The 144,179-nt window shown below is 38.5% G+C and overlaps 1 protein-coding gene across 1 annotated transcript; it reads right to left on the bottom strand.

The window, feature by feature from the left end:
• Positions 1-50,141: 50,141 nt before the first annotated feature.
• KHDRBS3 (KH RNA binding domain containing, signal transduction associated 3) lies at positions 50,142-137,959 on the bottom strand. Its single transcript, XM_041420806.1, has 9 exons — positions 137,463-137,959; positions 111,592-111,710; positions 100,546-100,662; positions 98,331-98,477; positions 92,026-92,165; positions 81,435-81,627; positions 69,339-69,421; positions 54,082-54,140; positions 50,142-50,750 (listed from the first exon to the last, which is right to left on the bottom strand). Exons 1-9 carry the CDS (start codon positions 137,548-137,550, stop codon positions 50,659-50,661), a joined length of 1,038 nt encoding a protein of 345 aa, XP_041276740.1. The 5' UTR covers positions 137,551-137,959; the 3' UTR covers positions 50,142-50,658.
• Positions 137,960-144,179: the final 6,220 nt, after the last annotated feature.

The raw sequence follows: 144,179 nt of genomic DNA, 5'->3' as shown, positions 1-144,179 counted from the left end.
AGCCATTTTCAGAGTGAGGACAAGAATTTCCAATTTAACCTTCCAGTTCCTTGTGCATATCCCACATTACTTATGAGAAACCCTTCTGAGCAGCAATTAAAATTTGAGCTTTGACCTTGGAACATCCCATCTGCACCATGCCACTTCAGACACTTTTGTTTTAGAGGGTTGGAATGAGCTCCTTGTGGATGAGAAGGCCATGATGGATCAAATTCCCACAGCCCCCACTACAGCTCACCCAACAGAGCAGGACAAAGGTAGGGAAGTACAAAATCCAGGAAAGGATGTGGGGTCACCACCGCCAAGACACCACAACCCACTCCTCTCAGGCAGCTGAGCTGCAATAAACAACAGTGACAAATATTTCCCTGGTCTCTGCTGATCTGTTGGCTGCCTTGCTAAACCTGAAGCTTTGTGCTTAATGAATTTTCAGGTAACACTCTCAGAGAGTGAGCAAAGGCACATGAGCTCCTTTGAAGGAGCACGCTGGAGGCAGTCCTTAATTACTACCCTGTTATTGCAGCTCACTCTCCATTTCAGGAATGGTTACTCCAAGCTCTGCTTTTCTCCCTTGTACACATTCTAAATAAAAGTAAATCCAGTGAATCCAATCGGGTTAGTGTATGCAATTTAGAGAAGAATTCAGTTCATTTTTATTGTTCTTCTTTTATTTTGTTTCTTCTTAATTTTTAATTAGAGTGTAAAAAATGAAACCTGTTTTTTATTAAATCCTTATTTATGAAGATTGCTTCAAACCATGCACGGAAGAGCACTGTGAGATTGTTCATTGTACCATGATTATAAATATTGTATTAAATTACGTATGACACAGAGACTAGTCAGTAATTTTAAAAAGTGATTTATAAAAAAGGCAGGGTAGGCAATTGAGATGATAGAGAAGCATGTGTATGGATAATGCATGCATGTGCATACATAAGCAAAAACTAAACTCCAAGAAGTAGCACAGAAGATAAAAAATTGAACACTTTAAGAACAAAGCCTAAAACTATTATAATGCTCAGACTTTCTTTTCCTTTACCATATATATGCCATAAAATAATATATAAAAAAAAAAACCTGAAAGAACAACAGAGATAAAAAAATTAATGGATAAAACACTTTGCATAGATTCCAAATCAGAAATTTAAGAAATAAAATTCTTATGCAGCCTGTCTTTAGTTTTAGAGAGTCAGTCACCTATGTGGATAATGTGACATCCTTCCTAAAAACAATAAAGCAGGTGGAGGTGTGTGAACCAGTGCAATGGCTGCTGCATGCACAAGACTGAAAGATATTTAATGATCAGCTGTCTTGCAGGGCTGTCAGATCTTTGAGGATTTTTGCAGTTAGATTTTCATTTATGATTCTCCTAGTGCACATTTCACCCAGCACTGAAAGTTATACATTAATTGGGGGAAGGGGAAAAGCAAAGCCCAAGATATATGTATTAAATAGGAACCACATTAATAACACTTCTGTTGGGATAATTTTGATTTGTCATAATAAATATATATGTAAGAGGCCTCCCTTTATGCTCAATGCTGCTGATTACAGATGAGTCATACAAACAACTTGAAAGAATAAATGTTTAATGCATTTTTTCCTTGTGACCCATTAGTTTATCTTAATTCATAATTTTTCTGCCTCACATGTCAAAAAAATACCCCAAACCTCTCCTTCCAGTATTAGATGTCTACTTTCTATTCTGTGCTATCAAAACTTACTTATCACAACAGGACAAAGGGTTAAGAAATAGTGACAAAGGACGTGTGAAACTAGAGCATTAAACTGAATCCCTTCTTTGAAGAAAACTGGAGAATGCTACTGTTTCTGGATGCCTTTTAGAACAATTTTATCTGATATTAACAACATAGCTAAAAAAGACCGAGAAAGATAGAAAATTGCCTGTTGCGTTCAGGCAGCTCAAGCTCGTTACCCAGGTTAGTGACAGCATTTATACGTGACCTTAGGAACACAAAAACATCACAATAATACATCAGCATTGAGCAACATTCCAAGGAAACCTTGCCTGCCAATTTTTCCCTGTGCAGAAAGAGTTGCTTTCCCAAGCTAAAGTCCTTCTCCCATAAAATTCAGATACACAAGGAAAATCAAAACACCTTGGGATTGTGGCTGCTCACCTGGAGCCCTGGATATTAATGCCAATCATTTTTTTTCTGGTAATCTTCTCTATATTTCTGTTCTCTCCTCTGAAATACAATGAGTGTTTCCTATCTCCTTGAGAGCTGGACGTGCCTGTGAGATGCTCAGATACTACAGAATGGAGATCATACAAAAATAAAGGGGCACGATCAGCTCCTGGCACCCTGAGCCTGGCTTTCAGGATCATCACTCTCCAATAATTTTCACTCCAAGAGACCTCAAAATCAAACAGGTCCCTCATTACACTCAAAAATGTTGGAAAGTGAATAATTTTTCCCTGGGCATGTATAGTGATATCCATGTTTTTTAATCTGTCTTTGCTACATTATCTGTATGTCCTAGCATGTCTCAGCACACAATATACCTGCACTTGAATGCCTGTAAATCCATAAATGTCAGTAAATTCCTCAATTGCAAATCCACATTAAAGCTACTTGCAAGTCTTGGACTTGGTTCTCCTTTTACTTGCAGTGGTTTCTCCACCCATTAGACTCATTCTTTTACTACTGTAACATAAAATGAAGTTTTCTTTTTCAGACCAGATCCTCTAGATGAGGAAATGGCTTTTTTCCTGAAAAGGCTTATTGTCTGGAGTCATGTCAAGCAGCAGTGCGCTTTCAGCACAAGAGAGGCAGTTACAACAACTGCTGACCAAGGTAATCAGGGTGGTTTTATCTGCCAAAAGGTTATTGAGAAGAGAAAATTCTGCTGGCTTGTTTAGCAGTGATGTCGTGGTGATGCCACTGCTGCAGAAACCACTCCTTATGCCCTAGGTGTCTAGGAGTGGTTTCTGCAGCAGTCAGACAAGGTCCTTGTCCCCAGAGTCAGACACTGTCCTTGTCCCCAGAGCTGCAGTTGTTGCTCTGTGAGAGCATCCTGAATGAGCTGACTCTGCTCTCCTCAGTGTCCTTTCTTGAGGAGGAGCATTCAGAAGAAAAATGGAATTGTTGGAGACTGCTGTGCCCTGGTCAGGAGGTGAAGACCACAGACATGCAGAAGCACTTTGGGCAGTTCATGTCTTGCCATTGAGGGTTGTTATCTCATGGATCCCCTGACAACCAGCCAGGATGAAACCAGCCACAGCGTGGTGAGCATTAGGTAGGAAGATGTGACAGTTTTAGCCCAATATGTGAATTGCTGACGTGTAAGTTTCATAACAAGAGCATCTCCAATAAACTGGGGGGAAATAGAAAATGCCAATTCTATCTAGATTAGATCTATGTAACTTTAGATGCATCTCAACTACATGAAGGTGTGCTGAAAATAAGCAGTGTATAGCCATGAAAAACATAAAGAGTTGGCCAACTTTAAAAACACAAGACTTTTTCATAGCAAGTGAAGCATGAAGTCTCTTGTTCACTTGTATATACATACAGATATATGAAGCTTGAACAAAATCTTCTGATTTTTTTTCTTTACAGCTCCTACAAAACATCAGCTATTGCAGAATGTCACTGGTGAAAATACGAGCATATGTATGGAATTGATTTAATGCCAGCTAAAGGAACATTAATCTAGCTGCAAATTTTCACTGCAGGGACATGATGCAGTAAATTTCTGCTAGTCTAACACTGGAGTTGATATTCCATGATATATGACACTTTCGTTTGGAAAAGAAAAGAAAACTTTTCTTCAAAACCTTAATTGACTCTCATATATTTCTGACTACAAATTGTACTGGATAATAAAGGCAATAAGTATAGCGAGTAAACCCATATTTTTCAAACACTCTGAAAGATATACAATTAAGATACCCATCTCACTGTATTCTCTTCATTCCCTTTATAATAACTGGGAGTTAACATTTTTAATTCATATTGATTTCCTTCATGGATTTTTTTGGTTACTAACATAGAAGAAGAACAAAAAGAAAAAGCCTATGCTTTCAAGAAATCCTTCAAAGTGAAGTCAATAACTCAGCTGCCTTATGGGATGATCTGTGGAGATTCCAGGTAAGGAAAGTCATGGGACTGCACCATCACTCTCAAGCAAGAGTCCAGTCTTGAGTGGTTTTCTTTTACTGTATTTTGTACAATTTACTATGGAATTGCGTAGTCAAGGGACTAACCACAGTGACTTCAGATGCTTCAGAGATTATGTAGGGATAAGCATTTTGAATAAAACAGTTCACAAAACACAGGCATTGGTCCCATCCTTTTTTCACTATATCAATTCAGAGCTTTGGATCAGTGGATGGGGGCAAAGTGCTGCTCTTTCAGAGTCAGCAATTCACCAGGCAGGTCTGGAAGGTGGTAAATCTAGAAGAGGTGGTTAAAAACATCTTTGAAATCCTCTGTTAGATCTACTTCACTGACTGGTAAATTATATTTCTGCTTACTTGTATGGGTAAGACATCAAGGGTAAATGTCTTTTTCTGCCTGATTCAGACCAAGCATCACTGATCTGAATTTGAACATTATCTTATGTCATTAGGCAATCTGAATGGCAGTATGTCCCTAATTCCTTTGGCAAAGCTATTTTTTCTGCAGGAAAGAATTGTTCTTTACTGTATCATCTTTTCAGCAAAGACAAGAAACCAGAAGTATCTGCAGCACTAGCCACTTGTGCTAGAAGTACTTAACATCATCAGAAACTGTACTGACCTTTTGATCTGAGCTTGCTTTAGATTCCAGTGAGAGTGTAGCTTGCACCACCTTTCTGATTTCTGCCCTTGTTTCAGCTGTTCCAACATGAATTCTCCTTTTGCCTTTCTCTACAGATGATTACATATACACACCCCCAAACAAACAGGTGAGCTATTCTTACAGACAGCTGGGCTTGCAGCTGGGCATGCTTTGTTCATAGAATCATAGGATGGTTTGGGCTGGAAGGGACTTTAAAGGTCATCTACTTCGTAATCCAAAGCAACACATGAAAGCAAGGCAGCTCTTGCAGCCTCAGTCCATGCTTTGTGCAGCTTTTCATCAGATCTCCACCTGGTGCACCCTGAGGAAGGCAGGTCCTTCTTACTTTTAATGACTTGCTGGGCCCCATGTGGAAAGGCTTTTTCCATCTGTTTTCTATCAGTTTCTGGTTGCCAGTCACCATCAGGACTTGACTGGTTATAGGGATGAGCACTTGGTCTGACTCCACAGATCCTTGAAGACTCCAAAGGCAGGAGAGTTTTGTGAAGCATTCCCAGTCCAGTGACTGTCTCCCAAGTTCATGGACATGTCCTCTACAGCCCTGAGATACTCCTTACCTAACTGCATGTCTCTGTCCAGATGGAACAGCTGGTGTGGGATTTTAGAGTATTTCCAGTGGCGGCCTTAAAGAGCCCCTGATTTCCCTGCACAGGGAGGGGACATGGCCTTGCCAACCATACCAAAAAGTAGGTACTGTAGTGTTGTGTAATAGACATTTTATTGCAGCCTGTAAAAGTGATCCCATTTGCATCTGTTAATAAAGGCAGACCCATCTGCAGTCTGTGTTCAGCCATTTCAGAGTAACCAGCCCCATGGATTAGCTGAGGTCCTGCATATGCCACCTCACGAACAAGTGATGGATGTCACAAATAGCTGGACCCTGAGAGGTTTTTAGGACTCTTCTGGGAGCAGTCCATTCTGAAATCTAAACTACCCCAAGTGCCATGCTGGGATCAGAAATCTTTTTCAGCAAGAACTGAAAGGGAAAAGCTCAGAGGCAGCATAAATAGAGTGAGATTGTCCTCAGCTTAATGGAGGAAGGATAGTAAAATGTAAACAAAAAGTGTCCAGCTTCAATCTAAGAATTATTCCATCAGCCACACATGCAGATTAAATCAAAATGTTTGGATAAGAATAAATGGTGGTGGGAGGAAGAGAAGATGGTGAAAAGGGATGCTGGTTTCTTACCTGATATGTATTTTATAAAAAAAATAGCTGGACTTGCTTTGAAGGTGACCTTCTGGCAGAGGATAAATCTGACAAATTTCACTCTAAGGCTGGAGATTGGGAATTTAAAAAATTGTTGCAATCAATAGTGGAACAAAGAGGCAACTTTACCCTTTGGCAATAGGGAAGGGCATGACTCTACCAGAGAGTGAAGTCTTGCTCTACCGCTTCACAAAGTACAACCCTGAAAGTTTTTGGTGCTGCTTGCTCAGAGATTCTGACAAGCCCTCTATGGTCACATAATGTGACATCAAGAGATTTTTCTTCTACGTCTTAGTATATACAGGTTTTTCCTGCAATTATATATTACAAGCAGATGGAAAAAATGGAACTGGAGCCTTCTCTCTGAAGACTGAAAAACTGAATTCTAAGTCACAAGTTCGCATTTTAAGTTACAAAACAAAACCAAACCAAAACCAAAAGCAAAAAACCAAAAAAACCTCCAAAAACAAAACCCAAACAAAAATAAAAACAAAGCAAACCAAAACCAAAACCAAAACTAAAAACAAACAACAAAAAAAACCACAAAACCCAACTCTGATGATTTTGAAATCAAAAGTTTTCAATCAACTTATTTCTTCATCAACATTTGCTATTTTGAGTCCCCTGAAATTCTTCTATTTTTCCAAAAGAATGAATTGTGTTGTATTTTTTCTTACACTTGACAAATTTTTATTCCTTTTTGTTGTGCACAGAACATTGTTTGCTAAATGGTTTCCATTAACTGATCAGTAGCTTTAACTATTAAATCTTTCCAAACCCTTTTTTTTTTTTTCTTTTCTAACTTTGTCCAAAAGCATAAATCACATCAGCAGCCAGAGTTTTTATTAGAACTCTGGAATAACAATTCCTCATGGTGGACAGAAGCACAGGATAATCAAGGCTGGAAATGAGCTCTGAAGGCCACCTGTTTCACTGCCTTTCTCAAAGAAAGGCCAGCTAAAATCAGGTTGCTCAGTGCCTCATCCATTTGAGTTTTTAACTGAGCAAGGTGAGATTTCACAGCTTCTCTGGGCCCTCTGCTCACCAAGTGGGTGCTTCAGCCCCAGCCACGTCTGTGGCTGATCTCCTGCACTTGGCAATCTCTCTCTTGCCAAGGGGAGTCCGGTGCTGGACACAGATGTGAGCTGGGAAGAGAAAAGCCAGACTTTCCCTTCTGCAGATCCTTTTCAATTTGCATCTTCCACAGCAGCAGGTGAAGGTACCCAGAGCTTCCAGGCTCAGCTTTCACCCTGACTGCTCAGGAGCTGTGCCTGCATTTGCTGTGACAAGTGATCCTCAGATTTCTGGCAGCAGAAGTTGTCAGCTTTCCAGTGTTGCAGTTTTTTAGGTCTTAGGACTATCAGGCTGTCAATGCCATGGGCTGCTGACCTAACAGGATTGTCAGCAGATGTCCCCACTGAATCCTTCCCCATCCTTGTGACTTCCTAACACATTTTCCTTTGGCTTCAGGATGCTTAACGGAGCTGCAGAACACTTCCCCAAATAACAAGGGTAACAATGACAGCAACAATAGCAGCAGAAGGAAAAAAGACTCATGAAATCAGTCAGGGAGGAAATTAGGACACTGAGGTTGGGAACTAGGAGTAAGGGGGAAAGCTGCAGCTGACAGGAAAGTAGATTGAGTTTGAAAAGATTTTTTAGGTCTGTATACAAGAGGACTCAAGAAGATCCCACCTGAGGCTATCTGTGAGCTCACCTTCTGAGATGGTTTCATTGTCAGCATGAGACAATGCTTTTTGAAAACCAAGACAGCACATACACAGGAAATCCATAGTTACACAGTCAGGTAGAATCAGGCTTAGAGAAAAAACCCACATATTTCTTAGACTATCCAAAAAAGTTGTTTCAACTTAGATGTAAGCCAGCACAACGTAGGTACAAAAAAAAAAAAAAAAAAAAAAAGAGTAAAACTGACCTGCAGTAGAACTGCAGTAGACTGATTTGTTAATTGTAAGCCAAATTTCAGTTTCTCCAGGAGACACATCTGTAATCTTTACGTGCCACAGGTGGAAGTATGGGGATTTCTGAAAACATTATTTGGAGATTATTTTAAGCTTTTTCTTTCCAAGTTGTAGTAGCTTGGCCCCTGCCTGGACAAGGAAAAAAAAAATGGTGCTTTCACAGGCTTCTTTTCCCCACTGAGATTTGATCTGCCTCTAACAGCATGCTACTGCATACTATGAACAGAGTCAGCTGGCAACGTGATCATCTGGAAACAGGAGATCAGAGTTATTTTTCCTACTCTGCTAGTGACTTGGGGTTACACCCTGAATAAATTACTGTATCCCTCTGAGCATGTTTTCCAGACGGACTGTGGACTTCCCATCCCTGGAGGTTTCCAAAGCCAGGCTGAATGGGGCTCTGAGCAGCCCATTCTAGTGGAAGGTGTCCCTGCTCATGGAAGGGGGTTGGAACTGGATGATCTGTAAGGTCCTTTCCAACTCCAGCCATTTTGTGATTCTACAATTTCATTATTCTTGTCTTCTTTAGTTTTCTATTTTGCTATATGAGTGACAGAGTTGTGGTAACTCCAAGAATTTACAGCAGGTCTGGCTTTGATCTGAGATCCAGATTACTACAGCATAGCTGGGCCACAGCATCTATGTTTGCTCTAGGTCCTGCATCACCCTGTTCCTTTATGCTTCAGTGTTCCTCATGATGGAGGGGTTTCAGACTACACACAAGCACTGAATTTTTCTTTTTTACCCAATATATCCTCATCATCAAACAGAATCTTTTCCTGGGAGTGAAAGTAAAAATTCTCCACTAGCTGTAATGGTTCCTAGGTTTTCACTGCTGATTTATGCACAAGGTCCCTGGTCAGTGCTCAGTAGGCTTTTTGACATTTTAATAGATGAAATTGGAATCATCTGATCCCTGCCTGTGCTTTTTCTTCCCAATGTCTCTTTGGCTACATCCTGATTAATGAAATAAACAGGACCAGAACAGCACAGGACTGGGGTCCCAGCATTGATTGAAACACAAACTTCTATTTTCCTGCATTCTCCACTTTCACAGAAAATTATCAGGCTGGTCCAGGGAGCAGTGTAAACCAAGAAGCAGTTTGGATGCACACTTGTGTTTTGGAGAAGGGAACTTAGCCCCACATACACAATCTGCAGTGTGCCAGCTCTCTCCACGGCCAGTTTGCTAGCAGAGACAGACTTCCATACTTCACCTGGCTTGAATTCTGAATTGCATCCTTAAAGCATTCTAGGAATGCTGCTGCCTAATTTTGACAGCCATTAAAGATTTCCCCTTTTCCCATCTGATGAGGAAAGGGCTTCTTGGAACTCACATTTGGGAGGAAAAACCCTTTCCAAAAATGACCTGCAATTCCTAATAACAAGAGACAAATTACTTCTATACAAAGTGCACTTTCTATAGACATTTTTGTCTCTGTTCCTCTAAGCATGTCTGAAAAATTCCCTTGGTCTCCCTGTGAGATCTGTCCTGTCACGAAATGGAGGCTGTCACAGAAAGAACCTTAAGGAAACCACAGTACAAAAGCAAAATACAATTATTGCTGAACAGCTTTTAGATTTCACATCAAAATCTTGGGTTTTTATAAGAAAAGGAGGTGAGAGGCAGGATCACCACACAGCACAACTCAGAAAATATTTGCACTGGCTTTACACCTGTGCATCTCCACTCAGTTTTGCTGATCTACTTACAGAAGCAAGAAAGAAGATTCTGGCCTAGAGAATCAAACATCAACAACAAAACTAGGAAGAAAATTTGCATTTTGTTTTTCACTCACAACTTTTTTCTTAATAAAACTTTGTACTATAAAAGCACAATAAATACAGATAGCACATTAAAAATGCTTCTCCATATCAGGAAATTATGTTCTTAAAGCAATTTTGGATTCCCACCTGTCTTTACAATGGAGCGCTAAATAACTTGTTTGTGCTGAATCTATTGTACAAACTATTAAAAAGCCAATAAGTCCAAATTACATATTAAAATCTGAAGTGAGTTTAGGAGCTAAGAACAGATAAGAAGAAAAAAAATATCTTTTTCTCTGAAACAATCTTAAAGCCTTTAATGACACTCATTCTATTTTCTCTGCTGATTTTACTGAGAAAATTTTGACAGGTCCTCTTTTTTCCCAGGTTTCAGTATTTCATGAGAGTTGCCTATCTGAGGTTGACATAATGATAGGATTTGATATGACCCCCCAATATTTAAAAGCCAACTTAATTTTGGAAGCAATAGCTACCCAACAGTTTAAATAGACATTCAGTCCTGATACATTACACCTTTTTTTTTATGGGAGTAAAATACGATGCAAGATGAGCCACCAAAATCTTTGCCTTGTTTTCTCTTGAATAAAAGTCCCCAAGGGAGCAAATGGCTTTTTCTTCCTTTCCTGTGTGTTTATTTATGCATTCTGCCAGTGCTACCACAGGAATACAGGCAGCAGGTGTCTCAGCACAGCTGGAAAGGGTACCAGTGAGGGCACACAAGAAGTTTTGGGGTGTTGCAGAATACCAGGGCCTCTGGGCAGAGAAGGGAGAAGCCATATGTGAAGTGCAGTATTCCAGCTCCTGGTCCTAATGGTCTGCTGTCCTCACAAAGAAAGTCCATTACTGAACAGGGAAGCAAAACAAAGATGTTTAAGACAATCCTTCATGTTCCAAAAGCAAGAGGAAACAGCCTCAAAATGTTTTTATTGAATATTAGCAATTTTGTTTTCACTGAAAGGGTTGTCAAGCATTGCAAGAAGCTGCCCACAGCAGTGGTGGAGTCACCATCCCTGGAAATATCTAAAAGATGTGAAATGTGTTACTGAGGGAAATGGTTTAGTGGTGGGCTTGGCAGTGCTGTGCTGATGGTTGGATTTTAGGGGGCTTTTCCAACCAAATGATTCTATGATTCCATGACATGGGATCTTAAGGACTGAGCCAATTCTAATCCTTCTCCTTCTCTGTAGCAGAGAGGAATCCTTTGAGGAAAGGAGACTTCTGAGGAAGTAACAAAGGCATCCCTGAATATCCCTGCACTGTGCTATGTCAGACGAGAAGCCTCCAAGTACTGAACAAAATTTTGAACATTGTTCCAATTATAAACATCTGCTTCATCAGCATCCACAGCAGCTTTACACAAAGATACATATTCCCAGGGGCAGAAGTTAGGACCATTTTATGGGGTCTGACTTACACTCTGACATTTCAGTTCTGTATCATTCATTGCAATGATGTCAGCAGATAAGCACCTTCTGTCAATTTGACTCAAAATCTATACAAGTACCACAATTAAAACAAACATCCGCATATCTAACTGTTCCCTTATAGTCACTTTTGGAACATAAAGACCACATTTTTCCACATTCTTTCACTAGCCCAATCTGCACTTGGGTGTCTAAAGAGCTGCTAACAAGCAGCTTACACTACCTTTGCAGAGGCCTTGGAATACTCCTATCATACTTTTTAAGGTGCTTTAGAAAACAAGGATACCTGGAGAAAACATTTAGGCCTTTTGTCTTTTAAGGAAGTAAAAAGCTCTTTCCAGAAAGCCATTATTTCCTTGTTCCTACTGAATAATGTAATATTAGGGAGCTGTCTGAATACTAGTTATAGTGTTATTCATAATAACTGGATTCCATTTGAGACCCTAACACAGCTGACCTGACAAAAACATCTATTACTGCACATCAGCCCCATGTCTATGGCAATGCCTTCTATTTAGGGGTCAGAGCTTCTCCTTCTGATTAACACATCATACTTCAGGTCACTTTTATAAAATAGGGAAAATGCAATTATGCCCATTTGGTGCTCAGGAGGTGAGCACAGAAACACTGCAATGACTTATATGCAAAGTCTGTGCCCCAGACATGAATCACACTCCAGAATTTAATTGCAACACTACTGTAATTTCCTGCCCTATTCCATTAAAGGAAATTTGCCTAAACTAATGTACCAGCAGGTGCTCTGTGCACAAGGGTAGTGCTGCATCAAAGGTTTCCCCTCTGCTAGCCACAGAGAATGAAAGGGCAGGGAGTGACCTGAGCTAACTTGTGTGATCTGTACTATAGGTGTGCACTATATCTGATCGCGACAGCGCCATTTGAGATCTGGAGTCTCACAATCTGGCTTTTAGCATCTGGTCTTGAAGACTGTCAGTCTGTGAAGCACTGTCTCACTTCAGAGTTTCTTGTTCAGACACCTCAAGCCATCTCACGTGGCACTAAAAATCTCTTTGTAGGCAAACAAATCGAAATCCAGCTTGGATGCAGCCAGCCCCAGGGCCTTTAGTTGGTGCAGAGTCACACAAGGAAACAATGGCTCTCTTTCACACCTGGCTAGTCCTGTCCCTTTCAAAGCCATGTTCATTGCCCACTCTTTGTGTGGTCAGCAGTTTCCTACTCCACTAATCTTCTAATGTTCCTCCTTGCATTGCTATAAAGGTAATCCCCAACGAGTTAAAAAACCTCACTTCTATGATTTTATGATATGCCATTTGAAGGAGGTCAGGAGAAGGAGTCCTCATGTTTATTATTACTGACTGTCAATTTAATTTTTCAGCTGTTTTACCTCCTTTAGCATGTCTTGCCTTAAGTTTAAGGCAGCTGCTCTGGGATGTGCTCAGCTGTATGAATTATAACCTGACTTTGAGCAGGAGGTTTAAGTACACAAAGTGAGTCACTAGACTGATGGCTCGTTTGATCAGCTGTACAGTCAGGGTCCTTGCTGTGCTGCAAACCTCACTGCACAGTCAATACTGCAGCATCCCTGGCTGGCAGGAGGTTTCAGGGTCAGTAGCTGCACTATGATAAAATCTGCATCACTGTGAGCTGGTGTCCTGTATCTTGCCTATCTCTTCCCCTCAGCTGCATTCCTTTGTTCATACTAGAAGTCCAGGTATGGGGGCTTCCTTCTTGTCCTCCTTTCCTCTGCTCAAGCCAGTCTGTCCCCTGTCAGCTGCAAAAATTCCTGTGGCCTCTTGTCTCCAACTGGCTGACCAAGAACAAGGTCTCTGTTGCACTGCTCCATTTTGACAAGAGTGAATTTAACCTCCAAGAACATCCCTGAGCTTGAACATAATGGACAGTGAAAATATCACCAGTGAGAGGTAGTCTACTTCTATTCATTTATTCATGTTATTTCTGGTTTTCAAACGGTAAAACACTGTTCAAAAAAAAAAATATAACACTGAATCATGGGGACAGCTCAGCTATCAAGGGAACCATGTGCCTCAAGGGAAAGTGAATAGAGGTGAGGACACCAACCTGAGGAAGAGGGAAAAGCTCTGGACTATCTTTCTGAGATTCACCACAGCAGCTTAAAGAGACATAATTAAATGTCAAGCCTGAAAGGATGTTGTGATGATATGGGTGTCAGTCTCTTTTCCCAGGTAACAAGTGACAGGATGAGAGGAAATGGCCTCAAGTTTTCCCAGGGTTTTTTCCCCTCAAGTTTTAGCTTAGATATTAAGAAGAAAAATTTTTTAATGGAAAAGGTTGTTAAGAACTGGAACAAGCTCTCCCGGGAAGTGATGGAGTCACCATCTCTGGGTGTGTTCAAGCTACTTGTGGGTTTGGCCTGTGGGGATGTGTTTTAGTGATGAACATGGTGCTCTTGCTGGGTTGATGATTGGACTCAATGATCTTGGAGGTTTTTTGCAACCTTAATAATTCTGTGATTCTACGAAATATCTCTGAACTGCAATAGTTTGAGTGGTTAGAATGAAATATTTGGATGTGAGGTGGATGGACTTGAAAAGCATTTTCATTTCTACTCTGCCAAGTTCACTCCAAAGGTCTGTTCTCTGGCCTCCAAGACCCCTGATCCCACCAGCAGATTTTGTGGGAAGGCAACACTGACCTCTCCAGAGGAAGATGTGGGTAGGAAGCAATTAAACCAACTGAACACCCATGGGATCACAGGATACAAATTAGGGTGTTGAGAGTTGGCTGATGCTATTGCCAAGACCCTTGTCACTGTTTTTGAAAGGCCCAGGAAGTGGTGGAATCACTTTGGTGGTACCTGGGGACAAGGCTCAGTGATGGACTTGGCCATGCTGGGTTAATGGCTGGACTCAGTGATCTTGAACAATTTGGAGTGATGGTGTTTGTCTACCCAAGTAACTGGTATGGGTGATGGAGAGCTGCTTCCCTGGGCACTGCTGAACTTGGGAAGTGGTGAATGAATTCCTTGGTCTGCTTTGCTTGTGTGCATGGCTTTTGCTTTACTTATTAATGTGTCCTTATCTCAACCCACAACTTTTCTCACTTTTACTCTTCTGTTTCTCTTTCCCATCCCACAGGGAACAGGGGAGGACTGGAGTGAGTGGTTGTGTGCTACCTAGTTGCCTGCTGGGGTTAAACCACAACATTATTATATAAAAGACATCATTATATTATATTAATATGGTTATTTTTGTACATCTGACAGTGTATTAGTTATGAATACCTCACATGTACTGTGTTCTATATATGTTGCATGAAGTGCACAGCAGTTCATATACAGACACTACAGCAAAGGCTTTTTATAGATATCTACAAATGTGTTTATGGAGTTGGCTATTACATAAAACCACCAGCAACAGCTTCTTGGGGAACCCAGTTCTGTCACTGTATGTTAGGGAATATCTAAAAACTGCATGGAGCTCCTCAGGAGACACCAGCCTTGTGCTGCCTCCTTCCTGCTCCCTGATTAGACTCAGACAAGAGGCAGGGGCTCAGAGAGGGCTCTGCTGAGGCTGAGGAAATTTGAAGAGGCAGGAGAATTCACTAGTCACAAGATGTCACCAGTCTTGAATGCCACCTAAAAGAACATCATGAGAATGAGATTTCAGAGCCAAACACCTGAGTCTCACTTATTCCTTGTGCTAGTTTTCTGCATCTGTGCCCAGATCAAGGCCCCAGGCTGGGAAGATGACAGTTTCATTCCTAAATCTTCCATATCCATACTGTTCCCAGGACCAGCTCCATGATTTCTTTCCAGGCTGCACTTTTCCAGCCACTCAAATACTACTTTACAGCCATGTTTTGAGTCAATTCTCAGTTAGCAGCTTCTTGTGGAGCTTGGTGATGTCATTGGATGAATTATCTCTCTCCACAAATAAAGTACTATTCGTTTGTACCAAACCTCCTCATAATCACTGGAATCTGTCCCACTTGCTAATGCAGAACAGAGAGGTCTGAGTGACAGGAAAATACTCTTAATACCACAGATTACTTCTCCATGGGGCAGTTTGTCAGAAACAGTTGTGAAGGTTGTGATCCACATTCACTCCTGCAAGATCACAGCAAGGGAGGGTACAGGAGAGTAATTTCTGGAATAAGGAGCAGGTAAAGGGTGAAAAGAGCAGGATAAGCAATTCTCAGAAGCTCTTTGGAAAAATATAAACAATCTGGTAAGGGGGAGGAGGTGTGGGAGTTGAGCAGAAGAAAATTAAAAGGATAATTAGAAGAGAAAAAAAAAATGCATTGCTGAGAACATTTTAGCTGGTGAAGCCAGGGATTTCAGATGAATTCACAGCAGACAGATGGTAAAAAGGGGGGAAAAACCACCAGCCAACAGCACACCCTATAATCAGTTCCTTACCATGAATATTAGGGGGATTTAGTTGGGAATAGGGAATAAGGAGCTGGCAGCCTTAACACACAATTATTTTGTTTTGCATCTTTTCAACAGAGGAAGAGGGATCAGAGCAACTAGAAACAAAAGCCAGAGCCCTGGTTTGTTGTGGGGTGTGAGCTGGAACAATCAAATAATCCTCACCATCCATCTATACTGATATTTTAGCTACAGTTTTCACATTTCTGTGTGATTGTAGTAGGGATTCACTTTTTTCCTTGAATACAAATATTTCTGGGCACCTGAAAATTTAATTGATGAACAAATGCATAAAAATACAAGTCTTTTTGCCCTATCAATAATCAATGTATCCTAAAGAAAAAAAATGTAATTAAAGAAAAAATTATAACCAATTCAAACACATCAATCCCCCATACTTGGATAACATCAAATAACAGAAACTATAATAAGCAAAACAGGAAAGAAGGAAAATCATCTCCCCAGTGACTAAGAAAGAACAGATTTTCCCAAAGCAACAGGGTGAAGGACAGAGATTTGAAACTGCTCTGACTGCAATGCACCCTCATAGCATAGGGCAGAGACCAAGAAAGCAAATTTGCTTTGGCCCAGCACAACAAATCTTGCTGTCTTGCTCTGGATGCAAAAATGACCCACACAAACCAGCTTGGAGGTCTCTTCACAGCATTTTCCCGAGCCCTGATCTATGTCTCAGCCCTTTGGGGGCAGGTGGGGTGTCCCCATGATATCATCTTTGGCAAAAATGCTTCCCTTTGGGTTGTTTCTCTTTTTTTTTTTCAGTAGCTGAACCGGGATGCTCTACACAGTACCAGCATTCTTAAGGGATATGCTTAACAAGTCACAGAGGTGACTTCTTACTCCTGTCCAGTCTAAAGCTGAGCTCATCCTATTCCCAAGATGAAAAGAACCCTCATGCAGACTTGGAGAGGTCCTAAAAATATGAAACATTTCATTAGAAAAACCATTTCCCACTGAAATTAGTAGCAGAACTCCCATTGATTTAATTAAGGGAAGAACCACAGTGTTTACAGCCCCCAAACCTTTGTAAAGATGAGGACATCTGACTCATGAGGATAGTAACCAGAGGCAAGATACTCACACACTTTATTTTTCATGGAATCATAACTCTGGACAGCACAGATGAGACCAAATTGATTTTAAATAGAGAAGCATTTTTATGTAAGGCCAAAGCTTTCAGATAATTTTGCTGATTTCAATAATAATTTAAATTTGCACTCTCACATTAATTTGGGATGGTTTTAACAGAGATATTACTGAAAGTTAAAGGAAATTAAATGGAAATTAAAGAAAAAAGCCCACAACCTTTGTGATTCCTCTAGTGGAGTCTCTCTCATGGAGATTATTTGATTTTGAAGTGTTGCAATTTGCATGTTATCAGTTCATGCCTGGTTGGAAACAGATTATATTTTGTGTGGTTTGGTTTGGTTCCTTTTGTTTCTGCTAAAGTACTAAAAACTGTATTAAAAAAAAAGAAAAAAGAAAAAAGACAAATGATTTTCACAAGCACATGTGTCACACACAGGTGGGAGTTTTCCATCCTAGCCATGGATGCCCCATATTTCCCCTCACTCCAAGTGGTGCTGCCCACGAGGTGTGAATCTCTGGAACAATCCTGGCTACAAAGACCACCAGCTCCAGGAGAGAGCTGCAGCCCCCAGCCCTGGCCAGGGGGCAAACAGAGACCTGGCAGGCTCTCCCAAGACCATCTTTGCAGAAAAATCCCATGTTGTCCATAGGTTTCCCAGTATCCCTCAGAAGCAGATTTCCAGCTTTCCCACTCCCTCCAGGACAGCAGTTCCACCCATGCAATGGGCTGCATTAAACATCAGCAGCTGTGGGAAGTTTCATATAACATCTCTGACCTAGATCATGTTCCCTGCAAACCTCTTCCTCTCCCAGCTCTTGGATGCTCCAAGACCCTTTTTGTACAGCCCAAAGTTATGAATAAAATGGCTTGGAGGGCCTGAAACTGAAAGAAATGTCAGATGGTCGTGGGTAACACTGATTCACTGGAAGGACAAACCTCCTTTCAGAAGAATTTCTAAAGAATAAAAGTCTCCATTTCACCCTGGCACAAGGCCTGGCTTTGCAGCATCCATTTCCATATTTCAGTTTCTTCTCAGAGGCTGTGATTCCTTGATAGATTGGAACTTGCATCACTTCATCTCCCACTTAACTAATTTGATGAGGAAAATGGAAGTGCTGTGGTGGCAATTTAAGCGTATTAAAGGAAAAAGTTAATCCAAAATTTTGATTCGCCAAATTTAAAGTCCATTTCCATAACATTTAATAACTTCAGCTTCTCTCAGTTCATCTGTACTTATCTTTAAGTCTGCATGGCTGGGTGGCATTAGAAATAAGAAGATTATTCATAGTAGGGTGCTCTGCCTATGAACTTTTTCTTAGCTCTCAGTAGAGATAAAGAATATTTGCTCAACTGTATATCATTTCATAATCACATGAGTGGTTGGCTCTTCTGTTCTTATAAAATCATATCTCATACCATCAGCCACAGACCTTTCAAAAAATACCAAAAAGGGTATAATTAATTCAAACAGAGTAATCATTAAAGTATGAGGATAGTCAGAGACATGCTTTTTCATTTCCCTCCAAGCACAGATAAACTATGAGATCCAAGAAAGGGACTAGATTTGTGGAGAGGAGGGAACTTGCTGCATGAATTCTCACCTTTCCTCTGCAAATCTGTGCACAAAGCATTTGGGTCTGGAGGCCTGAATCATGATGTGCTTCACCACACCACGGAAGAGAAGGTGAGGAAGGGAGCCCGAGGGAAAAGCTCTGTAAGGACTGGCACTGGCAGGGCTGGGAGGGAGCAGGCTGGGCAGCTTCCTTGGGCTGGCAGCAGATGCTTCAGCTCTGGAGGATTTAAAGAGTGGCTGGGGAGGGGGGAAAGTGAGAGAGAAACTTCCACACAATCCTGCAGCATCTGGTGCTTCCTGGCCTGTGGAGTCAAGGAGAGAGAGCGGAGCCCTTGGAGCTGGCGTGGGAGCAGGTGGGGGAAGGTGCTGCTGTTATTTGCAGCAGACGTTCCTTAGCAACAACCTGGAGCAGATGGAAGGCCGGGTACCACTGAGCAGAGCCTCCACCAGCAGCCCCTCAGCCTCTCCTGTGCAGGGGGAGCTGAGGCAGCACAGCAAATTCTACCCAAGAGCTTTTTTCCAGACAAAAGGAAGGGGTAAGGAGATCACTTTGACTCACGCCAGTTTGAAGACTAAAATATGTGAGCAAATTTCGTTAAACAAGGTTGATAAATACCAACAATATTCTATTAATTACATAGCAGTTGTTTGTTACATACACACGTACATATACATATATATATACAAACATATTCTTTTACTAGAACTGAGTAACTTGGATTTTCAGGAATGCTGAGAAATCTCAGCATTAAATTTATAGAATATAAATGTGGTTAAAAATGTCTTTAGGTTATACTAACTGTACTTGTTTAAAAAAAAAAAAAAAGAAAAAGAAGATATCAGATCTTAATCTGTATCTGAAGTAAAAGGAAGATATCAGGTCCTAATCTGTCTGAAGTAAAATACAAAGTGATAATCCACAGTTAAAAAGGTTATTTGAAAATGGACAGTTCACAGATGCAGAGGATTTCAGAGAAAGTCTGCATTGACAGATGGAGGTATTACCAAATTAAAGAAAACAGGAACCTTCTGCAGGATAACTAATTAATCTTGTACATGGAGAATGTGGAGAATCATCAAAGTTGAACATAGCTAACAGCAGAGGTGGGGCCTCCTGCAGTGTGTCCATAAAGCTATAAAAAATACCACAAACTTCTGCATGCATCCCTCTTTTTATTCAAAATCATGTGTGAAGAATTGAGCACTCTGATATCCTCTATTATGATATTGCATATGTAAATATTGTCCTATCATTAACAGAAAAGGAATTCTACTGTTTGTGTTTGATCTGCCTACATGCCTTTGAGGTTTGGCTGTAATCTGCATGCAAAAGCAAGGGGAAACAAAAGTACAGAAGCCATAAAATTTCATGATCAGTAAAGAGCCATTATTGTCTCTAGGGGGAAGGACAAAACTTCCCTTTTCAGAGTTTGTACATAACAAGAAGTATTGGTATTTCTTGTGTCTTCTCAGGGCTAGGATGTTTGAAACACATCTATGGTATGTTTGAATTATGTTGGTAAAACTCATGCCTTCAATTCCTCTTTTCTATTAATATCACCATTGACAAAAATCTGATAGATTAATTGATTTATCTTCCTTGATTACCTTGATTAATCAGGACCTAGATAAAGCTTTTAAAGACGTAGGAATAGCTCTGGAGCCAGTAAAAGAAGATAAACACTTGATTATGTATTCTGGTGAGTCAAGCTCACCCATATGGGATCTCATCTCCATTTCCCTTCTGCTAATCTACCTCTTAGCAACATTTTAGCAATTCCTGTGGGTGATACATCAGTGAACAGAAATTGGAAAATGGCAGATGAGTCTGAACTTCCTTCCATTAAAGACAATGGATGCTTTATTCCATTAATACCAAGGACACCAGACTGAGCAATAATGGTATTTAATATTATTTCTTTGGCAAAGGCTGGACAAAAGGAGAGGAATTCCTCTTTTTTTTTCCCTACTGTAGAAGTATGGATTAAAAAGAATGTAAGCAAAGCAATGCTGAAGTTTTTTGTCTTATCAGAATTTAGGAATCATCCAAAATTGTGCAATTTTGAGGAGATTTTCAATTTTCCAGGTTTCTCATAGTTACCCTACAAGTTTGTCTAATTCTAACCTTTTACCCCACTTCGTTGTCCACCATCTTACCAAATTTTCTCATAATTCCCAGTTTCCTGACAGCTCATCTGCCAGATAGGACGAGATCTGAGCATGGAGCTACATCATGGATCCTCAAGAGCCAAAACTCCCTGTCTGACGGCTACCAGACCACTGTGCTCTCAGGCTTTCCAGGGTTTCCACAGCTCCAGAGTCAGGGCTCAATACTCTGTCACAGATACTTCTTAATTGTTGTTTTTCCCCTTGAGAATCAGTAAAACAAAATTTCAGGACATCAGATCTTAGGTGACTGACCTCCCTACCCAGACTCCTCAATCCAAAACTTGGGCAGGGTGAACCAGCTTTGGCACACAGGCATCATTTTGGTGTGGGTGTTGTCAGACAAGTGTCATCTGTTGGTCTCATGTGTGGACATTTCCTAATTTCCAATTACTGCTCTGTCAGGTCCATTTCTTATACAGCATAAAGTGGGTTGGACTAAACCAGGGGGTGTAGTGTCTTTGTGGGGGTGTAATTTATTAATTTGTTTGTTTATTCAGCCGTGTAACAGTTACAGAGATTTCGCAGGCTGAATTACAGCTCTCAGGTAAAACAGCCCCAGTCTGTAGCCAACAGGCACTACAGTCCCACACCACGGAACGGGAGTCCCTGCTCAGATCTGGCAGCACCATCACCTGAGTGTGCTGAGTCCGTGCAAACTCCCACTGAGCTCTCTGTGCACTGCCAAACAGCAGCTTTAGCGTCTCACTAGGTACTATTCCTAGCTGCCTTCATGTGAAATAATTTGATTTAAACTGATGTAGGAAGGCCCAGGTAAGGATTTGCAGTACTTTTGTTATGTTGACTGATAGCACTCCTTTTCTTAAACAATAACTGCAAGTACTGCAAGGAGGCAGGTATGGGAAATATGAGGCAAAAAAGAGCAGTATTATTACTGTTGTTGTAACTTTAGCATATTTTTCGGTTGCAATCTTTCTCCAATCAGTAGCAATTACAAGATACTATCTTTCAGCAATCTGCTCTAGTGGAAGGTCCTTGCCCACGGCAAGGGGCTTGGTACTTGGTGATGTTTTAAGGTTCCTTCCAACCCAAACTATTTTGTGATTCTATGATCTTCTTAGCCATTATAAGGCAATAGTTCTCAAAATGCAATATGGTCAGGAGCTGAGATTAGGCAATCCCATACATGACATCTTTGCATCACAGCTGCTGCCAGCATGTCCATTTTCTTTATGTTTAATTAAGTAATTTAAAATAGCTTCTCCCACTCTTTTTCACACACACAAAGCAAAAGACACTATAGATATTTCCAGTGTTGTATCCTTTATTACTTTATCCTCCATCAAGGCTGATTCTTTCACCTGCTAGGAGAGCCAGCTTCGTGTTTTGTAGAATATCCCTTTTTTATGCAAAGCATTAGCAAGAATGACATTTCAGCACCAGTCTTGAGAAAAGGACATTGCAAAGTGTCTTCATGGTGAGATGAATTCAGTGTAGCACGAATAAAAAAAAATTCCAGTGCATTTATGTCCTGATTGCATACCTAGTTGGAAATCTAGATGGCTTGTTTAAATTGTCAGTCTGCTGGGTTCAATGCCATGGAAATTTGAAAGAAGTTCTGCTTTTCAGGACCTCCTCTACTGTATCTTGTAGAACAAATTTGAATGTGCCTATGACCAGAGCAGTGAAATTTGATTTTGACACTTGTTTTTATGGATTGTGTCACCTTTTATACTACACTGACTTTTCCAGGCTTCAGTTCAACAAGCTATGTCACTTGACTGCAGAATAATTACTTTGAAATACATTGGGTTTTTTTCTTTGCTTCTGTTTGGGTTTGGGTTGTTTGGGGTTTTGGTATTTTTTTGTTGGTTTTATTTTTTAAAAAAAAGGTTACTACTACTTTTTAAAAAAAGTTATTACTACTTCTATTTTCCACTCATAAAACTAATAACTTGGGAAACAGCTCCTTACTTTGCCTTGTGAATATTCATCCTATTATAGTAATTCCATTATTCTGGTTGATCCCTAAAGACAAAGAGGAAATTTCCCTGCCAATAATGAAGGTATTAAATAGCAAGTGATGCATTTCTGGTGCAATCATTGAAATTGTCACCAAGCACACAGATGGTGACCCAGGGGACATGAACACCTTGATGTAAATTTCTCTAACCCACCCTTTGGTTTACTTTGATTTCAATATAGTTCAGATATTACACAATGACCCAGTCATTGCAGGATACACAGATACAGTGCTGAGGCTTAAAGGAACAATTGCAGAACAAACTTTTATATGTAACTCTGATTTAGAGGGAGGAAAGACTATAGTCCCAAAAATGCTATTTAGAAAAGGCTTTCAAAGACAATAAAACCTAAGATGGAAGAGGTAATTCCTGACATTGCATACTTATTTCATTCCATTTCAGTTTTGACACTGAAAAATACCATGATATGAAACTCACTGTCTCTCATACTACTAAGGATATTTTAAAATAGCTGTCTTTTAGTGTGCCTTCATGGCATTTCTTTCAGTATACCTTTTCCCTTATGTTTATTTTTAAAAGTTGTCTAGTATTAAATATTTTAGGTGTACTGTCTCACTCTTATTTAAATTCTCCCGGCACTTCAAAAAACAACTTCCTGCAGGATTGAGAGGCAGCTTTTACTTGAGATTGCCTTAAAATTCCCCAGTGACAGCTCCCCTTCTTGTTTGCCTTCCTGGAATTAATGTAATACTACCTTCATGGTACAGGGGCAGATAGCAGCCTTCCCCTAAATTCTTGTGTATCAGCATCCTCTCTTGTGCAAGGTAGAAAAACAGGACCTTGGTGAAGCCAGCACACAGAGGCTGGGGGATAAATCACCTCAAACTTTTCAGTTTGTGGTGTAGTCTGAAAGAACATTGCACCTAAACAAGGGTTTCCCAGCCTTGGCTTGCCAGGATACCAGCACAGCTGTAGGTCCATTCTGAGCTCTTTTCTGGACAATTTACACGTGTAAATTGAGTCAACCCCTCAATTCTGTACCCTCATGCCCTTTCCTTAAAGCAAAACTCCATGCCCTTGCCCAAGCCTCCCACCATCAGGAACACATGGCTGTCTTCATGAGCAGCATGCAGCCATCCCTCATAACCCAACGTTTTCTCCATCTGCACTTGCATCACCAATCTGTGCCTTATCAATGTTAATGACCAAGCAGGTCCTTAGACAGAGGCACACACGCCCTCAGGTCAGACACATCTCTGAAGAAGCCACCAGGTGCAGCTGCCTTTCCCCTTCTGCATTAGCTTGAGCACTGTCAATGGCACTCTCACCATGCTTGATAAACTCTGGCATAAACCATCCCAGACTCCTCAACTGCCTGTCTGTCTGTCTCTTCAGTACTAATAAGGTCATTCTTAAATACAAAGAAATAAAAATTCTTTTTAGTAGAAGGAAATGACCTTTCTTTTTTGCATGTCTAAGTAAGCTGCATTAAAATAAGATGAAGATTGTGACAGGAGGTAACCAAAGATGGTAAATTTAGTCTGATGCTTTGTCCTTACCTTGAACTGTTCAACAAGAAAGCATACACTAAAACCAAAGATTTGGCCTTAAATCAGATTCTTTTGGGACATGTCATTGTGCTATATTTTAAATATATTTTCAGGTACTTCTTGAGCAGCCTGCTGTAGGAGACAGAATCCCTGGGAAGTCAGGAGTGCTGTAAGACCAGCGCTGGGGATCTGAGCCCCTTAGGACCGGATGCTATAAAGTTAAATCACAAGAACAGAGTCCCTGCCCAGACAGCTCTGAAGTTAAATGCCAGAAGGGATACAACAGATGAGTCATTCAGGCAGAGAGGGAGGGATAAGAAGAAAAGGCACTGGCTAAATGGATCTGATAACAAAAAGAATGAAGGTCAAAAGAAAAAGCCTTGTGAGCCTTGACAGGGCAGTTTCTCACAAAGGTGGGAATTATGGGAAAGCACCAGTGGGCTTGGGGAAGAGTCCAAGAGAAACATGAATGTGGGGCTGCTTCTGTTACACATCTAGAACAGCCTTTTGGGTGACTCTTAGTTTTAGAGTCTATCCAGTTTGAAACTAAGCATTCTGAGATTAAAATCATACAGCAAAATATTGTAAAACATAAAATTCAAAACCACATCAAGTTGGACTTGGGACATTTGGGGAAAAATTCTCACACTGAGAAGTCAAGACTGCTTTCCAACTGGCCAGCCAATGAAGGCTCTACCCCAAAACTGCTTCCAGTGATGTTGAAACTGAACACCTGGGTAGAAGTGGGAAAACCAAGAAAAAAAAAGGCAAAAATCCAGGCTGCAGAGGGGGTGGCTGCATAGTTTTAAATTCTTTGTAGGGCTCATGATGAGGATGGACTTTTAGGGTATTTAAGGAGGATAAGGCCATGAATTTTGCCATTTGTTATGGAAAACAAATGGCATTAAGGGAGAGGGCAACTAGTGGAAGCTGGCAGATCATGGGTGGAGCAGAGGCAGGAGCTGACACTGTGATACTGATTGGAAGAGGCTGGGGAGATAGTTCAGTTCAGTTCATTTGGTTCAGTCCAGGCAAATAGGTGCTTTGTTTTGGTTTTCTTGTAATAAGAAAAGAGAATCCTGAGGGAAGCACAGAAGAACTTCACGGTGGGATGATGAGGGCTCAGAAGCCTGGGAGATCACTCCTGACAGCAGTGACTTACAAGGAGAAGAGGAAGGTCAGCTTGTACAGGGTGGGGTGGCAGGCAAGTTCCTTGCTTATGAAAATAAGAGCTGGTCAAAACCTGGGCAGGAATGTCAGAATGGCTACAAAAACCTTCAGTTTGGGAAAGAGTGAGACTTAAAATTGAACACTACTAAGGAACTGAAAATTCAACAGAACCTTGAGATTATCTGCAGCAAATAATTTCAGATTATGATTTTAGGCAGCAACATTACTAAGAGCAGGAGATGGACAAGGAGCAGAAACTGAGAAGGAAAATAACTTTTTAAATATTTATTTATATTTTTTTTATTTTCCTTTTTTGCTTTGAAGATATGTGAGATAAAGGAGCAGATAGGTCAAGGTAAATAGGTAAATACTTGCAAGATGGGAGAGTAACTGAGGCAAGAAAAGACAAGAGTAGGAAAGTGGATTAAACTTTTCTATTGGTGGAAGGAACCTAAATTTAAATTATCAAATTTCTTCATGCTGTGATGAAATACATAAAGGAAGATGCAAGTTAGTGTCACCCCCCAGGAACCTCAACTTCAGCTGTACTTTAGGCACCAAATAATGCATATGGTGGGGGCATGGTATGGATTCTCCATCCATAGAAACACACTTAAAGAGAACAATCATGTTGTAATGAGAGTCAGACCAGATGTTTCACCACACAAGTTTCACTGCTCACAGCAGCACTTACTAAACCAATACTTAACTACTTAAAATATTCCTCAATTTCATTTTTGTATTGGTTCCTTTCTGATGTATATTTTATTCCTTTTAAATCAGAAAAGCAAGCTAAATGAAGCGCACAAAAACCCCCTGCAGGTGATGTTTTTAATCACAGTTTTCTGGGAAGGCTGACCAGTAATCATGAGTGATTCAGGGTTTTCATCATTCTTCATGACTTCCACGCAGTGTCACTGATGTCTTACTAACTTATTTGTGCTTGTTTCCTTATGCAGAATGAATCCTGCCTGAAGAGTCAATGCTCCTGCTACAAATTCACAAAACACATCAGAATTTCTTCCCAGAATCAATAAGAAAAAATAATACTGATTGGTCTTTTAGACTGACTGAGTTTCTTTCCAACCCTATTTTGAACATGGTAGAAAAATTGTTATTCTGAGCAGATGGTTTATTAAAGTTGGTAGGTAACTTCTTACATATTGACAGTGCAAAAAGTTACCACTAGTTTAAAATTGTAACTGTAAACCACACCACATTGTAGATAAATTCCATTATGAGTCTTATACAATACCTTATTTTATTTTTCCATTTTAACAAGAAAGTGTACCAATGTTTGTTTTTTTTTTTTTTTCATTCATTTAGGCCCAGCTCCAGTTTCAAGGTAAGATGTTGGGAAATATTGTATCACTGTGTAAAAAAAATATCAAAACAAAGCTGTAGTTCAGCATGACAAGACAACTTATCAGTGGCCAGCTGGGATGCCAAGGGGAAAATCAAAGCAAGCACTGGTGTCCTTAGGGTCCTGCACAACATGACAAATGTGCACAGTGATCTCAAGAGAAAGGACGATGAGCTCAGGAAGAGTGCAACGAGCAGTTCTCTCTCTTTGGGAGTCAGCAGCACCAGGAGCAGCTGAGGTTCCAGTGAAGCTCTGCTGCCTAAAACATTTTTATATTGAGCTGTTGCTAATCAATAGCAAGGAGAACTCCTGTTGCTGTATATTCCACAGGAAAGACACCACAAAAGTCTCCTATGTTCATGGCTGACAGGAGCCTTGGAGACCCTTCTGGGAGCCAGCAAGGAAGGGCAGGACTGCCAGGCTGGGATCATCCATCATGCCTCCCCTGCCAAGGAGGATCTGAATCTTCTGCAGTCTCATGGTAAATGATCCCCATTTCCAGTGGGAAAGAGGTATTTGATGAGGACCTGGTTCCATCCTAGGGTGACTCCTAAGGGAGTTGCTGAGGGTCTTGGTGCATGGGTGGGATGTGATTTCAGTTAAAAAGGGCAGTGAGATGGAATGAAGGGGAGAGAGGGGCAGGGATCAGTACAGGTTGGTGTGGGTCACCTGTGCCCTTCCTCCTGGGCTGTGCTAGTGCCATGAGGTGCCTGTCACAGTGCAAAGAGACGGGAACTGTCAGGTATTCCCTGTAAAAGCTGTGTCTGATACACTCACAGGAAAACAGTTACCAAGTTTCTCAGCTGATCATCAAAAGGGAGAGCTTCCAGTGCTGACTGACCCCAGAAAAGGGCAGGGAAGTCTGAAAGGAGGTTGTACCTGGCAGATAGCTGAGTGTTTCATCCCCAGCTATGTAGCAGGATGACATTAGCTCCTGTGATTGAATGGAGGCCTATACATAGATATCAATAAATAAATCAAAACCACAAACATGAAAACTGAGAGTGTTTAATTCAGGCTTGACTGTTACTTTCTTCTCTGCACCAGGACTGGACCACTGTGAGATATAAAGAAGCATTGATTCTATTAGGTTTGAGCTATTTACCATATTAATCATAATCCAGCTCACCTTTCAAAAAGTAAATAACATATTTAAGATTATCAGACTCAGTTTTGAGCAACATTTTTCTTATTAAACAAGCACACAGGACTGGCAAAAATCAATAGGAGAGTTAGAGTAGCCTCCCTGTAGAGGGTGTTTGTTATCTCCGTAAGTCACAGTAAAAGATGACAAAGCTGCCACATCATAAGGAAAAGTAATTTTACAGGATTCAGGTGGGTTCAAGTTTCCATCTTCTCACTGTAATCCAGTGAATCACGTGTTTCCACCAACTAAATGAACCTGCAAGCCTGTCAGACACAGGTGGCCACAGAGCTCAGTGTGCTGATTTCCATTTCCTAGGCCATCTTTCCTTAACTTTCCTCTTTAGCAATAAAAAATGGAACTCTAATTCTTCATGGGCAGTGCAGGTTGTTGTGATTGGGTGGGTATAACAGCCCCCATCTGCAGGTGGCTGGCTGACCACGTCCATATGGGGAGAAGAGAAGATCATCATTTCAGCTGGCAAGAGGAAACTTTGAATTATGTCCAACACATTCATCACCCCGGTGACACAGTTCACTCCTCTTACTGTTCCTGTCACCTCAAATAACTGGAAATGGCCGTGTAAAGTGAGTGAAATTGCTATAGTTTAGATTAAAATTATCATATATATAAAATGTTTCCAGACAGTCTGATTTTTCTGTGCAGTTTCAAAAGCGTGAAACTTAAGAACTGACAGTAAGATTTTTAGGAAAGGGGTGTTTTTTGTTGTTTATTTATTTGTTCTTTGTTAAGGGAGGCATTTTGTTTCTGTGGAAGTAAATCTTAAATTCTTATTTGGTATGTAAGAGCTGTTATTCATTTGTATTATCATAAAGCATGACATCTTGCAGCTATAGTGGGAAGAACAGTTGGAAGAAGATGAGGTAAGTAGCCATTACAGATAAGTGTTTTTAATGCAAAGGAAAGGTGGTAAAAGCAGAGAAGGATTAATCAAATGGCCTGTGGTTTTGAGCATTTTTGTTTCAGGGAAAGGACCCTTATATTTGCCCTCTAGATAGTAAATTGCTTTTAGTGGAAGTTACTCTCAATTGGTGAAAACAAACCTATATATGTAGAGATGTTAAGGACACTGGAAACAATAATAACAGCATTAAAAAGTAAATATGTGGGTTTGCATTTGTACCTGTTGCAGTACCAATCTCAGACATAAAGATACCACTTTTCCTTGTCCTCTACTCTTTAGCTACTTCCTGAGTAGAATAAAACTGTTCTACCAATGACTTTCAAACATCACATGTTGCTTCTGTTACCCAGATTAATGGGCTATTATTTTCTGTGTTTGTCTTACTACCTTTGTTATTTCTGACTTGAAGTGTAGCTCCTGATGATCAATAGAGCTTCTAATATGCACATACTCACACTATTAACAGTACTAAGTCATGCACAGGACTCACAGCTGAGAGTTCACTTTGTTAGCTCTCTTCTCCAGGCAGTTTTGTAACCTTTCCCTGTCCTCTGCATATATTTTGATAACTAGTATTGAGTGGCTCTCCAAAGTGAATACTGTACCCTGTATAATGAAATTAATCAATAATACCTGCTATCCTTGATATTACATTCTGGGGACATTGAATTCTACATCTCTGGAGCACAGGGTTGCTTTTACAATGTTTTAATATTAATAGCAGGTTGAATTGAAAAACTATTTTTATTCCATTTTAATGATAAATTTCTCCTCATTTGATGTAAAAGAGAACTGCACATTCCATGAAAAGCAAATTATTTGCAGGATCTTTCTAATTCTGATGTGAAATTCTAGGTTTTGCTAAAAATTTCCTGTCAGGCCACTGCAACTGGGATAGTTCACAATCAGGTTAAGTTCATTCCAAGCCAACACCAACTTTTGGTGTCATGGCCACAACACCTGTATAATAAATGTGTAGTGGATGCACACCACAGGAAGACTTTCACTGTAAGAAATCCCTATTCAAGGGAGTATGTTGTCACCTGGAAAAGTGACATGTGTAGCTGTAACCATGGGAAGGGAGCTACCTCAAGGTCTTCTGAGAGAAGGAAAGGTCTTGGCATGAAACATCTGCTATCTGATTAGTTAGAAAATCCCCAAGGAACTACTTGAACACTCCAAAAAAAATCAACCTAGACAGAGCCATATATGATTGTTTCACAAAGACATAATTCCTGCCTCTTTTTCCTCCACTGCTCTTGATTAAGGAAGACAATGAGTCATGGTTGCCTCTTTGTAGCCTGCTCTGAATTTGTCTACAACCAGCAGATACAGACAATGGCCACTTTTCTGAGGTGCCATAAATAAAAGTTTCCACCTTGGGCTCGTGGAGCATCTGTTGGGAGCTCTGCACAGTGTGGAAGGATAGTATCTAGTTTTTCAGTTCAGTACTTAACCGTGATAAGCAAGAAATCCTCATTTCCATTCCCATATTCTCTTTCTTAGCCATCACATAACACCTCATTGCTGCCACAAGCCACGTTCCTGGGCAGTGGAGCCCTTTCACTGCTTAGTGTGATTCATCTGTGGAGCAGGTCCCATACACAGATGCAATATGTGCATGTATTTGTACAATCAATAATTGGAATGAATAGCACAAATTCAGTTGTCACAGAAAATTATAGTGATTCCCAAGATATATGTAAAACATATTTAAAAAACACATAGTTTTTTGGGCTTTTTTTTTTGTAAGTCAGTAATCCTGATTCTTTCCAGATAAAGAGGAAAAGGGGGAATCCAAACCTGCTTTTGGGTTACAATATGGCTAGATAATTGTGCTACATGTGTCTGGGATCATTCTTTGGCACAGATTTTCCTCTATCTGTACTGTTAAATTCTCCCAGCCTTGGAAATAGGGTGGGTATCCAAACTGGTTCCTGGGAATGGTCCTGGGTCTGTGCTGACTCCCTGGCTGTGTCCAGGATGCATTTGGGAGAGTGCCAGCTAGATGGGGCCAAAATCATAGCAGGAGCCGTTTAACAGGACAGTCTATCAAGTTCCCATTGCTGGGAACGTTCCCTGGTGCCATTCAATTAACCAGGATAGATGTAGTCCAAAAGTCTAAACTGATTACCATGAAAAGAGACAGTAATTCAGTGACGGTGTTCCATGGCCATATGCTGGCATCTTTGGAGCCTGGAGAGGAAATGAAAACATTTTAAGGAGAGCTTTGCCAAATGAGAGCTCCAGATGACAATTGCAATAGGGGAAAAAAATATTAGGAGTCGACAAATTGTGAGCAGAGTGAAAATCAACAAGAGAAGGACAGATGAGCCCATAGAAATAGGGCATGATAAAACTGCCCTTCCCTTGCTTCCAGAGTATTTCAATAGAAAGGAAACATGGTGAAGAACCAAAGAAGCAAAATACTCAATTATTTAAAATGTTTTGCTGTTTCAGTAAAAAAACCCCAACTCTATAAATGCTGTGTTTGCTTTACTGTAGTGAAGAGTTAACCACAGCCGGTTCCACAGGGAGAGTCCAAATCAGCTTTCATTTAAACCAGATTTCAAACTCTGCTATCCTGGACACAGTGGTGTAAGAAACGTTTACAAGGAACAGACATACTTTGTCAAGAAGTCTTGGGATGAGCAAATGTGCCATGTACATGCTGGAGCCTTGTAAAATTCAAACTTTCCCAATGAAAATGCAATTGTAATTGATAATTTCCTCCTCGGGTTGAAGAGGTTGAAAAATTATATGTGTTTTAGAAATATCAACTAGTCTTCCCCTGGCATGAATTTAAAAATGGAGTAAGTGAGCTGAAGTAATCTTGTTGCACATGAGAGGAGACTGTACTATGATACTTCATTTTACTACTGACCTCAGAACATTTTTTGTCAGACCTCCAGGGCTAGCAAATATTTGGATCATGGGAAGCTACTGCATCAGCAAGGAGATAAACGACTACTGCAAAGGCCATGTCTTGCACTGTGGTTCTGCAGGGTATCAGCTACTGGATGTACTTTGAATAAAGCCTCCAAATGTGATTAAGGAGGGTAAATTCCCTCCTTGTTTACTGGACCACCAGCTGGGTATGATAAATGTCTCTTCCTACTCTTGTTAAATGGAAAATATTTATCTACTGAACACCTCCAACTAAGCATGACAGTGAAAAGAGGAAAGGAAAATGCACACATAGGACACAAAAGTAACCTGGTTGCATCTCAACAAGTTGTCTTTCATCTGGAAGAACACAAAATTTGCTTGACACCACTGCATACCAGAAATGCCTCACTCCCACTTGTAAGAAGACATTGTCATAACGTGATGTATCTACCCTGCTAGCTTTTACCAACTTCCATTCACTCAATAGTGGGAGATGGATAAAGGTCAATTGGTAGCTGAGATAATTGAGTTTAATCATGAGCCACCTAAGTGAGGGAAGACATTACCACCTGGCATTATATAGTAAGTACATTAAACTGACTCTTCTCTGGCCTATAAAGGTCATTGTACATTGTATAGCAAAGGTTGTGCTGTGAAAATGCTAATTGATTTTTAATACTGGCTGCTGACTTTCCTGTAGAGGGTGTCAAGTGCCTCTTGGGAGTACTTACTGACACTCATTCCAAATTCAATCTTCATTGCCATCCCATGCCAGCAAAAACAAATGGATTTTTGAGGTCCAGTCTGGCAAAGCTGGGGAAGGACTAAGTGACTCTGTCCCTGAATGACTAAAACACCTCTGTCCAGCTTGGGTAATATGCTTGAATCTATTATCCTGAAAGAAAGATGATCCTGTCCTCTTGCCCATGAGATTCAGAGTTGGAAAGGGCAGGTTATCACCATTCACAGAACAGGTCTGGGCACTTGGTACCAGGTCTACAGGGGTTTAAGTGATTAATTCATATTTCAACTGGCTTAATTAAGAGTTAAATACAGAATCAATAGAGAAAATATATAATGAATCCAGAACAAGTCCTGAGGAGGACTCTGAGATGATGAGGGCTGGAATGCCCCGGAGGAAAGGCTGAGGGATGGGCAGGGTTCAGCATGGAGAGGAGGTGGCCTTGGGGGACCTCACAGCAGCTGCCATGGCAAGGTCCACAGGAAGATGGAGCCAGGCTGTTCCCAGTGGTGTGTGGTGGGAGGATATCAGAGTCTCACACTGAATAGAAAGAGGGGGTTTTTTTTCCCTATGAGAAGGACCAGGCAGTAGAGCAGATTGCCCAGCTGCATTGTGCCTTCTCATCTTTAGAGCTTTTCAAGACCCAAATGGATCAAACTGAGCCATGTTACAGGATCCCACAGCTGATCTTGCTTAGAGAAGAAGTTGCAACAGAGGTCTCTGGGGGTCCCATTAAACCTGAATCCCTGCTGAGCCCATGAAATGGGCATGTTGGTGCTGGATACTCCATTTGTGTGGGACACCTGGGAAAATGGACAGGTGGGAATATCCATCATTCTCCACACTCAGCACACACAGCAACCAGTATGAGCCAGGTGTGCTTCCACAGCACAAAGCTCAAACACCTCTGAAGGGGGACACTACATGGTGATATTTTGCCTTCTGAAAAGAAGACAGTTGATGTATTTGTCTGGCATCTGTATAAAGGTCCAGTAGCCTACTCCTCACCCTCATCTTCAGTGGCAAGAAATGTTATTTGAATTTTACACACTGTTATAAAATTAATGCAAAATTCAAATTTTCCTGGTGCCTATCAGAGTCAGATGCATTTCTAGGAAGTCCTGAAAGTCAAGTTTAAGATTTAGAAAAATGTGGTTGGGAGGGCTGTGGTGTGACAGATTTCCTGGCTCACAATGGTGGGCTGCAATGACAAAGAGAATTCCTGGCAAAGCACTGGCAAATTTCTGTGTCCATAACTCCCTCAGTTCTAAAATTAATTCTGGAAGGCTGATCATCATTTGTATTAGATCACTACTATGTAGGAACAGCAACAATCTGTGACAGCAGGGAGACAGAAGTTAATGATGAAAGCACTTTAACAAAAAAACAAACCACAGAAACCAACCAACAAAATCCAGCCAACCAAGCAATCAAACCCCCAAAAAACACCTCACTACAAAAAGCAGAACTTCCCTATTTCAGGACTGTGTATTTCTAGAAAAAGCAGCTCCAGAACCTCTTTAAATGGCATTTCCAGTAGTTAAGCCAACATTATCGTTTATGTAGGACTTGTCACAGCTTTGCACAAGTGCTCAAAATTAGGAAAAGGAAAAATCAACAAAAGAAAAACCCCAAACAACAAAAGCAGATGAAAAAGCACTACCAGGGCTTAAAAGGAACAGGTGAAAACAAAATTTATTCCCAGTGCAATCCAAGATCCTTTTGTCAGATTTAAAGAATTTAATCCAATTTTCCCATTAATCAGCTGATGAAGCAGACCCACATTCTGACATGAAGCATAAGATAATGTCAACATTATTTGCAAACTGCTACATTACAGTGACAGCCTAATGTTTATTACTATCAAATTACTGTCATTTTATTAAAAAGACCAAAAGCTCTGGCTCTGCTAATCAGAGCTCCTAGTCCCACCAGAGCAGTGGAGCTGCTCCCTCTTTCCCTGTGATGGAATACAGCATTTGCATCTGTCTGCACAGGCAGCTCTGTGAACTTGCTGTCTAATGAACAGGGTAGGGAATTTTACACTCCAAGACATCTTTTATCTGAATATCACCCTCTGGTTCTTGATAGTTTTTTGTTTGGAGATTTTGACTTTTTTTTTTTTTTTTTTCCCCTGAAGCCTTCCTATGTATTATCCCAAATTATCCCAACAGTTTATTCTCCTAATAGCTATCCTCCCTGTGGTGTTTGTGTTGTCGGGGACAGATTCTACTTGACTTCTTCAGACCTTCTCTGCTGTGTCAGTTCTGGCACTTATGAAGTGACATGCTATGAAATTTTAGAAAAGACATCACTGTGCCACCTTCTAGACTTGCATCTCCTAGTTAAACAGAATGTAATATTCTCATCACTTACACTTTTGTAGTGTAAAATAAAAAGACTTGGTAGCAGATCTGGGCTAATTCACTCAATAGGATTGCATGCAAACACCCTAATATTTATTTTGGCGTTATTAATAAAAGCTGGAAGTTAGAGACCAAAAAAAAAATCAACCTTAAATCAGTGATGATACTCTAGAAATAATATTGTTAAAAACTGGAGCAAGCACAATACTTACACAAAGAAAGAAAGGGCAGGCAATGTTTTCTGTGGTTTTTTAAGGTTTGAGATCCTTTTGTATTGCTTTGGAAAGAATTGTTGGATTTGCATTTTTTGAGGGGAAAAAGACATTTGAGCCTATTCTGCTGAATGAATACATGCACCAGCAGCAGGACTGGGATTCTTTGTGCTGCACTCAGTGCAATCACAGCACAGTAATTTAGCTAAGGCTTCATATTTTTTTGCAGTAAAGTTAACGTTATCAGATTAGCACTTATAATTTCTAGAAGGATTTCGTTACATTCATAAAATACGAAGGAAAAGAGCATCAAATTTAGGTAATCTGTGCTCCACTTGGTGTGGCCCTTCCCTCCAGTTTGCTTGTTACAGTTGTTAATGAGCAAACTGCAATTACTGTTGGTTCAAATGGGAGTAAGAATGACCATTTCAACTTTTGTTACAGAGGAAATAAATGCAGAATATGTCTCTCTGTACATATTGCAGGAATACACATTTATTGGCTTGTCCCATAGCAACATACGTAATGTGAGAGGTGAGAAATAGGATGGGAGTGCTAAGGGATAAAAACAATTCGCTTTGTTTGTCACTGTTAAATCATCCCAGCTAAAATACCCAAAATCAAGCTCAGTGTCCAAACCAGGCCCCACCTCACAGAGCTGATTTCCAGATATGAAACTGATGTTTGTAGAATTCACCATTGTCAACAAGAACAAAAACAAACTTTGTTAGATACCTCCATGGGAAACTCCTGCCTCCTTTCAACACCTCTTACAGCTTGTTCAGCTCTTTGCCCAGAGAAGTTGTGGATGCCCCATCCCTGGAAGTGTCCAAGGCCAGGATGGATGAGACTTGGAGCAACCTGGTCAACTGGAAGATGTCCCTGGCCATGGCAGGAGGTTGGAATGAGATCGTCTTTAAGGTATCTTCCAATCCAAACTATTTTATCATTCTATGAATCAGAGAATCTCATACTAAACTGAATGACTTTTAATTAACCTATTTAAATATATGTCTTTGCTTCATTTGGACTTTTATCTGATGTCCATCATTCAGGGAAGCATTTCAACTCATCATCCAACCGAGTCATGACCATGACTTGTCCTGTTCATGAGACACAACCCTTCTACCACATCAAATTCTTATTCTACATTGTGGAAATGCTTTCAACCCTCTACTTTAAAAAAGGTAAAGTTGCTGAAATGAAGGCAAGCTATGGAGCTTGCACAGCAGGAAAGTGAATTTCATATATGCACAGAGAATCTTTGTGTGAAGACTATTTTTAGGTGAGCTGTACAAAAAGACCAGTCCTGAGGGTTTGGAAAAATTAGCATCCTTGAAGTTTGCAGCAGCTATTTCTAAGCTTGGCTTGGCTAGTCCTGAAAACCAGAAACAGCTCATGACTAGACTTTGCCCTGTGACAGGAAGGAGCTTGCACACCACACATGGCTAATCTGAACAAACTGCATTGGTGTCTCTTCACAATCCACATTCTGTGTTATGTAAAATTGCCAAGATGATGCATCTTCCTTCTTAAAAGAAAAACATGTACTTGGTGTATGGATGTGTTTTGTGGTTTGTTTGTTCTTTGGTTGGTTGGTTGGTTTTTTAACATCTTTTTTGCATAATAGATTGTTTACTTATCATCTAATTTTACCAAAACACTTATGTCAGATCTTCTGGTATAAACGGAGGAAGTCAGCTGAAAAACTACAGTTGGAATAAACACAAACTCAAATTAAATATAACTTATGCCAAGAACAGGCAGAAGGAGCACATCTGGTAGGATTTTAAGGCTATTTTTTTTAGTTTCAAACACAAATGACCTCTAGTACACTGATACTTAATTATAACTATTTAGTCTGATTTAGTAAGCCTAAAAGTCTGTTCTGTTTCTTTTCTGTGTGGGGGGAGATGAAAAGAAGTAGTCATCTGCAAGGATATAATAATTTAAGGTTGCATCCCTACCAATATCTGATTTTAAATCTGCAGATGTTTGAAAAAGATTTTAAAGTCAAATAAGGCAGAAGATTAGGAGCTCTTTACTCTCAGGGAATTTCACATGCTTGAAGAACAGCAATTGCTTTGTCTTCTGCTGAAATGCCACTCTCTCTGGAGTAAAAAGAAGCAGCTGTGTAATAACACATAGTGATGCCACACAGGAACTTGACAGGAAAGGAAAAATTGCACGTGAGAGCACAGCAGCACCAGGAACTTCACTAGACAAACTGCGCAGTCATTACCCTTTCAGATTTTTGGGACAGAGATGGAAATTAGGCTTCCTGTAGCACAGGGTCTTTAAACACTCCTCTGTGGCAAAGTCTGAGTTCTGATATCTTATTTGAAGCCTGGCAACCACCAGCTCACAGGGCCCTTTGCTCTGATGCTGCTGCTGCTGCAAGTGCTGCTCTGATGTCACAACAGCAGATACAAGCTCACTCGCAAGCAATCTCTGGTTACAGACAGAGTTTGCTGGTGCAAATAACTTTGGTTGCTTTCAAAAGGGGGTGGGGGGAAAAAAGGAAAAGAAAAAAGGAAGAAAAAATACAGAAAAAAAACCCCTGAAAAAAACGGAAAGGCAGCAATCCAAATATGAATCAGAAGCTGTAGCACCTACTGAGTCAACAGGAAACTGAAATGAGATAATAAATACCTGGCTCTGGATGAATATTAGATGCTCATCAATGTGCCTTACTTGCTTCTTAAAGGGGGAAGTGCAGGGTGAAAATTAACACTGTTGCTGGATATCTAAGAGACAAATAACAATCTTCACCAGAGGCTTAGAAGGTGGAGATGGATTTGCCCATAAAAGAATTTTGCTACACCTAATTAAAGCATTGGTAAATGTAAAAGGCACCCAGAGAAGGAACACTCAGGCAGTTCTTGTGGAGCTCACAAATCAGTGCTGTAACCAGGAGGAGGGAGCTGGTCTGATGGGTCATCAGAGTTTTGCACAAATATCCTTTGCCTGAGCAGCCTGGGTGGGAGGAGTGTGGCACACTGCAACCAACCTACAGGCCTGGTCAGGGGAGCAAGAGTCATTGAAACATAAAGGCTGGAAAATTGAGGCCAAACATTAACCCAGCACTGCCAGGTCCAGAACCAAACCATGCCCAAGCACCACACTGACACATTTTCTGAACCTCCAAGGACAGGGATTCCATCACTTCCTGCACAGACTGTTCCAATGCTTGACCACCAGTCAAAAAAAAAAATTTCCTAATATCCATTGAAGGTTTAAGTGAAGGATGGAGACACAGCTGAGTAGATGCTGTCAAGTCCCACTGGGGACCTGATCTGTACCCAAAAAACCCCAACCATTTCCAGCACTTTGTGAGTCAGTTCTGCTCTTCCCATTCACTGTAAATGGACACAGGTCCAACAACCCAAACAAATGAGGCATTCAAAGCATCCATCTGGAAATTTCTGAGGTAAGCAATATTTATCAATCTCAATTAACACTGTGATGGTGATTGCTGAGTGATCACTCCCTGCCCACATCTCCACACACCAATAATGAGACTTTCCTTATATTTTCTTCCCTGACAAGTTAGGAAGACTAAAAGAGTAGCTTAGTGAGCAGGAAAGGAAATGAAATATTTTGATTTCAATGAAGATCAATTGGACAAGTTTGGGCCACTTCAGTGCATTTCATGTCATCTCACTCACTTTTCTTGTTTTCACTTTTTTTTCAGACTTTTCTCTTGTCATTTTGGAGCATTTAATATTTTCCATTACTAGTCCTGTCTTTTCGTTTACCTTTCTTGCCTGATTTTGGGAATTCAGTGGGAATAATTTTGGCAAGTTTCTGTCCTTTTCAGTGCTCCTCATTTTGTCTCAATCCATTTGGTTGTAGTCACGTAATTTGCTTTTTTTTCCCAATTGAATTTGATTTGATCATGTCTTTTTTCCAGAGTGTTTGTTCTATTTTTCTTCTCTGTTTTCAAGATTTCTATTCCTTTCAGTCCTAATTTGCAAATGTGTACCTTATTACAAAATTTTGAAATTTGCCTAAAGGTCAGTGACTTGTGCTCTGATGATTAGCTGTCTAAATCAAAGCTGTAAATCTTTCCAGCCTCTCTCCATTCTAACTAACTAGTGTGGCCAGGGAATTCAAATTCTGATTTTGCTTTTGAAATAAACCAAGACATCATGAGGCATATCCTAAACTACAGGTTTTTTTAATTTTGGACTTTTTAAATTTTAATGCCTCTTACATGGAGCTAATAGGAAAAAGACATTCACAGATACATGTACTAATGCAGAGTTGTGTTCTGCTCACTAGACCTGAAAAGCTCAGTAGGCGCTGAGAAGAAAATAAATAATATATTGCAGTCTGCTAGATATTCTGATGCTTTAATACTGAGAAGCTCCTTGAAAAATAATTGCCTGCATATATTATGAAAATTCTGCCTTGTTCTCTAGATGTACCTGTAGTAGAACAAAAGATCTGCAGGGGTAATTAATCTGTAGCACTGTTCCTCAAGCACCACCTGATTAACAGTATTTCCACTTACACAGTCCTTCACTGGAATGAGCAGAACAAGGTTTCAGCAGTGAAGGACAGGAACAGGACTGGTGATGAAGTAGCATAAGGAAATAAACTCCTTCCTACTGAAATATGCTGATCACTGTAAACTTATTTCTAATCAGCTCACTGAATTCTGTGTTTGCACAGTACAGAAGACAGAGCAGGGAGCACCAACTCCATACTTAGTGTGTTTATTCATTATTAAATTAATTTTTAACTCTATTAACAACTGCAATTATTTCAAAAGCCAATTTGCTGAGTCAGGTGTGAGAGAACCTCAGGCTACCAAATGAGGCTCTTGTCCTAGGAGCAGAGTTCCTGATGTTTCCCAGGGTAACCAAATCCCATCTGGCACACTGCTCCCACTCTCTTCAATGGGTTTCTACCACAACTGTCTATAAAGGAGCCTAGAACAGCTACAGGCCAAGTTTAGGGTCACATTATCTGGTCTGACACACCTAAAACACATAAACTTCAATAGACACCGACGCTGTGCAAATGCTTCCAAACTATTGAATAAAAGTTGTAATGGCCCTAAGGCCTGCTGGCTGAGGGAGAAGTAAAGATTTGCAAACATCTTTTTTTTTACCTTGATGGATTTGAGAAGAAAAAGTAACAGCAAGAAAGGATGCAGAGTATTTTTACTCCCCTCCTCATGCATTGTTTTTACAGAAGTGGAAGAGGGGAGGACCTTTGTCAGTTTGGGTTCCTCTCAAGTACCTTCACTTGGGTGTTGGGTAAATGCTGGCTGGTACACTGTCCTAAAAGAAAGTCATCCTTTAAAAAAGACATATTTTTTTAAAAGAAATTTTGAAATAAGTTATTTTAAAATTAAACAGTAACTCTGTTCCTGATCCTTTTTCTTTGGCAGACCCATGTTTTTCTGGGAAAATTTCAGCTTCCAAGGAATATTTCACCAATACTAAACTTCAGGCTTGCTTTAGCTCTTTTTCTGTGTGGTGCAAAAATTATCTACCTGCATCCTGCATCACCACTCCCTTAACAGAACAGTGTTTGAAAGTTAGTGAATTCCTGAAGTGTTATGAGCCACAGAGGCACAAAATCTTAGATTTTCATTAGCAGAAGTGCTGCATATTTTCTCTTTCCTAGTTAAAATATACCCTGCACATACTCCAAAGGATAGATAATGTTATTTAAACTGCTCTGGATAACAGGATAAGTACACTGGAGTTTTTTATTTTCCTTCTGTGTAACATCTAATGGTTATTAGTGTGGATTGGATACGAATATTTCAAATAGTAGACTGAAAGAGGAAAACTTTTGCTTCACATTGTTCTAAGTATTTATGCACAGAAATTCATCTGCTTTTTCTGGTCTCTAGGTTTTCTTTCAAAATTTAAGCTTTCTCTTAAACAGAGACTAACATTTACTGCACAACCATAAATTCATAGAATCTCTGAATATCCAGAACTGGAAGAGAATCACAAGGATCACCAAAGTCCAGCTCCTGTCCCTGCACAGGGTAGCCCCAAGAATACAGATTCAGAGAATATCCTGAACTGGAAGAGAAATTCCCTCTTGTACAAGTCCTCTCAGCCAATATTCTACCTAATCCTGAGATTTAAGAAGTTTACAACCAAAAGCATGTGGCTGTGTTTAACAAAAGGCTCTGGAAACAAATACTGAACGTGAAAAGTTCCTGATCAATGCATAAACTAAAAAGGTTGATACAGAAATATTTGGAGCAGAAGCCATCAAAAAAGAGTCTGACTTTCTTTGCTCCTTGCCGTTGTTTTAAAGGTATCAACAAAGGTAGTTGTGGAACAGAAATATGAGTGAGATTCCTCATTCTTTACTTCAGACATCTAAGGTTTAAACATCCAGATAAGTTTAATCACCCACATGAGTCAAGGGGGAAGAGCCAGGTGCTTTCAGAGGGTGAGTCAGTCCCCTAACCTCTATCCATTTCTCTCTCAAAAAGCTGATTTTTCCTTTGAGAGAGTTTCTCTTGGTCGATGATAAGGGGAGCCTGGGCAAACAGTCAAGAGTTTTTCATCTGAATTGTACATACATAAGTCAGAACTGAAAAAATCCAGCATATTTCTTTAGCAAAATTAAGAGCCTTCTGTTAATTCAAAAAGTAGTCATTTAAAAAGTGCAATTTGTCAGGTTACCACAGCAATACCCAGAATCTCTAGGGGCAGCCTGCATGAGGAACAAGAGTTCTGTTGGTGTGTCAGCACCAGGAAACACCGACTGATCTCCCTTTCAGTTTGCAAAATCAGTAGGATGTGCAGCACATAAATAACATAGACAGAAATGGAGAATTCACCCCTGTAAATAAAAGGGATCTTGATCATCTTAACTCTCACATGTTAGTCTGAAAATCAGTTAAAGAAAGTAACAGTGAGAATAGTTATACAATAATCATTGATCCATGACTCTCAAGCTCAGACACAGTTATGAGATCATCCAATCCAGCTGCTATGCAGGAAAACAAAGAGAGGCCCATTCTTTTCATGTAGCTTGCTGCTGTGGTTAATCACTCTCATTTGAGCCTAATTTCCTATTTAAGACTGCAGGGTTTTTACTCAGCATTAGTTCTTACTTTTTTCACTACTAGATTAGAGTAATTTAGTACTTGTTATTTTCTCCCTGTGCGAGCAATTATAAACCATAATCAAGCTTTTTAAGTCTCTCACAGTAAGATATCACCTTCTGTCCTTTGAATTATTCTTTTGAAGGGCTCTTACCAGAACCATTAAATTATGTACACATGCCTATAAATATTATTCAGTACACAAAGTGACCTTTCAAAGGAATATTGATTGTGGCATTTACAAAAGTTATATGCTTATATCTTTGAAGTGTATCACCAAAAATTAGTGCTGCTGTTCCTGCTAGGTGAGGAATTTCAATGCCAGACCAGTTACATATAGGCAGAAAAATAATAAAAAAAATGTTAAGTAATCACAGGCCATAACTGTGACCTGTGTTTATCTTGCCCCTCTAGACTAAGATGCATCACTTCAGCTTCCTAACATCAAATATGTTTAAACTGAGAGTAAACTTCAGGGAAAAATAGATTGAATAACCAATAACCTAAATAGAAAGGAAAAAAAATATCATGGCTTCCAAAGCTAGCTAAGGAATATATGTTCTGGAACATGGTGGTTTTCCTCTTCTATTCCACATTTTGAAATCCAAATTGTCTTTGAGTATTTAGCCTTCTTTTTAACAACCACTTCTCAATTTTCTTTTGTGTAATATGCTTGTATTATTTTTATATTTTCATTTCCCCAAGACTGTAATTAGTCTAATAAGGTAAATGCATTTCATGGTCACCACCATCAAACACACCACAATCCCTTATGTATTTATCCTCTAGCTCATTCAGGAGAACTGCCTGGGGATCAGCTCTGCTTCTTGACTTCTTAATTCTGTCAGTCTTAGAGTGATCCTATTTCTGATGTTAAAAAAAAAATTAGAATGAATAATGAAAAAACCACACACACTTTTCTTATTAGTAAGCTATATGAGAAAATCATCACTGGAGTATTTTAAATATCTAAGGGAATTTTCTATTCAAACCATTTGAAGTTAGACCCTCAAGTGCTATAAAATAGAGAAACCATGCATGGTACATGCTCTAATTTTGAATTTTGAAAGCAGGTTTGTGCTGTCTTATTCATTGCTTATAATTGAGATTGGCTCAGTTGGTCAGAGCACCTTGGTGCTGGTAACACCAAGGTTGTGGGGGCTGTCCCTGTAATAGCTGGACTTGATGATCCTTGTGGATCCCCTCCAACTCTCTTTCTATGAATCTCTAAACTTCTACTAAAATGATTAAGGCCAACTTTCACATGTGAATAAGTCTGATAATCAGCATTAGTCAGATGATTTTCAGTATGCATGCAGGCAGAAGTCTATATAGTCTTTGATTTCAAACTGTAATTAACTGTTTGATTTCAAACTGTAATTAACTATCCTGAAGGTCTATCGTATTTTCTATATAGTAAATATTTATATTGTAACATAAATGTTGCAAAATATTTTAGCAAAAGCCCAGAGTCTGTGAATGCAGATTTAGCAGTCTCACTATCTGAAGCAACAGCATCTTCATCCATGGATTTCTGAACTCGTAGTTGCACTATCAGAAGAATCAACTCAATCAACAAAAGTATTTTCCTTTTTAAATTTTTTTTTAAATTATCATAATAGGAGTAGTTAATTCTGAGATGGAGCCTGAATATCTTCTTTCAGTAATAAAGACAACAAACAGCTATCTCCATACTAAACTTTTAACAGAGGAACAAGAAACCAAGGCAGGTATTCAAATGAATAAAAAGTGTTTCATCCTCCTGAGACATTTAGGACGTCAGGATCTTTGTATTGACCTTCATAACCAGATCAACAGCAAAAGCACAAATTACCACCAATCCTTTTGCCACTGAAGACAAAACACTTGAGTTCCTGGGTTACTGCTTGAGTAAGCGTTTGGAGCAGTTTACTATGTTTTGTCTAAGGATGAAAAAAATCACTCTCTGGAGGTCAGAAAAAACCCCACAACTTCCCATTATCTTCACAAAGGAGCAGGAATTTCACTTGGGTTGAAAACTGCTTTTTTACTCTGAATTTCAGAAGGATCATAAAGATAAAATTATTTATGCTATTTCAAGCCAAATGGTTCTAAGCGAAAAAAACTGGTTTAGTATTTAGCTTTGCAAAAGCAGAAACTATACTCCGAGGACTGATTTTTATTGGATTTTTCTTTGCGTAATAAGATCAGAATCTTGTTTAGTCAGGATTTCTGGCTCAGTGGCCATCTTGAAAGAAAATGAGTTTTTTTGATTACTGGATCTATAGATTCCTGATAAATTTTGCCATAAACCTAAATATAAATTAAAGTAAATTTCACATTTGTCAAGTACATTTCTGACCAAAAAGTGAAAGTGTCCATTAAGCCTATTTCCTAATGTCCTATTTTTAGGAGTGTTAACATCTCACACTTTTTTAATACCTTCCCAGTGATGGGGAAAAAAGACCTAAAAAAGAACTATACAGCAAAGCAGCTTTATTTTGGCCCCTGGCTACAGCTTAAATATCTTTAAAATCCAGGTTTGCCAGAGATGTTCTCTTGACTTCCAATCATGTGGAAAGCCTGCCTGAAGACAAGGGTCAATGCACAATGAAGTATCTGAAGCTGCACAAACATTTATCTTCACAATGTCTGCTTTAATACTAAATACCTTCAATAATTTCCATTACCAAAGGGGTTTTTCTCCCCATTAAACAAATGCAGCTGTCTCAGACAAAAATGCTGAGCTTGTGAAAGGAATCCTCAGCCCCTTCATCCAATTAGTCTTTTTCATAAAGTTATAAAGTCAAAGATATTTGGTGTGTATTTACTTCAGCTGCCAACAATGCTGGTTTTCTTGGACATGGGCAACCTGGAAATTCTTCTACAAATCTGGCCTTTTAGCACACATTTATAAACTTACTACAGAAATCCAATTACAATAGCTAAAATAGTTTTAAAAATGCAAAATTCTGTGTGGGAAAATTGGAGCAGAACCACTCAAGAACAGATTTGATTTTATTTATACCAAATCGTTATATATGCATTTTAAGTTGAGTTTTGCAATCTGATCTTTAACTTTTCAGTTCCTTTGTTACCAGGATGAAGTTCCAGCATGAAATTCATGTTCTTCAACATCTCTTAGAAAGATATCTGACCTCAAAGTATGTTTCAATTCATAGTCATGGAACAAATATATTTTCATAGATTTATTGTGCCCTCATAGGTGGGGTCATCCCCAAAAGAGCAGACACAATGGGACAGGCTGTGATGCAGACTGGACAACTCATTTGAAGGAGCAGGCTCACATCCTTCCTCAAAACCTTTGAAGTAAATTGATGAACTGGCACCTGGGAACAGAGCATCAGGACTGTGGCACAGTGCAACATCACTGAGGCAGCACAAGGCTCCAGGTGTGCTCCTGAAGTGAGTGACAAGTGAGAGACCCAGATTTCACTCAAAACACAATCACAAGCACTTAAATTTTTACCTAGCGATGATAAAACCCAGCAGAAATGGAGCCACAGAATGGTTTTGGTTGGAAGGGGCTGAAGTCCAGGTTGCAAGGGCTGGAGACAGCCAGTCCTCAAACTCTCAGTGAAACAAAGCAAAGTACTGGTAACCCCAACAGCTGGATGGCCACAGGCAGCCCACCTTGACCAGACCCCAGTGGTTCCTCTTAGGCCACTCAGCAACCAAACAAGACCCCAGGAAAGCCACATTTGCTAGATAACACTGACAGTCACACAAGTCACACCAGCAAAATATTTTAGTATTGCCATTAAGCAGCCCATGACTCCAGAATGGAAGGTGATACTTCACTCCTTGAGTAGTTCATAGTGCTCCTCAAATGAGCTTGTGCTGGCAGTCCTGGTGTCCAAATTACAGAAAGTGAAATTGCATTCTGCTTATCTAAATTCCCCACACAGTATCTATATACAGTTTTTATACTTGGCCTGCATTTAAAATGTGAGGTGCTGTTCTACAACAGAGGCTCCTGCCTGTCAGTCTGAAGGAATCATTATTATACATCTCTTGTGCTTATTCAAAGAAATTTTTTTCTTGATTTTGCTTTCACTTATTTAAATAATTACTATTCCTGGCTGTAGAAAACAGTTTAGAAATGCAGTTTTAGCACAGTGAGAGATGAAGGCAGGGAAAACCTCTCCAGATGGTGAGATTAACTGACAAAATCACCTTAAATATTCAGAGGTTAAACATACAGACACTTAATGGTCAGCTTACTAAGTCTATTAAAAACTGCCTTACTCAAGATAATTTGATTGGTGCCACAGTTAATAGGAAATCTTATTTTTATCCACAACCCCAAAAATTCAAAGCTATTTTTCAGTAGTCAGTATATGGAATTAGAAGTTATGAAAACCTGTTGAAGAGGCAGCATTTTGGTGTGAAACTGTCAAGCAGTATTGTTTATGTTCAAAACAGCAACAACACAGAACCAAATTATACTTTTGTTGGCAATAAATTGAGATTCAGTGAAGAAAAATGCATCTGATGGCACCATAATTATGAACGGGGCACACGTGCTCTGCAAGCAGTATTTATGAAAAAGAACAAAAGAAAATAAATTATCAGAACTTTATTTCTGTTACAAATTATCACAATCACAACTAATATAAAACAGAAAGCACTGAGGAAACATGACTGTTGGATACAAGATTTATCAAGGTGCAAAATTCTCATCCAAGACTCTACTACTAGAAAACCTGTGACTGTGTATAAGAGAAAAGATTTCTATGCATCAAACACCAAGTGAAAGAGAATAAGCAGCATAGTATAATTGACAGGGATTAAACACTTCTTGTTATACAAGTTTTTGAAGGAAATGGAAGTTGGAGCATTATTTTTACCCAAGAGTCTTGTCTGGAGCAGACTTGTTTACAATTAGCTATTAAAAAAAGCTTCAGCAGAAAACACCAATCTTCATTGTAACTTATCCATGTTGTTCATACATTAGACAAGCTACTTCCAGAAGAATTTAAGTTCTAGTCATGAGACTTCACACACTCTCTCACACTTGCTGCATAAGGCTAAAAAGAGTCACTAAAGAAAAGGAGGTCACATTATTGCTTTATAACAGGAACTTAGATGGAAATTCTTTATTGAGCTCCAAATAAAACATTGTTGCATCACTATACAGTTAAGAATTCCAATATACAATTGTTTTTAAAAAGTGTATGCTGTTTTACACTTTAAGGCTTTCATACAAGAAATGCTGAGCAGGATTCTCATACTCGTTCTCATCAGTATCCGAGCATATGGGTAAGTACAGTGCTCTAAGCAGTCCATAATTAACATGGCAGAAGTTCCTGAAAAAGAGCAAAATACACTTTGTTTGTATATATCTTGAGACTAGAGATCATGAATTCTCTGAAGCCTGTCAGACTGCAAGCAGAGGAATCAGACAATTATGCAGATAATAAATGAATGTGGACCTAGGCAAGCATTGCAGAAACTGCTATCATTGAAATTCAGTGGAATTTTTATAAGATTCAATAAAGGCAAATTATTGATATGACTAATTATGACCATTAACATTACTTATTTGACCAGTAACATACAGTAACAGGCCAGTGTCAGAGTGCAAAACTCTGTTAGAATGAAAACACACTTCTAAGTTTGTCACAATGGAAAGAAGGCTGCCTTCTACACTGGTTTTCTTTCATGTAGAGACCTTTACAGATTATTTTTCCCTCTGCTCAAAATCAAATTGATTTAATTTAGGAGATTACTCCACAGAAAAACAAAAATGCCCACAAGAGAGATGCAATAGCAGAACAATGCTAGTGCATGTTATTTGAGGAAATGCCAAGATAAGTTTTGCACTGCAAAAATATAGTTTTGAAGAATATCCAATACCATTTGTTTGAACTGATGTAGTTTATTGTGCACACATAGGACATGAGAATTGATACTTTTTTTTTCTTTGAAGAGGCATGGAAACACATTTTCTTAGGAGAAATAAGAAGTAGAATATTGGAAGAAGGAAAACTTCATTCACATGGTAATCATTCAGTGGTGCAGTTAGAGCCTCTGTTATCAGGGAGACACATTTTTCCATCCCAAAGGGAACCTAAAACAATTTAAGTTTCTCTAGGACCTCAGGGCAGAGTAGCAGAGAAGTGGCAGAAATAACACATGCTGATCACACGTTCATCCTCCATACTGGAGGCAATAAGAAAATATGGCATTAAATAAAAGAGAGTTGGATAAACAATACAGAATCCACTGAATCCACTTCTGATTCACTTATTTATCTACTAGCCACCCTTGCTACTAGGTATTTTAGTTTCAACCCCTGAAGTTTCATTCTGTCTATTTGAAGTAATTCATGATGTTTGCAGATGAACATTTCCTATGAAATTCATCATATTACGTGATTTAAGATGTGACCAGAAGGAGAGATTGTGCCAATTGTTATAAATATTTTTAAAAGATATTTACATATTCAGTTTTGCCATAGCAATTCTAGCAGCTGGTATTAAATCTTTCCCCTCTGAGCCCCAAAGGGGAGAAATCTTCTTGAAGCTCTTCTACTCTTAGAGTCCTTTGATTTAAGCCCTTAAAACACTCAAAACAGTTCTAAAGCCATTTTGTGTGCACAAAAGGTTCCTTTAGCCTGTGATAGCAGCCTCTTAAATTTACTGTAGTACACAGAGGCAGTGCAACTTATGCAATATTTCACTGTATAAAGCTCTATTTATCTGAGCCTTGTCAACTAAAAACACTGAAATCATGAGGTTAGCAGAAAGAATTACCATTCCAAGTAGAAAGAAATCTGTTTTATTTAAAATCTACATCTAAGTATAAATACAGTTAAATTATTTCTTACTTTATATATTGAATTGACCATAAACAGTAGAGCTATTCTTCAGCTAATGTTTCTTAATGGATTTGTTCTCCTTCAATTAATGCCAAAAATCAGTCTGCTACTTGTGCAGAAACGCCTGCTTTGAAAATCAGTTTACAAAATGTATTTTTCATATTTTAGACATGTTAGTTGACCAGCTTAGAGTTTTAAATTCCTATTTGAAAACTACAAGCATCAAATTACATTTCGTTTCTTCAGCTTCCCCTGTCCAATCAAAGACTTAATTGTTTGAGATGCTGCCAAAGTTATGCACACCCTTCAATAAACTACCAGGGGAGTGTCCACACACTGTGACAGCTTAAAGTCCTGATTAATGAAAGTTTAAAGCTATTACTTTTCTACCAGAATTGAACTCAGACAGTGACACATAACTTAAAGCTTTGTGCAGAATTAAGGACCTGATCAAAAGTTCCATTATCTATCTAATAATTTCAGAGATGAGTAAAGATACCTACCAAAGCATCAGAAGATTAGGGTTTTTGTTCTCTTGGCTGTCCAAGGAGGGGATTTTCCTGACAAGAGAGGAAAAAAAGTTTTTATTAAATTTCAAAGAATTTCAAATAAAAATTAAAGAAAACAATGCAAATCAAGCTGTAATTAATAGAAACAATGCTTAAAAAAAGCTTTAGATAACATTTGCAATGTTTAAGTTACTAGAATTTATGGGAAAATAATATATTACAAACTATTGGTTATGAGGTTTTACAGTTGTTTAATAGGGAATAGTTTGTCCAAATTTAACTAGCTAAGCTAAGGCTTTTTAGATGACTAATACAAATTAAACGTTTTAAAATGAGAATTTAGGTGTCCTCACAAGTCTTTCCTACATTCTAAAATGAAACTTTCTAAGTTGTAGCCTCCCTGTTTTTATTGGTTATATTAAGATAACTTAAGTGAGATTAAAATCTTATTTGATTTATTTACCTTTGCAAATGAAGACCGTTTTAAGGGTTACACATCCTCTGCCTCTGACGAAAGCGACCTCAATTAGTCAAGTCAGAAAGTCTTTAAAAGCTTTGTGTTTATTGCTTCCAGCACGGAGCGAGGTGGTCATTAAGGTACCAAAATTCTCATAAAAATTCCAAAGTTGCACTAGTGAAAAAATGCTCAACAAGGTGAAAACTAGTCACATCTTTTTCCAGAAAATTCATTAGCTATTTTAAACCATTTTTAAACAAAAGTATTTTGATTTAATGTGGCACTCAAGCAGATCCATACCATTTGGAGATTTTAAACAGCATTTATATCTACTGTGAGTATATAGAGAGATACACTTAGGTTTAAACCATTTTGTTTTAAAAGAAGTTGCACAATGTTTAATATGAGCATTTTATGCTGATCACTGTTAAACACTTCTCCCTGTTTACTACTATTTATGAAGTTTTATTATAAGATAAAGCATAAAATTAATCTCACACACACTGATTTTCTTTCAAAAGTTTATTTAGTATCAAGCAAGGGTAAAACTTTGCTTAACACTACAGAACATTTCAAGACTTGAGTTACAAAATACCACATTATTCGCATTTGTAGTTTGCTTCCCTTTTTACGCATGTTTGCAAAGAGAAAATCTAGCAAATGGCTGAAAATAAAAGCTAAAAACTAAATTGTTGAAAACCTTTAAAATAAAAGGTTACACTTATGTTAAAAAGAATGGACTAACGTATTTAGTAAACCTATTTTTTGTTTAACACTAGTTAATCAAAGGTTATTTTTTTGATCACCTATTTTTTCAAACACAGTTTGGAAATAACAAAGTTCCTTGTTTTACATATCTTTCTGTCCAGGTTGTTCTTTCAACAAAATGTTTTAGGTTCAGTCCATCCATTCAGAATTTTATGCACTTTGAGTTAATAAAAAGGGATTGTTCATAGAAAAAATTACTTTGAACAGTATACAGGACTGGTGGAGATTGGATATTTCACAACATCAGACAGTACAATCAGTATCTGGCATATGGCTGGTCTCTGTAGACGCCTTTTGTTGTCCTTGCAGAAGGTGTCTTGTGTCGTGAGTTGGTCCATTCTTCTTGCCCTACAAGGAAGAAAAGAAAAGAAGAAGAAAATATGGTCAGAGCCTTTTCACCATTCTCAGATGTTGAATGTAATTTTTCTTATCTGTGAATCAAACAGCCACAATCTGTTTACATAAACCAAGATGTAAAACTCTTAACACTGGAAACAAGAAATCTGAGTACAGCACATCCTTCTGAGCCATCCCACAGTGATTTCTCAGCACACAGGAGCAGGGAACATGACAGGCTAATGGACAAAATATTTACCGCAGTGGAAATTCAGCTGGACCTGCTTGCAAATGCACAGAAATGTCAGCTCCTGTAGCAGACACACCAATAATTGCAATGGGATGAAATGAATGGAAGGTATGAATTATGTATAAGGAAATAAGCTGCCCTCAGAAATAAGTTTCTCTGCATCAGTGCCAGTTTAGGCCTAATTCAAACATGCAAACCAAGCCTCAAGTATCACTACAAACACCTGTGGCTTTTAGCATGCTAGGGCCGATATTCCATTTCCCTGGAGGTAAACATACACTTCCTCTGAAATGCAAGAAATAGGAGGGCAGATTTAAAAAAAAAAAATTAAAAGAACAAGTAACATTGGTTGTTTGAATTTTGTTTATAAAATAAGTTTGTAAAAAAAGCTTGTGCTGTATTTAATGATTCATAATCCTACCACCTTTTAATGGTAATAAATATTTTAAAAAATAGCAAAAGTTATTATCTTAAATGAGAGTCAGACCTACTATGCCAGGCAGTTGCAAAAAGGAAAACAGAATTAAATGCAGAGTATAAGGAAACAGTACTGGTACACTTTAATGACGTAAACAAATCAGAGTACTATGTCACATCTTCAAGAACAAAAATAAAAAAGCAGCAACAAAAAAAAAATCCCCAAAAGAAAACAGACATTAAAACAGTGTGTGTGTTTCCATACTTATTTTTGCTGAACTGCCCTGCCATAAACAGACAGGCACTCCAGTGAACCCAATGCAATCCAGAAACTAAAGGCAGAATCCAAATGTATGGCAGAATAAATGTAGACATCACTTTGTCTTTAAAAAAAGAACTCAAAGAACCCCTGCAATCTGAATGCTGAGGTAACTTGCTCTGACATGAGATATCTGAAATTAGATGACAATGATCCCATATGTCAAGGGTTCAGTTTCACAATCCCTTCGCAGAAGCCTCATCCTAACTACTTGTTAATAATGTAGATGGTAGGTGGCTGCCTGCAGAGTCCAGGCTATAAATCATACCCAGGTGGTCAGGACATTTGCCTAGGAGGTAAAAGGAACAAGTTCAAATTTGGTGAAAGGCTGAAAGAATTAAACTTTCACCTCAGGTGATTTCCAAGGGCATCTGGTAACAACTTCTTGTGCTTCTTCATCACGCAGAAAGCAAGATTTACATTAAAAAAGACCTTGAGCCTAATAGTACTGGCAGCTGACTCAGAGGTAGGAATTAAAAATATCCTTTTAAACACTGCTGCAAGAACTGATGAAATTAAAAGAGAAGTCTTGGTTACAGTTTAAGGGGAATACTTGCTCTTTTTCAAGCAGTTGATCAAATCAGCAGGGTAAAGAGTTATCTTACTGTTTCTCAGTTTTTATTTTGGTGCTGTTCAGAGCTCCAAATGCCAAAACCACTGACATTCTTCCTACATCCTCTGGATTGTCACCTCAGTTTCTCAAAGGAAAAGTTGAGATACCACCTGGGAATCTGAATTTCCTCCCAGCCAGCACTAGACAACTGCCTGCTCACTAGGCAGTGTTACTTGAGGCATCTAATGTTCTTTACATGTAGTGAAGATGGTTATTAATATCTAACTCTGCTTTTAAGGGATATCCTAAAGAAATAAAGTGCATAACTATTTACATGTGCAAAAACTACAGTGGCTGCAACCCATAATCATTCTTCAAGGTATTCCTAGTCTTTCTTTCAACTTGAATAAATACACCACTTAATATTCTGAGTGGCTGTGCTTTGATAAATAGAAAACAAATTTTAAATGCAAAAGCAATGAAAAATCCATATTTTCTACCTTATATATTGCAATCCATATCTCTCCCCATCAGTCTATCAACATTAAGCAGTTTCATACATTTTTCCCCCATCAATTTTGCATTACTGAAATAGTCTTAGAAACATCAGGTTTATAATAGCAAACAGTTTATTTTAATGCTGAAATGAAGATTTAAGCTATATATCTATCAACACCAACTGAAAATATTGGGGGACATAGGAATTTCAAGTGACCTCTTCATTTGATGAACTGTCTTTCTCCTTAAGCAAAATAATTAGTTTAAGCAGGTATGTTGGGCAAACTACTGCATTAGGTGCATTTATCACAACTTAGTTAAAGTCATTTTAGTTTCAAGCAGGAAGCACTTCCATATGGAGTTAAAGAAATAAACCTCCAAAAATTTCAAGTAGATTTCTCAAGTCATTGAAGCATTCCTCACTCAGAATCACATCTTTTACACAGGTTACTAACAGCCCTCAAATGTTTGAGCTTTGAGAGACCTAGATTGTATTTCTCTGATCTCTAGCCAGAGACTTATCATTTATCCCTTAATCAAAGGTGCCTTTTAAAATGCTTTATGCTGCTAACCCGTAACAGATTTACAGATTTCTTTAATTAAACCTTTCACTATCACACTTGTATATTAAAAAAAAAAAAAAAAAAAAAAAAAAAAAAAAAAAAGAAAGGAAAAAAAGTGATCTTTACAACATGATCTGGCATATGTTTTTTTTTGCTTCATTATGCATTGTTTTGTTTCTGTAACCCCCTGCCCTCATGTCTATTAGCTACCTAAAGTGCTTCCCTAACCTTTACATAATGACTCCCTGCTTGATTTCCCAGGACTGATGCATGAAAATGAATTAAAACAAAAGGACCATACAAGGCTAAACCACACTCAATTAGGCCCTAATTCAGCTGGGAGCTTCAGCAGATTCCTACCTTGTACCAAGTCTCAATGCAAGCTGTGCCACACCACAAGCACTTCCTTTTGGCAGCCAAAAGTTCCTGGAAAAAGGTCCTCCACCCCCGTATTTTTCTTAAATCTTATTGAATGTGACATGAAAAAGCAGCATGCATCATGATTTAAGTTTTATTTTCCTACATCTTTGGTTTTAGTTTCCCATGACTGCTTTAGCTAACAGACCACAGAGGGCATTTTTCTCAATAAGCACACGAGGAGCTCTGTGACATCTCGGGAATCCCTGAGCAGCCATCACCAGGACTAAGCCTTGCCTCACAGAAATTATCCTTTCATTATGATTTTTTTTTTTTTTTTGCCAAGAGTCTGTTGCTGCAGTGATTGAGCTGCTAAAGCCACTCACCGTAGGAGTCGTAGGTGTCTTCACTCAGTCCGTGGCCATAGTCGTAGTAATCTGCTCCACTGCAGGGCAGGAGGGGCGTGGAGAGAGCAGGAAAGAAAACATGAGAAGAAATAATTACACATTCTACCTCTGAAAAGAGAGCTTGAAGGATATAGCACATGCCCTAAGAAAGGTAAGTATCCGTGTGGCAGTGACAACTGATTGATTAAAAACTATATTTAATTTTATTCAGGATTTTTTTTTTCATCACTTGGCTACTCATCCACATTGTAAATGTGGACATGGGAATTTTCCATTTAAAATTATAGTTGGGAAAGTTAAAGATCTTACAAGTATTAATGAAAAAAATGGAGATGTAGGTACTGAACCAATTCATTCATCTATAAATTCCTTGTCATCACATACTAGTATTTTGCTTTTATATCTTCAAATTCACTGAAAGGAATGCAATAAAAGGCAAATATTTTGTGATTGGAAGGTTCTACAGCTGCTGTGTGTGTACAAGTTCCAGTGTCTTCAAAACAAGACAGCAGAACACAAATATAAAGGCTATAATTTTAACAGGAAAAAATGACAATTTCTTTTAAGGAACTACCTTAAAAGATTAATCTGTAGTTGTTAGGATTCAAAAGTGTGGATGAATACCATAATCACGGCCTAAATCAGTCCTCTCTTTCATAATGGTTTTTATATTTGTATTAAGACCCCTAAATGGAAATTGAAGAACAGCCTTTATTACACATCATTCCACTATGCTCTCATATTTCATGCAAGTCTAGCTACATGTAGTCTTTAACACAGTTTGTAGGATATGAAAAGCAAGTGCCTAAATAGTTCTTGTCCTTTTCTTTCTAACCACAGCCAGACTCAGGGCTGACAATATCTGGAAAATACTCTACAAAATGATGCTACCAGATCAGTAGACTCTTAAACTTTTTATTTCCCTTAATGGATTTATACTGCAAGGAGAGACCTTTTCATAGAATCATGTCCTGAGTGAGAAGGAAATCACTAATAAATGATCACTAGCAAATAATTACTGATACTGACAAAATGTTCCTAACATTAAATTGATTGCTAACAAAATAAACACCAGAGTGAAAATAAACAATTTATAGCCCTAACATGAATTAGCAGGTAAAGCATTTATATAAAATGAACAACACATCACAATTACTTGTGAACTGACAAAAGACTTTGTTGTGCTTGAGTTTGTATTTATTTTTGGTTTCTTCTTCTAAATAAACAGGACAGAAAAAAATACAGTTTTGGTGTGTACAAATGCATATCTAAAAAGACTGGATGAGTATTTTTTATTGCTGGTATAATGCTTCCTAAACAAAAAACTTAACCAACTGCACTTTGAAGACCCACAAAGAATTATCCCTACAAAACCTTTTCTCTACGGTTCCTCAGGTGATGAGGACCTCAGAATAAGGGCAAAGTTTGAATAAGAAGTATTTTTCCCTGCAGCAGCCAGTAATAAAAGCCTTTATTCTGACAATGAACTGAAAACTGACATTCACTATCCTTCCACATAGAACTTATTTATTTTAAGACTGTGATCAAGTTTAGAAGTCTACAGCAGCTGAGCTCCGTCCCTGTATCTGTCAATCCTGTCAGAAAGACTTTGTGGAGTCTCATTTCATAGATCTAATACATCTATTAAACAAAAAAATGACTCACTTTACAGCACACAAACTGCAAAACAAATAAACATCAGAAAGGAAGGAACCTTTCACTTATACTGAAAGTATATATACGACTCAGCTTTATTAACAGACAAACCCTTCAAAATTAATAATCTGTCTGAAAAGTACAAGGTACAGTGGGAAGGAAACTTGCCCAGTGCAATTCAGTACTCCCTGCTCTACTTCATTCACGTTCTATGAATAATGCCAACATTTTCCAGTCAACTCTGCGTTAAACAAACCCAAAGCTTCAGACAGAAAACCTCAAGACCCAAAGGAAAACATACATACAGATGGTTGTAAGGAGGTCTGGGTGAATAAATTAAAAAAAAATTGTTAAAGAGTCTGAATATTCCATGGTGTTCACAACCACGACTGATGCTAATGAGTTTGAGGTTTTTTTAGAATTACAGAAAATTCTAGTACTGTGTATGAACTTACAGCTTATAGAATTGCATTTTGTTTCAAAGCAACAGCCTGCAAAAAGAAGGCTTATTCAAAGCACCCTAAAGCAATACTAAACTTCTAAATTGTACATTTTACCTCATTAACTGAGATAACTGAGACAGTTGAGGTAATTTCTGCTGCAAAGACTTCAGTAGCTACATTAAATAATTCTTCCTGTGGACAGAAGATATAATACATATTTTTGCTTTAAAATCATCCTTTACATTTAAACTTTTTATATATATTCTCTGACATCTTAGCAGTCTGACTAAAGAATATTAAGCTTTTTATTTCCCTTAATGGATTTACCCTGCAAAGAAAGGCCTTTTCAAAGAATCACAGAAAGGGTCATGTTGGAAGGGACCATAAACATCACCTAATTCCATGGGCAGGGACACCTTCCACTAAACCAGGTAGTTCAGGTTGCCCTTCTTCCTTTCACTTTGTCTCATAGAAATGGAAAAAAAAAAAAAAAAAAAAAAAAAAAGACCACCAAAAAATCCACAAACTAAGTTAATTTTCTTCTTTATCTCATGTGACTCCCTCTTTTCACAAAAAAAAAGGAGAAAACATGAGATGGATTCTTCCCCTTTGAACCTAACAAGACTAGACAAGGATTATGCTTGGAGTTCGTTTGTTTTCATATGTGAATTGTCTTAATGAAACCATTTTCTTTATTTTCCTCATATCCTACACATCTACTATTTTAGATAAATAATTGGATTCCATGCTATATCCAAGCTCAGCTGTCAAGCATCTTCCTAACCATCAAGTAAATGGTACAAGTGCAATTAACGCTGGAGTATCAGCTATTATTCAGATCTTTTGTACACACAGATCTTTTGCTTATATCCCTTCTTTTCAGCTTCTTTTGTATTCCCATTCCAGCATAATGGCTTTGGGCTGACAAGAGAGAAGACAGAGACGGCAAAGAAAAATTGCTTTGATTTTCCTTGTCAGCATAAAAACTTGAAACCACTTAATGCTATGTCAGGATTAGAAAACAACAATAAATCTAAGTATGTTGTTTTTAATTGCTGAGGGCTGGGCAGTAATCCTACAATGTTCAGAAGAAGTGTGAAATGAGGCTTAAACAGTGTAAGTAAGGCCAGGGAAGAGCCTGTTTTCTGTGTTAAGAGAAAAAGCTTCAGACAGAAAGAAGCAAGCTCAGATTCTAGCACAGCAGCACTGATGAAACAGAAATGCTTCTCTATGGCTTTATTTAGTAAACTAGAGGACTGAGAAGCTTCCTGCCATTTCTCTAGAATCACTGTGAGAAGTATCTTAAAATACTTTAATTTAGAGGTATTCAAGATAAGCCTTCAAAGGCCCTATGAAAAATGACTTCAATTTCTCAGGCTTTTCTGCTAAGCTGATTTGTTTCTGAAAATATCTTGATGAACAAATGTTTACAAAAACCAAATAGGAATAACTGCTCTCGACATGATGCTGAAGTCTTAAGGGACTTGACCTTTTACACTTTATTAGCTATTAGGTTATTCTGACTAGAGACACTGAAAAATTCTCCTAGGACAGATATCGACTGTAGTTTCAACCCACCTCTCACCTTGTCCCTCAGTACAAGACAGACATTGAGACACCAGAGTGTGTCCAGGGAGGACAGCAGAACTGGGAAGGGTCTGGAAAGTCAGTCCTGTGAGGGACAGCTGAGGGAGACAGGTGTGTTTAGCCATAAACCTGGAGAAAAGGAGGCTCAGGGGAGACCTTATTGCTCCTGAAAAGAGATTGTTTCCTGGGAGGGTCGGTCTCTTCTCCCAGGCAGCCAGAGACAGGATGGGAGGAAATGGCCTCAAGATGTACCAGGGAGACTCAGGTTGGACCTCAGCTAGAATTTCTTCACTGAAAGGGTGGTCAGGCATTGGAAAGAACTGCTGAGGGAGGTGGTGGAGCCACCATCCCTGGAAGTGTTCAAAAAATGTCTGGATGCAGCACTGAGTGCTGCGGTTTAGTTGACATGGTGGTGTTTGGCCAAAGATTGGACTCGTCTTGGGAGGTCCTTTCCAACCTTAATGATCCTGTGATTCCATATCAGAAGAGGTCAACAGGCAGATCAGCCACACAGTCCAAGCGTACTTCCAAAAATGCATAAAAGTAGTAAAAATACATTGCACTTAATTAATGTGATTGTCACAGCTCTTTACATTTGATACAAGCATCTTTTAGAATGGGCATTATGACATTTCTGTGTTTGAAACAGAAGCAGCATGGCAGGGAACCTGCTTGCTAAGGAAAGATTAAAAGGTCTCTGACTGAAAGCTCCTAGTTTACTGGAAAATCCCAGACTTAAGCACTGACAAGCCCAGTACAAGTACCAAGTGATCTGAAACTTTCTTTGCCTTCTGATGAAAAACAGCCTTGGCCAACAGTTTAGCTTCCAGTAATGCTTATTATGGGAAAACTAACCAAAATGTCAGCTTTTTCACATGAGTATCAGAAGTCATTTTTATCTCTTTAGACCAAAACCAGGGCAGTTTCAGAAAGTGACAATAAAACCCTTGCAAACACCAAGGTTTTCTTTTGTGCCAAGCAAAGCTCCAACAAACACCAACCTTTGTGATTCCACCCAGAGTTGCACAGAACAACAAAACAGAAAAAGCAAATGAGGATCTCTCTAGCAACAGTTCTTATATGTTAGACCCTGACTGATATGATTACGTCTGAAGAGAGCTCTTCCATAAGGATAAGCCTCTCTCCATCATTCCTGTCAGATCTTCATGCTCAGCTACTTCTGATAGCAAAAAGCATCTGTCAACAGCAAACAGGAAGACAACAATCACTGCAGTGAAGCTTCTCATAACTCTGCAATGTCTTGAACATTGGGTAGCTGTTCTCAATGCTTCTGTGAATCACTAGAACACCCTATTCTGGAACCCAGCTTACAGCAGGACAGCAGAAATCCAGAGTATCAAGAGGAGATCCATATATTTTCTTGTATCTTGTAGATAAATTTTTAGTTAATCCTCAGTTCTGCTGGTAGTTAGTAGAGATTTCTTTAGTACATATTTTTATCCCTGCAGCTCAGTTTATGTCAAACAGATAATGATCTCAGAAAACAACTGACACCCCTATGTAAACACTTTATAGAATACAGAAAAACTCCACAATCTTCCTTGTATTATAGCTTATTGTACTCTCAAATGGATCATACAAACAGCAGATCTGTCACCTGTAATCCTAAAAGGCAGCTAGAGTGCCCTCTCAATGATCCCCTTAGCTATCACTATTTAGGAATTACTTTTTATGGCAGAAATGAGAAATTTCAATTCTGAATAGTGAAACGTCCTCAAAGGCATCTGCATTCTGGTGCTATCTACCAGCTCAGACCTATCTAGGTATTTCTGGCAGAACTCTACACAGTTGCCTAGATCAGTTTTACCATCTGAAATGTCCAGTTATTGCTGTCTCAACTCAATTAGTCTTTTCACGCTACATTCTCATGTGCCACCTCTCAAGAGAGTTAAGGAAAATGGCAATTAAAAGAGGTGACTGAAGCATGTGGAACAAATAAGAATTCTCAGGAACAGCAGCAGCAGAAGCTACAGCTTTACCTTGAAACTATGAATAGAACACAGCAACAAAACATCCCTGAACATGAGAAATGCCAATCATATTAATGACAAAATTCACTACATTAAATAAGAAAGTACCAGCAGAAAAACTAAAAACTCAGGTTGCATAAATCCAGCATTTTCGTTTGGCTGGTGAATTAGAACCAAACCCCCGACACCCTACACCTCATCTGTCTGCTTTGCAAAGCACGGTGTGAACTGCTACCATAGGAAGCTAAACTTGAAATGTTTAACTATCCAGGTGTGTACCAATCATATTTCAGCTGCTAAATGGAGAAAAAAGACATGACACAACATTAACATAAGAAAAATATGTTTTCTTCCCTCTCTCTCCAAAAGGACAAATTACTCTGGGCAGTGGAAGCAGCCCAGGAAGAGCTGAGAGATATCAGCCAAAAATTCCTTAGACTATTCACTGCAATACTGGAAAGATCTGGGGTATTATTCCAGGTAATTCTTGGTTATCCCCCAAGTTCTGCATATGTTGTTGTCAGAGATCCAAAACGATGCCACTTGTCACAGACTGGAGTGCAAGACAACACTGCCTCTAACACACTGTCCTCAAAAAGGGCACAGGTGGTTTGTCACCATTCCATCAGCACAAATACTGCTCCAGAAGATACACATCATACCTTCTTATACTTTTAATTTACTGAAGGAACAGCACAACTTCAACACCTTTCTAAAAATTTGGTGCCTTACAAGTTGAAATTGAAGAACATTTGAGAGAAAAGGTATCATTCCATCATGGTTTTATATAATTCAAAAATAATGAAAGTGCCATCAAGGAATACATTTGGTAAAAGAAAGTTCAGGTTTAATTGTTTTGAGGGCTGCATAATCATAAGCTTTACCATGTTCAAGATCTTTCCAGTACTTCCCTAACATCCTTTGCATGAGCAGGGTCCAAACCTTGCCTCTCCAAGTACAGCAAGGCAGGACTCTTCCTCCTAAGGACAATTTAAGTGCAAGGACTCATTTCCTGGCCTCACGTGAGCTCCACTACTTCTATCCATATTCATGTTTCAGATAACTTACATACAGAATGCATGATACAATTACACCAAGATAAATGTGGTTACGGTGGTTAGTAATACATTATTTTTCACCATCTATATCTGAACTATATAAAAAAACTGTGCTTAAAAGCACAACTTACAGCCCTCAATATTTCTACTGAAATAAAATACAAGGACAAACAATTAAGACCATTATAAAGTTTTCCTGCAACCATCTCCCATTTTTAGTTGCCCAATTAAGAAGGTATTTCCTTACCAACAGAAAGAAGGAAGATTTTTCTTCCCTTGAAAAGCAAACTGAATACAATAGGGTACTCAGAGAAAACTGCAACTTCCAATTACTGCTAGTAAGCAGCCAAAGTGTGTTGACTGTCAACCAGCAAAACAGTGTCAAATCTTCATCTACAAAAACATGTTCTGTGACAAAAACACGTTCTGAGCTGATGCAGCCTGATTTCTCATTCAGATAATAGGCACTGGCTTCCAAGTGTGAGTTTCCAGGGAAGTTCCTTCTTCATCCCACACCAGGGAAAAAAGAAAGTCTTCCCTATATATATCTATATACCATTCCCTAGTCTGCAAATGTAAATTTAAGATGTCCTTTCTCTAGTCTGGAGAGAATATGTAGTCTCTTTTCCTCATCTCTGTATCTCTTAATCAAACTGCTGGGAAGTTAATTATAATGTGAGATGTTTGAGAAGTCCTTTCTAAACGAATAACTTTAATTTGTAAGATTGAGTATCCATGTTCTGTCTCCAAAGCCCATATATCCAGCACATTTCTACAGCATCCTGCTGATGCCTGGCAAATGGATATTCTCCCTTTCTCTTTGTTACCTCCATCCTCCAAGCTTAAAGAACCTTATTTTTAAAACAAACTGTAATTAATTCAAAGCCTTCCTATAATTAAGATTCTTTTTAAACTATGACTGATTCCACTAGTTACACTAACAGGTACAACACAGCACTTCAAGTTTAAAAAATACTGCCTGCAAATGATTGTTTTTTCCTGTTTTGGACTTGGAAGATCCACTTTGACCTTTCCTTTCCTTGTGTTTTCACTTCTGTAACCAGTCAAGAACAAACCTCACAATCCTACCAACTATTAATCCTCTTTAATTGTATTGTGGAATTCAACCATCCAGTTTAAGAAGCTGTAAAATCACCAAAGTAAAATTAAAGCAATCATGCAAAATTAATATAATTTTATGAAATTACTTTTCTTGATTTCTCAATACTTGTAATTTGATGTTACTGCTTTTTTTACTACTATAACACCTGCATATTAGTTCTTCTAGCGTTTTCTAAATTTATTTTCAAATGCATTTTTACTCGTTTCCTAAATAAGGAGGCACAGACACATTTAAATTTAACAGCAAAATGAGGAAGAAAACCATATGAATTTTATTGATTATAATTAGTACAGCTTAAGAGAAATCCTAACATTTATTAAACACTGAAGCCATCTATCAATAACACCATGAGGATTCAAAAAAGCCTTTTCCAGTTTTATGAGTGCACTATGAGATATGCTTGTGTTTTTTCAATCACTACAGCTGAATCATTTTAGTGATATTCCTTTTTGCTGGCATTTCAGACCAGATTTCTCTAAATCAATTAAACGAATTAAAATACACTAGATTCACAGTTAAAACTATCTATGCTACTGAGGAACTTCTGAATAGTTTACCTTGTCACATCTTAACATGTAATTAAAAGGAAAACATCTATCCAAACCTGAAAAATTACATCTGAAAAACTGCAGTAAATATCTTTCAATAATGTAAGAGCAAAAATTAAGCAGGAAACTACATGCCAGGATTTTCATTCAAAAGCTACATTAGCTTATTTATGCTAATGCTTTAAGGTTTTATTTTGCAGAATTATAACCTCCAGTACACTCCGGTACATACTAAGTGTTCATAAACAACAGCAACACAAAATGCCAACCCTTTGCACAATCCCCAGAAATCAAACTCCTGCAGACTGATTTGATTTATAAGTCAAAGCATGAAATACAAACAGCTACAAGCATTAAAATGGAGAGAATTACATCTTGGAAAACTACAGTAACAGACATTCATTTGCATATAATGCATATTTATACATACTGGAAATGCATGATTGCTGACAAACTCAACAATGTAAATTTAAAACACTGAGCATCACAAACAAACTGTTAGCAATTAACTTTCAAATACCAATAGCAACATCTCCATAAGCCAATTTCAAATCCATATGCTCAGCTCTTCATGAAAATCCTCCTATTAAACAGGAATATCATAATCTTTTGTGTGAATACTAGCACAGTTTCAAAAAACACCTGAAAATTTGAGCTCCTAGTGGGATATGAGGAGGGTATTTCCAAGAGCTACATACCAGGAATCAGCTTCTCTTGTAACTAAAGTGCCTTTGGAATACGATAAAAAGCAGTACTTGGAGATTTGAAGGATTTTAGAAAAAACAATTTAGTTGCATTCTTCAAGCATCAGGCGAACAATAGCCACTGCTGGATTTCAAGGCGTTTTTCTAAGTCCTTTTCAACCAAAATCCAGTTTCTCCATTGTTAGGTAACTACCACAAGCTACCAAATACAAAATTCCTCAAATCTTTCACACCACAGGGTTTTTGTGCATAGTCTTCCCTATTACAATTTTTTTTTTTTTGTCTTGAATCAGTCACTTTTGAAATAAATGGTAAATAAGGTAATGGATGATAAAGAAGACTCAGGGGGAACTTTAACACTCCCTACAGCTCTCCCTACACTCCCTGAAAGGAGGCTGTGAAAAGGTCTTCTGCCATGTGAGAAACTCTGGATATTGGGGAAAATTCCTTCACTGAAAGGGTGGTCAGGCCCTAAAACAGGCTGCTCAAGAAACAGTAAAATCTTAAAAGAAGTGTGGATGTGGCAGCTGAGACATGGTTTGGTGGTGAACATGGTGGTGCTGGGTTGACAATTTTATTTGATCTTGGAGATCTTTTCCAACCTGAACAATTATATAATTCATAACACCACGTTTTCAACATGCCTAGGACTTACCACAAGGGAAGTTATGTTTTTATGCATTTAAGTAAATGATCTAACAAAGTTACAGTGTGTAATTCTTACTTCCTAACACATCAGCAATAACCACGGTATAATTTAGTGGCACCAAATAAACTTAGGTATATTAAAAAGAATTTGCCAATTCCTTTAGCTCAGATTAGGTTAACTGTCTGGCTCCAAGGCTCACAAGCAACTTGCAGGAATTTGAATTTATCACATTTTGGTATGATTGGAAGTGATAGTAATTATTGTTAGATATGCACAAAGAGCAATTGAGAAACACTATTTAAGTCAATGCCAAAATGGTTGTTGCCAAGAGAAATCTATAGCAGTATTAGGTAAATGCAGAAAACTGCAAACAAATCCAGCAATTTCTCCAAGTCTGAATTTTCTCATTTATATGTGTGTGTTTAGATTAAATTCTGCAACAGAGTGAAGGTAAGATCACATTGACTGAAGATCTAAAATACTTTTAAAATTATGAATTATAATTAAGCACAAAATGACATTACTACATAAATTACTCATTCTTGTCCCTCACCAGACACTGGCATGCAGGTTCACAGAGTGTTCCTCTTATAGTTTAGGCTTCTGATCTCTGTTGTAAGCTGAATATAAGTGTAGGAAAATCTTTTTTTTCCCCCTAAGAAAAGTATCCCATTTTAAATGCTAGCAGACAAGCCTAAAGAAGTACTTTGAAACTTCTGAGTGCATGAAGCAGACAGATGGGGTTTGTCCACATTCTTTCTTGCACTGCAGTAACTGCATTAACCATCCTCTCTTGACAGTAAACCTAAAAGCACACAGTAAACCCTCTAATGCTACTGGAGAGGTAAGAAAGCCAGCCCCCCTTTCTCAGCAACCTTGCCACATAATCTGGATTTCAGCACCAAACCTCATTCCCTGGCATGTTAACTCTCTGCAGCATCTGTCGCTGCTATGAATGGTTGATCATAAGTACCTCTGTAGTCATCTCAATGCCATTAAGCAGATGGCAGCGCTAAATCCAAATGATGTAGTACATCTCCCTGGTGGACTTTGTTTCCATACACCACCATTATTCTACAATTCCTCAGTGATAAATCTTATGTATTCTAGAGAACATTAAACAGTGAGCTGACAGAGACAATTGATTTATTAGCATCCATTTCCCTTTGCCTCGCATTTCCTTATTGTCCTCGCAAACACTTGTGCAGATCATGTGTGGAGTCGCCAAGGGACCAAAAGCACTTTGGCTCAATTTGAAGCCTATTTCAGAGATTTAAAATAACTAGATTTTTTTCATGCTGAAAATGTTTAATCTACAGTTTTAAATGAAGATTCAACTAAATCCTCTTGATTCCTCTACAACACTGTTAGGAGAATTTTCATAATAAAATTGGTCTACCATGAACATCAGGCTATTAAAGCACCCTCTACTTTCTGCAATAAATCCAAGTAAATAATTACAATTCTAGACAGGCTTGGGAAGTCCTTTAAGAGTGAGCTGAGTTGTATAAGGATGCATACATGCTGGTGACAAGTCTACATGTGTCTGACATAGACAAATATCAGCACCAGGACTCACGAGTTTGGCTTTCACAACTGCAATTCACATTTTACCATAAAATCCTGACAAGGCTTTTGGCACAAAACTGCCCACATGAAATTAATAAATATGTATATAGGAGAAATTTTATGAAGGAATTCCTGACTACATAACATGCCCTTGACTGCATATCCTGTAACCCTAAAGATTCATTGCATATTGGGGCATGAAGTGATAGGAGAAGAGGATATGGCTTGAAATTAAAATAGGAGAGATTTAGATTAGATATTATGAAGAAATTCTTTACTGTGAGGGTGGTAAGGCACTGGGAGAGGCTGTCTGGAGAATTTGTGAATGCTTCATCCCTAGAAGTGTTCAAGAACAGGTTGGATGGAGCTTGGAGCCCCCTGGTCTACTGGAAGTTGTTCCTGCCCATGGCCGGGGGCTGGAATGAAAAAATCTTTGAGGGCCTTTCCAACCCAAACTATTCTATGAAGCATTTGCTACCCTCTGATTTCCAGAAATTGCAATTTTTTTTTTTAAATTTTAGATTGCTTTGTTTTTTTATAACAAGACTAAGCAGTACAGTTTATTAAAGATCCCAGTTTGTACTGATAAAATTATCTAACAACCCCTCTGCAAAAAACTATACACGTAATTTAATCTTCTAAAAATCAATTAGATACCTAGTAAAGCACAGTACAGCTTCAAGGGATATTTTAAGTCTTTTCGACCATAAAAAATAATTCTGTTAAAGGACATCCTGAAGCACTATTTGGGGCTTTGTTGCATGAACAAGCAACAGTGGATAATAAAATGTTCTAAAGGAAAACAACATTTTTTTTATAGGATTACAGGGCATTAAGATAGATGAGAACTCAGAAAATTCTTATGTTTCTCTCTCTTGTTAGTGCTGTGGCAAGTTTTAACTCAAACTTCAGCTTGCCAGGCACAAGGAAGGATTCACACAATGTCAGATAAAATACCATTAAACTTCTAACCACTCATGATTTGGTCAGCAAGCAGTTAGTACATAGAATGGTATAATTTATTTGCAGAACAAACAAAGTCTCAACTACCTTAATGCACACAGAAATACAAAGTTTCCTATTCTTCATATCTAGACATGTCACTCATCCTAATCCAACTCAGATTTGGCCATTTAATGTCCAGATTAAAAGAGCAATAAAGGAGAGTCACACTGTGTGGTGCTGAAGACTGAATTTGGAGAATGCACTCCTGTGCACCTACAGTAAAAGATTTGCTGTCATGCAATCTCTTCAAGATCTCCAAAATTACTAAAGAAATTTTAGATTCTATTGCAAGTTTCTATATTTAATGGAGGAATCTGTAAATAAGACAACTGTTTAAAGCAAAAATGAAAATTTTAGCTCTTTCTGCCATATCAAATATCATTGTACACTCGTGAGCATTAAGCCCTGTTCCTGCACTCAAACTTAGTCATGTACTAAAACTACTGCAAGTAATTTAATGAGACAACACAATTTCAGTTTACTACCTATTTCTCAGATTTCCTCTTTAATACACAGTATCAATAATATCATGGTATTTCTAGAGAATCAGTATCAGAAGACCTACTAGAAATACTATTACTTCAAGATTACTATTTTCAACTTAGAAAAAGAAAGAGTAAGTCATTTCCACGTGCTGGTCGCCAAACAATGCATTTTAAACATATCATTGCTCTCCATGTGCAAATGCAATTTCTTTCCATGTTTTATGAGGCAAAAAAATCAAGAATAAATAAGGCTAAACTATGAAAACAATACACTTTGTCCTAATTTCCTTCATAGTAAGGCATTGTAATGCTCCTAAATATGATAAGTATCTCAATGTGGTTACAAAATGATATTTTGCAATATGGGCTACTACTTGATATTCAGATTAAATATAGGAATGCTGGTCTAGGTAGCTCAGATGGCTGTTTATAGTTATTACTTTTTGACTGCCAATACTGTCCTAAAAATCTTTCTGCCAAGCCAGAAAATATGCCAGAAAATGAGTGTTGATATCCTGTGAGAAAAGTGCAAGTGAAAAATTTCTTGTTTTCTTTTTCCACAGAGCACTAAATAAAATTAGAGGAAAAAATTCAAATAATCATTATGAAGGTAACAAATTCTTTAAAATCTAACAATATATATATATTGTGAAACTACAGGTAAAATACAAAGTAAAGCAATCATTTTATGAAATATGTCCATCTAGACAGCTAAGAATGTGCAAATGTATCTAAGAATATTATACATATTCTTATGTATTAATCCTTTACAACAGCAATTTTATTCCTGGTGAGATTTGCTTTTTTCCTAATTTTAGTTCAAAGCAAAAAAATCTCAGTGAAAACCTTCTTAATGTGGGGGAAAAAAAACCCAAATCAAAGTAATGTTTAATTTTTACTCAGGCAAATGACTTTGAAATGAAGTCCAAACGTTTGTGTGCAATAACTCATTCACCTACAGCACAAGCAAGAGGGCAGAACAGAATTGCCAACATAAAAGTTGAGGACTACTTTGGCAATTGTCTTTTGGGGAAAAAAAATCCATTATCAGCAACTGTTCTTGAAATGTAACACTCTATAGAGTCTCATATTTGGAAGTTTTTACACTGCAGATTTCTTAAGTCATATTTTTATCAAGCTTAGAGTCTGTAGGAGCCAAGTATCAGCCACAAAGGTAATTTGATTATTTTAGTTCTCAACAGTAATGACACTTGAACTTTCCACTATGCTTTTTCACATTGACTAAATTGTTGAGCACAGAAAAATATTCATTTACACTATTTACATTATACATTACACAAAACTGAAGTTGGGTATGACAACACTACAGCAGAGCAGATGCCAGGTGTAAACAGCTTTGTTCTCAACTTTGCTGTAAACAATTCTGCACTATTTCAGATAAAGCTGCATTGTAAATCTTACATATTTAGCAGAAGGTAGAACAAATCTGCCTCAGATCCTAAACCTTTCAGTTTAATTCACTACAAGGGATTTATCAACAGGAACCTCAGTAACCCTACTTCAGAGTCAAATCATATCTTTGCCATAAAATTTCAGGACATTGTCAAAGACATTAAAACATCTACTATTGAGCAAATTATGAATGCTTGGTCTGAGAGAAAAAGAAAGAAAATAAATTATAACTCAGTAAATGGTGGAGAGAAATTCTGTTTCCAGAAGAATGGAATGATGACCATCCAAGCTGCTATACTTGTAATGAGATTTTCTGCCATGAAGTTCAAACCACATAAAAGAAGTAGTTTTACTTCACAGCATGTTTCCCATAGTTGGGTCACATTATTTTGCAACTCCATGAATAACAATGACTCCTTTAAGAAACCAAAATTAAAAAAAAAGAAAAATCAAAAGTGCTTAAAAATACTGCTGACAATGAAGTGGGAGAAGGAAAACAAATGGCAAGAGATTCAAATTTGTCACAAGGAGTTCCAGAGGAGTAAAACAAACTGACAGGTGTATTTTTCTTACAGTCAAATACAGGTAAAATACTTGAATATAACTTTGTAAAAGTAGTAAGAAAATTTAATCAGTGGTGTTTCAGAAAATTTAATACCTTCTATAAAATTGTCTTTTTTTCCTCCTTTCCTCTCTATACCCTCTCTTCCCTCCCACAATGAATCTGAATTAAATTTCCCTGAATCTCCTGAACTTTTGAAAACTTTGATTTAGGATTTGGCATCACTAAAACTATTACAAATTCTCAGTTCTGTTTCTTTTTAGCCTCTCAGAAATTTAACTTTTACAATTATGTGATATTAAAGACAAGTAACCTGGGGGTTATTTCTAAAATCATCTCACAAAGTTTTTGCTGTTTAAGATGAAATTGAAAAACACTAATTAAAACTAAGTGGACAACCACAGAATATTTCAAATGCAATTACAGGTGATTTGGAGGCTTACCTTTGTGCTTGAGTGCTATAGCTGTTATCATAGGAATCATAGCTTTGCTCATCATAAGCAGCTCCATAGCCATCATCATACTCCTGAAATGACACAAAAGATGCAATATTCATTTCAAGCACACTCCAGAAATAGAACAGTAACCCAGTTCTACATGTGAAAGACAAGACTCTCCCGAAATGTACGTATAACATATGTACACCATGAAGTGGCAAAATCTGAATATTGAGATTACTCCTACCTACACATATTAGACCATAATTTCTTTAAAGGTATTTTAAACTACTGGCAATGTGCTTTGGAAGGGTGGTTTAGTTAACACTGGCTTGTGCAGATGACAGTACAAGCATTTCATGTCTCCATGTTCTTGAGTGAGCTACTGATCTTCAAGAAAGCTCTGGGAAGCATCTCAGGAATCAAAACATCTGAATAAATACTTTACTATTGACTTAGGTAGCTGACTTATTTCTGGATAATAAATTCAATATTCTGTGTAACTTTGGATAGGAGAGAACTTCCCAAGAGATAAGACTAGCAAGAATGACAGTTTTACTACTCTGAATGCCCTCTGAATACTCTTGACCTTGTGGGAGTTTAGCACTGAACAAGAAACTGTAAGTAAGGATTTCTTACTTCTCTCCACATTATTCATACTATTTAAGTATACAATGTATCTCTCTTCTCAAAACAGCGCTGTAATTGAACACCAATTTGAAGAAACTACTAACCCCAGCCATATAGAAGTTTAGGATAAAAACAAGTGACAGTGATTATGTGTTTTCACAGAGAAGGATGAGCTATACAAACGTGAAGAACTGTCATCAATTTACTGTTTTGTCCAATAATGCACTTAAGTGAGCTAAACATAGGAAAAGCAGAAATGGCACATCTACGGCATTGATTCCTAGGCTATCCTAATATCTAAATCCTGTCTAAATATGCCAAAGACCTCAGTGGATATTTAGGAGTATGTTGTTAGATAAGAATGACCTAATGAGAAGACACTTTGAAGACTGGAGAATCATCCTTAATATAAATAAGTGTGTGTGTGTATTTCTATCTATATAAAAACGGTGTTTTCTGAACAAGTGTGTATCCAGCCCTGGCAATTAAAGGATAATGCCTCATAAAAGAACAAACGTTTTCACAAATGGAATATTTAAGAATCTTTCAGCAGTGACAGAACACAAAACCAACAACCAGTATCAATCAATTTAGATAGGAACGACAAATGATGGATTGTCTAAGTCTAGTAGAAAACATCTCCAATGACGGGTATCTGACAGCTTGCTACAGCAGAAGGCAGTGACATCCTCAAAACAACTGACAGAAAACCTAATTTCCTATGAGTTTTTAGCAAGTTTTTCAGTCATTTGAAATTGCTTCTATGGAAAACAGGCAACCTGCCTATCAATAGGGCTTCACCACTGCTAGATCAGTGCACATTTGTTTCCCAGCAGAGATTAGGAGAAGGGTGTCTGTGAACACTTGCCAGCACAGTTGAGTGAGTTTATTCAGTGGTTTGGAAGAAGAAACTAGGATTCTTTCAACTGTCAGTTGCATGGGGATCCACGAATAAATAGTCACTCATAAAAGGAAATGCATTTTGTCTTTCAGTAATTTACTGCCTTGAAACTAAAAATTAAAACAGACTCTTAGGATTTTCTTGCCCATCAGATAAGTGTTTTCTTGATAAGCCACACACTAAATCTCAACCCCACTGCTCCTGGCAGGTATTCCAAACATTTTATTATTTATTGATGCAATACATAGACATCTGTTAACAATACAGACCCTGACCAAGAGCAGAAGCTGCCTGAGCCAATTTCTTTGCTCTGTTCCAGAACATTTACATGACATTTGGTCTCCTCTCATAAACTCTCCCAACTGTGAACTAGCCATCCCTAAAACTTCCAAATCCCTTCCACATCCCTTCCAAACATCAAACTGGGCACATCCAGCAGTGGCAACAAATAGAAGTGGAGGACTGAAATTAACCTTCTAATGTGTTAGGAAAGCTTTGCCCCTAAGGAATCAGTGCAGACCTCTTGAGCAATCAGTCCTCTCATTCACATTTATGTTAACTATTTCACTGAAAAAATGGGTCAGAAAAGAAGGATGGTAAGAGACTGCTTTGAAGTTATGGTTTTTCTTTGACTTCTTGAAAACAGAGGAACAAAATAAATTTGAAAAGAGAAGATCCTTCATAAGATGTTCAGCAGTAAAAAAAGGAAAATTTGGGGGAGGTCCATTCTGTATCAGACTGAACTACTTCTTTTATTAGCACTTGTCTTCCAGAGAGTTTTTGCCAAGGATTCATCACTGTTCATAGCTCCATGTGTGAATAAATTGACAACTGCTGAAATTAAGCCCTGCATTATGATATTGTTGATGGTGAAGCCATTACAGGCTTAGAAGCCTTGTATGGAAAGATATCTGATTTGTGGTTTATATGTGGGACTCATTAGAATTAAAATTGTTAACCTGGGCTTTTGAGATTACTATAATCTACTTAAATAGATCAATTATCTGTTGAAATTGATGTATTTCACAGAATCACAGAATGGTTTGGATTAGAAGGGACCTTAATGATCATCTCGTTCCATCCCCTGTCATGGACAGGGACACCTTCCATGCGTCCAGACTAGACCAGGTTGCTCAGAGTCTCATCCAGCCTGGCCTTGAACACTTCCAGGGACAGGGCAGTCTGTCCCAGAGCCTCACCACCCACACAGGAAAGAATTTATTCCCTAATATTTACAGTTATAAACCTCAAAGTTTACACTAAAAACAAGATAAATATGTGCAACATGATCTAAAAATAAAATGGGTTTGCTCTCAATAGCTTGCTCTGTTAAGAAATAAGATATTCAAATTCCAAAATATATGTTTGCTCTGCACAATTCCTTTGAAGTAGCAATTAGGCAGGAGCAGCTGAAATATGTTTCAGAGCTTTCCCTGAACTAGGTCTGACAGTATTTGCTCTTAGTCATGCAGTATTTCAAAACTTTCACTTTCAGGAGGTTATAAACAAGGTCAACCAAGACAGAATTTTTTTGAAATTTAAATTAAATTCATGCTACTTGAGTGTTTACTTTCTGAATCAGACCTCTGGTAGCTTCAGTGAATGTTTTCTTTAACTTTATTTAGTGTTTAGGTGAAATATCCCTGGCATATCTGGCATATCTCAGTGCTATAAAATACCATACTAACTTAAATGAAAATAACTATCATTTTTACACATATATAATAAAAATGGGCAGCACTGAACTTACACACACAGAAAGCCTGTCCTGAACTACACCTTTGTACTAAGTACATTCTACCAAGCCCAAGCATTGCTGTACAGATTTCTTTCTATGTAATAACAAAAGAATTATACTTTCATAAGAACCTTCTCATTACATTTTTCCTGCTGATTTTTGGGCATCTTTCAGGTGCTTATAAAAGCATTCACTTTCATATTTAAAGCCATTATTCTTCTTCACATGGATGACAGTGTCTGTATTCCTTCCACCTACGAAACGTAATACAATGAACTTCCCTCTCTATTCATACTACATATATCTATGAATAGCTTTTCCTAAATGTGCTCAGATATCAGAAAGTTTACTGGTGAACCCATATTCCATCTCCCACTTCAAAAGCCAAAAGCCCACACCAGATCATGTCTTCATGCTATGAACAGAAGTCTTTCCTTTGTTATTCATTATTCTGCTTTTCAGGATAACCCAGAAAACTCTTATCAGATTAGTCTGATCAAAAGGCAGCAAGTGTGCTGAACAGTCTGTGCTTACAACAGAAATGTGCGGAAGAAAGAGCTGAAAATGCTGAAGTCCTTTTAAACTACAGGTATTTATCACCCAACATTCGAAGTATCCACCAGGAAGGTATCAAGAGCAACTGTTTTACTTCAGACTTAAAAATCTTCCCCCGAGTAACAGAAAAGCTCGAGTTACAACAAAGATCAGCTGAAAAGAATACAAAATTACTCTGTAAAATCTCAAAGCTTAATAATAAAGTCCTTTATTAAGCCAACCTATAAGTGTTTCTACTTAAAGAGAGCTTCTGCCTGCAGTGTTCTCAGTGATGGTGCCCACAGGTGCAATAAATCCAAAGAGCAGCACTGGTAGCTGTAATTGCTCCGTGTAAAGAACAGACATTATTCATTAATAGAATCAAAGGCAATGTGTAAATATGCACCATTTGAATATATTAAGTTACTATCATGGGTCAAAAAATGGTAAAAGCAATCTTTGCCACAACCTCTGCACTCCCCAAAACATTATAAATCATGCTAAGCCTTGCTCATCAGCGCTTTTTAATTAAAATAGTACTCTGAACAAACCCTTGCAAGTAGAGAATAGGAAATGGTGGTTTTAAATTGGAATCTGTTGGCAGTGACAATGACAGACTACTGTTTGGACCCTCTTTAAGGAAAATGAACAATGTTTCAAAGAACAAGAGAGAGAAACAGGAAGAAAGAAGAGGGTAAAAGTGGCTTTTAACAGAAAGGCCATTTGCAGAGCTCGGAAAAAAGATCATGAAATCAATAAGAAATCAATTTTCCAGCTTCTCCCATCTACGGAAATCCATCCAAGGGAAAAAAATAAGGACACTACCACTACAGCTAAAATGTTTTCTTTTTACACTGTTTTTTTTCCTCATCATTCTCTGAAATTAATACTTACACCACTACTTTATCCCAGAAGACCAGAGGAACATAGTCACATATTCCTTTTAGATCAAAGCCATCAAATTAAAAAAAAAAAAAAAAGTTTATGAAGAGATTAACTTGAAGAAGACAACACAAAACAACATCAGCGCAATGAACTTCTTTTGGCAAATTAGAACTGTAAAGAGAAGGAACAGCCTTTTTGTTACATGGGAATAACATCCCCCCTCATTTAATCAACAGGGAATAGGAGGCAATCAGAACAAATATGGGTAGCTACAACCATCTTAAGTCTGAGCACCAACATCAAGGACATTAGCAGCAAACATGCACAGACTGTAAGCTCTTATTTTGGAGATTTTCATCTGCTTTTATCCAGAAGGAGGCTAGTGCATATCCAACCAGAACAAATAAGGTTTTCATAGAAGGAGAGATGCAGGAGGGGATTGTTTTTCATGCACCTCAAAAAAACCCTGAGGAGTTCCTAATGAATATAGACAGCAACATCTAAACCAAATTACTATCAGACCAAAACAAGTCTGGTTTTCTATACACAACAGCAGGGAGCAGTGCCAGAATCAGGAGGATTCATTCAATAATACCAAGTTTCAGATAAGCAGCTTAAACTAAAATACTTAGAAAAGAATTTTATAGGTGAACATTAATTTAGGCAAGGAAAGCAGTTCAGCCTTTTCTCCAAAACACTCCACCTTTTCCACAGCCAATGCCACCCCAGTTCCTGGGAAAATGGAAACATTTGGCATTCTCTCTCCATCTCATCCTGAAAACCTCTTAGAAGATACAAGATTTGAAATTAAACAAAGCAATTATTTGAAGGGTTGAAAATATGAAAACTTCTCCCCCCCCCCCAATACATTTCTACTTGCTTGTCCTATTTCCTATGAAAAATAACATTGTATTGAGAAGAAAAAGCCAAGAAATAATGTTTTCATGTTATGAACTTGCTTTTTTTCCAAAAGTCTTAGACAAATTCCCCCTGAATTTTAGGAACAGTTTTAGCGCTTCTAAAAAGCCAGAACTCCATGAACAAACTGCTTAGAAAACGGCACAATACCTAAATGGAAACAACAACATTATCCACAAAGGGGAATAGGGACAGCAGGGACAAAAGATAATTTCTCTGCCTCTTAGAGACTAAAGCTAATTCAAGCCCTTTCCAGGAACCCAAACAAAAAGCTTCACATTCAAACAACTAAGCAGATAAACTCACTGATTTAAAATGCTGCATGTCATTAGGAAGCTATCAACATTCACAAGACCAAGGTAAATTAGAACATGGTGCAAATCTTGCAAGTGACACTGAAATTGTACTTGAACTCCATTCAAGAATTTAAATTCTTTTCAAAGTCTTATGCCATCTGGACTAGCCCTTACTTTGACTAATATTTTGCTACCTCAACCTCAAGAAGCCTTTATTTATAAATTTTAAACAATTAGTTTTTTCATAAGATATACAGAGATTTTTCTCCTTTTTTTTTTTCTACAGATCTTACCTTCTTCAACCCCAAACAGCAAGTGAATGTTAATGAGAAAACTCTACTTTAAAAACAGTTCACCACTAAAAATCAGCAGTGTAATAATAGCTCCAAGAAATTACTTCCACATTAATCCTAATTTTCAGTTTTTCAAAATCTAAATTAATTATGATCTCAATATGAAGACAGGGAATTCAAGCTTAAGGCAGGAGATTAAAACAGAGTTTGCACTGGTTTTGTAAGGAAGTGAATTCAATAACAGGATATAGGTTTTTCAATGGAATTGGCCCTTCCCTGTAAATAGTAAGACTGAAATTATTCTTTTATCTAATGGGTACCTGCATTCATATTTTTCACACTCACTGGATCATGAAATTAATTTCTCAGCCATCCAGACAAATATTATGTCTGAATCAACTTTCCCTAAGGCTTACCAAATTTGTAGGATTTCCTGCAAAACCAAAAGGACAGAAAGTGCTGTTTATGCTGGGACAGTACCCTGGTGGTCAGCACATCATCTCCAGAGAGAACCAAGGGAATATGAACACCTGCCACAGGAATTTGAACCACAGGCCTTCCAGTATCAGAAAAATACTGAGATTTCACTTACAAAGAGAGACAGAGCAACACACCATCTGCTCATTATTTTAGGTGAGACCTTGTTAGACAGCAGGTTATGGTAATGTTTTGGGTCTTCCCCATTTCTCATGGGAAACAGGACAAGCACAGTCTCATAGTATTGTAGTATCTGCAATACACATGTACTTCACAGTACACATATAGTGCTAATTACAGTCTCACGATGCAGACCTAGTGTGAGAACTACAACTTTGAGTCTGAGGTCTGCTTTGCTGATCAGTTAAAGCAATGTATTTCTGGAAATATCCACATATGAATGCTTCAGGAACTATAAATCTTATAAAAATCCCTAACCTTTATGGTTTTGCAGAAAGAAGAAATAACTAAATGTAGATTTAAAGAGAAGGTTTTGAAGTTTGTTGCTATCAGTAACTTTTTTGCATCCAGCTGTTCTGTACATCCTTTTAAGTGGCCTGTATCTGTATCCAAGTTAAAATAATTTTGAAATCTAATTGGAAAGAATTCAAAGTGCTCTTTTTCAAGTTGCAATTTACTTAACATTAGAAAGGCTCCCTTGGTCTCTTATTGATAGGCATTTCATCTTGGTTCCATTTCTTCATACACAAAGCAGTGTCGTTGAAGCTTTATCTGCTAGAAACTACACATGTGGTCAGTTCATCAGAAAACTCTACCACTGAGTTAACCCTTGTCTGAACACAAGAAAACATAAATAAATTGGCCAAAACCAGAAATAAAGCTCTGCCACAAATCTTCCCCAGAAAAGGGAGGAATATTTAGATCTGACAGTCTTCCAGAGCAGTGTTGAACCAAATCTTGGCCACAACATGCTAGACTCATGAGTTATTTTTTAGTGCATACATTCCATACTGCCAGAGCAATAGGTTTTAAATCCATTTTTAAAGTTCTTAATGCCTAAAAATCTGATTATGAACTCAGATAAAACTCACTTGGCATTGAACACAATTAAGTAGCCAAAAAAGAACTTGACACAGCATCATCACAAATATATTCATGCAAAGTACAGAAGTGAAAGACTGGAAGAATATTGGCAAAATATTTGCCTTTGTAAAATGCAAACAGCATCAAATAGAAATCTAGTCTTAAAAACCTTGTTGCTAATTTGGAAAAAAGCCTTAGAGGCTGGAAGCTGCGAAGAAGACAACAGCAGGACGAGGCCAAGAGCAGCAAATGTTATGAGGCAGTAACTGAGACTGAGCAGTTCTGTACTAACCCATGTTTGACTCAACATTTGCTAAGGAATTGACCTTACACTGTTACTAATTTCCTGCTTATTGGAAAATTGTAGAAAAGCTTAAAATTTTCAGCTAGTACTTAAATACAATTTTTATTTCTTATCGTAATGGAATAAGTTGTCAGCTTAAAAATCCATAAAAATATTTTTTCCTCTATTGCACAGTATAGTTCAATGAGTAGAGAAAAAAAATCCTATTTAGTTAAGAGAAAAAATGTTCCTGAAACCATCTGTAATTTTTTCAACAAATGTGGCATCCACCAATATGGTTTCCCTCATTTAACTATTTCAAAAATAATCCTGGCCATGCTTCACACGTCACAACACGTTTTCTCCTGACCTAAGCAGCTGAGGAAAGAAAAAATTAGAGTCCTGTTAGTCCTCAGAGAAAGTTTATCACTGCAACCAGAGCAGTAAGCTCAGAACAGTGATTATAAAGCTCGCTGCCTGTAGAGGCTGGAATTTTTCCTATATAAGCTGATGCTACAGCTATTAAAGAGTCAGCCTTCAGAGAAAATAATAAGGAACTGTAATTTAGTGGCTTCAAGAACTTCATCATGGTACTAACAGTGTAGTGGGTCTCAGGAGGAATGAGTCCTGCAGCTGAGATTCATACATAAGTGAGACTGGCAACAGTGGAGTGGGAAAACTGCTTATACTGAACAGGAAAGATGTGCCACTATTGCTGCTGGCCCAGTATGTTGTGTGACCTCTGCAGAGAAAGCCAAAGCACTCAAAGGCCACCAATGCCAAGACCCCAGAAAGCTGACAGAAGACAGGCAGCTCACTCTGAGCAGAGCTTTCTGTAATGGGTAAGATTCTGGAACAATCCCCTGTGGGCTCTAAACACAGGACAGCAATGTTCACACAGTTTTCTTGATCTTACATTAAAATGCATCTCAAATTAACAAATTTTTGCCTGTGATATTTTTCCCATGTGAAATACTGCCTCCAGAAATAACCCTTCCAATTTTTCAGAATGAAATAGGCACTCTCTTTCCAATTTTGAAGATAACTATTTATAAAAAAACAGCTACTTAAGCAGAGGGAGGAGAGATACCAGGATAAGCAGGAAGCAGAACTGAGTTTGTCATAGATGTTAAAAATTCATTGGTTTCAAGGACTACACAGAGTTAGCAAAGGGAGTGAAGGAAAAAGGAAGCTGTAATTCATTGTCTGTAACAAGGCAGATTTAATAGCACAAGACAGAGGAAATGGGCAAGGACTTCACATACTGAAAGCCCTAAATCACCTTTGAGACATTCAGTTACAGGAGTAAGCGGTTCAAAGCTTCCATCCACACACAGTTTGCTTCCTCATGGACTTGCACAGTTTCACATTAGTTTAATGAATACAAAGCAAAGGCTTGTTAGCCTAAGGGAATGAAAAGCTTCATGAATCCTCAGGACTTTCCAATCCTCAATGGAAAGTCTTCTTGTGGTGTGTTGACCCTGACTGGACACCAGGAGCCCACCAAAGCCACTCTCACTCCCCTCCTCAGGTGGACAGGGGGGAGAAACTGTAAAAGTCTCATGGCTCAAGATCACTCACCAGTTACTTTCACAGGCAAAACAGACCCAACTGAGGTAAATTAGCTTATTACCAATGAAATCAGAGTAGAATCATGAGAAACAAAAACTCAATTTAGCAACACCTTCCCCTGGCACTCTTCCCTTCTTTCCCAGTCTCAACCTCACTCTGAAATTCTCTACTCATTCCCTCCCAGCAATGCAGGAGATGGGAATGGGGGCTGTGGTGAACTCACCACACCTTGTCCCTTGCCCCTGCTTGTTCCTCCCCAGGGACAGGACTCCTCCCACTCTTCACCAGCTCCAGCATCAGATTCCTCCCACAGTGACAGTCCAACACAAACTTCTCCAATGTGAGCCCTTCCCTTGGGCTGCAGTTCTTCATGAACTGTTCCAGTGCAGGCCCCTTGCATGGCGTGAAGTCCTTTAGGAACAGACTGCTCCAGACTGGGATTTTTTTCCCTTCCTTAAATACATTACCCCGGAGGCAGTACCACCATTGCTGGGCTTTGGCTTGCCACCTTGGAGCTGGCTGGCACTGGCTCTGCTGGACACAGCAGAAGCTTCCAGAAGTGTCTCACATAAGCCACTCCTGCACCCCTCTGCTACCAAAACCTGGCCTCAAAAACCCAACACACTTCTAAAGGTTTCTCTGTAACCTCTCTGGGTATCTCAGTCTCCAAAACTTTGATGGTGCTTAAAATAGCTTTTGGTACCCCCCAGTGTTTCTGATGTTCTCATTCTACAGACACTTCTCAGTCAACAAGACCATATTGTGCTCAGGTTGGCAAACTAATGCTTTAGTATTAGATATAACTAAGCAGGAATTAGTAAAGAAGGCACAGAAATACTACTAATGACTCATACCATGTTCCCTTAACATGTAAAAGATAGAAATAAGACATTTAGATAATGTACTGCAAATGGACAAGTAAAAAAAATACCAAGCATCAAATTTAACACTGAACACGCAACACACCAATGGCTTATGCCCCTGCTAAACCTTCTTCTAAAGAATAAACAGACCACCTAGACTGCTTTATCAACTACAGCTTTAAGTACTATATCTAACTATATCTATCCCTGCTAAGGTATCTTTTCTGGAAGATAAGTGATCCAGTTCTAAAGCAATTTTTTTACAAGTTATTTAGTACAGCCCAATTTTCCTGTACAGTGCTATTTTTTAATTATACTCCCAGAATTGAAGCATACTTCAGGATACTGAGGCAAACAGCTGTTGCTTCTACACCACTACTATAGACACATTCTGTAAAGAGCAGATCGTAAAGAAATATGAAGTTCCTCAAAGAGGTTTCTATTCCTACCACCTCTCTGTGTGTTCTAGAATGTATGTCCTGGAAACAGCTGTACAATGAGGACTGAGTCCTTGGAAAGCATTGAGAGAGAACCACTTATTTGCAGTACTCACTTTGTCTAGTCAAGTATAACCAGGGAAAATTTAGGCACATTGTTAAAATATTCTTCCTCAAAATTAATGAACTACATTAACTTCTTCTGAATTTTTTTCAGTTGTACACATAAATGTTTACATTAACAAGATTGAACTTCTTCCCTTATACAGCTACAAGTCTTGTATAGAAAACTGGTTTTCTGCCAAAAGGGAAAAAGCCTGGTATTTGATTTAGATGGTTTTGGTGGGGATCTTTGGAAGAAGAAAGGTGATGGTAGGTAAAAGAAAGGATTAGAGAAAAGAAAAAAATATCTAAATAGCAAAGACATTTTCAGAAGCACAGAATCTCCTTTTTTGCTAGTCTAAACAATGAAGTCCAGACACATTTGGCAGCAAAGAGGGCACACTAAAACCTTTAGTATTAAAAGTATTGCCCTTGAGGGTATTATTTTTCTATAAGACTAAATTCATTTTTATCACTATAATTTTGAATTAATGATCTTTTTTCTCTATCTTACTGCTCTGTAAGTTCAATTTAAGTTTTCCTTACCAATTCATAACTGCATAATTTTGTCATATACAACATAAAAAGTATTTTGATATGATTCTAATGTTTAATACAATAAAATCAAGATGAATATGTAAGGCTTATTGAGATACATTGTGCATTGTAAAAATTTTAGGATTCGTTCTGAAGCTTTCATAAAAATACTTTACATGTCTAATCATTAAAGTACTACATGACCACAAAGATAGGCTTAGGAAGGAATATTAGAATATTATTCTGTTTTAGTTGAGAATTAAAAGTCTACAACAATAATGATTTTTCAGATTTTTTGGGAAGCAGAAACCTAATATTAAACATTTAAGAGGCACATAACTATTTTGCCAAATGCACTGTAAGTGTCTTTATGGAGGTGTATACATATAACCCGGTATATTTTTTTTCTTTTAATTAAACAGTTCAAGCCTGAAATGATAAAGAGAGATGACCACATTTGTCAGAGATGCTGGGTGCAGCACGCACTTAGTGCTAATTACAGAGACTGTACAGAGTTCTGAAGGGATCTGACCTCTCCAGAATGACACAACGACACATGCTCCATGCACAGCACATCCACAGCTCCACTTACATATTCCCCGTAGGTCTCCTGTGCCGGGGGCGGCGGCAGGGGCCGGTACCCTGCCGGGGGAGGAACTCCTCGTGCTCTGGGTGCCAGAAGTCCCCGGCTCCGACTGACTGGTCCTCTGCTGGGAGGGACTCCCCTGGGAGCTGGTGCCCCTCTGGGCACTCCTGCTGGTGGTGGAGGCACTCCCCCACGGCCCCTGCAAACACACAGATGGCTGGCCATTAAACACTATACCCAGGGCCTCCCTTCCAACGCCTCCCTCCCCCATATCACGGCAGTTTTGCTTTGCTACAGCCAGAAAAAGTTCAGAAGAGATTTAGAGTTTGTCCTTTCTCTGTAGGCTTAAATCCAACTACACGCGTTATGCAAAAAATTGCTGGAAGATACAAACTCGACATGGGATTCAGTGATGAGCCTTGCACTGACTTGAGTCATTCTCACACACTCAGACACACCCAAAACAATCTTCTGGAATCAGTCAACTTCACTGGAATTTGACTTCTAGTATGTGAAACCACAAGCACAGAGTAACAGCTTCATTTGAAGGTGTCAGGCAATATCACACTCAAACCCTGCACAGAAGAATCAGTTGCCACTCCCTTCTGATCCCACGGAAGCGTCTGAACACAACCCAAAAATCACACTGGTTGTGAGACACTGAGTGCATCACAAAAAGTACATTTTCTTCTGCTTCTGAAGAGAGTTCCATCCGTTTCAGGAAACATCCAAAAGTAATAAAATGTGCAGGGTCATGATAAGATATAATCTGATGTCCTACATGCATTTAAGAACACTAAATAACAGCATATTTGGTATAAAAATTCTGAAAGCATGATAGGCACTAACTTTCATTCCATTACTTTGGACATTTAACATACGGATGAAAAATAGGAGACTTCAGTTGAAGCAGTTTTCAAAAAACATTTGATCCATTTAGAAGTGGCTTTTCCTCCTACCTTCTTGTAGTAAAGAGAGAGACTTAGAGGTACAATCTGTGAGAAATTTGCATAATTTACTCTCTTTTAAATAGGACATCTAAAACACTGATAACAGACATCTCCTTTTTAAGGAGATAATTTCAACCCATGGACTATAATTGAGCCTGAATGACTGCTGTTGGCAAATAAATTGTTCCAAAGAAGTCAGACCCTTATTATACACTGTAACAAATACATAGAAGGAAACAAGGCACAAGCTCTACTCTTTCTACCTACTGAGCCATTATCTAATTAATCTCAAAACCAGTAATTGAGTAAAAATGTCCTGATTTCAGTAGAAATTTCCAACTTGAATGCCATGGTAAAGATCCAGATTTGACCTTATGACTTCCTGTCCCATTTCATACAAGCCATATAATATCATATAAATAAACCAATCAGAAAACAAGACAATTTTACCACAAATAAGCAGTATTTCAAAAACTGCATCACTGAATGAGGAATGCAAAAAATGTAAATATACAACCAGGACAGATTTTATTAATTAAATTACTGATCAATACAAAGTCACAAAGTATTTTAAACAAGCCTATAGAGTAAGTGATTTAAAACTGTGCTTGTTACTTGGTTTTGGATAATCTGTAGAATGCCTCCTCAGGACAGGGTACCAGCTGCTTATTTGACTTCATTGTAGTGGGGGCAGGGGTGAGCAGTGAAGTTTCCAGACACAGCTTGCTAAAGTAATATAAAGAAATAGCAAATGTGATGTCTTCCAGGAGAAGCCAGAGAAAGGGAAATGAATCTAATGGCTTGGAATATAGTCAATACCAAGTCAAACAAAAAGGAAGAAGGTCAGTAAAAAGACTCAAGAATCATTAGGCACAATCATGACAGCATCCTTAAGGCAGGGTGCAAGTGAAAGCAGGAAATGGGATAGGCTGAAACACATGGAAAACTATTTAAGGGAAGAAAAAAGGCACAGTTTTTCAAGCTACCATAGATTTATTCTTGAGAAGTAATTAGAAAACCAGATCCATGTGACGAGGTCTTTTCTGCATTTCAAAAAAAAAGTTAATAGGATTGGAAAGGTGATGGGTGGGAAATAATATTTCTCTTGTATATGACATAATTTTTGATCTTAACTTTTCATAAATTTGTTCTTTCCTCCTACAGGACCTCTTAATCTGAGATGTATGGTTCTCATGGTTACTGCACCAGGCTGCAGGAGACTGGAAAAGCACTGAGACAGAAAACCCAGTGACAGGAGAGTTCAAACAGCACCACACGGATTTGAGTTGTATCAGGTTATGATGCCATGAGGAAATTTTTAGAAACAGTAAATTATTTTTTTTTTACTTGCATAAAAGTTTGTAAATTGTAAATCATTTTAATTTAAGAATTGTTATTTTTAAAGAAGTTATAGGGGAACTAAAGAAGCTTGACAGACATTTACAATGAACAGACTCAAAATATAGAGGAACCACTTGAACAGGAACCTTTGCACACCTTTGAAAAACAACATATCTGTTCAGGTATTGATTAATTTGAAAAGGGCAGCTACACAAATTATGTTTATAAATGCTTAAAAGAGTAAAATGTGCATCTATGATATTGGAAGACAGCAATTCTGTGGGAAGTTAGAACAAATACACAATTATCAAAGAAGAAAACACTTGAGAAAGGACAATAGGAGCTCAGTAAGGCTAGAACAGGTTTTAAAAGAAACATCACTTAAAAGGCTGAACCCAACTCTAACCTCAAAGGAAGAATCCTAATAAAACAAAATACTCAGAAAAGCAGGTCCAAGTTAACTGAAGTCCTTCAACTGTCCCAGAATCAGAAAACCTCCCAGAGTGAGCCTCAATCATCAGAGCACATCAATTCGTATATATGAATGTCTACATGCATGTGTACATTAAGGTTTTGCTACACTGAACAAGTTCCTCATGGTAGAGCTGTTCTTACAGTAATCCACTGGATAGTGCTGCCAATGCTTTAGAGACAAATAACAGAACTAAAGAAGCAAATAAAAATATGTGTACTATTTTTCAATAAACTGCAACAGAGGTTCAGATGCCTACTCTAATTTGTAGTTGAATCCCAACCTGAATGTTTTAGAAAAGAAAATTGCTAAAAAATCTAATTTACAGGAGGAGACACTTGGGAGTTAATACCTGCACACATACAAATTTATATATCCTACCACTGCACTAAAGAATAGGTTCTGCACTATGACTGCCTACAGAACATCTAGAACTAAGATTGGTCCAGAGGTCAGGACACAAAAAAATACAATTTTAGAAAATGTAGAAAATGTAAGAGTGCACACAAAACTTCGCTACTCAACTGTGTGTATTCACAGACTTGTTTCCTAAATCAGCTTCTTTCCTAATTAAAAAAAAAAAAACAAAAAAACAAAAACCTTCCAAACAAAATAACTGGAGGTGCATCAGAAACTGTGTCAAAGATGACAAGCAGTCTAGAACCGTTCACATATCAGGAACAATTAAGAAGATTAAGGCACTTCATACCATCAATGACAATTGAGGCTTATTTGATGGGTCCAACAGAAACACCAGCGGAATGGAGAGGGCTGAGGGGTGCCCTCAGCACAATCTACCCCTTCCTCAGGGGGATCAGTGGAACAGGAGGTGCTGAGCTCCCCTGTAGTGACCAGACACAACACCAAACAAAACTGAATGAAGCTGAGTTTGAAATTTTGTTCTTTCCTGGACTTTTCATCTCCTAATCAACTACTTTTGAGGGGGATCCATCTGCTTCCAAAGACTCTGAAGAAACTGCACAGAGGGTCTGTTCTCCACTCTTTCCTCTCTACAACTATCTCACCTATAATTGAAAGAATCTTTGTTCAACTGCTAATAATTAGAACAATTATTTTACATATTTCATCCCAGCTCTGTTTTATCATATTCAAAGATACCTTACCATCAACTCAAACTTCTCATGGCTCCTAGACAACTTCCACTGTTTGCTTCTTTTCCCAAGGACATCCTTGTGCTAGCCAAATTTCAGGTGCCACCAACTCTCCTTGCCTTTGCTACCAGACTGCTCATTAGTTTTATTTCCTTTATAAAACCTTACACATTATCAAAGCTGGTTTGTCAGCCTATTGTCAGCCTTGACTACCAGCTCATTTTTTAAAATACAAGAAAGCTAAATCTTTGTCTTTATTTTCCCTCCTCTCTACCACAGTGTCACCTCTGTCCCTGTAAGAAATCTTTCAAATGTTCCCAATAAGAACCCATTTGAGTAAGAACCCATAAAAAACTTCTTACAGTGCTGAGTCCAGGCTGATGGCATGCACTGAATAATAAGCACTGAACCTCCCACAGATCTGTCTCCAAACTTTTTGAGAACTTTGATTGTGCAAATACTTTGGAACAGGGTTAGAGTGTCTTTTTTTTCAGGAAAGGTGAAATAAAAAGGTCCTTGCCAAAAACCTCTCAGAGTATGACACTGCAGTACGCAAGTGCTGGAGCATCACAGGGGACTCTAGCATTTAAATTTCTTTTTGCCTTGTTTTTAAGAAAAACTTTAAGTACTGATTAACTGCAATTTCTACCAAACACACACTAGTATTTAATTATTGGCAGTAAACAGACTCAGCAAATCCTGTTACCTAGCCAGGTGCTGTTATTGTCACTTCCAAAAAGGCTTTAGCAACAAAATGCTCAGCTATGCACTTCAATCCATTGTCCCCTACTCTCAAAGAAACATTTTATTGCCAGATTATTACTGCTTCAAGAAAATTTGAAATATTTGTTTCATCTTTAAAATCACTTTGGGCTTGACTTTCTTGAATTTATTAATCTGGCAGTGTTGAATCCAGTGAAGAAGTTAACCCTTCTCCATTAAACACACAAGTAATTTAGATTGTTAAATTCTGAATGGTTCTACTCCCAAAGCTGGGTAATTGTCTTGTAGGGTCTGCATTAAAAAAAAAAAAAGCTTTTATATCTGGGCACCATGGACTGGACTTAGTAAAGCAATCCCAGTAACTCAATATCTTTTCTTTCATGACAAAATGGGAGGAATAATCTAATCTAACTCATGTACCACCTCATCCCTTGAAGATATTGTCATGAAAGCTGTTTTTGTTGGAATCTAACTCTCATGACATTATTTCATTACTTGCACTTGCAATTCAGTGTATGAGGAAAAAGAAAATATAAAGTGAAGCAAAATTTCTATAAAACTATAAACACAGTAGAGAAGGGGAGAAAAGCCTCTAACAAAAGTGTCAGAAGGTGCTAAAGTGATTTTTAAACACTGTGGAGTAATGATAGATGATGGTTAATATCTAGAAATGTGGAAATGCAAAGTCTATCTTACTGTGTCCACTTACAGTATTACTTAAGTATTGGATTTTGTGATTAACATCTCATTGTTTGAATTCTGAATTTATTGTGTAAGTAAGAACATTTTCAAGAAAATCTAACACCAAAATCTAATGCCACTTAGAACGCTACCCAATGCTATACTCAAAATATTTGTGAATGTTCAGAAGGAATTCACAAGTACTGATCTATTTTCCACTGAAATAGTATTTTACAACTTATACAACTTAGATATTTCCTCTTTGGCCTTTGTTAGAGATAATATTTGACATTTCTACATTCTACTAGTCCCACAGTGTTTCTAGGATTTATTTCCAGTAAACTAACTTACTGCCCTTGCCCACAATAGCAGGCACAGCATCTCATTTACACTCATCTCCAGCTGCCCCCAGCAACAGCCACTTCCATCATTTCATTTAGCATTTTCTCTGCTCTAGAATCACACTGATTTTTATTTCAAGTTTAGCCTATCACTGGATGGCTGAGTAAGTAAAATTATCCTGATCATGAAATCCCAACTAGAATCAGTTCACAGCTTTCCTTCACTTTTAGTGAAACAAAAAATTGGAAGTTAATGGTATGAAGATCCTTTTCACTATCTCCACCAAGAAATATTAAATGGAAGAACACCTTTAAAATAAAATACTCGCAAAATTTAGGACCAGTTCTCGAACACTACATTCTTCAATGAGGAAACACTTGAATTTTTTTAATTTTAGCATTCATAGTTCTATATATCTGCAGGGATTTACATGTTCAATAAAAATATCTAACAAATTTGGTTACCAGATGTTGATATATTATCTACATTTGAGGACAGACAGCTATATTCAGTGTTCCTCAAACAATAAATATTTTTGTTTTATATTAGGCATCTGCAAAATAACAGACTGGTTATTTCAGTGCTAGCATTTTAAAATACGAAAACACTGATATCTGGATACAACTCAGATTCCTGACTTTTCATCCTTCTTGAAGAAAAAAAAAACAAAAACAAAAAAAAAGAGCCACCATTGAGTTAACACTCTTACACAAGTTTTATTTCATATTAATATTTCAAAACAGTAACACATATGTTCATGTTTCAATTTTGTGGAAAATGGGCGATCACAAAACTAAAACAAAACATGGTGAACATTAATAATATCTGCCTTTGGCTAGATCCTGAGCTGGCTTTGTCAAATATTTATTTTGTGCTACATAATCTTTTGCACTTCACTACCTACATGCTCTCAAGAAAAAAAGTGATTCTTCAAAAAAAGAAACCAGCTCATTCCAGACGTGGCAGGAAAGCAGCTGGAAGTTGTGAACACACTGCAGCAGTGATCCACATCAGCTCACCTTGCTTCTAACATGTAAGACAGCAAGTTCTAACTCACAACTTCTGTAGAAGTTTTCTTTTTCCCCAGACAGTGACAGTCATTCAACCATTAGGACCCCAGCCATGCACAGACTGAAATATGAATAATAAATGGAAAAGTAAAAAAAACCCAAAAACCTCCACACCCTCAGAAATCTGCCATTTCTTTAATGAGACTATTGTTTTCAAATACAATCTCTCTTAATCTGAGGTGTGAACTCAGCCAGCTCTACCTTACTGTGGCCTTTCAATAACTAAGTGGAGCTGCTTATAAGAAAAAGAGAGTAATTTTATCAGGGTCCATACTGATAGGACAAGGGACAACAGCTTTCAGTTGAAGAGGGCAGGTCAAGATTGCACATCACAAAGAAATTTATGACGAGGCTGGTGAGACAAGACTGGAACAGATTGTCCAGAGAAGTTGCAGACGCCCCATCCCTGGAAGTGTTCAAGGCCAGGGTGGGCTTGGAGTAGCCTGGTCTAGGGGAAGGAGTCCTGCCCATGGCAAGAGGTGAAATGAGATGGTCTTTAAGGGTCCCTTCCAACCCAAACCATTCTGTGAGTCTAGCACTATTTTCTAGCTATAAATGACATGAAATGGTTCCCCTCATGCCACCCCAAGGTATCAAGGAACTTCTAGACAAATTCTTAGACTTATTATTGTCATCCTCTAGAATTTCACTTTTCTAAAACATCTCAGTTGGAGTCACAAATGAGTGATCCTTAAATTTTATTTTTATTCTTAAAATAGTGTGAAGTTTTAGAGAGAAATGCTGCTATAGCTACATAACCTCCTTAGAGATGTACATTAACATGTATAGAGTCATAGAAAGGTCTGGGTTGGAGGCGACCCTAAAAATCATCAAAGTCCAACTCTGTTTCCATGGGCAGGGACACCTTCCACTAGAATATTAATATGTGTATTTTAATCAGAAATCAAAATTCACATTTTGGTTGCTATCATTTATAAAGCACTGATTCAGGATGGGAATACACATGCACTAAAGAAACAATGATTCCTAAAGAGTCACATTTTCTAGTTTCACACCTTAACAGCATCACGTTAAACACCATGCATCCTTCTAAGCTTGCTATCACAATAAATTAAAAAGCAACTGGTATGATTATTTTATACTGTTGCCTCCAGAAAAGAATTTAGGATCATAATAAAAACAAAGGAATAAAACCAGACTTTTACCACTTTCCCATCTTGTACAGAAGAGGGGTTATATCAAAATAGTTAAAGTGCTCAGCATGAACACTATAGTAAATTCAAGTGCTGTGATTACATCTGAAGGTCATCTTTAACAGTATTAGAGACAAAAACTTGGGGTAATTTGGGGGCAAAGAAAATAGCTGCAGGAAGCAGCTGTATCCTCTGAGATCAATGACGAGAAAAGAACATTCCTGAATGTAAAGCTCGCAACACACACACAGCTCTTCCAGAACAAATTCTATCCAGTCACCCACAAAACCTTATTTGGCTCTAGAGTAATAAAAATTTAGTCATGAAAACCAGGAACAATCCAGAAAAAATAACAGAGTTGCTAAACCACAACCATTAGGAAATTACTTACCACACACAGTAATGTCTGCACATAAGCTAGAATTTTTGTACGCAAACACAAATATATGGCTTCCTACAAAATAAATTTTGTTATAGAGATAAAAATAGATTTAATAAGATGTATTACATTCAGTTCCCACATGTCTGATAAGGAGCAAAAAAGGCACAAATTAGTACTTCTCTTTTTTTTTTAACTGAAACTATTCAAGAGTAATAAAGGTTTCAAAAGTGGGAACTTAAACACACTCAACAGGATGTTTAATGTATAAAGGCTGGTATCATAACACCATTCTGCAGACTACAAAGAAAGGTTAGGATCAAGGTTTTAAACTTCATTTCGCAAGTCTTCCGAAGCTTTGCTTCAACTTCTCCTGGATATCTCAGGGATGCTGCCTATTGAAACTGTTTCATCCAACTCTGAGACAAAGCCTTTAAAGCTTTGCTTCAACAAAAGTATTATTCATTGAAATCCATTTCTGCTAAAAAAGAATCAGAGCTTTATAGCTGAGTTTGAGATCTTCAGCTCAATGGCTGTAGAATCTCAGTAGCAACAAAATTGAACTTCACTTAAGGAACATACTAACAGAGCACTTCAATTTGAGAGAAAAGTCTCTTGGAGTTTAAGACAAGGCTTGAAGTAAGGACAAGTCAAACAGACACCCTTTAACTTTCCTGTATGTGAAAAATGATGATGACAAAACCACAATCTTTTACTGTCATCTCCAAATCAAACACTAATAGCATTTAAATTTACCCTGAAGACACTTCAATAGTTGTAGACCAATTTTTCAGGATTCTGTAAGCTCTGCAACAGCGTATCTCTTGCATAAAATGCAGATTTGAAAAAATAATTTAACAAAATCCAGAGGAAAGAACTCGTGATGTTAGAAATGTAGTACTCTAAAAAACTATTTACATATGCATCTACTAGGTACTAACAGTGTAAACTAGATCTCAAGCTTTGCTGATAGGATCCAACCAAACAATAGCTTCTGTATCCCAGAAAAATTACCTGAAGGACATGGAAAATGAAATAAGCTTTAAATAGTACTGCAGATGTATCCATACTGGGAGTCTGTAGCAGAATCATTACAGACATCTGTGGCAAAGTTACAAACAACTATTTAAAAAACAAAAAATATTTGTGAAAACAACCAAAAAAAACCAAACCCCAAAAAACTCCAAGACCAAATGAGGTCTCCAATTTGAAAGAACTCTTGTTTGGCTGATTACAATACCAAGGGGTGAACCTTGGTATACAAAATTAACACTACTCAGAACATTAAAATCAAGAAAAGCAGTATATATGTTTTTATACAATATTACAAAATACAAGCACAACAATTTGATGATTGAGAGAGTTTTTTCTTCCAGCACACAACCCACAGTTAGAATAATTTCTTTAAATTAAGATTCACTCTGCATTGCATTTGAATCATTTTCAGGATAGATGTAACTGAGCAGATCTACATAAACAGAATATTTCCTTAGTGCTGCTTCTTCTAACATGCTTCATAATCTGAGGTAAAATGTTTCAGGGTATTATTAATTTCTGAGAAATGCATTGAAAACAAGAAATTAGTTTACAACTTGCATTCAGAAATGCAAGTTTCAAATTGCATTGACAAGACCTGTACACAAAACAGAAGAAAAGATCACCACAGTTAACAGTCACACTTAGGTGCTACAGCCACAATCCCTGTATTCTGTAACATAAACAGTTATGAACTTTATTTATCTCTCACACTTGAAAACTTGAAGGGGTTTCAACTGTCATCTCAGTACTGCAGTGGAAATGGGGGATGCTAGAGTAGAAATAATACATCTCCTGTGACAAATTACAACAGCAAAAGCAGTAGACTTTGCCTACTCCCAAATCAAACAAAAGCCACTTTTCACAAAGTGCCACTCAAAGAACAAAATCCAAATTCTACCTCCAGAGCACTTCTGTATCATTTCATCATGACTATGACAACTTAGTAGTACCATGAAAAAGAAAAGCACACTGTGTAAGTTGGAGATGCTGCCTGAAATTCACATCAGTTGAGGTAAGACAGATTTACTGCTGTCAGCTCCATAGGGCCCAAACACAGACTGCACCTAAGGAGCAGCTCAAGGCTAGAATGAAGGTGCTCACAGTAGGATTGAGCAACTCCTATGCTGTGCACTGCTTCTTTACAAAGGCAGCACTCAAGTTCCACAAGACCACTGTTAATTCAGCCCAAATGAATTAAACTTCCATCAATAAATGAAGGTTGTTTCTCCAATCTTTTGCTCTTCTTTTGGGAATCCTTCATGTTGCATTTGGGGGAGAAACTGTGTCTGAAGGGAAAAGCTTGAAATACATACATTCCAATGAAATTCCACATACCTGGACAAAGCAGGAACAGGTACTCCTCTTGCTCGAATTGATGCTTTTCCACGGACAACTGGAACTTCTGCACTTTCTGAGCCACCATTTAAATATGTTAATTCTTGCAGCTGTGCCTGTCTGATTTCATCATTGTAGTCCTAAAACAAGGGGGAGGAAGAGTGAGAAAAAAATCAAATTGTTTACCCATCACTCTCAGCAAACACTGCTCCTGAAAGTTTCCTCTTAAAAAGTTGAACATTCCACTGAAAAAGTTTAATGTACATAATAAGATAGGAATAATATTCAGACCAAACATTATTAGAGAATTCTATATAGTAACTTCCATTTTTTGCTCAGGCATGTATTTTTTCCTTTTGCATATATTTTTATGTAGCTTTAACAATTAAATGGCAAAGCTAAAATGCTGCAGAAATATGAAGAAACCACACAGAAAAAAAAAATCAAGATCCCATATTCTGAACTGAGATCCAGTTTGTATCTCCAGCTGTAGAATGTATAAAAGCAGGAAAAAGAGGAGAAAGAGAGTTGCAAAGGAGTAGAGAATAAATACATTGTTGAGAACAGCACATGAAAATGAAGGAATAGATTAGAAATCTACACTTTTAAAGTCAGGAGTTACAGAATAAACACAGGAATTCATTCAATACATACACCCACTGTTATCTAATAAGAAGAGCTCAAAATATTAAATTCTATAATATGCAACGGTAAAAATGCCAAGGACATATGGCTTATTTCTGTCTGCACAAATCCTCTACTCTCAAGGTCTAGCAAAAAGAAAGCTCAGGTCTTTACACACAGAATTAATATGGTACTTCTCAAGCACAGTTTTCAGGGACCTTCAGTCAACCTCCGAAATAAGCAGAGCACACAGGAATAAAACAGACCCAGTACTGAACTCTTGAGATATAAGTATTGTTCTATCATTTCTCTTCCACTTAAAGTGAGCCAAGCAAAATGCAGCCATAAAGGTGAATTAAAGATAACTGTTTTACCCAAGGTGCATCTGTACTAACTGAGTATCAAAATATTAATAGGTGCTCCCATAGGAACAAAGGGATACTTCTGATACAACAGCTCTTCTGCAAATCCTCCCATTTCAAGAAGGAAGGTTTGTTCTAACACCACTCATTTTACAATTCAATGACAAAACAAAGAATCTGCATCTCACTGCAAATCTGAGTTTATTACATTTATTCACTAGACAGGGACGAAAAGATTGTCAGGCAGTCTTAAAAACTTTGAAACATAACCCTGCATTGAAAGGAGATTAAAACTTCCATGAATTCAAATATCTCAATTATCCTTGAAACATTCTGCTTCTCCTAGACTTCTACAAATGGAAATAAAAAAGTTGTCCTTTATATGCCATTGCTGAAGAAAGTTACTGGTATTAAAAGAAGAAGCACCATAACAGCATTTTGTCCAAACTGCCTTAAATAGGTTCTGAAATTTAATTCCCTACTGCCCACCTAAGATCATCATCTATTTAGCAGCAGACAAAACACCAAATATGAAAAAGGTCTAGCAGACTGAAATAACTGTTTCAAATGGCATAATTGAAGCTTTTGAGGAATAGAGTCCATTATTAAATGGCCAGGACCCAATACATAATCAATCCATCAGAGGGAGTAGACTAAAAACAGGAAACTCAACAATATTCTGGCCAGCTACTGTACAGAAACCCACTTGCTATTTTTTGGGGGTTTTTTTTATTTTTTGTTTGTTGCTGGATCAGAAATGGCTACAAATGCAAAATTTTATGTCCTGTATAGAACAAAATGCCAAGAAACTGCCACCAACATACAATATCAAAGTTCTGACAGCCTGTATCAGATGCCCTTTATAATTTCGTCACTAAACATCTTTTTCAGCACTGTGCTCCTGGAAAAATACTTTTGATCATTTTATACTCAATTAATTTAATCCCTTACCAAAAAGGTGCTTGGGTTGCCGCTGTGTATGTTGGGTCCCTTTTCTTTTCTCCCTGATGCTTTCTCACTTTCCTGCAGCACATTACCAGACACAGCAGCAGCCTTAGGTCACAGAGAAGGGCTCCACTGTGCACAGCACAGAACAGAAAACATGGCCCTTATCACAGATGCCAGAGGCAGCAGGAGAATGCAGAGTGAAGGGGCAGTACAAGGCAGCCACGATAAGCTGCACTGTTGATCCATTAGACTCTGAAATGGATTCCTCAATTAAAAGTAGCAGACGGTCAATTTATGAATACTCACTGCTGGAAACAGCACACTTCAAGTCAAATTAAGCAGACAATAATCCTTTCCACACCTAGAAGATGGACATGGAAACCCTTTACACTGCATTCCTCCTCTGAACAGCTTAGAGCATGGGAGCACTTGAATTTTAGTCAAATGCTGGTGCTGAATTTCAACTGAACAGGTGTACTCTCATTTTATGAATAAATTGCCTACCCTGACTAACTACAGTCTTATCCAACCATCCAGGGTGCACTTACATCAAGATCCATGCAAGAGATTTTCATCCCACAAGTCCCCTTACTTACATGATCTAACTAAACCTCCTTTAAAATTTCATCTTTGATTTCCACCCAGCCAGATCAACACAACGGCAGCAGCTCTTCTTGGGATCACTCTAGCTTAAGACCTTGTTTCAATTTATCACTCAAACCATTAGCAAAGCTATTTATAACATGTTAGGTCCCTACAAAAACCTCTGCAGCTTTGCAAAGCACTCAAGTATATCTTTATCCTGACAGTGAGCAATCAATAATTATCAGGTTTCCAGCCACCTTTTTACACCTTCCAGCCACTTGCCAGCTTACTTAAGGAAAAGTCTGTGAGAGCTTCCAAAGGCCACCAAGCTCTTCAAAATGCCATTAAAAGCTATTTCATCACCACATCTTACAAATCAAATATGCAGAAGGTAGGACAGGCTACAGGATAAGGTTGTGAATCCTGCTCACATTTTCATATAACTGGTATAGATTGTTCTCTCAAAGACATTTCTATACTTGGCTTTAAAGACAAGGAAAACAAGAATCTCTGGTGACCAAAGGCAAAGGGTAATTAGTGCTTTATCTGTCAGAAGACAAATGACTGCCACTACTCAAAAATTAAGCAAAACAGGCTAAGTTCTAATGGCCAAAACCACCATAGTCACAGAATCATAGAATAGTTTGGGATGGAAAGGGCTTTAAAGACCATCTCATTCCAACTCTCCAGCCATGGGCAGGGACACCTTCCACTAGACCAGGATGCTCAGGACCCCATTCCAGCCTGGCCTTGAAACCCTGGTATAATACAGGGGCAGGTGAGGTTGAAAGTACCTGGCTTTCTGACCTGACAGAAGTAATTCTGAGATAACCAGCATCCAGGACAACACCCAACAATCTAATACTCAAACAAGAGTGCTGACCAAAGAGTCTGGCCAGAATAAAGGGAAGAACTAAAGAGTCTGGCTAAGTTAAAGGAAGGTAAAAGAATATACTTAAAGTCAGAAGCCACAATTCCAACTGCAGAAGAAAGGTAAGACTCAAGGCAGCATAAGCATAGCCAAAAATACCCTCAAAACCAGTTTTTATGTTTTGTATTGAGTAATGCCAATAGTTTAAATGAAATTACACCACTGCAGCTGCTTGAGGTTAAATTTTAATGCAAGGATGCTTGCCCATGGGTCCGAAGATCCAATAAAAGAGGCTGAGGCATTTTTCCTCTAGTCAGCTACCACAAGGATATTCTGTACTTTCCATTCTAGGACCAAATGTGATGTTATGTTCAGCACTGATCTGAAAGATGAACAATAACCACATTCATAAACTGGGTCTAGCATCTAAAACTGTAGGAAGTCATAGTGACCCTACATTGTAAGGAGAATGCAAATGATGATCATAAACAAATATACTCATAGCACGACATCTTTCCTGAAATAAGAGGTAACTTTTTAAGAAAGCCACAACAGACCTTGGGGGGAAAAAAAAAAAAAAAACCAACAAGTTGCATTTGGCAGCAGTGAACCAAACAGTGGGGGCGGGGGGGGCGGCGGGCAGGCAAAAGAGATTAAGGCATTTACAGCAATTCTGATAAGCTCACATTTGAAAGCCAAAGGGGAATTAAGACAGTGTTGGTGTGATCCCACAGTTCAGGAAAGATTATGTAGCATCAGTTCAGCTCAGTATAATAAAGATGCAATGATCAAAAAATAAAGATGGAAAAGTGTATAACCACCAGTCAATGGAATTGCTCATTACCAGTCTGTAATTCTACTGGCTTAACACACTAATGACCAGGTTTTGATAAGCTTACTTCATTTACAGCAACATTAGGGAAATCAAGCTCAATGAGGAAAAATAAGACCTCTGATGAAGGGGGCATGGGGATCAGGCATATCCTTCCTTCCAGCATGTACAAGAAGCATTTATCAAATTGGACATATTTCTATCTAAAAAAGGCAGCTGTTTGCTGTCTCGAATAGCCAAGAACTTAATTCTCCCTTATCTCTCCACACCATTAAATCATGAATCTTGTAAATAGAGTAACCTTTGACATTATGACAGCCCAGCATTCCTACAAATATTCTGTAGAGTATCCCCTGTCTGAGCTGTTAGGACGTCTGAACAGTAGTGTGCTCATTCACCTCTTTTCATATGCATCAAGAAAAAAGCAGTTTGGAACCTGCAGACAAATATACAATGTGATGCTTGATTTTTTGTAAGATGAGAACATAATGCCCAGGACATCTTTGCTTTTTAACTGTCCTAAAGTACATCTACATTAGTGTTATTTCACATCAGGACATGTTCCTACTGAACCTCCTGATGACTATCATTTATCATCATTTTGTTCATACCACAGTGTAGTATTGGGGCACATGAACTCACTTCATTCAGACAAAAACTGGTCAGAAGAAACAGTCAAGGAGCACACAGCTCCAGTCTCCTGGAGACTTAGTTTCATAAAATAGCTTGGGTTGGAAGGGATCAAGAGGGATCACTTAATTCCAAATCGTGGCCCTGCACAGGACACCTCTAGAATCCCACCATGTGCCTGAGAGTACTGTTCATTCCTTGAACTCTGTCAGGCTTGGTGCTTTGACGATTTCCCTGGGGAGCCTGTTCTGGTGCCCAGCCACTCACTGGGTGTTTTCACAGATGTGGAGTAGGTTTGGTACAAGCTATAATTCCCAAAATACACACAGGAGCACCAGCAGTTAAGTCAGCAGCACCAACTGCACAAGACACAATCCCAACTGGTTCCCAGTATGGCCACTTTGGCTCCACTCAGACACTTCCAAGCTGTTGTCACTCAGACACATGCATCAGGAAACTTTCCTTGGCCAAATCCCCACAATTCCCAGATCTGACACAAATAAAGACTAACACTTGGGTAACATTTTCCGCAGTAAAACTAAAAAGAAGTCAATGCACCTTGAGAATGCTTTGCTTTCTATATTATTCCTTTGATCACCCATAAAGGCTGAAGAAATGTTCACATAAGAGCTAAAACAGTTGGGAACTTCACAGAAAGAAATATCACCTCAAGTGCTCCAGAACTTCCTAAGAGAGACTGGATTTTTTCAAGCAGTTTACGATTGAAAAGAAGTAAGGTTGCTTCTTACATGAGGAGCAGACGAAGTTACTTTCTTATAGAAGACATTAGAAACCCATTACCTATATATATCCCAAACTTGGAGTACAAAATTGTACTGGAAACCAGATGTCATTTTATACACCCATACAATGGAAGCTGAAGTATACACCAGAGAACAAGTATAGCTCATGAATCACTGGTATTGTGATAAAAATGAAGATACAAGATAAACCTGTATTGATTCTCAGCACTCAAAACCAGGATTACAGGTGAGAGAAACACTACAGCTTCAAATGTATTAATTCTTAAACAGAACTGATGCTTCACGTGTACAAAGAAAACATTAAAGGCACATTTTACAGATATTTGCAACTATTTGTAGTCTATGATACTTTGCATATGACTAGTTAAGCAAGAATAGGTTTCTCTTTTACTGTAGGTCAGGTGATGAGATTTGTGTGGACTGTTACAGATTCACCCAGTAACTGCCTGTATCAAAATGCAAAGTATTTGATAATCATAATTTCTTTCACAAAGGAAATCAAGCAATATGACCTGACCAATATTGTGCACTGTTCACAATCATATAACAGTTTGGGTTGAAGGGACCTTAAACATCATCTAGTTCCACCCCACTGCAGTGAGCAGAGATACCTTTGCTAGACCAGCTTACTCAGTTTTAGAGATAACATTTCTCACTCAAGAATTCTCATTAAAATAAAAAATACTTACAGGAATGAGGAACTTCTTAATTTCTTCCAATGCATGTCCCATTCTGGCATATGCTTCTGCAGGTGGAGCAAACACTTCAATTAAAACATGCAGGTCATCATTTAGGTGGAAATACTTTGCCTCTCCACTTTTTCTCAACTCTTCCTCCTAGGAGATAAGGAAAAAGATTGGTTTTACACATTCTTGTTTGAAACATTGTAATGCAAATGTGGAAGTTTCTCCAGAAGAATTTGCAGACACTGTTCACTCATGTTCAGATGTCTGCAAATAAAAATAATGCAAAGTAAGAGCCAACAGCTTCTGCTCACATACAGAAATTGTAGCACAAGCAGGAATGCTTCCAAGAGTTTTCCCAGGTGCAGCAGTTCCATGAAGAAGTCACTCTTTTCTTGAAAGTAAAGTCTACAGAAACAGGTTTGATCTAATATTCCACAAGAGCAAGCTTCTTTTACCAATATTATTTCAATCTCAGTATTACTATGTTGTTCTCACTGAAGTTTTTATCCAGTGAGTGGCATCCTTCACAAAACTGAGCTATTTGGACATAAAGCTAACAGCATATGAAATGAGGGAAAAGAACATTAGCAAAAACAGTTCACCAGCTATTTCAGTAGCAAGCTTATGTCTTTTATCTTCCTTCACCCAACTCACTTCAATGACTGCAAAGCTGAGTTCAATGGAGTAAAGCAGAGCTCAGTTCTCAAATACTGACATTCACATGCAAAATATTCACAGACCAAAAGGGCAGCACTTGCTTTTTTCAGGCTGCCCCTCGCCCGTGTGTACTTGACTGGTCCAAAGGGATGAAACCAGCACTAAAAATAATTTCATTGTTTTACCAGACAACACTATATCAAATAATTAGCAGTTCTGTTGTCTAAAAAACTAACACTCCCCTGCAGCTTCCTGTATTTGACAAGCACCAGATAAGCACTTCACACTTAAGATTACTAAAATTGTAAGTTGCAATGATAGCTGAAATCTCCCCTGCACACCCCTAATTATGGGTTGAGGTTTATATGTGACAATCCATTTCTGCTCCTCATGAATAACATTCTTATCAACATGATTTGCTTTTAATTATGAAGAAGTTTAAAACAGAAAAAAAAAAGTCTAGATTGCTGTCAGAACACCCAGACCAAGAATATTAAGAGGTCACTCAGCAAGATTAGACTCCATCAGTAAGATCATTATTTTGTCAATAAAAATAAGAGATCATAAAAAATAGAAAGTAACCTAATATAAACATGACAGCTCAAACATATCGTTTTAATAGGAACTGCTTCTCAATTAAATACTTTAGGCACAGTTACTCAAAACATGAGCCACTAGCACTGGAAACTACTTGAGTTCTCCATATACTGGCTTTTAGTATGCACTTGCACCACACATTCCCTGTCCTTTTTCCCCCAAAGAGAAGAAAAAAAATCACTGTGTAGTCAGTTTATGCAGAAAATAGAGTGCTAAGAAACTTCCTTTCTGTGTTTATTGATCAAGTTGGCTGACAAAAGCAATAAGCAACAGAAGAGTCAACCTTTTCTGCATGAGACCTGGTAAAAAAGCATTTCAATCAGCACCTTAAACAAAACATACAGAATTTCAAAGCAGGTTTTTTTTAAGATCATTCCCATAACCAAACCTTTTAAAATCACTCTGTACTTTTTTTGCTAAGTTCACTTTATTATTGTATTTTATTTTAGCTCTGTAACATGACTTGGCAATGCTTCCATTACTTTCTCCATTACTTGCAAGGCCAGAAGTTGGACTTGGATGATCCACGTGGGTACCTTCCAGCTCAGGATATTCTGTGGTTCTATGAAAACACTACACACAAAAACTCTTATAACAGCACACAAATGAAAATGAGCTCACTCACTCACTGGCTATATCTCACAACCCTGGGAACACATTAAGCATTTCAGGGGTTTTTTTAGTTTCCCTTGAAGACCAACACAAAAGCCACAACTTGTTCCCATTCCAGTATCCCTCTTTGACAGCAATTTAGCTACCATACAATTCTCTGTCTTCCATTACTTGACATCTACTGGCTTGATTCCACTGCACGTGGAATCTTTGCTTGACTGGCCAAAGAGAGACATTAACCAATAATCAATATTAGGATCTCCTATGCTTTTCCTTTGTTCCAATTTTTGTTGCAATGTTTGTTCCCCTCCTCAGAAATTTAAAGTAAGTATCAAATATAGTCAGGCCTTACCTTTGTCTTGTCCCTCATAGAACCTTTTCCCAAAATAGACATTTTTGTCAGTGTTTCCTCCTGTAAACGCTTTAGAGAATTACCACGTGGACCCAAAAGTTTTCCCACAAAGTTGAACTGTAAGAAAACAAACAAACAAAAAACAGCACATTAACTTAACTGGATTTTTAATTGTAAATAATGAGCAATGATTAAATTAAAATTGATATTTTGCTGAAACAGCTTTTGGTCATAGGTGCAAATGATTAGATGATTATTTAAATGATGAATATTTAAAAATATTAAGTACAATCATGTAGTACAATTAATAGAATGTCAGTGGGTCCAGCAACACAGAAGTATCTGAACTGAAGCATGACTTGGTGTCCATTACAGGCTGCCAGATCAAGAGGAGCCTGTTGACAAAGCCCTCTTGCTCCAGCTAAGAGGAGACATCATGCCCAAGGCTTTTATCCCACTGAGGGACTCCAACCACCCCAACATCTGCTGGAAAAGCTGCAGGCAACCCTGGAGACTCCTGGAATGCATGTGGGACAACTTCCTGACCCAGGTAACAGACAGACCTACCAGAGCGGAGGCATTACTGGATCTGTTGGTCACCAACACAAATGAGCTGCATGGCGACACCAGGATTGGAAGCAGTGATCGTGCATTGCATGTGGATCAGGTAAGGGAGTAAAGTTGGACTCAAGAATTTTAGGGAAGCAGACTTCCAGCTCTTTGGGGAGCTAGTCAGTGGGATCTCCTGAGAGACTGCCCTCAGGGATAAGGAACAGAGCTGGCAGATCTCCAAGGAAGTCTTCTATTGAACATAATAGTTAGCGATTCCCAGCAGCAAGAATTCAGAGGAAGACAAGAGACCCACAAGGCTGAGCAGGGACAGGCTGGTCAAACTAAAGGGCAAGAAACAAATGCACAGACAGTGAAAGTTAAGACAGGTGAGCTGGGAGGAATACAGAGATGAACTCTGCTTGTGTAGAGCTGGGGTGAGGAAGGCCCAAGCACAGCTGAAACTGAATCTGGCAAAGGGCACAAAGAGCAACAGAAAGGGCTTCTCCAAATGTCCCAACCAGAAAAGGAAGGTTAAAGAAGGTATTGTTCCCCCATTGCCCTGATAAACAATGCTGGAAAACTTGTTACAACAGATAAGAAGGTTGAGACACTCAACAACTGAAGTGACGCAATCATGTTAAAAAGATAGTTTTAGGCAGAAATAAAATATAGTGATACTGAACAACAAACAATCTTAAGCCTTATGGCCCCAAATTTATGAAACAGTCTGTAAGTTCTTTGTCCCTCTACTACCATGTCACTCAAGTGCCAAGACGGGCTGCACTGATCTCCCTGTTCATCTGGAGTTACTTGAAAGGACCTAACAATGGGGCAATGGCAGTCCCAAATCTCTTGTTGCTACACTGGAAGTGCTGATGGAGCAAAGGCCCAGCTGCACTCATCCTACAACGCAGAAAGTCTACAGCTCCAGTTCATTTCTTTCAGCTTTAGACAAAAAGGAAAACAAGCATTAAAGGTCAACTAAATAGGGAAATATAAGTTAATTCCCCTTACTAGTTGCACATTTAATTCCCAGTGTAGACCTGACACAATAGTATTGAGAAAATGGCTTACAGATTACTAAAGTCCACAGAGCTTATTACGTTTAAGGCCTTGCATGAACCAGTCTTTTCTGAAATTATCAGGTCACATCAAAAATTCTCAGGGAATTTTTTTTTTTATTAGACTTGTCCATTTTTTTCTTATAGGTCTTAAGATACAGTCAATAAAAATATTAATCAGAAAGATTGAACAGATACAGGCAGAAATTTCCCTTGCTGAGAATACTCAGGACTCAAGGCCACTGATGGGGTCCTGTGCAATTTAATTTACAATCATTTCAACAGAAGGTTGAACATGTGAAGCCACAGATGCTTTCCAGAGATTCCTTTAACTTGGACTTCTGCTTTTATTGTTTCTGAAGATATAACTAAGGAAAGCAAACAAATTGAAACAATTTGTAAAAAATTTGAATCTCGAGATGTCAATTACTTCTTTTCAAGAGTTTCCTTAAAGGAAGCTCATAGTTCAGCTCAAAGTAAACTATCATGTAGAGGAACACCACCTCAGTTTCTCAAGCATTACTTAAGATTGCTTATGTCTACTTATAACAGCCTTTTAAGCTACAAAAATAAACACTTATACTTTACTGCAGCTATATTCTTTCAGTTAAAACCAAGTAGTTTAATGTTGTGTAAATCTAAAATTTGATGTACCAAACTTTAATCCCTCCAAAAGTTGTCATCTTTTAAAAACCATGAAATCTCTAGTGCCAAAGTCAGACACTACAGAAGCTATACAAGGAGTGCACAGATGACATGTTCTAGACACATTTCATGAACATTAAAATGTATTGTCTGTATCCTGAGATCCACTGAACTATTCTTTTCTGTGCACTGAGGCTCCAAATATTTGATTTGACAAGTCTGAAGCATAAGAAACTTGTGCTGCAAGTCTGAAATTCTGCTGATTTAAAAGCACAATACTTCTAGGTGTATCTCAAAAGCACAAACAAAGGTTAGTACAATATGGCTTGAAACGAACTCACAAAGCATTTTTGCTCCCACATAACAAAACTGAAAGGCTTTGGAACATTTCAGTTGATTATTCCATAAATAAAACCCATTTATGATATTGAAGGAATCCTTTCAGTAGAAAACAGATTATTTACTTTGAACAGGTAATACATTTTGTTCAAACTATTGGTTTATCTCTGTTTTACATCAAATTGGAAACATCTGATCAAAGGTTTATTTTGAGATATTTCATAGATACAGAAACACCCAAAGTATCAGTCACTAAGTTACTATTATTACTTATTCACTGCTTTCAATCAAATAATAGAATGACTCAAAGGTACAAATCCAGCACACAGTAAAAGAAATTTTACTTAAAAAATTAACAAATCCTGTTTACCTGCTGGTGTTACAGAAGCAAGCAAGCCTGGCAGATCCAGGTTAGCTCTTACCCAAGACTGCTCACATACAAGTTGCATGGGTGCTTCCCATGTTCCACATTTAGGGTTTATTTGCCCCAAGAGCACAAAACCAAGAATAAATTCAGGTTTATTATTGAACTCAAAGCTCATAATCTATCTTTGAATTAGACACACTGGATAGTAACAAACAGACATCTGAGCAGCTCTGGCCGAGTCAGACCAGTCACGCTCACAAGTGCTGGGTCACAATCAGACATGCCAGACTCCCCTCTTTACTCACCCCTCTCAAGCAGCACAATCACCTCCAAACTGCTGTAAATATCAAAAATTGTCCTCACCTTCACCAGCTTCAGCTTAACACTGTATTAAAGCAGTCACACTGTATTCCCGTGCAAGCTGGTGAAGTTTTCAGTTCTACAGGACAGATGAACTCTTAAGAGCAAACCATAAATGTCACTCTGCACTGGATCACCTTTGTCAAATCAGGAGTTGTCTCTGCACTAAGACAGCTTCTAATGTATTAGGTAAGTACCAGTAAACTACGAACAATGGCATATATAAGAGGAGATAAAGTCCCCAATTCAAATTTGCTTCTAACCAGCTCTGAAGGATTTGGCAAATATACTATCTCACTCAAAATTACAGACATCTTTGCAAAAACAATATTAAGACTCAGATTAACAGACCTGGGAGGAAACAACTAGATAAATGGAAAAATTAGCACCTCAGCTACACTTCTAACCAAATAATATTCTGCTATTGATAAATGGTACCCTCTGAACAAAATATCATCCGATAATACATCTGTTTGAGCAAAAGGATGCAAGATTTGAGAGATGTTCTTATTCCTAAAATCAGAGAACTGGTTTACTTTGTGGGTAAAGATGCACCATGCAGTGCAACAGCCCTTCCTCAAATTCCTGGGACATGGGATTTTTCTCTTGACCATGGTGTCCATTAGCTGGCAAATACTGGTTAACTGTACTGAAGGAGTGCATCTGTTTCCCTTTTACACATTATCCTAAAGTCTGTAACAAAAATCTCTAATTTAAAATATATCTTAAATATAAAACATCTTTCACAATAGAAGAAATGAAAAAAATATTATAATGTTTTTGCTTCAAAATTGTCTCCTTTCTTAGCTGTTCATAAATCCTCGTTTAAGAAGCATTTTTTCAGTTTTTGTACAATGGAGATAATGGGCATCACTTTGCAGCACGCATTTCCTCAGAATCGCCAAATCAAAACATGAGTTGAACAGTTGTCTAGAGATTTGCTTCCTTACCACAGCACTGCTTGAAACTATTCCCTGAAAACATTTCTGAAGAAACACAGTTACAAAGAACATTCAAAGGACATGATATTCTCTTCAGAACCATTTGATCTACTATATGAATTATAACAAAATCTAATGCCAGTGCTGCAGCATTTTTAAATGTATATTACAGAAAAGGGGTTGTAATAGAAAAAGTAATCCTTGTTTATCTCCAACCAAGGCAAGTCTGCTAAGAATGGTTCATCCAGCTTAAAACACTTAGTGAAAGTATAAATGCTTGACCAAATGCTTTCCTGTAAAGCTTTAAGCACTCCATTGTTACTAAAGCCATAGAAAGCTTTCCTGACAGATTAGTTTTCTGCAATGGTTTCTCTGTGACAGGGTCACTAGAAAAAAAAAAAAAAAAAGTTAATTTAAGATTCAGAGCACTTTCCCCTTGAATGACCTGAAACAAGGCAAACTTCAAGGTTTTTCCTATTCATCTCAGAAAGAAAGTTTTTATAGAAAGGTAAGTGCTTCAAGCATCATTGTTACACCACAAACTACTCTCCTTCATGTAACATGGTAATAGGTCTTTAAACATTTATTCACAGCAGAAAGCTTGGTCAATTTTATTATAAGGTTGCTCAAAAGGTATCTCTAGTATTACTAGTGATGCTTGTTCCTCTACATTATTTCTGGTTATACAACAACATTTTCTCATTTCTGCTTTAAGAAATGAGCTATTATGAAAAATTGCTTTCTAACTAGTCATGTGATTAAAATATTAATCTCTCCATGACTTTACATAACAATGGCAGATGTATTGTATATGACAACGACATTTTAAAACAGGTATTTTCACTTTAAAAGTTGAGCTAAAAGGCTTAAATGGATACCATTTCCACAAGTCAGTAACTTTTGAGAAAATATATTTAAAGTATTACTTGGGGGAACAACAGACCATTTCTTCCTAACTTCTGAGATTTACCCAGTATTTAAGTGTAGATCTATGAGCAATTTTTAAAATGGTAGCCTGTCAAAATGGAAATAATTATTCCCCACAGTTTTGATCCATCTCATGGAAAGCCATCATGATTCCATTTACTATCCATGGAAGCTATTTTCTTCACCTATTCAGAACACCCAAGTCCAGCAAACTGTCAAAGCAAAATCAGGCTCTGAGACTAAACTACTTCACAATGCATACTCATTAAATGTATGGGAGGGGGATAACACCTTCCTGACTCACAAGTACACAACAAAGCTCTAAAACACCTTTCACATGTGATGGCTCTTCAGAGCAGAATTGGGACAGATCGAACCCCTCCACAACTACATCAGGATCTTCCTTGAGTGGCCAGCTCACCTTTTATGCCTTTAAGTCTGTGAAAGTTTGAAGATTACTTTCAAGCATGAAACACAAAAGAAATACAGGTTTAAGCATCACATTCTCACACACAACCCAGAGCCAGCTGAGATATTCAGCAGATCAAAGAGCAAGTCACTCTAACCTCAGTGCCCTAAGCTGACAAGATCTAATTCCACTACATCCAGCATCCACATGGACTCCTTTCTATAGGTAACTTGATTTAGAAATCAGTTCTACCCCAAAAAGTGTGGCCCTTTTCCTATAAAGCTGCATAAAAACCCAAACTTGCTAATCCTTATTTGTAGTAGATGTCCCAGTTACAACAGGATTGCAGACAGCATTACCAAAGCTTATTCAAGCTTCCCCTTAAATACCTCAGATTAATTTCTGTATCACAGCTCTTCAGGCCTCTTGGAGGCATCTACAGAGCTGAACCAAACAAAAAAAAAAAACAAACTGCACAACAATATTTTGAAAACATGTGACTGAGCCTGCAATCTATAGAGGAGTTTACACAAGGCTTTATCTTACCAGGTAAGACTGTCACCATATCAAGACATATTAAATCAAGGACTTTTTTTTTTACAGGAGTCTGTAAATAACACAAGGAAATTTATTCAAATGCACAACCAGCTTCCAGGAGAAAGTGAACATAACTCCTGGGACTAACCATCTTGAGTTATTTCATAGCACAGACAAAATTCAGGCTGTCTTGGTTATTCTATCACCTTCCACCAAGGTCTAGATATTAAAAAACCCTTTTAGACCAACTATCTGTAGCATAAGATTAAGCGTGTTAACTAACGCTGACAAGGGTTGAGATAAGGCAAAGGTTCCCAGTTAAAGGATATAATTAGAGTATCACAGAAGGAACCAAGAGCTCTTTGGCAGGAGGCCAGATAAGCACATCACTAGAAACACTCAACTATTTGTGCACTAAGCAAAAGACATTATTTTTCAGGGTGAGCAAAGATGCCCAAAAAAGTGCAATACACACTTTTGAATGTGAGGTCTACCAGTTTTGTTTCCAACAGAAACCCAGCTGCTCTGCACTTTAGTTGAAGAGCTTCTGCTGCACTTAACCTGTCACCTTCCAGGGCTGTCAGAGGTAATTGCACAGGAGCCAGCCATGGGCTCATGAGAATGGATCTGACAGGACAGGAAATGTGAGCAAGCATTACCATGCCAGGCTGATCTGATCAGAGCCTGGACTGCCTGACCTGTGTTGAGGCTATTATGATTTATTCAAGGAATCAGAGTTACAGAAAAGTTTTAAAGAAGGAAAAGGCAATGTAATATACGTTTCAGGTCTAGTAGGCTGTCTTGCTTGGGAACAGGGCACCGATGGGTTGTTTTGGCTCAACAAAAAATTAGGATATGATTAATTAAATATCAATATACATTAGGAGCAGAGGCATCTTTCTTTCCCAGAGTCATCCCTGGCAAATATAAACAAAGGAATAGTTTCTGTTGACAAGAATCACTTATATTTGTGGCTAGTTTCACTTTCATCTATTCAACACTGTTAAGGACTTAACAATTTAAATAACTTGGGGGATTTTTTGGATCTAGTTTAAAAGCAGGATCGATTATTTAGGGGACTATTCCATTAATGAAGTTGAAGCAAACTTGCTTTTTCTCACTACTTCCTGGTTACCAAAGTTAGTTAGATTAAACCCAAACTGTAACCCAATTCTTGTTTGAGAGATTTATTAATTATTATAATGGTTTTGTCAGCCTTAAACAGCAGATTCCCAGGTCACTAACCCCATAAAGACTACATCTCCTGAAAAAATGGAGATGTCTTTGTTCAGGATCTTGCAAAACAGGTAACAGCATTAGTGTGGATTGCAGGCAAACATGACAGAATGATAGGAGAACTCTGAACTCAATACTGCCATGCAGAATATTTTTTTTTGCACAGATTTCATCCATATTTAAGTCTGGAATTTCATTCTTTTGAAGCATTTGTCACCAATACTGATCAGTAGAAAGAAAACTCAAAAATGAAAAACAAATCTTCTAACCATTTTTCTGAGGAATTCTCCCTTGGTATTTTCTACCAACAACACATTTGCAGCAATACCAACACCTACCACAGGTAAAATGATCTAGGAAAACTGCACACATACACAGAGAACAGCAGTGCAGAGGCACAGAGCATTTATGCAAAACAGCACTTAAGGTTTTTATGAGGACCACAATATTTTTGGTAAGTTCTGCAGAAGAGAATCACAGGATGGAAGGTATTAAAGATCATCCAGTTCCAAACCCCTTGACATGGGCAGAGCCACCTTCCACTCAATCAGGTGGCTCAAAGCCCCATCCAGCCTGGACTTGAACATTTCCAGGGATGAAGCATCCACAGCTTCTCTGAGCAACTATACCAGATGCCTCACTGCTCTTTCTGTGAATAATTTCTTCCTACATCTGATCTAAATCTCTCCTCCTTCAGTTTAAAACCATTCCCACTTGTCCAATCACTGCATGCCCTTGTAAGAAGTCTCTTTCTAGCTATCTTTTAAGCCCTCTTTAGGTACTGGAAGATGCTGTAAGGTCTCCCTGGAGCCTTCTCCAACTCTCTCATCCCATCTTCCTAGCAGAGGTGTTCCAGACCCAGTCATCCTCATAACCTCCTCTGGACTCATTCCAGCAGGTCCCACCAGAGCAGAGCAGAGGGGAAGAGTTCCCTCCCTCACCTGCTGCCCACAGGGCTGTGGATGCAGCCCAGGTTACCTTTGGTTTCAGAGCGGTGAAAGCACATTTTGGGATCATGTTGAGCTTCTCTTCCACCAACACCCCAAGTCATCCTACTCAGGGCTGCCCTTGCTCCATTCTCTGCCCAGCCTGTATTTGTGTCTGGGATGGACCCAACCCACAGAGATCACCTTGCACTTGGCTGAACTTCACGAGCTTTGCACAGCCCCACCTCTCCAATCTCTCAAGGTCCCTCTGGATGCCATCCCATCCCACCAGCAAGTGCCAACTGCACCACACAGCTGGGTCAGTGAACTTGCAGAGGGCACACTCAGTGTCACTGTCCATGTCACCAACAAAGATGTCAAACGCTGCTGGTCCCAGTACCAACCCCCAAGGAATGCCACTCCTCACTGGTCACCACTTGGACACTGAGTTGATCACAACTGTGAGGGCAACCATCCAGCCAGTTCCTTACCCACCAAGCCATCCATCCATCAACTCCCTGTCTCTGCAGTTTAGGGACAAGAGTGACAGTGTCAAATCCTTTGCACAAATCCACATAGATAACATCACTTGCTTTTCCCCCTTAACTACCAACCCTGTAAGCCTGTCAAAGGAGTTCACAAATTCACACACAGCTTGTCCTTAGTGAAGCCACTTCAACTGTCACCAATCAGACAACATGGATAAATATCCAACAGATGCATCAGGGGAACCAAGATGATTGGAACAACCCCATATCCATCCCACAAATCTTGACAAAGCATCTCTAACTTCTGACCCCTCCTCTGAACACATGAAATATAAATAGGATTTAGCACCTCAAAAATTTATTGATGCAGAAAGACTTTTTCTCCCACATACAGGCATCTAAAACTCATGTCACTTAGTGCAGACTATAGTATCCCAGGATTAGTTTGCCATGTTGAAGCTTCATACATAGTATCATAATTTATTAAATCTCAAAAATAAAACCAAAAGCCTGGTTCTAATACCAAGTGATAGCAAATTGCAGTGACTGGTGGTTTAGGGCAGGTGCTTTTCAGAGGTATCAGGAGTACCTATCATAATTCTGAACTGATACTCCTTATACAGTGAGAAATTTGAGTTCATTTTGACTCTACAGAACATCTCATGAGCAAACTTCATCAAATATCCATCTAGATGCAATAAAATGGAAATTTTTGAGAGATGTTGGGCCCCCAAATATTGGGGTAAAAATATCCTTAAATATTAAGTATCTAGGATTTATACACTCTGGTAGAAGAGAGATATATGTGAATAGAGATACCAATATTTTCCTTTCTGTGGAGCAGTCCTAGCAGAGATGAAGGAATTCACATGACATGTCTGTTCTGCACAGCTGTTTTATTTTGCACTCCTGGACCTGCCTGGACATAAGTTCAGGTTATTTCCATAGCACACACCAGGCTTTATTCCAGTTCAGTGTCTTTATGGGTCAGAATAAAACAGCAGAGCATCTCCAGCCATTCAAAATATGGCACGGGCTTTCCTACTAGCTATCCTAAATAATTTCAGTGTTTAGTCTATAAAGAAAGTTGACACTAGATAAAGAAGCAGAAGTATCTTTCAGAAGACAGTGTTTCCCTTTTTAATAGTCAGTTTGCCTTTCTTGCCCCTGAGCCCAAGTATCTCAACATCTGGAAGTAAAACATGCTGTTTGCAAACACTGACCATGGAGTAAGGGGTTCCTATATTTTACATTCTTCATGTTTCTTCATGCTTGTATATAGCTCTACTTAGCCATAAAGATGACTTAAGTCAGAGTTTCAAAGAGGCGTCCACATGATGTGCAGCCTTGCACTCACTCAAGAAATAGTTCATGAAACTTTGAACAGCAGCAAAGAAATCCCTGCAAGTTATCCTGCACAGGCCTGTGAGAAAAACACTGATACTGTGAAGAAAAAAAAAAAAAATTATAAAAGGTTTTCCTAAATAGGAGGGAGGAATGATGACTTTTTTTCCTCCATGAACAGATAGTCTTGAAATTTCTAGTAGGAGGAAAAAGCCATTTCAAACAAATTAAAAAATGCTAATCTGATTGTCATAACATTAACCTTAAAATTTTAAGCAGCACCAAAATAATAAAGTTCCACAGCCTACTGAATGTTGCATAAATGCTTCCAGGCAGCAATATTTTAGTGCAGGATAATACTTGGCAGTAAAGAAGTGTTAAGAATTCATGGTGGGCAAAGATATTAATGAAGCAGTCTCTACCCCTCCAGAACAGACTGCATAATTTAGCAGTCAAGCTATAATTCATTCAAGAATAACAATGGCTGAAACTTTAGAGAATGAGAAGAAAATTTTCACAATTAGTTCCTTAATGGTGCATTTTAAGCTGCACTTCCAGCTGCAATAGGAAAGATTCAAAGCCTGGCATCAGACTCAACTTCAAAACTTGTTTTTCCTTTTGATATTCGGAAGAGGAGGATCCTACTACCCCAAAAATATGGCTCAATTATTGCTCTCAACATATTACTTTGTGCGACCAGCACCACTTTCCTGCACATTTATTCCAACAAATGAAGAATGTAGGAGCTCAAAGGTAGAATCACTTCTGTCTGAGAGCTCTTACAGAACAGACTGCAGAAGAACAACAGTAGTGACTGATAATAGTTTTAAATGTTACATTAAAGAATAGTTAAGATACTCGTGAAATATCTTTTAAAAGAACTTACATCTACCAAATATGAAAATTTGGCTTACCTTAGGGAATTGTTTTACTGGAATCAGAACTTTTTGACCCAACTTCATATTCTTATTGATGACTACATCAATATACTTTTCTTCTTCCTTTCCTTCCCCTTTTTGGAATTTTTCAATTTCTGTTAAAGAAAAAAGTTATTTTTTTAGTTTAATGCAACAATCCAAAAGCCGAGAATCTTCAAATTCAGTATAAATAAATTTCAAAGCTAATACTGTATGGTATACTTATGACAACTTGTGTAATCAATACATATAATTGGTTATACAGGGCAAATAGGATAAAGCATGTTTCCCTTTTTTGTGTATTCCTGTTCATACCAGCATCTTGAATTAGCATTGCAAACACTGTACTCACTTAACACTTAGGATGTATTTTTTTATATGGCTCCATTAGTGAAAACTATTCCTAGATACCTTTGAGCATGTATAAATTAAAAAACATAACCTAGTTTAACATTCAACAATTTTATTCCTCTTCTATAAATAAAGTATCAGTTTTCATAGTGGCTTTCTACAGTGAACTTAGGAACAAATGTCAAGTTAATCTTTTGGAATTTCAGAAACGTAACTGAGGCACATAGATCATACCCAAAAATCCCAGATTAGTGTTATACCAACAACGACATTATTAGGAATGGGATTTAGAAGTTGAAACTGGCTTGCATGACTCTATTCGTTCCAGAGGCACACACAAAAATGACTCTTGATTATACTTTTCTCCAAATATTGACTCTCCAGTGTGCTGATGAAAAACTGCAGATTTCATTTCATTAGAGAGGATTCATGAGGAGTATACAGGGAGATGAAGTGGAGCACTTCTTGAGGTATTTGCTGGATTGGGTCCATCATGCTGGGGGCTGCAGCACTGAAGATGTCAGCACACACCAAAACCCAACCCATTTCACAAGTGCCAGAGAATTCTTCTGTGGGAATCTAGCACTTCTCCTCCACAAGCATCTCCATGGATCTTGTTCATCTGTTACAACAAGAAACACCCTTCTACTCTACTGGACCACTACAAACTAAGGGCATTCATCAAGACCTGGCAGTTTCTTTAATGGGAATGGGATCTTAGGCTGAGAGGAGACTGCAATGAAAACTTGAATGCAAAGAAACCAATCAAAAATACAGGAGAAACCAGCCTTCAGTACACTTTCAAAGACAGTCTGGTTTGAAATTAGGTCCAATGAAAAAGAGAATAAACCAACAAATTTCTAACTACAAAAAAAATCCACGATTAGCAGATTTGTTTAATGAATACCATTCCATTTCTACCTACCCATACAGAATTAAGATGCCAACATCTTTTTTAATAACTGAAACTTATCTTCCATGCAAGTTTTAACTTCACTAACACAAAACAGGAAAAAAACAATTTATCCAAGTTACTGTTCATTTATCCAATTTATTCAATTTATCCAAGGATTGTTCAGTCCCTGAAAACTTAGGAAGTCAAACCAGCCTCAGAATATCTGAAGGCTTCTTGAAGGAAAAGAATTCCCCAGCAGTACCTCCAAAACTTCTTGTCAAGTCTCTATGAAGTTTTTGATTCCTACGGAATGTAGCAATGTAAGAATTCTAGAGAAGCCCTATCAAAGTAACCTTGCTCCAGCAGGTCCTTTGTTTTACCATGCTCAGTAAAAGTCTCCAGCACCATTATCCCACCAGCTAACAACAGCTGAAGAACATTGCAATATTCGAAATCCAGGTAAAAATGGAAATTTGGAAATGCCACATTACAGACTAGGGAATTATGAGCAATTAAACAAATGGAAAGTTACATCAATTTAATTAGGAACTCATTTCTAGGTGAAATTAAGACTAAAATTTTATAGGGTGTGATGTTCCCACTCAGGAATCAAATGACTGGTACCTTTTAGAAGTTTCCAAATATCACATTCAGGTGTAAAAGCACAATACTGTCACAGCATTCAAATACAGATACACCTCACACTGCTCTTTCCTCCTATAACAAGGACAGTACTGACAAAGCTCTTTGATTTCACTTGATAAACAAGATTAGGTACATAAAGATTTTTATGTTTTACAAGTAAAAAACCACTAATTTTAAGGCTGCTGTTGGCATTACTGTTAGTATAAACATTCAAAGCTTAAAACTGATCAGAAATTTGCTCATCTTGAGCAATATTTTACACCATGAAATGCTGATTATTAAAACTGTAATAAAAATACATCAATTTGTAATGACTGAAGCAAATGCAGTTGCAACAAAATTTGAAATTATATGATTTAGTATTGATTTTAAATGTTAGGACTAAAACTTCTAAGGCAGAAAAGCACAGTTAAACTCCATTAAATATTAAATTCAATTAATGCATTTTGCTGTATTTTTTTGCGACAGAGCAGAGCACCAAGACCCTCCAGGTAGTTCAACTGATCCCAGCCTGGTGCAAGACATTTACGAGTTCTCAGTCACTCTAATTACTGCTACAGTAAAGGACTTTTACCTGAAGAATCTAAATTTACAAAATAATAATATCTTCAACATCAAAGCCCATGAACTGGTAAAGCTAAAAATTTGTTTTCTCATGTTGAGTCATATGTTATCCCCAAATGCACAGCATGGCATACACTGCAATCCCCCTGCCCACCTGAAAGAGAGAACCACAACTTTATGAATCAGCAGCGGGTTAAGGAACTTCCAAGAAATTGCCAAAAAATATTACACCTGGAAATTAGTTGTTTCAGACATCTCAGATGCACTTAAAATGCACTTTAAGCACAGAGTTCTACCTCAGTAACATTCTTCAGCCTAGCCAGCTGCATAAATTCCTTAAGAGATCAATACAGTGCTAATTGTATTTCTTAAATACTTTAGCTCAGAAAAGTTATTTGAATTGGTATTTGAAGGACTTGGTTGCAACAATGTGATTAATTCTAAATATGCTCATAATATGGGACTATTTTGAGCTGATAAAAAACATGAAAAGACCATTTTCTTCTTGCTCTAGTAGATACTGAACTTCCAAGTCACTAAAGTAATTATTAAAAGAAACACTTTACTTACTCCTTAAATCAGTTTTCCTACCCCAAGTATCTACACACTTTATTGAGCATTTTAAGCAAAAACCCTTTATTCTTTTACTTGCACTGTTTAAACAACTTTCTTTTTGCTTGAAGAAGCTACTGAAACCCATTAAGAGGCTGCAAATCAGCTCTCAGCAAAATGCATCACAATTTCCCTCATTTGTTTTAAAGACAAATTACTTTACTAACAAACAGCCATAGCCCATTGCCAAAGCAGTACAAAGATTAAGTAATTTTTTTCCTGTTATGGTCTAATATTAATCAAACTGATTTAAGACTTTCTGCCTCTTCATTGCTGTTGTAAAAGACTCTAGTTTTGTATTAACAAAGTCCAGTCCACTGATCACATTTTATCTCAGATTTCACTTTTTTTTATTTTATTTCTTTGCACTTGAAATCTAGGATGAATAAGAAATACAGCTAAGCATTAGAATTTTATCCAGATCTGCACAGCTCTTGCAATATCATTCATATACATCAAGTTTAGATAATTAGGGAAAAATCATGCCAGATCACACAGGAAATCCAATCAGATTTTCAAGGTCAAATGGATAGGAAGATTTGCCTTTTCTTAATCCTTAGATTACATTCTGCACTGCTTTGCTATATGAAGCAATGCCATTTCCTAGATCACAAACAGTAAATAAACATGTGATTAAAGCTTCCCATAATGCTAGAGATTAAAATCTCATGTTCTCAGACCAAGGATGCAGCTAATGCAACAGGAATTTCACTGCATGCAGTAATAACTGGATTCTTTTCTTTAGATTTAATCATAGCAGAGATCTAAGCAATGATTAGTCCTCAGTTAATTCACCAAATAACAGTGGTAGATACATCAGATAATGATGAAGTAGAATTGTTTCTTATTATTCTTCAATTAGAATTAATCTTCCTGGGGCAGAAGTACAATCCAGGATTCCAGCTCCCTTGGCTAAGCCAATATAAATACTTGTGTTTAATGCTAAGCAAAGTGATGCCCTATTTGTCTCTAGTAAATCAGTATAATAAATATAAGAACTAATGTCATCCTCAGAGTAAATAGAAATGTTTACTGCATTTGTTCTTAAAGCAATATTTCCCTTACACAAGATCAGGAGAAACAGAAACCAGGTCAATTTGCCTGCAAATCCTTAAGAAAGTTTCTACTTTATTTCCTGATATCCAGATGTCTTACCAAACACACCATTATATCCAAATAATTTTGTACTAACTTTTTCCTGCTTTGGATGGAAGAAAAAGTGAAAAATGCAAGGCTGATTCAAGGATATCCACATGATCACAGCTTAAGAGAAGAGGGCATTGATGGAACTGCGCTGCAAGTGCACTAGAAGTAGTTTCCACATTCATTTTGAAAGTGAAAATATTCTTAGAATTACATTATCCTTTAAAAATACTCCTAATCAAGTGGGTTTGAAAATTACTAACATTATACAATAGAAGCAATAGATTTTGTTTTATTTGGGCAATTTTATTGCCTTGTATCTAAGAAAAGGAAACATCAAGATTTAGACTGACTCAATCAAGCATGTTGTACAACTACTGAAGCATAGCCCAACAGCAATAATATTTCTCAGTGAATTCTCACAACTTCACAGTTGACTAAGAAAAGTCACACCCTCCTCAATTCAGAAAGCTCTTAAGTCAAACTGAAGGCTAAGTATTTTTACATATTTCCCCTGTCCTTTCAGCTCTAGAAAACTCACGGGTTTTGCCCATTGATGGAGGCAGAACACTGAGTTGGATGGCCATTTCCTCTGGCAGCATGATTCCTTTTGGTTTCACATCAGAAACAAATCAAAGTGATGGTACCACAAAAAACAGCCCTCAACTTATTAGTTTGCATTTTAGGAAGACCCCCTTTAAGGAACACAGTCAAGCTTTGATAAGAGACAAGCTCCCAGAGGAAAAGGGGGCTCCAAGTCAGTTGCAGTGGAATTTCAGAAAAAAAAAATTGTTTCCTTAATGGACAAAAACTGACAATATCAGCATTTCATACTGTTTATTCAGAATTTTTCCCAGAAGACACATTTTAAGAACACCTATTCTTAAAAAAAAAAAATATTAAAACTTTTCCAACGAAGCGATTTCATACTGTTTATTCAGAATTTTTCCCAGAAGACACATTTTAAGAACACCTATTCTTAAAAAAAAAAAAAATTAAAACTTTTCCAACGAAGCCAAGTCATAGAAGTCTGCTGTGCTGGATGCTGACTAATTTCCCACAGACCTTCCAGGAATTCTGTAAATCCAAAGCACACAAGATGGTGAACTCAATTACAAGTCTAAGTTTCATTTAATTGATGAGAGCTCAATCTCATTATTGTTGTAGTAAAATGGTCTTGATTGTGCTTTAGATTATACATCTTTTATCCTGGACTCCTTTATTCCCTGTCCTACTAGGGGATGATTAAAAGTTCTTTGAATCAGCACCTCTCCAAACAATGTTTCTCAACTTTTGAGCTGAAAACAGTACTGCACAGCACGAACTTGAACTAGAATCACCACACCAAGGCTTTAATAAACTCCAAAAGGCTTGCTGAAATAAACTTCACAGACTTCCTTACAACAGCCTCTAAGAGACCAACTACTCATTCCCTGTCCTCTTGATCAGCATGAAGCTGCACAACCTTCCCAATTTTTGCACTAAACAAGAGGCAACCTTAGCCTCCTGCTCCTTTTGAGTACATTAAAACATGTCTAGCATAGTCCAGTTTTCTCCAAAGCAGTTTCTCTTTTCAGATATTCACGGAAAAATGCGGACTTTCCCAATTTTGACTGTATACAGCATCTCAATCCCCCAGAAAAACATATAATTAAGTTCAGCAACTAAACATTTTCTGATAGGAGTAAATGCTTAGACAAATGTCCCTTTTTCTACCCTCTAAGATATTTCCAAAGTAAATGCTAATTAGTGTCTTCATTTAAAAAAAAAAAAAAAAAAAAAAAGGGAAATTAGGGAACTAAAGTAATCAAACAAAAATAGCCTCAAAATATTTAAAATAAGGAAACTAAATATATGTGGAATGACAACATTTAGACTCATCCTGAATGGGTCTAAAACACACATAAAAATGCAACAGAATTTTCCATTTTTAATGCTGTTTTTCTATTAATGCAGCCATCCCCATTCCTTCAAGGGCCTCAGAAAACTTCACCTACTCTCCTCAGCCAACATTCTAATCCTTTAAAAATTCTTTATAAAAATTGCAAGTTTTGCATCTATAATAGGTCCTAATTCTGAACTGGCAGAGAAAACAATGCATTAAGAGCATGAATTGTGCATAAAAAAAACTCACACTAATTTGTTTCAACTAATGCTCATTATTACAATAGTTGAATTCCAAATAACTGTCTTTCATATGCCACCTTAATTTTGTAAAAGCAACTGACAATGAATCTAATTTCAATTTACAATAAAATAAGCAGTTCATGCCAGAATGATGTCTACAGCATTCAGAATTCTCAAATTAATAATAATATCCCTGTTGAAGGACTCAAACCAATCTTTATTTAAATTGCATTCACAGGCATTATAAGTTCTATTTTACACTCTAGGTACTACTATCTGCACTGATCTGAAAATAAATTTCAGTCACCAACATGACAAATATTTTGAATGGGCTTTTTTATTTAAGCAATTCAAAACTAAATGAACACCTATTACCTTCACATCAAAAATGACTCCACTAAAATCTGTTTAGACTGATTAATATTAGCAGTAAGGTAGGAAGTACCACAGTAGGAACTGTCAAAATCATGCATAAGGTATTAACAGATGTTTAATCAGTCTTGCTCAGGAAGAAAACAAGATGTAGATGGCAGTCCCATATCCTCAATCTACCCCACTAAAAATTATTTATCTCATTGTGAAGACAACTTATAGCAAAATGCTAAAATCAGCTGTATGATTTAGCTACTCTACCTACGGTACATGTACCTACTGCAGATCTTTCTTTAAGCATGAATATTTCTAAATTAGCAAGGTCAGGAATCCACTAGCTACAAAAAGTCAACTCATTTGTTCTGTAACTTAAAAATAAAATCCAGTGTACGGAGCATCTTACACTCCTTGGTGCATAGGACCCAGGCAAAATGAAATTAATATTCTGTATCACAAGTCCTTACAAGCAGCTGTTTCACCTTTTTCATTTCAGCATATGAGCACAGCCAGGTAGCTCTTACACAAGATTCCACTTGACATTTTGGTGAGACATCAAGAAGGGCCTATAATCTTTCCTCCTTATCACACACATAGCACTGCAGAGTACTACAAACTTTCTGTGACTCCTCTGACAACTTTGACAAGAAAAGGCAGATCTCAGCTGAAAAATGGACACAACCTGAAGCTCTCAATACGCAAATATCACATTTTAAACTATTGCCAAGATGAAGTAGTAGCCATAGCACATCCAATTGCTGACCATTAAAACAGACAGACTTGAGCACTATTAAGACCACACTTTAAGGCACTGGCAAAGACTGCGGTCTAAAAATCTGCCAGCAGATTCAAACAAACCATATTTAATACTATATGATAAGATAGCTATGGCTAAACATCCCTGTGTTTTGTATAGTTGATAGTTACACAAATAAGTGTACAGCTGTTTACTTAGCATTATGCATGATTTATGTAGCCACCAGCAATACAAACAATGTTATCTTCTACTTCTCCAAAAAATATTTTTAGGTAACTAGAGCTTTGCCAGGAGCTTCCATCCCAATGACAGAAGGCCAGGGTAGAGCCTCACACTGTGGAAATCCTTAATTCATTAATGTGTCACATTCCGCTGATAAATATCAGTAAAACACAACTCACACCTTCTGTAAGTCACAATTTGCTTGAAACCATCACTAAAGCAGAAGTTTCAGGAAACATGCACAAATACTGACAGAGATAGCTGATGTCATCAACAGGCCACTGTTTCTGTAAGGTCATGGTCATCAGGGAATGTCACTGATGCCTGAGGCAAAGCATTCCTATCTTCAAGAGCAGGGAGGAGGAGCTGGGACACCACAGCAAGGTAAAACTCACTTTGATCTCCTGGAAGGTGATGTAGTGAACAGCTCTTGAGAACCATTTCCAAGCATAGAAAGCCAAGATGAGAGAGCAGTTTGCACAAATTCATGGCAGGGAAGTCACACATACTGAGCAACACTATGAACAATGTGAGATGAGACAAGAGCTGATGTGTCCACCCCATCTGTAGTAGGGCTTTTGAGAAGCCTCCCACACCCCATCTTCCTGTGGACTGATGAGGCACAGGATAGAGATGTGAGGCAGACTGAAAACTGACCTGCCTGGCTCAAGGGACTCTGTCAGGGCCATCACAACCAGGCCAGCCAGGGGCCAGACATCAGTGGTGAGCTCTGAGGTTCAATGATATTTAACATCTTCATCAGTGACCTGGCTGATGGCACAGAGTGCAGTTTCAGCAGCTTTACGCACCAGAAAACCAGGAGCAATCCAAACACGAGAGGGTTGTGATGATACTCAAAGTGCCTTGAAGAGGTGGAGGAATGGGCAGCAGTCCTGCAGTTCAAAGGGAAGTGCAAAGTCCTCTGCCTGTGGAGGAACAACCCCATGCAAGAGAATGGCCTGGAAACCAAACACCAGAAGCAGCTTTGCAGAAGAGGTCCTGAAGCTCAAACAAGTTGAGCATCAGCCAGGAAGGTGCACTTGTAAAGGCCACCAGCACCTGGGCTGCACCAGAACAGCACTGCCAGCACTTTGGAAGTGGTGATCCTTCCTCTCATGCAAGTTTAATAAGTGTCTTGGTTTCTGCTGTTGTGTTGAAGAGTTTTGAAATTATTTTTTGGAGGAAAGATTTGTTCCATCTTTGGTATTTTTTAAAAAATACTAGTTCCAATAAATTCTTCCCCCAGCCCAAGATTTATTTCTCATTAAATACTGGGACATAGCAAGCCATGATTTGTTACCTGAAAGCACGGTACAAATCAATGCCATTCATTCATCATAGGAATGCTAGAACAGTCCAGAGGAACTGATATGGACAGACCCAGGGTCCAGCAGTCCATTGTTTTCCCTCTCCTTGTGCAAGGCTGAAAATACACACAGCATGCAGCTCTTCCCACTGCTTCCCAGAATGCAACATTGTCCAAAATGCATTTTCTGTCCAATAAAAACTTGTCACTGTCCATATTTCACACAGAGTTAGGGAAAGGAACAGAGATAAAGCTATTGCAAGTATCTATAGTGTTTTTAAATTCTTATATTTAATTCAGTGATATTCAGAGTTAGCACCAGACTCTGCTATGACTTAAACTCACACCCACTGATCCTACATAAGCTCTACCAACAAGTATAAACTCAATCTTACTATAGAATTGATAAAAAAACATCTATCTATTCTGTGGCATTGCACTGATTGAGTGAACTCAGAAAGTGAATGCAATCACTGCTTAGAGCCTCTAAAAGATGAACCATTAAAAATAGCATAGACTGGAGTAAGCTTCATGTATAATCTCTTGTTTCAACCTACTGTTGATAATTTTTTCATATTGGTGATTGTTAACACAAGCTTCCTGGTCCTTTGATGTAAACTTCTCAGAATCCTGAGAAATTCCATGTCTGAAACTTTGTTTACTAAAGAACTATTGATGTGCAAGTAAGCTGTGAAAAAGTAATCTTGTATAGACAGAACACAAAACCACAAAAACAGGTGTATATATGTCATGGGTCATAAAATGGATCAGTTGTGTATTTTACTCTGAAAAACAAAACAAAAAAATCACAATTTTTAAAAATGCTTTCAATATACTTATGAAAAAGGTAACAACCTAAAGCATCCTAAAGCATTTGTGCATTCTGATACACAGATGTAGAAAACCAACCTATGGACTGTAGTTGGCACATGTAAAAGAAAAGGGACTCATTCCTGGATTAGTTTAACACAACCTTAATCCTCTAACCTCAAAATCAGGTTGGATGGGCTTTAAACAAGCTGGTCCTGTGAAGGTGTCCTTACCCATGGCAGGGGGTTTGTAACTAAATGACCTTTAAGGTTCTTCCAATCCAAACCACTTCATGATTCCTTCAGAAGGCCATCACTTCCACTGCCAGCAGATAAAAGAAGTAAAGCACCATTTTTGATAAAATTATTGTAGGCAGTACTTTTAATTTTTGTCACCCATTGCAGTCCTGGGCTGCAGTAATGTAATTTGGCAAGAAAAACATACAAAGGCAGCTTGCACATCGACTGTCCTGTGGGAAACTGCAGCTTAAAGAAATTTGTGTAGTAATTTTTTGTATGAGCTTCAACATAAATTGGATGTTAAAAACTTCAAACATCCAAGTTAAAAATTAACTAGCAGAGGGATAACATTAATTACAATCCCTTCCACGTGCTCAATAGCAAGCAAATCCAAATTATTTTCTGTGTATGAAGGCACATTACACAGGATAATGCATATTGCTACCATATTCATTTTTTTCCAAGTATTATGCTATTAAACTTCACAGAATTGTATAACAAGATCAGACTTCCCTAGAAGTGTTATAAAACTTGAAAGTCCATCTTAAGGACTCAATCCAGCTGCAAATCTTAACGAAAGGACTAAATATCTTTCAACAGACCAGTCTTTGCAGGAAAGTGGTCACATCTACAGCTGCAATAAATCTCTGCCTCTGTAGGACCATGTGCCTGTCAATGCAGCATCTTCCCTGAGGAAGGTAATCTTCCCACTTTCATGGTATCTATGAAAAAAAGGTTTTCTTTTCTTAAACTAGTATTTCTAGCATTCACCTAATAGAACATTATGCATCTTCCCAAATTTAAGAAAAACTGAAACAGACCATGGTTTATACCTTCATAAATAGCTGAAGTAACTACCAACAGTAAGATTTTGCTGAAACACACCTTCCAAAGCTAAAATATACTACAGTTTTAGTAGCATTTATGGTACGGGTTTACTAGCAATAGGAAACAGCTCTGACTCAAAATCTTTCTCTAAAGAAAGTATCTCCATGTTCACCTTAAACAGAACTAATCAGCTCCTTCTGGTTAAGTTATATTTTGACTTAGTAAATTTGTTTACAAATAGCATCTTTCTTCAGTAAAAAGTATTTTTAAAGGTCTAAGTTTCTTTCCAACTGACATGGTTATGGTATAACTGTAAGAATCAGGAAAACTGCATGTTCTGTGCAATTACTCAGCAGTCAAGTCAATTACAAATTTATTTGTCTTACTAGTTTGTTTTGAAGACAGTTTAAAATCAAATGTTTATCTCAAAATCTAAAATGTGATGCCTGAGTTTTACTACAGCCAAATTATGTCACACAATTATTTGATAAATTAACTTTAGACATGTTACAGTTTTATTTTTCATCCAGCTAATTTCAGAATGTCAACTTTCACCAAACACTTTTTCCCAGTGATGAGCACGTGGGTTCTTAGGGGAGTAATTCCTATATTCAATAGTTTAAGTAGCATATTTCAGTACATTTCTACAGATTATACCCTGAAAATCAACTACTACAAAGTGTCACAGGCACAAAACAGCTGACACCTTTAAGTGCAGTAGAACAATTCACAGCCAGGGAAGTTCACCTACATTCAAGGTGAGACAGCAAAAACAAAATCGGTCATATTTTTAACAGTCATGCTGGGAACCTGCAGAAGCTGCTTCTAACCAGACAGCTGCCCTGCCTGTCCCCCACCTGCCTTCACAGCCCCATATATTCAAGTTTCTGCTCCTTCATCACTTCTGTCTGCCAAGAAACAATAAGAAAAGTGCCAACGCAAACTACCTGAGGTGCCATTACTTCTTGATTCAGTGATGCTTAAATTGCTTTTATATGGGAAAGAAAATGTTGATGCTCCATTTTCCAAAAGTGCAGAATGAAGTTATCTTCTAGATGGGGCAGAGGACAAAGGGAATGAATTTTTAAAAAATACAGCTGCTTAAGAAATTTTGAGTCTGGGTACCTAAAAGATGAAGGACAGCTGAGACAGCAATAACCAGTTAATAGGTAGACTTTTCTATTGCTCCATACTACTTGAGAGAAACTAAGCAAAAAAGTGCATTTGGGAAGAAACTTAAACAGTTGCAATGGGTACTTGTGGACCCAGGAAGTCTTCCTAGAGAAAGGGTCATGTGTTACTAAGTTTCAAATCTCACTTCCCCCTCCCCATTCATTGACCTTAGAGCAAGTGCAGGAATGACAAGTCCAGTCACATACAGAATAACCACCTAAAGGGGCTGAAATGTGTTATTTTGCATACACCCAAGAAATAAAGGTGCTTCACTGAGCTGAAAAATCTGACTGTCCACTAATAGGTCTGAAAAGAACATTTAACCACAGGGAATATAAACTCTTTCTCATGCCAACAGGAGAGACACTCACAAATCCCTCTACCAAATCTCACATGTGGGTTTAAAGACTCAATCACCAGTGTGTCACAGAGCCAGAAAATACCAGAAATGCTACCATGAATTTTCATTGATCATAAATGGAACTACATTCCCAGAGCAGCTCCTTTTGCAGGATCCCTTTCTAAAGCAAGACACAACTAATTTAATAGATTACTACTCATACTTGCTATAACTGTAAGTTTAAAAATACAAACATAACACTAAATTATCAGAATGAGCTGGGAATGAAGGAAAGCTTTTATCACTAAATTCATACAGCTTTTACTTTACCCTTGCATAATAACTATGTATTGGCAGTACCCCTTGACAAGAAGCATGAGATTAACTATGTAGCTGGCCAGGAATATCTATTCTGTTTAATCTATTTTTCTGAAGGGGCCATCTGCTCTTATTTCTTCATTTTGTGGCTTAGCTTGAAATTGCATTCACTATTCTGCTAGGTTTTCAATTAGGTACACATAAAATTTCTCCTATGTCAGGATGGCTGTTTTGAGGATGAAGTACTGTAAGGGAAAAAGGTCTTATTACAAGAAGTTGATTGACTATTATTGATACAGCTCAAACAGCTGATTAGTCATCAATAAAATGAAAGAAAAATAATGCTCACATTTGTTTTATTACAGCACAGCTTGACATCCATTACTAACAGTATGCACAGCCATATTTAAGGTACCAAACCTGAATAAAGGAACTACATTTGCTTTCTATATTCCCTCCACTCAGCTCTTTTCCAATGACTCTGCAGAAAATCTTCAAATCTCAGCTTTGATAACAGCAATGAAACCTTTCCAAATGAGGAGCCAAAAAATACCTCATACAGATGCTGACAAGACATACCGACGTGATTAGCATCATTTGCACAGACTTAGAAATAATGAAGTTACTGCCAAAACACTTACTGAAATACAAGCTACAGGGCTGAGCTCTAGCTAGTTACTACTACTCCAGTGCAGTAATACAAAGTTAAGCAAAATTGTCTGAAAGAACAGTAAAGAATTAAACCTACAGTTTTACCTTATACTTTATCCAAGTGGGAAAAAAAAAGTACCTTTGATTCAGTTATTTCCTATTTCACTGCTTTCTCTAGAAAAATGACCAAGCAGGAGACTATCCAGCAAGTTGAGTACTTTAGCTATTGCCTAGAGTAACTAAATAAATACTCAGCATCAGCCTCATGTTGGAAGCTTTGGTCATTGCTTTGAACACAGGAAAAAGGAATAAGGGATTGGTACCTTCAGGACCTACAACCCACTCAGAGGCAGAAAATACATTATGTTAGCACAATGCTCAGCACACCAGTCAAGTCTAAACTATAATCTAAAAGTTAAGAAAGCAAATCACATCCATTTTCCACTATCAGGGCATTAATCTAAAGGATAATTTGCTTAGAGCTCTTTGTAGACCTGATCCCACATCCAGTTACTTGCCACTTATGTGGTAATGAAATACACACCAGCATTTTTAATTAATTTTATATTGAACTACATGAACTATTACTTAGGGTTTCAAACAAGGCCTATTATTTCAGGTCTGCAAACTATACAAGTGCATCTATAAATAAATAATTTATAAATACCATTATGGTAATTTCCCTGTGCTCTCCATTTAATCAGCTGATAATAAAGGAATATTTTAATAGCTTGAAATTTAGAAGTCTGGGAAAATTTATTTTAAAATTTTATTCAAGATTTTTCAAATTGGACTGACAGCAGTCTTAATAGCTTAAGCATACATGAAGAAAACACCACAGGTCAAAGCTACTTCAGGTCATAGAAGGGTTTGGGGTGGAAGTGACTTTAAATATCATCTAGTTCCATACCCCCTGCCATAGGCAGGGGCACCTTTCCCTAGACCAGGTTGCTTAGAGCCCCATCCAGCCTGACCTGGAACACTCCAAGGACAGGGCTTCCACAGCTTCTCTGGGCAACCCGTGCCAGTGTCTAGCACAGAGAGAAGAATTTCTTCCTAATATATAATCCAAATTTCTCCTCCTTTAGTTTAAAGCCATCCCTGTATATGATATGGTGTCATCCTCAATATATAAAGAGAGAGGCAGAAGGAACTGGTGAACTGGAGTGGAAGGAATAAGGAAGGGGGAGGATGTTCAAGGTGGAAGCGTTTGTCTCCTCGAGCCACAGTCAGGTGCGATGGAATTCTGGAATTCCTGGAGATGGCTGAACACCTGCCTGCTCATGGGAAGTGGAGAATGGATTCCTTGTTTTCATCTGCATGTGTGTGCAGCCTGTACCTCGCTTATCACAGTATCCTCTCTTCACACAGAGTTTTGTAATTTTTACTCTTCCGATTCCCGCCCATTCCCTGGCGGGGGAGGGAGCGAGCGGCCGCGGGCCGGGGTTACAGCAGGACAGGGACACACCTGCGCCTGAGGACAGACAGAACACACCTGGCTGCGACAGCCGCTGCACAGGCGAACACCGGCGGCTCCCGGCACCCGCCTGGCACCGACCCGCTCTCCCGAGGGGCTGGAACCCGAGCCCAGCCCTTGGGGATCACACCCGCTCCGGAGTGCGCCGGAGGCTCACACCCGATCCCGGGAGCCCTGACCCGCCTCTCCCAGGGAATCACACCCGATCCTACAGCCCAGCCCCGATCCCGCCTCTCCGGGGGCTCACACCCGTTCCTACAGCCCCGATCCCACAGCCCCGATCCCGGCTCTCCCGTGGGATCACACCTGATCCCACAGCCCCGATCCCGCCTCTCCGGGGGCTCACACCCGATCCCACAGCCCCGATCCCACAGCCCCGATCCCGGCTCTCCCGGGGATCACGCCCGATCCCACAGCCCCGATCCCGGCTCTCCCGGGGGATCACACCCGATCCCAGAGCCCCGATCCCGGCTCTCCCGGGGATCACACCCGATCCCACAGCCCCGATTCCGGCTCTCCCGGGGAATCACACCCGATCCCACAGCCCCGATCCCGCCTCTCCCGGGGATCACACCCGATTCCGGGAGCCCCGCAGGGCCGGGCCGCTGTCGCCCCCTCCTGGCACCGCTCCAGAAATAATTCCCGAAGCACTCTAAAATCCTCCCGAAACGGCTCCCCCAAAAATGAAACACACATAATGCCTGTTCTAGGAATTAGTGCCCTAATCATAATAGAGTTGCCTGGCAAAGATGCGTTTAAAAATCGTTCTGCAAAAGCTGCATCGTCAATAGCTCTGCATCACTACATGTAAGATGCTGTATTAGAATCTTGTACGAGAGCCCACTGTGGAATGCTTCTGCTCTTTCCAAAGTGTGCTCATATTAATAGTTCATTAATAGCCCAAGATCCTAAAAATCACAAATGATATAAGGCTGGAAAAATTCTTCAGAGGTCATTAATTCTCAGTCATGGTTTAGCCCCAGCTAGCAACTAAGCCCCATATAGGTGCTCCCTTCCCACCAAGATGGGGAGAAAATCACAAGGATAAAATTAATAAGACTTTGTGCATTGAGATAAAGACAGTTTAATAGGAGGTAAAGCAAAATCCATGCACATAAGCAAAGCAAAACAATTCATCCACCCCTTGCCATGGCCAGGCAGGCGTTCAGCCATTCCGAGGACAGCAGGGCTCCATCACACGTAATGGTGACTTGGGAAAACAAACGCCAATGCTCCAAACTTCCCCTCTTCCTTCTTCCCCCCAGCTTTATATACTGGGCATCATGCCATAAGGTCTGGAACATCTCTTGGGTCAGTTTGGGTCAGCTATCCCAGCTGTGTGTTACCCCATCTCTTGTTCCCCCCAGCCTCCTTGCCAGTGGGGTGAGGAGCAGAAAGGCCTTGAATGAGCATAAAAGGCCTCTGTGTGAGCTCTGCTAAGCAGTAATGAAAACATCCCTGTGTTATCAACACTGTTTTCATCACAAATCCAAAACAACCTCACATTGGCTACTGGGAAAAAAAAATCCCAACCAAAAACACTACATCCCTCACAAGCACTTTATGACTACACTTACATCATTCCCAGCATTTGTTTCACATGGTATTAACAGGCTTCTGTGAAGACTCGGGTGCCTGCAGAAACAAAAAGGTCTAAAGCACAGATACAGCAAGCCTTAAAAACATGATAAATCTTTTGTTGTATCCTTTTATACAGTAGGGCAATAAAAACCTAATCATTTTTCCAGACCATGGATGCATGGTGTAATAAAAAGGTCAAGAGTATATGATAAGCAAAAATAATCTTTAAGACTAATCTGTGTAACACAAGACAAATTGGACCACAAGAGTCTTTTCCAGTCTTTAAGATCTAGTACTAAGGTGCTGCATTTCACCTTGCAGACCATCCAGCCTAGGATATTACTGGGATAACTCCACATAGGGAGCAAGTGTTAACAAGGGCTAAAGGTATCACTGCAGCCCATCTGCTGTGAAACAGCTTAGCTCCTCCAGACACGCCAGGCTTTAAATGGAGAAACTGAACCAATCACTAAGAACAAACACTTTTCCTCTGAAACATCTTCAACTACCACAAAGATTTTGGGGAACCCTTTAAAGGAAGGCAGAAAACTGATCTGTGAACAAGTTTCTTCAAAATTAGGATTTCTTGAGCCTAAAATAATAGGCCAGAAGTGGTCATGAAGCAGTTGGATACTTAATAAAGTGAAAAAATGCTTTCTGAACTTTCATGACTCTACAAATGGATGAAGAACATCATACCCAAACTGTGTTTCTATAGCTGAGAAAAATCTGCTTTCCTTTAAGCTCAGGAGGGGAGATGGGGTACAGTTAAACACCATAAAAACTCAAATAACCAAACAGACATGAAAAACCATAGTGCCTTTCACTTTAACAGAAGTGAAATTTATCATTTAGCATTAGTCTGGAGGTGGACAGAGAAGGAAAGGGTGATTTTTTTACTTCACTGCTTTACCTCATGGAGCTGTATCACTGAAGTCAGCATAGAGGGCACCACAGCATTTCTGCCTAATAGCAGAAGAAAGGTAACAAAAATCTCTTTAACCCTCAAATATTGGAGCACAAACTGGGCTTCTTACCAGGGACACATCAGGATTGGTACTTGACCACCTCTAGTTAATTAGGACATGGATCAAAATGAACCAGTAACAAAAACCTTTGTTCACTACCAGCAAACAGAAAAGGACACATGAAAGGAAGAATGACCACATTAGAAGCAGTCCTTCCATTTCTGTATCTGAAAATCATCATTTTTATCCCAAAGCAGTAGGAAAAACTGGCTGAAAACATCTAAAACCTTTTGCTTTCAAACACATTTGCTTCCTAGAGTACTGTTACTGAATGGTTTGAGGCAATAAAAGGCTACAGATACATTTCTTCTCCAAGCATTCAACAAATGCAGCAGCAGTGAGAGAAGTAATTTACAGAATCACAGAATATCCTGACTTTTCCTGGTGGGAAGGGACCCACCAGGACTGAAGTCCAACTCCTGGCCCTGCACAAGACCAGCTCAAGAATCCCACCATGTGGCTGAAAGTATTGTTCAAATATTTCTTGAGCTCTGTCAGGCTTGGTGCTGTGACCACTTCCCTGGGGAACCTGTTCCAGCTCCCAACCTCCCTCTGGGTGAAGAACATTTTCTCAATATCCAACCTCAACCTCCCCTGACACAGTTTCAGGCCTTGCCCTCAGGTCCTGTCACTGGCCCCCAAAGAGAAGAGATCAGTGCCAGCCCCTCCTCTTCCCCTCATGAGGATGTTGCAGACTGCAGTGAGGTCCCCCCTCAGTCTCTTCTTCTCCAGGCTGAACAGACCAAGTGACCTCAGACACATTTCATATGGCTTCTCCTCCAGACCATTCATCTTCATAGTCCTCCTCTGAACACCCTTAAATGCTTCTATATTTCTCCTATATTGTGATTTATATTGTAGTGTCTGAAACTGCACACAGTACTTAAGACATTTCCCTATACTCTTTGTCTTGTCCACATAAAGGCATCTTACTCAGACTGTTCCTTTTGAGCAATCCTGATGGATTATTAAAGTCAAAGAAAATCAGTAAATCCTTAAAGGATTTGCAACTTCAGGTCTTCACTGTCACTATATTATACCAAGATCAGCACAGCAGCAGTTGTTATAACAAATTTTTTTGTTGGATCAAGTACAATGGGTTTACTGAAATGATTTCTAATCTTTTAGGTTTCCAATTACTCTGTCAACGAATTCTTCCTAGAAAATAAAGATCTATAAAAGAACACCTATACAAGCCAAAAATGTGAAAGATTTACCATCTAAAAGAATTAAACTGACATTTTTTTTGCTGCCTTGCAACTTTGTTGAAGTTGAGTTGCTACCTGCAGCCAAAAGTCTGATAAACACATCAAAATAAGAAATGAATGGCATCCAGCAAATAGCAACTAGAGATGGAGAACAGAAAGGAAATCCATTTAACTGCCTAGTTTCTTAATAAGTTTGCCTTGACAATAAGGTAAAATGGTGAAAAACAACAACACAACATAAAAGAAACGTAAGTGATAAATATGACAAAGGCAAGTTTAAGCAAAGGAAAATTTAAAGCTAGGATAAACACACAAAGAATAAAACACGCACTGCTCAGCAGTTGAGGTACAAAAATACATCAGTCAGTGTAACAATGCTTCTTCATGCTACCTCTCCAGTTACTGCTCTTTAATTTGCTCCTTGGCATAAACAGCCAACCTACAGCTATGGCACAGCCCAAGTCATTGACAGTTCAAAGAGCTTAACAATTTAGCAGGGATCAAATGTCCATAAATGCAACTCATTTTGAGGCAAAGATGTCAAGATACACAAAATCTACTGGTCCTTATATCTGGTTTAAGAGTTAATCATCCATTGCTAAAGCATTGTGCATTTTTTCATTTGTACTTCTTGGCCAGACATTTCACCATCAGTTTGAAGGGCCTCTTTGCACTTTTATTCACTCCTGCAGGCAGTCAGGCTCTCAAAGCACAAGTCAAAGATCCCTTTCACACACCAATCAGACTAGCAAGAGGCCTACAGACCTTCTCAAACTTGCAAAGCATTGTATTTTTCCATGATTTCCTCAAAGATTAAGACATATGGACTTGTGTAAGTAGAATGTCACAAGAAAATTAAATTCCTGAGTCCATATGCCCTTATGGCCTTAGCTTAAGGCCATAAATATATTAATTTTCTAGCTACTGCTACACTTGAAAAAAAAAATCACACTTGGCTAGAAATATATGGCTCTAAAATAATTCCCAGAACTATCACCACCACTACCAAACAGCTCCCACGGCATGGGTGAGACTTGCCTTCCCAGGACTCAGGGGCAGACAACCCCACTTTATCAAGTATTCCACATACCCAGTACAGAAGCCCTGCCCTTTGTAATGTTCTATTTGAAAAACAGTATTAATAATGTAAACATTAAGCTTGCAAGATTCCTGCAGAGCTCAGCTAAGAACAGTCAGTTAATTCACCATAAAATATTAGGTGTGTCAGTTACCAGTTAATCTATTTAAACATGCTTTTTACTGAACCCTGCTAAATACTAATTAAAAAGTCATGCAATACCACACTGAATACTTTACAGATGCTTCTCAACTCTGAACTTGGATACCTGATTCTTTCAAACAAAAGTGTATCCTAAATTCCTTTGTTTCTTAATTATACTTGAAGCCAGAGGGCAGAAAGGTCACATACATAAATTTTAAGTACATGCAAGAAAAGTCAAACAAGCCACAGGCCAGAGGAACAGTGCTGTGACCTTCTTTCTGATTTCCCCAGTAAATAAGTACTCAGAAGGTTACAGTTTTAATTTGCATGGCTGGTGTCAAAAAGGATTGAAAGTGACAAACCATGTCAGCCTGCATTTGAAACCTTTAAATTCAATCTCTCTCACTGACTGCCAAAGTGAGTGTGCAAGTGAATTAGGAGTCAGCTTTGCACTAATTGTGATTGCAGTGAGTGGCTCTAGGCTCAGTCAGGCTTCAGAAGATGAGCCCAGGGGTGAAGAAAGTATGATTATCTTCAGCTGCATTTTGCAGAACCCTGTTAACATGACTGGAATATCTGATAAATCACTTCCGCAGCCTTTTAAGAGAGCAAGATTGGAATCTAACTTTTAGGAATCCCTCTGACTGCTCCGATACAGTTTCACTGCAGTAAAAGCAAAGAGGAACCATAACAAAAACTTGAACTTCTGAAGTTTGACCAAATACAAATAGCTGAGATAAGAGACAGACTCTGAAATATCCCTTCTGCCATCCAAGAGTTACTAGTTTTCATGCTGCTTTAAGAAAACAGAAATACAACCCAAATCAACATTTCCTAGATTGATGGTGCAACCATTGCATCGTATCCATTCCCATTACTGCCACTTTAATTTCTCCTCACACTTGGCCTGGAAAATATCCAATTCCACCTAAACATTTTGCTTAGACTCTCATCTTCTAGTAATCAGACTAAACCCAGAAGAGTTTATTTCTGGTTAACTGCTAAGAATGGCAATTAAAAGTGACCAGCAGTCTGAAAAAATCTGAGAAGCACAAAACTTACTACATTTCATACAATGCTCCGAATAATTTTAAAACACAGTAAGCTTTCTACACCCGTATCTCATTTTCAAAACACCTATGACCTTCATGAAGTGCTTTGAAATCCTCAAAGAGTAGGACACTTGAAACAAGTATTGTTTGTGACTGATACTATAATGACAAAAAGGAGAGTTTGGGGTTACACAGATGGAGTACATTCAACACCATTAGTGACTGGAATGAGCAGCACCATGTGTCTGTGCCATGCCACACAGGAAAGTGGATGCTTCAGTGGCAAACTGATCATTTACGTTACAACATGGGTATGTCACTCCACATAATCACATTTGTTTTTGATAAATTAAATACAAGCACAAAACCCCTTGCATACCTAGATTTAGTGAAAGTTGTCCTGGTTTTGGCTGGGACAGTTTATTTTCTTCCTAGTGCCTGGTACAGTGCTGTGATTCAGATTCAGTATGAGCTGACAACACAGTGATGTTTTGGTTGTTGCTAAGTAGTGCTTACTCTAAATCAAGGACTCTGCAGTGTCTCACGCTCTGCTGGGGAGCAGGTGCACAAAAAGCCCAGAGGGAGCACGGCCAGGAGAGGTGACTTGAACTGGACAAAAGAATATTCCACAGCACAGGATGGATGTCCAGTATATAAACTGTGGGGAGTTGACTCAGAGCCACTGATTGCTGCTCAGGGACAGCCTGGGCATCAGTCAGCAGATGGGGAACAACTGTATTATGCATGACTTGTTTCTCTTGGGTTTTAGTCCTCTTTTTAATTTCCAGTATAATTATTATATTTTACTTTATTTCAGTTATTAAACCCACAAGTTGTACCTTTTTTCAATTCTCCTCAGATTCCACCGGGGGAAAGGCAACAAGTGGCTGCACAGTACCTACTAACCAAGCTGAGCTTAAACCACAACAAAAATCAGTAATATATAAGGAACCTTAATTTATTGTTAAGCTCCTACTTCAACCATTTTTACAAAGTCATCTCTGCTGAAAAAAAAAAATTAGACCACTCATATCCTCTGCAAAGCAGAAAGCGTACTCACCTCACACTCCGTTCTCCCTGATATTTAGGGAGGTACAGCTCTGATTACTGAAGTCCCAAGCAAAATTTGACACAAGAAACAGCAAGCCCCTGCTGATCACCACTAGCCATGTGGCTCAGGAAAGCCATTCAACACAGTTAGCACATACAGCCATGTACTGATAAGAAGGCTTGGTATTCCTGTACATCGTCTCATCGACATTTTCAAGGAAGCCTTGCCAACTTCAGATATTACCTCAAATCTCAAAGCAGCTTAAATGAGCTTCTAAGGAAGAATTCCAGAGGTCCAGTCTGCACAAGAGAGCTGTCTTTCAGCAATGGAAGCAACCCTAACTTTCATTATGTACACATTTAATTATCTACACAAACCAAACAACTGCCAAGCACCCATTTTCAGGTCTCCCCTGTTGGAAATGTGTCTGGTATCACCATGTTTTATTTACAGTTTCCTTCTTCCATCTGCAGTTTCACATACTTCATTCAACATTCACGAACTGCTCGTCTTAAATCACTACTATAAATAAATGTGAAAGAAGGTAAAGTAACTTTTCTGTCACGTATCTTTCAGTATTTTTAGAGCATCACTCATGAACCAAGTTATGAGAATTAACACTACACTTGCACATTTACCAACGTTTATATACAACCACAACTGCAAAGACAGCCTTCGAAATAAGGCTTGATTTCAGAACTACCATCACTCCCACAGACAAATATTTTTCAGATTTCACATAAAGATGAGCACATGAGAGCTGAAAATAGGAAAACACAAATGTACTAAGCTCTCGTTTCTTCACAGAAATCTCATCTTTCCCCAGGTTCCTCGTTTACAGAACTTACTATAAGCTAATAACTGGACAAAATTCCCATTTCCACTGTCTGGTACCAGCTGCAAATTAAGCCTATTATCATGGTCATCTTACCACATGTGCAAATAAGTCTATTTCCAATCTATAACATGCTTAAGGGTTTATAGGCAAAAAAATCCCCTTTTTTTGATGGCTTAATGTTCAAGTATACAAATACATCTTCTTAATTAGAAGAGGAGATAAAGTCTGGAAAAGATTCCCACTGTTCTAAAATTTAAGCAGTAGCTAAATGTTTCAATGACTGTTTAAAACAATTTAGGCAATAAGTACTGTATCTGCGTCCCAAGGAAACAGGGCATCAAATCCTTGAAGAGTTCTCAACAAGAAAAATCACAACACACTATGCAGGAACATTGAAGGATGCTGATATTTGATTTTACTGCTTTCAAAACACTGTTTCAAGGCAGAGAAACTTCTGTCATATCCTAATTCATAAAGGCAGATTAATAACACTGCCCACAAAAATATTCTTACAGCATCTTAGTTATTTCCACATTTTTCTTTTTTAACTGAAATGTTACCCAGGAACTTGAAGCAGGCCAAGCTCCACTTTTTAAATTTAAAATTATGTAATTTGTGCATACACAAATTATAATATGCAATTACAAGCACAATATGCAAATTCATTCACTTCCATTTGAAAACTATAATTACCACATTTCAGAAGTCTAGACCCAGGATTTTCTGTAGAAACCAAATTTCAACATGACTGGAAATTTGTTAGCCATTTGGCTCTTCTGTCTAAGCAGTAAACATACCTCAATTACTTCAGCATCTCAAAAGGATTCTACTTCATCCACACAACTCTTACAAATTACTCTTGAGTTTCTGAAGAAAGCCAGCTGATGTACAGTATTTCAGTTAAAGTAAATACAGATAGCAAATTTAATGCCACTAAGACACCAAAATGCTATTACATAATTAAGCTGGTTATTTAAAGCACTTAAAACCTTTGCTAAGACATTCTCTTACAGATACCCAAAAGAAGCCAGACTTGGAAACCTGTTTCATTCTAAACTTACAAGACAAACAAACCCAATTAAAAAACTAGACAAGCCATTTTATTTGCCTCCACAGGAACTAATATAGAAAATAGTCAGTGGACCTGACATACAATATCCAAGCCAGAACCATTACATATACATTTCCACTAATAATTGTCATTCATTTAAGTGCATAGAATTATTGCCACTGAGAAAAAAAAAGCCCCTGATAAAGTAATGTCATGACAGGATGGGTTTGTAAAACATCCCCTCCTGAAGTCATATTTCCCACCTGTATTACACAGGCACTCTATTGATCTGGGTCTTCGGTGGTTCTACAATTAAACTATTTTAAATAGCTATTACACAGATTTCCATTTTAAACTGGTGTTAACCAGCTGATTAGTCACCCTCAGTATTTCTTTTCTCCACCTCTAACATGTGAAACACTTCAGATATAATTCAAGACTTCACTTTCAAAGTAAACAAAAAATCAAAACACCGACTAGATTAGAGGTTGGATGCACATACATCTACACTTTTGCACTGACAATATAGGTTCTTTTTCTGGAGCTGAATGTATGCATGCAGATACTGTGATTAAAGGCAAAAGTTTCAGTCCTCCAATTTATCATTTCAATGATAAGCTCAAAAAAGATCATAAATTCAGTCAAAAGGACAGATTTACTTCCTTTAACACTGTTTACAAAATAGTAAATCACATACTTCTGTAACTCCCTGGAATAACTTACACATGCAAAAAGATTCTTCACTACCTGGAGAGGAACTTCCATAATTTCTAGCCATCAAACTTAATTTTTACAAATTTTTTCATTCACAGCAAACACAAGAAGCAACTGCTTTTTTAACATAATTCTCCTTTTCCCACAATCAACAGGGACATTTTTACAGATTCAGAGTTTGGAAAAATATGCAAAATACCAATCACCCATGGATATGGACCTTCAATTCACTTAGCATATGCATTCCACAGTTGAAACTGTGACAGCTACCCCTAACTCCAGAGTATCCAGACAACAGTAATTCTCCTTCTGATTCTGAGACAGGCATTTGCATCTATTACACATCGAAACCTACAACACATGAGAAGAACCCACATCAACTTAAACTTGTTCCTGTTACAGGATGCAAAGCACACCAAGCACGGCTTTGTAATCATTGCAATTGAAGCCAAAATCATTTTGGCTATCACTATGTTTGGTGTGTTAGAGAATCAGTTCATAGCTTATTTCACTTGCACATTCAAGCACTAGGTCTTTCCAGAGCTGTACTTGAAAGTATCGCCTGCTAATTACACAGTATCTCCAAATGTACATTAAATCATACTTAAATTCACATAGAATGACTTTTGAGTCAGTACCGCATCGCTGAAACAAAAAACTAGCACTTTAAAGCACATCTGTCTTGACAGATGCAGAAGGGGTGGGAGTAATTTATTATCTGGAGTTATATAATTGCAAAATAAAATATGCTTTGTGCTTTTTAAAGGCTTACTAAAATGTAGCAGAGCCTAAAGTTTCTAGGAAAAGCCATCGGCAATAGGCTCGCTCTTACAAAGGCTCACACGCATGTAAACAATCGGCTGTTCATTGTTCACAAACAGGGTAAAATAGGAAAACCTTCGGGGGTTTTAATTGACATGCAGCCCAAGCAGAGCACAGCAGACACAGCCATTCAACTCGGAATAATCTGTAACTGGAGTAGTGAGCGACGGCAGAGAAAACACGGGTGGAAGAGGGGCAATGCGGGCAGGCACCCAGCGAGCGCGGCTGCCCGGCAGGGCAAGGGGAAGGCGCCGGGAGCCGGCGAACACCGACAGCCTGAGCACAACAAACCCCCCCAAGCGGTGCAAGGCAAGAGTGAATCCCGCACCGAGAACCTCACCGGGAGCCTGAGCACAACAAACCCCTCCAAGCGGCGCAATAGGGAAGGGTGAACCGCGGGCTGAGCATCCGCGGCGGCCGCCGCTCACTCCGGCCCGTCCCCGCCGCGGGACAAGGCACCCCGCGGTCCCTCACCTTGGTTGACCAGCCGCAAGGCGTGGGTGAAGGACGGGTCCAGCGAGTCCTTCTCCGCCATCAGCTCGGGCAGGTACTTCTCGTCCATGGCAGCGGCGGCGGCCCGGAGCGGCAGCGGAGCCGGGGCGCCGGGTGCGCCCGCGGGGAAGGAGCGGGTCCGAGTCCCAGGGAGCAGTAAATCCTCGGAGGCAGCGCTTCCCCCCGGCCGCCTCCCGCCCGGGGCTGCGGGGACGCATCCAGAAGGAAGCGCCGCAAGCCCCCGGCCAGGAGCGGGGAGAAAAGGGGCGCGGGCTGGGGGGCCGCCCCCCCTCAGCAGACAAGGGGCGCGGACAAATCACTCTGCGGAAGCGCACAAGGAGGAAAGACGGGGAAGAGACGCGCCCCGGGAGCCGCTGACCCAGGCAAGACGGGAGCCGCGCACACAACAAAAGAGACTGTTAGGCGGCGGCAGGCGCTGCGCACAGACCCACAACACCAACACCACCGCCGGCGACACAGCACCCACTGAGCGCGCAAACCGCCCCGCACCAGGTTTATATACGGCTCCAGACCACGCCCCCCCGGCTGTCGGTAGCCCCGCCCAGGAGCGGTGCCCCGCCCCAGCTCTTTCCAAAGGGCGGGGATAGCAGAGCCCCCTAAGTGTCGCCGCCTTGCTCAAGTGAAGGCTCCTATTGGATAGCGTGGCCTGTCAGTCCGAGACCAGCCGCAGCTTCTCATTGGTCGCTGCTTTTGGCCCCGCCTCTCCGCGGTCGGTGAGGGGTCGGTGCTGAGGGGCCCTCCCAGAGCGGCTCCGCACCGGGAGCCGAGCGGGAGCGGGGTAGGGGCGGGACGGCGCCTGGAGCAGTGGAACTCATCGAGCCCTTCAGACCCCACAGTGACCCCTCCGACACACGAGTCCCCTTCGGGCACTCTACGGGACTGTAGGATCTGTGAGAGGGATCGGGGATCCAGGACGGCGTCCCTTCCGTCCCTGTCAGATCTTACGGAGAAAGGCAGACCTTGTGTTCGAAGTAGAGCAAGCGCGATTTTATTTTCTTTTTCCCTCTCACAAACAGCTGTATCCTCTATCCAGCGTTCTGTGCTTTTGCCTCTAGTAATACAAACCACTTCATAAATACCAGCCAAAAAACCGTATTTCTGATGAGTTGCCCAGATGTGCGGCTCTAAGTGGGTTTGGGATTCACCCTGTTCTAAACCAGGAAAGAGAAGCAAAGTTTAAAAGACCTTGCTCAAGCCTATTTTTTCAGAGGATGCTTTTGTTATACAAGGTCATGATTCGCTCTGTTCTTTAGCTTTGAGCCTTTACTTTGCTTCCTTTTTAGTCCTTAGGTGTCTCATCAGTGAATCTTGGGTGACAAAAGCCCGGAGGAAGCCAGACCAGCTCTTCTCTGTCACGGAGCACAAGGGCAAAGCAGAGGAAAATTACTAAATCACTGAAGCCAAACCCATAAAGTAACATTTTAAATCAGTGTTTACTGGATGAGCCAATAAGGAACTTAGATGATCTAGACTTAAAAGACCACGATAAATACTCTTATATCTGTGAATTGAATAACCATACATTTACTTCTGTATTTCATTTAAAAAAGAGAAAATCTGCTATATATCTTACTCATATCCTTGCAATACAGGGAGGAAGAAAGCTCTGAAAAAGTAAACTAGTATGAGAAATGCTCACTCCAAGCTTGGAAGCAGAGGTTAAGGCTCCCTTCTCAGAACTGCAAGTGCTCTTTCACCCTGAAAACCAAAAGACTATATTTTAAGGTGTCTTATACCTTGTATTTCACAGATTGCAATGCCCCATGAAAAAATGGCTGGTATGTTACAACATGAAACTTACTCGATTTATACTCTCTGTACAGCCATTCCAGATAAATCTTGATCCAAAATGAACAGAAACAAATTTGCAAAATTCTATTTAAAAAATTCGTTTGCATGACATCAAGCTCAATGGATGGAACTAAAGCATACAAGCAGCTGGAAGAATTTGAATTAAAACAAATGTTTTTTTCAACCTTCCATATACGTCTTCTATATAAAAGTACTGAAATGCAGCCATCTGTTGTGAAACAGGCAGGCACATACAACTCTTGACACAGAACAATATGTAGGAGTGTAATCTTTATTGAGTGACCTGGAGCAAAAAGATCCTTATTTTTCCAGTTAAGCCTAAATGTACTTAAAGTTGTACTAAAGCATGAAGGACCTCAGTTATGTTATTACAATTTGTGTAAAAAACAATTCACCTTTCTTGGAAAGAGTCATATTCTCCCTGGTAACTGGTTAAATAAACATTTGGTGTTTCAAGAAACCACAGTATTTCTTCCCATATTATACCAATTCCCTCTGGCTTTCAACAAAGAAAGACTTACTGGAAGTCTGAAGACTTGGTTCTCTCCAGGTCTGTAATAATATAGGAATTATAAAATTATCCATGTTGTACCCTATTGTTCAAACTCAAACCTGCACATAACAAATGCAGGATATTGTTTTCTCCAATGAAATCCACTAGGATGCAATAAAATAAGACAAGGGCAGAAAGGATGGGAAATTAGAAGCCTTGGGCCCTAGAAAGCAGCCCAGGATGTGGTTAGCTGGGAAAAGCCTGCTAAGCATCACTTTTACTGTCCAGGAAAGGCAGGAAACACCATCTTGTTAAGGATTGATTGCTTTCTTACTGCTGAAATCTATGCAGAGCTTGAAAAGCAGCCTTGCTCAAGGAGATGCCTGGTAAGTATTAGCTGTAGGATTCATGAATATTGAAAAGCCGTGAGTCCAAATTTCTAAAACTCATGACTTAAATGTGTTTTCTCTCTAACAGTACACAATTACTTCACTTTTTAATTCATGTAGTAGTCTCAGGAAGTTAGTTTGATAGGTGGACATCAGTCAGGAACCATGTCAGACTAATATCCATTACTCCCTTTTTAGCACCAGTTATCTGACCTGACAGTGTGTCTATCTATAAGTTAAAATTGTGGGTGCCAAAATTAATACTCATATGTGCTAGAAACATTAGAGTGTGTTGGTATCTTCACTCTCAGGAATGAAATTCACTTTCTTGTACCAACAGGATGTGAGGGGACCATGTGTAAAGAGGCAGAAACTGAGCTGTGTCCTCTCTCTGAAATATGGATTCTGTACAAATTAATCCACTTACATTTTCTTTATTTGTTGAATCAACATGACAAACAGTGATTACAAGCAGTAGTTTCACCATTAATTCTTTGATCCAAATATTGCAAGTACAACTAAATATTTGTCAATTCCGTGGAATCATTGAATGCTTTGTGTTGGAAAAGTCATCTAGTCCAAATCTACTCCTGCAGTCTTCAACCAGATCAGGTTGCTCAGAGCCCCATCTAAACTGACCTTGAATGTTTTCAGGGATGGGGCATCTGTCACCTCTCTGGGCAGCCTGGTCTAGTGTTTCACCACGCTCGTTGTAAAGAATTTCTTTATATCTAGTTTGAGTCTACCATCTTTTACTTAAAATCATTACCTCTTGTCCTATCACAGCAGCTCCTGGTAAAATGTTTGTTCTGATCTTTATTTTAAGCCCCCTTTAAGTGCTAAAATGCAGCTATAAGGTCTCCCCAGAGCCATCTCTTCTGCAGGCTGAACTGTCCCCACTCACTCAGCCTCGTCTTCACAGGGAAGTTGTTTCAGACCTCTGACCATCTGTGTGTCCTCCTCTGGACCTGCAGCAATAGATCCAGCCTTTCCTGTCCTGAGGAGCCCAGAGCTGGATGCAGCACGGCAGGTGGGGTCTCATGAGAGCAGAGCAGAGGGGCAGAATTGCCTCTCTCGCTGTGCTGCCCACAGGGCTGTGGGTGCAGCCCAGGACGGGGTTGGCTTTGTGGGATACGAGCACACCAGTCAGTGACAGCTTGGTGTGATCATCGAATAAATGGAACACTTGTCACAGGAGAGGAACCAAACAGAGTGGGCAGTAATTTAGGCAAAAACAACCTTGTGGTTGGGACCTACTACAAGGCACCCGATCAAGGGGAAACTGTTGCAGCACCCTCCCTCAGATACAGAAGGCACTGCACCCGCAGGCTGTCACCCTGCTGGGGTCATTTCCAATTCTGTGCTAGACTTTACATGCCTCTAATGTAGGCCTTGCCTCTGATTAACTCCTGGGTTCCTGATTTAAATCACAGACCACACCAGGCTGTTACAGAATCATTATTTATTTGAAACTTCAACTCACTAAAGTGCACACAGCTGAAGACCTGTGGAAGCAGGGTCTGTTTGGAGAAATGGTTTGTCACAAATACCACATTTAGTGATTGATGTGACTCATCACAATTCTGACTAGCGTGTTGCTAAGTGGGTTCTGGCTTCCTTAAGATTACAGTGTGTTACTTGCCAATTTCTATTAGGCATGATGGAAGTATCATTGCACTCCTTTCTCCAATATTCCTGTGGCCTTTTTCTTTTATTTTTAAACTTGCATGCAATTTAAAATATGAAAAAATAAATTAGAGCGTACTGTCATATCAGAACATCCATGACAAATTGTTTTCAAAAGCTTTTCTCTAAAAATTCACCTCTTTCTATTTTATACCTTTTGCCTCATAGTTCAAAGTTGAGGCTTTTTTTAGACCTGTTAAGGTAATCAGCCAAGTTAAGGTAGAACACAGTACATAGAATATATGAGACCTATAGTGCAAAATGATTACATCATCTAGAGCAGACACATTTTATCATTCTACTTTACTTTCTGTCTAGGTCCCAAAGGCTAACACACTGTATCAGAACAGTCTCTCTGATTTCTAGTGCAGTAATTGAGTCAATACATTGCAGTGGGTTCGCCACCTTTGTCATTATATTCAAGTATGCCATGATCTGAAGGATTTTTTTTCTTTCCTCTAGCTATTTTGCTAATGGCAGCTGTAGCAGTGGAGCTGCAGTGTAGTCCTGGAGCTGCACACACATGTGCCTTGGTCATATGATGTGCCTGTAAGCATCTTCATGAACTTTGTATATTCTGCTCTGAAGCATTTTGTAATATTAAAAGGGTCTTTCCTAATCTTGTTTTGAATAAAGTGCAATGATTTTACAGTCCATTATTTGTTTTGTGCAGGTATTTGTTAAAAATCTAGATTTTTGTCATTTTCTATTATGTACTTGCTAATACACACTTCCTATAGTTCTAATGATGCAAAAGATATCAACATTATCATGGCAAAAAAACTTTTTCTAGATAGTCTTTTTCTCTTGTGTCATATTTGAGTAGAAATAATTTTTTAGTAATCCTTTCTTGATCTTGTACTGTAGCTATAAAGGAATATTGTACCATTGTTAAATTCCTCTGCTAGGAGCTTTTGCAAAATTGTACACTCTTTAATTTCCTGTATTCCTGCCTAGTACACTTACAAAAGAGGTTTGCTTTGAGCACTTTGTGACTGCCTTCTCTGGTGCTGGGACAATCAACATGTATTACCAACCTTGATGCATCTGGTCCTCCCACATACCTCTTTTATTGCTCTGAACGTGGGTGATGCCAAATCCAGTACACCCTTATCTCTGTTATACCTGTCCTCTTCCTGCTTTCACATCTTTTAGCACATTGTGTTTGTGTGCTAATGAATGTTCTCTTTTGTTCTTAGGACAGTTTTTTACAGGGTGAAATTGTTTGTTGCTAATTTTTTCTTCTTATATTCAGTGCTTTAAAAGCTTGTCTCTCACAGACTGTCTTTCCTAACTACCAAGTCTTCATCAGCCATAAGTTATCTGTTGTCTTGGTAAGACTGTGATGTGGCTCCCAGCATTTATCTTTGTATGCTGATGTTTTCTTGAAAAAGAAACAGAACTCAATTCAAAATTACAATCTGTGTTTTCCTGTCTGCTTGCATGAGTTTACTCGATACTTGAGCTTTGAAAATATCAGTGCCTTTTTCCCTGTTACCGACTGGAACCAAGGTGAGGAATATTAGCTACTCCAACACTGAAATAAATCTGCTGCTTTAATATCTTCTATATGCCACTATTTTCTGCAATATTTCATTTCTGATTTACCCATGGCCTATTTCTTTCATTATTGTGCATGAAAACCACAGTTTCTTTTCTTCTGATAATATATCAGAAAATAACATTGTTCAGACTGCTCAGATCCTCAGAGAGTCAGAGTAAACTAAAGTTATTATATAATAGAGGCCACTTGGTGATGGTGGTTTATTGCACTTGCTTTTAAACTTTAACTCACACAGTAATAGTAAAACAGTCTTAGAAAAAGCATTTCTTAAGCTTCTCTTAAGAGGGAGGAGGGTTAGCAGTAAAATGTCCATTTTTCTCTTAGAATAAAAAATCTTATTTAAAAAGCTGGAGGATGAGCCAGTAACTCTGCAGACTCTGTTGAGACCAAAGTGCATAAAAAGTAATGCTGCTTTCAAGTGACCTCACATACTTGAAGTGAGATTATGGTGCAAAGCAGCAGCTATAGGAGACCCCCAAAAGAAGCAACTGGGGGGAGGAGGGAAGAAAACAAAAGAAAAAAAGCCATAAAGCATTTTCTGTTTGTAAACTGAACCAATTCTCCTTCTGTACCTTCTACAAAGCGACACGTGAAAGTGGAACTCATCATGTAAGACTCAGCAAGACTCAGCTCCCACTCAAAGCGCACATGCAGATCAGTCTGTGAAACGTGGATTTTATACATGCACCCACTCTGCCCAGATACAGTGGAAGGATCAAACAGTGCAAAATGTT

This window comes from Onychostruthus taczanowskii, unplaced genomic scaffold (assembly GCF_017590055.1).
Source record: "Onychostruthus taczanowskii isolate IOZ18803 unplaced genomic scaffold, ASM1759005v1 scaffold66, whole genome shotgun sequence".
Classification (NCBI taxonomy): Eukaryota; Metazoa; Chordata; class Aves; order Passeriformes; family Passeridae; genus Onychostruthus; species Onychostruthus taczanowskii.
The sequence above is the reverse complement of the archived record's forward strand: the minus strand, read 5'-3'. Positions and strand labels throughout refer to the sequence as shown.

Coding starts and splice junctions, on each gene's coding strand:
- KHDRBS3 (XM_041420806.1), bottom strand. CDS start 137,550: ATGGACGAGAAGTACCTGCCCGAGCTGATGGCGGAGAAGGACTCGCTG. Junction 100,663..111,591: donor CAGTAAAACAATTCCCTAAG/GTAAGCCAAATT, acceptor GTTTTCTTACAG/TTCAACTTTGTGGGAAAACT. Junction 54,141..69,338: donor TATAGCACTCAAGCACAAAG/GTAAGCCTCCAA, acceptor CCTGCCCTGCAG/TGGAGCAGATTACTACGACT.